The sequence below is a fragment of the Cupressus sempervirens genome, chromosome 7, assembly GCF_028749045.1.
Source record: "Cupressus sempervirens isolate cs-2001-9-10 chromosome 7, ASM2874904v1, whole genome shotgun sequence".
NCBI classification, from domain to species: Eukaryota; Viridiplantae; Streptophyta; class Pinopsida; order Cupressales; family Cupressaceae; genus Cupressus; species Cupressus sempervirens.
In genome coordinates this window covers 392,154,129-392,298,307 of record NC_143124.1, presented here as the reverse complement: position 1 = coordinate 392,298,307, position 144,179 = coordinate 392,154,129, and the positions used below count along the sequence as shown (strand labels likewise).

The 144,179-nt window shown below is 34.0% G+C and overlaps 2 pseudogenes across 3 annotated transcripts; both read left to right on the top strand.

Annotated features, from left to right (window-relative positions):
- Nucleotides 1–49,503: 49,503 nt before the first annotated feature.
- On the top strand, nucleotides 49,504–53,431 carry LOC149547164 (pentatricopeptide repeat-containing protein At3g12770 pseudogene; annotated as a pseudogene). 3 transcript variants are annotated; one of them, XR_016353838.1, is made up of 3 exons: nucleotides 49,505–52,389; nucleotides 52,522–52,823; nucleotides 52,919–53,431. The product of XR_016353838.1 is annotated as a pentatricopeptide repeat-containing protein At3g12770 pseudogene, transcript variant X2 (transcript). The 3 variants fall into 3 exon arrangements; XR_016353839.1 differs by having other exon boundaries at nucleotides 49,504–52,369; nucleotides 52,522–53,431; XR_016353837.1 differs by having other exon boundaries at nucleotides 52,522–53,431.
- Nucleotides 53,432–55,877: 2,446 nt separating this feature from the next.
- LOC149547163 (serine carboxypeptidase-like 46) lies at nucleotides 55,878–118,235 on the top strand (annotated as a pseudogene).
- Nucleotides 118,236–144,179: the final 25,944 nt, after the last annotated feature.

Below are 144,179 nucleotides of genomic sequence, written 5' to 3'. Positions count from 1 at the left end.
TAAATAAATATTAATTGTATAAAAATAGTTGTAGATTTTAATTTTGTTTAAATATTAATAAATTAACTTTTAGTAGTGGGATTAAAATAAATAATTAGATCTAATAAATATTGATTAATTTAATTAAAATTAGTTTAATTAAATTAATTAATAATGAATGTTATTTGACTAAATTATAAATTTGGATATTGATTCAATGTAAATTATTATAGAATTGGGTTGTTCGAAAAAGGGTAGTTGTGAAAACTTTGTTACTTGAATTCGACATTGAACTAAAACACAAACCTTACCTTAACTTAAATAATATACTTTCAGATCCAATCTCTGAGACTTTGATGTTGACTTTGTACTTTGAATGTTTTGGGGTTGGTTTAGCGTTGACCAGTTCAGGTTGTTACCAGAGGCTCGGGGTTTGTGAATGTGATGTCTTGATGATTTGGTCTCGATCTTTCTTAACCTGACCATGGTAATGTGATGAAGTGCTCTATGACATGATTGTGTTTACTGTTTGTGATTGCTTTCCAGTTTCCTTGTGTGAAGCTGAGATGTATGTATTTAAGAATACCTAACTTAACCATTTTTGAGTCTCGATCAGTTATATTTGATAACCATTTATGAGTCTCGATCAGTTATACTTGTATTACTTTCTGGTTTCTCATTAGAGAACCATTGGATTTTGTGACTTATCATTGATGCCTTCAGTTGCTGATAGAGAACTGTCGTGATTACATGATTACTATTTGATGTTATCTGTTGCTCATGAAGAACTGATATATTTTGTGGATTATCTTTTTATGATATTTTCAGTTTCTCGCATAGGACTGAGATGGTTTTATTATGATTCTTTGATTTATGAGTTCATGAGCTAGGGTAGGTTATCTATGTGTAGAGTCGGGAAGTGGCTTGCAATGGGGGTCGGAGCCCTAAGAGGCTGCCTTGAGAAACCCATTGTAAGTCATTTTTAATAAGTGAAAATATTTACACTAAATGAGAGAAAATGAACCTAACAAGATAATTGTATGTTCTCTCCCATGCCATGAGTGCTAGTATAGACTAGGATGGGGTAGAGAGGACGCTTGGTTACGACCTTGCATTCCATAGTATGCCTCGTCAGTACGAGAGGATACTAGTGGCCGCAGGATCAATAGGGACCCGAGATTCCTAAGGGATTGCTCGGGTAACTTCTACATGACTTTTGCGATGACACTTTTCCGCTTGCATATTAGGTTTCCTACGTGTCTTGTGGTACCTCTGGGATATAGATGTCGATCTTTTTAGGAACCCTTGAGTTAGCATACTTATAGGATTTCCTGGACTTAGAGAGTATTTATGATTATAGGTTTTGTTATCCTATTTTGGGACTTGAGACTATCTCCTCAGCGCGGTGGGAGTGGACCATTTAGGTTCCATGCGGTCGGGTGGTAGTGCTTTTACTCTTACCATTGAGATCCGTTCCGTGGTCACCGTGGCTGGAGTTTTCGTGATTGGCATTTACCTACACTATGTTCTTGGATTAGTATGATGGATGGTTAGATTTTATGATAGATGCTTTATCATTATGGATGTATGGATGTATCATGTATGGTGAATAATTTTCATATATTTTACTGTACTTTGTATCATGGATTTGAGGATGTTGTATCTTGATCTTTACATATGTATATTCTTTTAAGCCTTTCATACCCTGTGACATGTACAGTGGATGAATGAGCATTCCAAATTAATTTGCCAAGGAGCATTCGGAACAAATGTATATTATGGACATTGGAGTTTCTGATTATTCTTTTATATGTATGTGTTAGTTGTTAGACTTAGAATTAATTAAATTTAAACGTGACTCAACGTCTTGGGATCTTTAAGAAATGTAACTTGCAATGTATGTTTGTCGATGATTACATGTTATTGCTTCCGCTACTATTTGTTTGATGTGTATGTCATACTTTCTTACTTTAAAAAAAAAAAAATGTTTAGCAAACTTAGTGAAACTTTAGGTTAATTCTTTTGGATCCCTTGGCGGGGCGTTACATCTGGTATCAGAGCCCAAGTTTCTACATTGGGAGCTCTGGGTATATTGGAACGCCACTAGTGTTAACTAGTTGAATAAAAATGCAAACCTTAAACTAAAACTTGAAGCTAGTTGAACTGAAACTATATATAAACTATTAGTTACCTATTTTATTCATACTTCAACACTCAAAACTTCTAAACTGAAATTATACTTAAACTAAAATTATAGGTAAACTGAAAATTGAAAATATCTTGTTTGCAAAACATGTGTCTTTTATCTATGTATTTCAGTAGTATGTTTCATGGTTATTTTAGCATCTTGTGTCTTGGATATTATTGTAGGATGGTATCTGGGACGAGATCTTCCGTTAGGGGTCGTAGCCTTGGCCGTGGCAGAGGTCGTGGATGAGGCAGAGATGTTAGTGTTCATGAGTCTATCCATGAGAGCCCCATTCAGGAAGAGAATAGGGAAGAGCATGTCAGTGAGCATCAGGAAGAGAACCACGATGAGGGACATGCCGACTCTGAGGAGGTTGATCTGAGGCAAATGATGCGAACCCTTATTGATCGCTTACCTCCTATTCTTGAGCAGGATAGAGCACACCAGGTTGGGCATGAGCATAGACGCAGATCTAGGAGTCCTCAGAAGGATCGACATAGATTCATAGTATCTTCTCAGATGAAGGATCTTCAGAGGTCCAAGATCAAGCCCTTTAATGGGCAAGGTTCTGGGTATGTAGCTGAGCAGTGGCTTATTGCCCTTGACAGGATTTTTGCTATGCAGGACTTTGACAGTAATGTCAAAGCGAGGTTTGCCATTACCAATCTAGAGTTATTTGGAGCCACCTGGTGGACTATTGAGGAGAAGAAGTTGGGCATTGACATGGGTAGTGTCACTTGGGAGATTTTCTTGGAGAGTTTTCATGAGCGATTCCTACCAGAGGAATGGAAGCAGCATAGAGCAGATGAGTTCCATAACCTGAGACAGTTCACTATGACCGTTGTAGAGTATGAGTGCAAGTTCTATGAGCTCATGCCTTTTTCGGGATTCAGTGACAACCCAGCACAGTTGGCACAACATTTCATTCGAGGCTTGAACAACCATTTTATTGGGGGTGTTAAGGTATTTGAGCCTAAGACCCTCAAGGATGCGGTACATCGAGCTATCCTGGTAGAGCAGAGTGTCAACTTTGGGCAAGGGGGATTTGTGGGAGCGCCTACTATAGCAGGATCTAAGGGCAACCACAATTCCGGTGGAATCAGGAAGCCTCCCTTCCCTAGGAGGAATCAGTATTCTCAGCAGCATTCTCAGCAGCAGCCTCAGCAGCATAAGGGATTTTACCCTCAGGCACAGAGTGGTGGCGGTGGATCCAACTCTAGGATCAATCACAATGCTCAACGTAATAGGCAGAATCAGCAATCTCGGCCTGCACAGAGCAACCAGTCTTTTGCTAGTAGGGGTAGCCAACAGCGATCGAATGCACCACCTATAGGGAGAGGATCTGGCAGAGGCACGGGATGTTATTTGTGTGGACAGATTGGTCATATTGCAGCATACTGCCCACAACGAGCATCTCAGTATTTAGCACCCAGGCCAGCAGCATCTGAGCCTACAGTCGAAAATACAGGTGGATCTCATAGAGTATTTGCAGTGGTGGATCACCGTCAGGCAGACCATCAGGGGACAGTAGTCAAGACTACAGGAGCTATCCGAGGTACACCTCTCTCTGTATTATTTGATTCAGGTGCTACAGATTCTTTCATTTCTCCATCTCTAGTTGATAAGTGTAAGCTGGAGTCGGTTAAGCAAGACCATGGTTGGCAAGTGGAACTAGCCTCAGGTGCTAAAGTTTCCACAGATTCGGTAGTTCACAAGTGTGGACTTAGCATAGGAGGGTTTGAGACTTCAGTCGATTTTCGAGTTATTCCTCTTGGCTCCTACGATGTGGTCTTAGGTATGGATTGGCTTGGCTCTCATAGGGCTAGTATTGACTGCAGAAAGAAGACCATTATGTGTCAGGATGACCAAGGGAAGGATGTTGAGATTGTGGGGATACCGAGACCTATATCCCTACGAATGATCTCTGCTATGCAACTTAAGCGAAGCTTTCATAAGGGGTGTCAGGTATTTGCCATTTCAGTAAATGAGCTTGATGAGGAAGAATCTATGAGGAAGACCCTAGATCACCCTATTTTACAGGAGTATGTTGATGTCTTTCCGAGTGAGATTCCAGGCATGCCTCCGAAGAGAGACATTGATTTTAGCATTGAGCTCACTCTAGGAGCGGAACCTATTTCTAGAGCTCCTTACCGTATGACCACTCAGGAGCTAAGTGAGTTGCGTTTGCAGTTAGAGGAACTTTTGGCCAAGGGTAGTATTCGACCTAGTGTATCACCATGGGGAGCTCCAGTGCTCTTTGTGAAGAAGAAGGATGGTTCTTTGCGCCTTTGCATCGATTACAGACAGCTGAATAAGGTGACAATAAAGAACAGGTATCCTTTACCAAGGATTGATGATTTATTTGATCAGATCAAGGGAGCTACAGTGTTCTCTAAGATTGATCTTAAGTCAGGATACCATCAACTTCGCATCAAGGAGGCTGATATTCATAAGACCGCCTTTCGAACTCGCTACGGGCATTATGAGTTCATAGTGGTACCCTTTGGGCTGACGAACGCTCCATCAGTTTTCATGTGCTTAATGAATGGGGTGTTCCGTTCCTATCTTGATAGATTTGTTCTTGTGTTCCTCGATGATATTCTGATATATTCTAAGTCCCAAAAGGAACATGAGGAACATTTGAGTTTAGTTTTGCAGTGCTTGAGAGATAATCAACTTTATGCCAATGCAGCAAAGTGTGATTTCTTTCAATCAGAGATACAGTATTTGGGACACGTTATTTCAGGCGAAGGTATCTCTGTAGACCCTGCGAAGATCCAGGCAATAGTAGATTGGCCTGCACCCACTACTGTGTCGGAGATTTGTAGTTTCATGGGTCTAGCTGGGTATTATCGCAGATTTGTTCAAAATTTCTCCAGAATAGCACACCCTATTACCTCCCTTCAGAGGAAAGGAAAGAAGTTTCTTTGGATAGAAAAGTGTGTAGAAGCATTTCAGAAACTCAAAGAGCTTCTAACCAGTGCACCGATCTTAGCAGTACCTGATCCAGAAGGTGAGTTCATGGTGTGTACAGATGCTTCCCTCGAGGGTATTGGAGCAGTTCTAATGCAGAATGGTCGAGTGATTGCATATGAGTCACACAAACTCAAGGATCATGAGTTGAATTATCCTACACATGACCTTGAGTTAGCAGCAGTAGTTCATGCCTTAGTGAGATGGAGACATTTCTTGTTGGGACACAGATTTGAACTACATAGCGATCATCGTAGTCTTCAGTACATATTCACGCAGCCTAATCTGAATGCTAGGCAAAGGCATTGGATGGAGTTTTTGTGCGAGTATGACTTTGAGGTGAAGTATATCCAGGGGAAGGAGAATGTCGTAGCTGATGCTTTGAGTCGCAGGAAACATGTGATATCATCTATGACTCTTAGTGTCGATTTGAGATGTCAGATACTTCAGGCACTCCCCACTGATTCATGGTATCTGGAGGTGTGCAGCGAGATCAATTCAGGGAGATCCTTGGAGGGAAAGTTTTTAGGCTATGTCCTAGAGTCAGATGGCCTTTTGAGACTTTCAGGAAGGATCTATGTGCCGCTACTGGATGAGCTTCGCATATTGATCCTATCAGAGGCCCATCGTGCACCTTACTCGGCACATCCAGGTGTCAAGAAGATGCATGCAGATTTGCGATGTTTATTCTTTTGGTCCGGGATGAGCACGACATTGCTGATTTTGTGGCTAGATGTCTTGAGTGTCAGAGAGTCAAGGCAGAACACCAGCATCCGGCAGGACTTTTGCAACCAAATCTCATTCCTTCATGGAAGTGGGACATCATCTCTATGGATTTCATAGTAGGATTACCTATGACTCTTCATCGTCATGATGCTATCATGGTCGTCGTTGATCGGTTGACCAAGGTGGCACATTTTGCACCAATTAGGTCTTCCTACATTGCAGCTTCAGTAGCTAATGTCTTCATGCGTGACATTGTGAGACTACATGGTATTCCCCGAAAGATCATTTCGGATAGGGATCATGTTTTCACTTCCGCATTTTGGACATCACTACAGCATGATCTGGGAGCGCAGTTGAACTTCAGTTCAGCATATCACCCAGAGACAGATGGGCAGACAGAGAGAGTGAATCAGGTTCTCGAGGATATGTTAAGGATGTATGTGATGGATAGGCAGACTCATTGGGAGGACTATCTCTACCTAGTGGAGTTTGCTTACAACAACGGGTATCACAGTTCTATTGGCATGGCACCTTTCCAAGCCTTATATGGACGCCCTTGTCGTACACCTTTGAGTTGGGATAGCCTTGAGGATCGCATCCTGTTGGGCCCAGAGATGCTTCATGACATGGAGCAACAGGTGGTGCGTATCCGAGAGCACTTGACAACGGCACAGGATAGGCAGAAGAAGTATGCTGATGCTCATAGGTCAGATAAGCAGTTTGCTATAGGAGAGAAGGTTTTCTTGAGAGTGCGTCCGCGGAAGAGTCCGATCCGTTATGGAAAGGGCTCGAAGCTAGCACCTCGCTTTGTGGGACCATTCGATATTCTTGAGATGATTGGTCCAGTTGCCTATCGTCTTGCTTTACCGCCCAGCCTTGCTCGCATTCACGATGTTTTCCATGTATCAGTACTTAGACAGTATATTCCTGATGTTGTACATATTCTTGATTGGAATGCTTTACAGGTAGAGGACGGGCAGCTGGCTTTGGAGCCAATACGTATTCTGGAGTAGCGGGAGTTGACCCTCAGGGGTCGAACCATAGAGCAGGTAAGGGTCCAATGGGACCCTACTGATGACTCTTCAGCGACATGGGAGGATGCATCTAGATTACGGGATTTATATCCCTATTTGTTTATAGGCTTCCAGGAGTAAGCCTAAGTCTAGGGGGGGTGGATGTAGTGCCTGCCCCTAGTTTACATTTTTTGAGCTACATTTATGATATGTTTGCCAAACTCTTTTAGGCCAATTTATGTTTGATGAGTAGTATCATTATTTTAGAGATTATCAGAGGATGTTTACACTCAGTTTATTATATGATGAGATTACTTGGTACTCTATATTTCGTGCATGTATGATGATTATTCAATGGTTTCAGTTATCGATGATAATTAGTTAAATGGTTCATTATTCCATGTGTTTCTTATGGATACTTACCCCATACTGCATGTGTATGGTGTGCGTGTTGTTTTATTTATGTATGGTGTTTCTAATATGGTTAAGGAAGGGAGTCGTAGTCACCTGCTAGTCGGGATCTACACGATGCACCACTTCCTGCCATTGCCTATTTAGCTTAGAATATTGTGTTTGTACATGCGTGGATTTTATGCAGGTTGCAGGTACCGGGTATCGACTTCCCTGAATTGTCAGGATGAGCGTACCCTATCGCACTGTCTCAATGGTAAGAGAGGGGAGATAAACTCTTAAGTCCAAATCCTAAACCCTTTAGCCAATTGTCCTAATTGATAATTAGGACAAGTATCTGAGTTAAGTACCCTCCGAATGCATCAAATGATGTAATTTGGTGATTATAACCCTTCTGTTTGATTTGGTATGTATTTTTCTATGATGGGTTTTCGTATGTTGCTTTTTGAGTCCTTGGTGTATTTTCTATTAATTAAGTCTAATTAAAAAGACAAATTAATGATTTAATTTAATAAGGAATTATTATGATATCTTTATAATTAATTAATTAATTAATTAAATAAATAAAAGAATTAAAGTTGGAAATTAAAGTTTAAGATATAGTTAGAACAGGATAATATTTATTTAATTTAATAATAATATATTTGGAGTTCATTTTTAAATAAATGCTAAATATTATTGTTATTTAAATTAATTAAATATGTTATCAATTAAGTTCTAAAATAAATTAAAAAGTTGAAAGATATTAATTTTATTAAGAATTCTAGATCGCATGATCTAAACATGAGTTAAATATAAGAATTAAATTAAAAGATTAAATTATAAAAATTAATAATGTTATTTTAATTTCTTAAAAGTGCACATAAGATTTAAAGTAATAAATTAATTAAGAATTGAAGTCAAGTGAAATTTTAAATAAAGTTATTTAATCATTCAACTTAATGTGCATGAAAGTTGAATGCAAAAGAATTAGAAAAGATAATAAAAGTTAATTTAAGTTAACTGAGTTGTGCAAAGAGTCTTCTCGGGTAAACGCACAATTAGTGCCCCGAATTGAGGAGAATTTGCTTATCACAACTTTGGGGGTTCATTTTTGAGAGAGAGGAATTTGGACGGGAATTAGGGAGGAAGACAATTTTTGGAAGCAAATTTTAGAAGGCTGATACGAAGAAAGTCTTGAAGGGGAAGGTATTGAGAGGAGCGATTTCGCATACAGTTCCTGGAGATTGCATAATAGCATCAAGATCAGGTAGGATCTTGTGGTTTTTTATCCATTAGATATGCAAATTATCCCTTCCTGCCTTCTTCGTGTCTGGGGTTTGTAGATCTGAATTCTTTGTGATAAAAGTTTTAAGCTTTCAATATTGTGAAGTTATTAATTATTCGTCAATAATTTCTGTATTCATGGGGACTGGATGAATTAATTAGAACCATTGTTTTCTTGATTTAGAAATTGAGATCTAATTTGATAAGGGTTTTGTTTTAATGAAATTGAAAAGTTCTAGATAAATAAATAAATATATATATATATATATATATATATATATATATATATATATATATATATATATATATATATTTTTTCATATTTACCCTTTTGAAGAAATTGCTTTATAAAAAAAAAAAAAAAAAAGAATTTAACAAAATTATTTTTGTTAAAATAAAATTTATTTTATTGTTATTAGAATTAAATAAAAATCATATATATAAAAAAATATATTTTTAAAAAAAAAGTATATATATTAATGTTAGTGGGGGGGAGGGAATTACCCCGTACCCGCCCCCACTATCGGCGCAGGCCGACAGTACCTACGTCGCAGGTACTGCGATGGCAGGTACAGAGTACCTGCCGCCGCAGGCCTTGCGACCGCAGGCCTGCGGCCAAAGCCGACGGGCTATAAACGTTTTGAAGATTTCATTTTTTTTATTTGTTTTTTATTATATAATTTTTTTTAATTATTAAAAAAATGAATTTTATTTAATTAAAAATATTAAATAATAAAAATTATAATATATTTAATTTTTATAATATATTAAACTTTTTAAATATTTAATAAATAAATATTAATTGTATAAAAATAGTTGTAGATTTTAATTTTGTTTAAATATTAATAAATTAACTTTTAGTAGTGGGATTAAAATAAATAATTAGATCTAATAAATATTGATTAATTTAATTAAAATTAGTTTAATTAAGTTAATTAATAATGAATGTTATTTGACTAAATTATAAATTTGGATATTGATTCAATGTAAATTATTATAGAACTGGGTTGTTCGAAAAAGGGTAGTTGTGAAAACTTTGTTACTTGAATTCGACATTGAACTAAAACACAAACCTTACCTTAACTTAAATAATATACTTTCAGATCCAATCTCTGAGACTTTGATGTTGACTTTGTACTTTGAATGTTTTGGGGTTGGTTTAGGGTTGACCAGTTCAGGTTGTTACCAGAGGCTCGGGGTTTGTGAATGTGATGTCTTGATGATTTGGTCTTGATCTTTCTTAACCTGACCATGGTAATGTGATGAAGTGCTCTATGACATGATTGTGTTTACTGTTTGTGATTGCTTTCCAGTTTCCTTGTGTGAAGCTGAGATGTATGTATTTAAGAATACCTAACTTAACCATTTTTGAGTCTCGATCAGTTATATTTGATAACCATTTCTGAGTCTCGATCAGTTATACTTGTATTACTTTCTGGTTGCTCATTAAAGAACCATTGGATTTTGTGACTTATCATTGATGCCTTCAGTTGCTGATAGAGAACTGTCGTGATTACATGATTACTATTTGATGTTATCTGTTGCTCATGAAGAACTGATATATTTTGTGGATTATCTTTTTATGATATTTTCAGTTGCTCGCATAGGACTGAGATGGTTTTATTATGATTCTTTGATTTATGAGTTCATGAGCTAGGGTAGGTTATCTATGTGTAGAGTCGGGAAGTGGCTTGCAATGGGGGTCGGAGCCCTAAGAGGCTGCCTTGAGAAACCCATTGTAAGTCGTTTTTAATAAGTGAAAACATTTACACTAAATGAGAGAAAATGAACCTAACAAGATAATTGTATGTTCTCTCCCATGCCATGAGTGCTAGTACAGACTAGGATGGGGTAGAGAGGACGCTTGGTTACGACCTTGCATTCCATAGTATGCCTCGTCAGTACGAGAGGATACTAGTGGCCGCAGGATCAGTAGGGACCCGGGATTCCTAAGGGATTGCTCGGGTAACTTCTACATGACTTTTGCGATGACACTTTCCCGCTTGCATATTAGGTTTCCTACGTGTCTTGTGGTACCTCTGGGATATAGATGTCGATCTTTTTAGGAACCCTTGAGTTAGCATACTTATAGGATTTCCTGTACTTAGAGAGTATTTATGATTATAGGTTTTGTTATCCTATTTTGGGACTTGAGACTATCTCCTCAGCGCGGTGGGAGTGGACCATTTAGGTTCCACGCAGTCGGGTGGTAGTGCTTTTACTCTTACCATTGAGATCCGTTCCGTGGTCACCGTGGCTGGAGTTTTTGTGATTGGCATTTACCTACACTATGTTCTTGGATTAGTATGATGGATGGTTAGATTTTATGATAGATGCTTTATCATTATGGATGTATGGATGTATCATGTATGGTGAATAATTTTCATATATTTTACTGTACTTTGTATCATGGATTTGAGGATGTTGTATCTTGATCTTTACATATGTATATTCTTTTAAGCCTTTCATACCCTGTGACATGTACAGTGGATGAATGAGCATTCCGAATTAATTTGCCAAGGAGCATTCGGAACAAATGTATATTATGGACATTGGAGTTTCTGATTATTCTTTTATATGTATGTGTTAGTTGTTAGACTTAGAATTAATTAAATTTAAACGTGACTCAACGTCTTGGGATCTTTAAGAAATGTAACTTGCAATGTATGTTTGTCGATGATTACATGTTATTGCTTCCGCTACTATTTGTTTGATGTGTATGTCATACTTTCTTACTTTAAAAAAAAAAAAATTTTAGCAAACTTAGTGAAACTTTAGGTTAATTCTTTTGGATCCCTTGGCGGGGCGTTACACAATCTTGTTCATGTAGCCTTTGTACCTATGGGTTCTGGTGTTTCTATTTGATCATTTATCTCTTCTCCACCTTCATCAACTTTATTATCTACTTCTTTCAAGTCTTTATCATTGTCTTGTAGGAAAGTATTATCCATTCTTATTTCATTTTTATCTGGTACAACTTCATCCACTTTCACATATACACTTTCAACAAGTTTATTCAACCTTTTATTAAAACATTTGTAAGCTTTACTTTGAGAAGAATATCCTAAAAATATTCCTTCATCACATCTTGAATCAAAGCTTCCTATTTTATCATCAAAATTCTTAATGAAATATCTACTTCCAAAAATTCTAAAATGCTTAGTAGAAGTTAGATGTCCATACCATAACTCATAAGGAGTGTAAGTTTTTACCCTTAGTTGTATCATGTTTAAAATATATACTATTGTGTGAACTTCTTTTTTCCAATACCTGTTTAGTACTTTAGATTCATCTAACATAGTCCTTGCCATTTTTTTCACTGTTTGGTTCTTTCTCTCAATAACTCCATTTTGTTGAGGTGTCCTAGATGCTTCATATTGTCTTTTTATGCCATGTTTTTCACAATAATCAACAAATTCATCTAAAGTAAACTCACCACCTTTATCTAATGGTAAACATTTAATCTTCATGTTTGACTCATTTTCAACCATTTTCCTGAAAATCTTAAACTTGTTAAATGCCTTTGATTTATGCTTTAAGAAGGTTACCCATGTCATTCTTGTATGATCATCTATAAAAAGCACAAAATAATTTTCACCATTTAATGACATTGTCCTTGTAGGAACACATAAATCAGTATGTACTAATTACAATGGTTTAGAAGAAAAATATTCTTTTGAAGGAAAAGATGCCTTTGTTTGTTTACCATGTTGACACCATTTACAAATAACATTCTGTAGCTTACTTATACATGGCATACCTCTTACTTTCTAATGCTTACTAACTTTTACCAAGCTATCAAAATTCAAGTACCCAAGCCTTTTGTGCCATAACCAACTTTCATTCACCTATCCCATAAGAAAAACATCTTCATGATTGTTAGTATTTGTGATATCTTTTAAATTGTATACATTTTCTTTAGATCTTTTACCTAATGCAACCAATTGTCCATATTTTAATTTGATTTGACAACCATGGTAATCAAAAACAACTTCATATCCATGATCACAAATTTGACTAACATTTAGAAGATTGTACATTAATCCATCAACATAGTACACATCATGAATGGACTTTTTTGTCACTAAGAAACAAAGAACCCAAACCTTTAATTTTCCTTAAAGAATCATCACCAAAACTAACATTTCCACCTTTGTAGTTAGTCAATTTGTCAAACCTCGTTCTGTCTCCTGTCATGTGTCTAGAACAACCACTATCAATTATCCAAAAGTCATTTTTTTCAAAATGTAGAGCCATTTGAACAAGCATAGACTTATTAATCTTAGGCCTCCATATCTTAGTCACTCTAGTATCAAATTCTTTATCAACTTGTAGACTAGCATAAGATTGATCATTCTGAATTGACTTAGTTTTGCAATTACTCATAATATGACCAAAGAGATTGCATTTGTAAGATCTTAGACCATTCATTTTAGGAAAGGAATAACCAAAATGAAACTTTGAGTACCTCCTTGACATGTATATGCAACTTGTTCTATGTCCATGTTGATGACACATGAAGCAATACCCATCAAAGAAAGAAGTGATCTTGTTTGACTATCTTTTACCCATGAATGAAGTGCTTGATATAACCTAATTTTTATCATTAGAAATCTGATTAAAATGTGAATTTTTACCTACATTTGAAGTGGTAGCATTCTTATTTGTATCCTTACTTTCATATTTAAATATCTCGAATAAAGATTTATCTTTCTTGTCACTAGAACATCGTCGAAGTTCAAAACCAATTCCTATTAGATCATCAGTTCATCTTTGTTTCCTTAACATATCATCCAACATAGAATTCTCATATTTTTCTAACTTTACTCTATATGATACTACTTCATTCATTAACCTTGTGCATTCCTGATCTTTAGAACTTAACTCTTCCTTAGTGACAAAGAAAATTCTCTTTTTTTCCTCAACTTGTAATTTCAATTCTATAACTTGTTGATTTCAGTCCGTAGTTTATTTTTCAAAGTTATCTTTTTCTTTTAAGAATTTATTTTCTTGAACACTTAAATTCCTTTTTAATTTCTTAATCTTTTTAAGTACATAAAGAAATTCACATTCTAAATCAACCTCAACAAGTTCAACATCATCATCACTGTCTGATTCTTGACAAGTAGTTTCTATAGCCATGAATGAAACTTCATTTCATCACATTCAAAACTACTAGATTCACTATCTGATACATCATCAATCAAACTCTTCTTCTTCTAAAATAACTTCTTCTTTTTTTATAGAATTTCTTTTTACTTTATTTTTCTTCCTCATCATCTACTTCATCATGACTATTATAAGGACATTTAGGTGCAAAGTGTCCTATTTTTCCATAATTAAAGCATTTGAAAGGAAGTTTACCTTTTTACTTACCTGCTCCTTTATTTAATTTCCTTGATAAATGTGCTTCAAGAACATCAAGATCTTCTAATTCTGAAGAGACTTTGTTCACTTTCTTTTCCACCTTGAATGTTGCTTCTTTGCTTGTGGATTCCTACTTGCCAAACTTTCTCATTTCATAAGCTACAAGTGCTCCATGAATATCTTTCATTGCATACTTTTTAATATCTCTAGTTTCTTCTATAGAACATATCTTAGAATAAAATTTATCAAGAACAGATCTCAAAACTTTCTTTACAACATCAATATCATCATTTTTTTCACCAAGTCCTCTTATGCCATTTATAGTTTCATCTATCTTAAGGAGATAGTCTTCTAAATTTTCATCATTACCTATCTTAAGGTCTTCAAATCTTTATTTAAAATGTTATATCTTGGCTTCTTTAACTCTATCATTACCATGATATGTGTTTTTCAATTTGTCCCATACTTCTTTAGAAGAACTGCAATGCATTAGATTAACAAAAACATCTTTAGATAGACTGTTAAGTATAGCAAATTTAGATTTCATATCAATTTCATATTTCCTCTTTTCATCAAGATCTATAGGTAAAGTATTAGGAACTTTATAACCATTAACAACTGAAGCCCAAACATCAACATTAATAGATAACAAAAATGTTTGCATCATTACTTCCCAAAAAGCATAATCTGATCCATCAAAAATAGGAACCTTTAAAGAACTATCTTGAGCCATAAAAGATAAGTATTCCACTCAACCAAAATCTATCCAAAGTTGTTAAACTTGATGTAGGTAACCTTTCTCTGATACCACTTTTTGGAATACAAACACCACTAAGAGGGGAGGGTGAATCAATGGTTTAAAATACTTTTTCAAAACTTGAAACAATTGCAAGTTATAAAATTTAACACATGAGAAAGATAGTTAATGAATAACAAAGACACAATATTTTAATGTGGAAAATCCCTTAGGGTAAAAAACCACTTTGAATTTAAATCTTTATTGTCCTCTTGGGTAAATCTTTTAGAGCTAAAACTCTGGGAAGCACCAACACCCTATTTTAGAAACACCAATTTCAAGGAACACCAATCCCTTACACCTGAAGCACCAAATTCATCAATACAAGAAGCACCAACTTCCAAAAATGAAAAAATGAGATATAAAATTAGAGGATCATCTCTATTACAACACAAATCATGAATCACTAGTTTCAACTTCTTGTTGAAAACATAATGTAAGATATACTTCTATTCTCCTTAAAACATAATATCCAACTTTATTTTATTTTGCCATTAAAAGATCTGATCAAACAAGTAATATATAACCCTTCTTCTACCTCTGATAAACTTATGCAATGAAAATCAAATCACAAATATGAAAATAGAAATATAAAGCATTACCCTCTTCCTTCTTGTTAAAAATCTGCCTACAAACCGTTTGGTCTACAAGGAATTCCACACAAATCTTGCAACTTCTGTCAAAACCACCTATTGGATGTTTTAGAGGAATGTATCCTCTACTTATAAACCAAGAGAGTCAAAATTTTGGAGGTAGGTACATACTCCAAATTTCCATTAGACCAAAACCACTCAAAATTGTTAAAATTGTCATAACAATTCGATAAATGTTTCTAATAAACAAAAAATTTCTCTTTCCATACATGTGTTATGCAAAAAATAACAAAGACTCATTTTAGCTAACTCAAATACATTTCCAAAAAGGTTTGATAGTTGGTGTCTATCTGATAAAAAATCTTATTGACTTTCTCATAGACCAAAACAATTTTTTTATAACTATTTTCTAAACCAATGTGAACATTAAGTGTTAATTGTATAACACTTAAGTGTTTGTCTTGAATATGTTTTGAACAATATTGAAAGACATAAAATAAGATAATTATATGATGTTAAGAAAATCATGTGCTCATTATAATTTCATTACTGACATCAATTACAACAATCAAAGACCAAATACCAAGGGTTCAACATGATCTCCAAGTGTCTATGTTCAGGCTCGAGTACTCCATTGTCACACAGGGCATTGTATGCTTCATTCATCTCAAATGTGCCTAATTCTTGAATAGTGCAATGGTAGAATGACCTAATATCATTAATTAATAGTACCTTTGGTGGTATGGTCGAATTCACTCCCATGGGATCCTTTTGCTTGGAAATTGTTGGATAAAGCTTGAAACTTGGTACCTTGCAAACTGGATACTTTAATAGCATTTCTAAACCCTTCTTCACGTTCATGCTAGAGTTGGATGTCATTGTACTCAGTAAATGATAAAATTTGCAACTACTGTAACTTTCATTGCAACTTCATTCTTCAACACTAATTCACTTGTAGATCATTCTGGTGTTTGAAATCGCTCTAAAAAATGAATGCAAGTAAAAATAAAACCCTCAATTTCAACTTTAATCAAACATTTCAAAAATTTAGGGCCTCTTAAATGCATCATACAATGATAGGTATGTTATCTCAATTAAGTCATATAAGCTCAGCATGAAATAATTCTCTCATAGCTTAGTTAGAACTATGTTCTAACATGATTCAGCTCAGTGATAACAAGTAACTTGGTTGCAACTAAATTGTAACTTGGTTAAAACATAATTCTCTAACTTTGCCTTGTGCATCTTTCTATGATGTTTTGAATTCCTCTCTTCTTACATGTCTAGAAGTGATGTAAGATCTTAATTTCTCAATTCTAGTCATCTCCTTAACTACCTAGTTGGATGTAGATGCTTCACCTAATTCATTTGATTGGATGATGATAGTGTATTACCTTTTTCTTTCCTTTATTTGCCTTACCTATTTTTGATTCTTCTAGTTTCTAATTTCTTCAATCTTTGACTTGCCTTTTTTTCTTCACTATTATTTTTTGTATCTCTATTCATATAGTTTCTTGCTAAGTGACCTATCTTCTTGCATACATAACATCTTATATTGGTGTTTTTTTTCCTGATGTGAGTTTCTACACAAGTTATACCATTCCAATATTCTCCACAATAATGACATCTTTCCCATGTATTGTAGTTCAAACCAATAAATTCTCTTTGTCTAGTTCCTTTATGTTGAAAATTTGGATTTGATCTACACTCTGAAGATTTGTGACCTTGTTTGTGACATGTGAAACAATTCCCTTCAAACTTTGATTTGGTTTTGCATTCATTTGCCTTGTGACCATATTTTTTGCAACTGTAGCACTGATCTTTGAACTTGGGTTTCATGGTATTGCTCCAACAAACATTTGATGTATGACCTATTTTTTCACAAGTGTTGCATGTAGGCTTTTTTTTCTTTTATGCTCCTTTCTTTGATGACTCTCCTTGATTGATGTGCCCTAAGATAGTAATGTCTTTGAGTCTATTTAGAGTTTGCTCATATAATTGATTCACACTTTCTTGTGATCTCAATCATTTGTAATGCCCTGCCCAGAGATCCTTGGAACAAGGATTCAATACAAGCCAAGATTATTTTTTACAAGTATGAATGCACATGACAACATCATACAGGGATCACAAAGATCACAACAGAAGACTTCACTAACAATCTGAGCAACCAACAAATCTCCAGATGCCACTACCGAACAAAACAATACACAATGAGAGATGTAGAATAGATTTTGAATAAAAACATTTTGAATCCAAAATACAACACCAAAGGATTGAAGAAAACCTAAGAGGGTACCCAAAACACTTTTTGAAAAGTTTGAATCTTACTAAAAAATGCCCGCTGTCTTCCTGAATAGGTTTTCATGAATACTAGGTGATACTTTAAATCAGCACTGGGCAATACTTTCTAGTATCGCACAATATTTCCAAAGAAGCAAGGCAACACCTTCAAGGATTGGGCAAAACTCCTCTCAAGGGCATGCTATATGTCTCAAGTATCATATGACAATTCTTCAATGAGGGTGCGATACTTTCCAGTACCGCATGACATATCTTCCTAAGGGGTGTGATACTTTCTAGTATCACATGATAGAACTTTAATGGATGTATGACACATTAGTGTATCACCACATGCTAACACATGGTCACCTAAGAAAACAAGGAACACTCTTATAGGAAAAACACAAGAGGCAAACTGAGATCAAAACCTCCACACTAGGGAGTACTAGATCCGCATAGATCGAGGAACGAACACTCGAGTGCATAAACAACAAGATGCCATGAACAAGAAAGACAAACATCTATCCATCTAAAACCATAGCAGTAAAAGAATGTACTAGAAGCAATATTGTAGTGAATAGAAGTAACATCACAATATAGAGAAGTAATATCATGATGTACAAAAATAACATCACAATAACTAAACAACCAAACTAAGTAAATGGTTCATCCCAACCATCAATAGCATCATAAGACCATCATGGATCTTAATCATCCCCCATGTGTAACATCTCAAGCCACCGATCAGATCATCGGTACTATCATAATAGGGATGTCACTACTAAAACATGCTACAATAAAAGCATAAGGAAATCTAACATGCTAGTAGTAAAGCATAAGATAATCCTATGAGTAGATAACATTACCTATCACATGCTAATCATCATAATAAGGAAATCTAACATGCTAAACCAATAAACAATAGATAATCCAATACAACAATTCACATCATCTAGTCATATGCTAAACATCATAATATGGAAATGTATCAAATAAACCAACATCATCTAAACATGATATCTAAGCATTCCAATGAAAGCATAAGTCACAAGAAAGCATACTCTGAAACCTGAAGTATCAAGTGAAAACATCCAACAATGGTCGCACCAGGATAAAAGACTGTCTCTGTACAATGGTCCCTAGTAGTGGTGTAGGTAGCTATGCCTCCCAACCATGTGATACCCACAAGTCCACACTTGTCATGCTATTGGATTTAATGATCCAACCACAAATACACAAAATTAACATCTATGGCTAACACTCATGCTAGACAATATGATTGTTGTAACTAAGAACCTATGGCACTACAAGAAGTATAGGTCCTAGTCAGACACTCAATAGGCTACTAGGTAGGGGCTAACATCATGGAAAGTTGCTTGGTATCATCAAGCCCAAGATTAGATCATGTCTCCTCAAACTTAAATGGGTGCTCACACATTGTGTCCTCAAACTTAATCTGGTGCTCACACATTTTATTATCTTAAGTTTTATTACCATTCACACATTTTATTTAGTTATCACTTATATAAAGCTACCTCCGCCAACCCATGGCACCATGATCTCCACATTGTGAGATAGAAGCCCCCCCCATATGCTACCCTACCCTACCCATGCTCATCCTATGACAAGTGCCCATGGACATACATATTCTCAACCCAACCCTAATGATCATAGCTTCTGAAAATACCATAGAAAGTTAGAACTTGCAAGTCACTCGACAAATGTATGTGCATGTACTTGTGTGTGGTGTGTCATCATCATGAAGATCATAACACAAGGACTAGATGAGAACACTATGCAAGAAAATATCACCCAATCATAAACAACTCAGGAGGAGGGATTATACAGGAATCCAAAAGCCAATAAAAGCATACATCATGAAATCACTCAACCATCCTCAATCTGGGAGTATGGATTCTACACAAATCCTAATGATTCAACAAGACCAAACATCATGAACTCACTCAACCAGCCTCAATCTAGGAGCATGGATTCTACACGAATCCTAGTGTGCATGAAACAATAACCAAGGTGCAAAAGAAACCATAACAGGTATAAAAATCACTCAACCAAATATGACATGGGGAGTATGGATGTGGCATGCATCCTAATGCAAACATAAAAGTACAACAAAGGTTTGACTAATATCCAAATGGATAATCCAGATCCACGACCCAACTCGTGCCAAGAAAACTTAAGAAAATAGGGTAGCATGCAAAATGAGGTAAAAACTCCAATTTTTTTAAAAAAATTGAAATTAAAACCCATTTGTCCTTTGGGTACAAAAATCCCAAAAATCCAAAAATAATTAATTTCGAACACCATATCCAAAAATCACCAGCATAACAGTGCAAAACCCCAAACCCTCATCTCAAAAAATAGAGAAATGCTCATACCCGACCAACTGGGTAGAACTAGAAAACAAAAATAGAGGGGAACACTATTTCTCAACCTCCAACCAAACAGCTACCAAAAATAGAAGCAGAAATGGAGCAAAAACAATAAAATAAGAGATCCCTACCTCACAACCAAAAGGACAAAATGGGAATCTGAACCAAAAAAATAAAAGGCCTATAGAAGTAGTTGAAAACTGCAACAATCCAAGGTCTCCCCAAGCTAGATCTAATGAGCTCAACCTCATGACAATTCCATGCTCGTAGCTCCCATAACAAACAAAACAAAAAATCCTCATGAAGAGGATTTTGGGTTTTACTCTCACCCTTTTTAATTTGAAAGTTAGAAGTGAGGAATTAAATTCTTTTTTGGATACTTATTCATTCTTCAAGTGAATAACTGATTAGGGAAAATAACTAGCCAACCTAGTTAGACCTTGAATCAACACAAAAAATGAAAGGTTATTCTTAATAATAGGAATTCATCTATGGCAAAGCTGCCAAAAATTAAAATAAATCAATTTAAAAGCCCAAAAACCCAAAAACACACAATTTTCCTTAACAACTTTCACGACAATGTGAACTACTAAATGCATAGACATGCTCACTAGTCTAATCACATAATGCAAATGAGTTTTGATTTAATAATCACTGAAAGGTTTAATTAAACATTAAAAATAAGGATACGTCGATAATATAGGGATGACATTGGTAAAATATGAATAGTTGAATCATTAACTCCATGTGCCACTATTAGGGATATAAATCCTACACTAAACAACATGATCAAGTGCAATTGCATATAAAAACATAGTCGAAGCAATAAATGCATTAAATCACCTAATTTAACCATTTATTTAATTATATCAAAATAATCTATTTACATTACTCACATTCACATAAAGCATAACAACACAAGAATGAAGTAAATAACCATAGCATTAAACCCATCACATAACATAATCATAGATATGTCCAAATACCAGATAACTAGATATCATCATAAAACACACTATCATCTCACAATGGCATCATCATGCAAATATGATCAAATGAACAACATAGTAGTATAAAGTCTATGATACATAAATCAAGGTATAACATCTAACCCTCAAGTCATCTCAAATGTAAAACATAACATGAGTAACAAGTATTGCTCTGATCAAAATATAACAAGGTAAATATTCATAGTACATAACCAATGAATCCAACATGGACAATCCATTTCTAATTATTTAAGCATTTAATAATGGTTGTTTAAACAATATAAAAAGGCACTTAAAATACATAAGCGAACATAGTCATAAACATGACTAACCACTGCTACAAGGACCTAGTCCAGTGTAGCATGGTAATAGTACATAGTGCAATATCTACACACATATCTCAAGGTAATTATGGAAATAACATCATGATACCACATGAATCCTAAAAACCATTGGCACAAACCTCAGTAAACCAAAAATCACATCATAATCACAAAAATCAGCCAATGCATAATCAAAGAAACTAATACAGGACATAAATCCAAATCACCTCTATGGTGTAGACCACTCATGATCACAATCATGATCCATCACAAAAAAAGATCAACAAGGTTGCATCCATCAAGATGAATTATAGAAGTCAAATGGGAGAGGCACTACATCATCCCCCACAATGACTAGGCTTACTCTTGGAAGCCTACAATTCAAGAATAGAAACCCAATACACCAGAACACAATCAAGATTGAACAAAAGGAATGACTCACTGACTTCTTCACAAGTCCTACCAAATCAATCCAATGTTCTCCAACCATAATGTCAACCCCAAAAAGGTCAACCATAAGAGAATAGGTGCCACACTGACACAAGGTGCTCCAACAAATAACCTTCTATGTGCTAGGAAAAACCCATCTAGCCATCAATTCAACAATACAAGGTAAGGAAAACCCCACTCTACCTCATCAATAGGTGCCCAAATATGACATCCACCTACCATGTGACCACAAATCAAGGTCAAAACATGATGCTCTTCCAACAAGAGTTGGAATCATGGGGAATAACCATCCCAAATTCCCAAGAATACTATCATGTCACACATGAGCATCCTTGAATCTATGTAAACTCACCCTTTGAACAAAATGGATGACGGTTTACTAACAAAATTACACACTCCAAAAGACTACTCACCACTAGGCGTAGGATCACAACACCTCTCCAAGGTACAAAAGCTCAACTACCACTGGGAACTAGGGTTACATAACCCAACTAGACAAGATATAACCTTCCCATAAGGTTGCAAATAATTCAATAGTGGACAAAACCATGTAGTATCTGCATACCAAATCATAAGATGGTAACATGTGTCCAACGATACCATGTCCCTCCAGCACCATGCTAGGAATACCACACTCAACCTACCAGCATCAAGTCAATAATCAATGAGAAAACTTGATTGAGGCAATCCTCTTGAAGAAACAAGCTTATGGAGAAAGAAACTATAGAGTATTAGGACTAAGAGGGAGTCTCTCTCAACCTCTACACTAAATCAGCCCAAGATGCATTAGGGAACTCACAATTCCACCAACCATCAACATACTCATTTGAAAACACTAACTGAGCTAGTGGCATAACCATGCTAGCCTACTCTCTCAAAAGAGAAAAGAATATGGCAATGCACAAAAGACAACATTCAAAGAGGAGAATCTAGACTCATCAAAGAACTGAGTCACTCCCAAACAACAAGGCAACATCAACCTTGATCAAGGTACACTTATAGGCTACACTTCACCTCACAAAGGTGGATCAGTGCAAAAGGAAACACACAAACCCAAGCAGGAACCCCAAAAAGTACCTAGTAGATTATGAAGACTAGATAACTCTTCCATTAAAAATAACACAAAGAGTTAAACTTCTCCAATAGTCATAAATGTGATATGTCATAATTGAATTGGCCTCTACTAGATAAAGGGTACTCAGAACATCGACTAGCAACTCTAAAAGTATAAAAGAGCTATTTCTTGTTCCCTAGGAAAAATTTTGGGTTTGCATAGTCTCGCGTGAAGTTTCTCAACAAACCAAGCGAGAAAGTGCAATGAACTAGTTTCTCGCACAAAATTTCATATTAGCACAAAATTGCCTTAACTCTAAAGGCCATAACTTTCACGTCTTGACTCAGATTGACTCCATTAAAAAATTGTCAAAAAGATATCGATGAGGCTTACAAAATTATGGAGGTAAGAGAGTCCTAAGATCTAAGAGTTTGAGTCACCACTAAAGACAAAACAACATAGGCAAAAACAATAGTCTCAGTTACCAAGACAAGCGACAGACAAAACATCCAAAACCATTCAAGAACACACATGCCCAAAATAGCATAAGACGTGGAAAGAAGGGTAGTTCACACACTAAAACCATCATTACTTCTCTTTCGTAATTTTATTAGTTAAGCATAATATGAGCACTAATGCACAATGAAACTGAAAGATTTTCAAAGCAAGGGTTCAAGAGTCACTTACCATAAAACAAATACATATCTTTTCAAATTTATTTCAAGAATAACATTAGGTTTACTCATATTTTAAACCATCCAATTACATTAACAACTTTAAATCTATCAAGGACACACTAGCATGTTCTCCATGATATTATCCCTTATATGTACTACCAAAAGTTTGAGATGAACATGGTAGAATCACAACACCCAACTGGGCAGCAATTAAAACACATTCAGAATAGTCATCAAGAACCAAAACAAAATGCCCAAATGGGGAATTGTTGATTCCAATAGTAAATATCAAAAAGTGCACATTTCAACAATAGGTCAAATGTGACAACTGTCACAAAGAGAGCGATAGATGAAATTTGATGATCATTCTAAGAAAGAAAATACTGAAAAGCATTGTTATCCCAACAACATGAGGAAGATACCTCTAGCCAAATAAAATAAGGTATCAATTAAATCACATTGCATGTGATGACTAAGAACAATCACACAAGAGGGATAAATCACTACACAATACTAAGGAATACATCATCCCAGCAGTGTTAGAGAACACACTCACACACATCAAGCAATATACCATCAATAATCTCATGCATATGCAGACTAGAAAAATTTTCCCTAATTATTTTCCATGCAATGCAAAAATTAAATATTCACCAAATTAATACAATCTTTCATAAGCTTATGAAGCAGTCAGATTGGGGACTTAAGTCATTAACCCAAGGATATAATGCAAACCTACTCCTTTGTAATGATTCACAATAAACACTCATTTCTCAATGAAAAGAACCATTTCATTAGTATAATGACATAACACAGAGTCACAAATAAGATTCATTTATTTACTTACAAGTAGGAGAAGATAGGGAAATAGTGCACCTTACTCCATAAGGAGAAACAAAAGAGGCATGCAATGCCAACACATGGACACCAATCAGTGGTTCCATCCAATAGGATCACAAAAGCAACTAATCAAACAAGGCACATCGATTCCATCTACAAAACAAGGGAAGACTCACTTCCTTCTCCTTACACTGATCTAGTTGCATCTACTGGACAAGCAAGTCCATCACAAGTAGATACCAGAGCAACAAAGATCACAAATTCTCACCAAGACACTCACACTCAACTAACATAACAACAACCATATGGGCAACATAAATGCAAAGATCCCACTATTTGAACATGGGCTCTGATACAAGATGTAATGCCCCAATCAGAGATCCTTGGAACAAGGATAAAATACAAGCCAAGATTATTTTTTTACAAGTATGAATGCACATGACAACATTATACAAGGATCACAAAGATCACAATGGAAGACTTCACTGACAATCTAAGCAACCAACAAATCTCCAATGAACAAAACAATAAAAAATGAGAGATGTAGAATAGAATTTGAATAAAAACATTTCAAACCCAAAATGTGACACCAAAGGATTGAAGAACACCTAAGAGGGTACCCAAAACACTTTTTGAAAAGTTTGAATCTTACTAAAAAATGCCCACTATCTGCCTAGATAGGTTTTCATGAATAACAAATGATACTTTAAATTAGCACTAGGTGATACTTTCCAGTATCGTGTGATATTTCTAAAGAAGAAAGGTGACACCTTCAGGGATTGGGTGACACTCCTCTCAAGGGCATGTAATACTTCTTAACTATTGTATGACAATTCTTCAATGAGGGTGTGATACTTTCTAGTATCGTACGACATATCTTCCTATGGGGTGTGATACTTTCTAATATCACCCAATGGAACTTTAATGGATGTGCAACACATTATTGTATCACCCCATGGGGACACATGGTCACCCAAGAAAACAAGGAACACTCTTAAAGGACAAACACAAGAGGCAAACTGAGATCAGAATCTCCACACCAGGGAGTCTAGATCCACATAGGTCAAGGAACAAACACTCAAGTGCATAAATAACAAGATTCCATGAACAAGAAAGAGAAACATCTATTCATCTAAAACCACAGTAGTAAAAGAACATATTGGAAGCAACATCATAGTGAATAGAAGTAACATCGTAATGCAGAGAAGTAACATCATAATGTATAGAAATAATATCACAATAACTAAATAACCAAACTAAGTACGTGATTCCTCCCAACCATCAATGGCATCATAAGACCATCATGGATCATAGCCATCCCCCACACGTAACATCCCAAGCCACCAATCAGATCATCAGTACTATCATAATAGGGACGTCACTGCTAAAACATGCTACAATAAAAGCATAAGGAAATCTAACATGCTAGTAGTAAAGCATAAGATAATCCTACAATTAGACAACATCACCTATCACATGCTAATCATCATAATAAAGAAATCTAACATGCTAAACCAATAAGCTATAGATAATCCAATACAACAATTCATATCATCTAGTCATATGCTAAACATCATAATATGGAAATGCATCAAATAAACCAACATCATCTAAACATGTTATCCAAGCATTCCAATGAAAGCATAAGTCACAAGAAAGCATACTTTGGAACCTGAAGCATCAAGTGAAAACATCCAACAAAGGTCGCACTAGGATAAAAGACCATCTCTATACACTAGTCCCTAGCAGTGGTGTAGGTAGCTACGCCTCCCAACCACATGGTACCACAGGTCCACACCTATCATGCTAATGGAGTTAATAATTCAACCACAAATGCACAAAAACAACATCCATGGCTAACACTCAGGCCAGACAATATGATGGTTGTAACCAAAAAACCTATGACAATGCAATGAGTATAGGTCTTGGTCAAACACTCAATAGGCTACTAAGTAGGGGTTGACATCATGGAGAGTCACTTGGAATCATCAAGCCCAAGCTTAGATCATGATTCCTCAAACTTAAATGGGTGCTCACACATTATGTCCTCAAACTTAATTAGGTGCTCACACATTTTATTATCTTAAGTTTTATTACCATTCACACATTTTATTTAGTTAGCACTTATATAAAGTTTCCTCTACCAACCCATGGCACCATGATTGTCGGGCTGTGAGATAGAAGCCCCCTCCATATGCTACCCTACCCTATCCATGCTCATCCTATGACAAGTGCCCATAGGCATGCATATTCCCAACCCAACCCCAATGATCATAGCTTCCAAAAATACCACAAAAAGTTAGGACTCGCAAGTCACTCGACCAATGTATGTGCACGTACTTGTGTGTGGTGCACCACCATCATAAAGATCATAACAGAATGACTGGATTAGAACACTATGTAAAAAAATACCACCCAACCGAAAAAACTCAAGAGGATGGATTCTACACAAATCCTAATTATGCAACAAGACCAAACATCATGAACTCACTCAACCAACCTCAATCTAGGAGCATGGATTCTACACAAATCTTAGTATCCACAAAATAATAACCAAGGTCCAAAAGAAACCATAAGAGATATAAAAATCACTCAACCAAACATGATACTAGGAGTATGAATGTAGCACACATCCCAATGAAAACATAAAAGTGCAACAAAGGTTTGACTGATATCCAAATGGATAATCTAGGTCCAGGACCCAATTCATGCCAAGAAAACTCAAGAAAATAGGGCAGCATGCAAAATGAGGTAAAAACCCTTATTTTTAGAAAAAAATCAAAATTAAAACCCATTTGGCCTTTGGGTACAAAAACCCCAAAAATCAAAAAATAATTAAGTTTGGACACTGTATGCAAAAATGGCTAGCATAACGGTGCAAAAACCCAAACCCTCATCCCAAAAAATAGGGAAATGCTCATACCCAACCAACCAAGTAGAACTAGCAAACAGAAATGAAGAGGAACACTAGTTCTCAACCTCCAACCAAATGGCTACCAAAAATAGAAGTTGAAATGGAGCAGAAACAATAAAATAGGAGAGCCCTACCTCATAGCCAAAAGGAAAAAATGGGAATCTGAACTAGAAAAATAAAAAGCCCGTAGAAGTAGCTGAAAATCATGACAATCCAAGGTCTCCCTGAGCTTGATCCAACGAGCTCAACCTAGCAATGATCCCACACCCGTAGCTCCCACAATGAACAAAATAGTAAATCCTCATGAAGAGGATTTGGGTTTTACCCTCCAACTTTCTAATTTGAAAGTGAGAAGTGAGAAATTAAATTCCTTTTTTGGATACTTATTCACTTTTCGAGTGAATAATCGATTAGGGAAAATAACTAGCTAGCCTAGTTAAATCCCGAATTGACCCAAATGAAAATAGGCTATTTCTAGATATAGGAATTCATCTATGGAAAAGTTGCCAAAATTTAAAATAAATCAATTTAAAAGCCTAAAAACCCAAAAACACACAATTTTCCTTAACAACTTTCGCAATAATGTGAACCTCTAAATACACAAACACACTCACTAGTTTAATCACATAATGCAAATGAGTTTGGATTTAATAATCACCAAAAGGTTTCATTAAACAATTAAAATAAGGATACATCAACCATACAGGGATGACATTGGTAAAATATGAATAGTTGAATCATTAACTCCATGTCCCACTGCCAGGGATATAAATCATGCACACTAAACAACATGATCAAGTGCAATTTCATATAATAACATAGCCGAAGAAATAAATGCATTAAATCACCTAATTTAACCATTTATTTAATTATATCAAAATAATCTATTTACATCACTCACATTCGCATAAAGCATAATAACACAGGAATGAAGTAAATAACCATAGCATTAAATCTATCACATAACATAATCAGAGATATGTCCAAATACTAGATAACCAGGTATCATCATAAAACACACTGTCATCTCACAATGGCATCATCATCAAAATATGATCAAATGAATAGCATAGTATTCTAAAATCTATGATACTAAAATCAAGGTATAACTTCTAACCCTCAGGTCATCTCAAATGTAAAACATAACATGAGTAACAAGTATCACTTGGATCAAAATATAACAAGGTAAATATCCGCAATACATAACCAATGAATCCAACATGGACAATCCATTTCTTATTATTTAATCATTTAATAATGGTTGTTTAAACAACATAAAATGGTACTTAAAATACATAAGCAAACATAGTCATAAACATGACTAACCACTGCTATAGGGACGTAGTCTAGTGTAGCATGGTAATAGTACATAGTGCAATCTCTACACACATATCTCAGGGTAATCATAGAAATAACATCATGATACCACATCAATCTTGATAACCACTAGCACAAACGTCAATGAACCAAAAATCACATCATAATCACATAAATTAGCCAATGCATAATCAAAGCAACAAATATAGAACATAAATCCAAATCACCTCTATGGTGTCAACCACTCATGGTCACAATCATGATCCATCACAACAAAAGATCAACAAGGTTGCATCCATCGGGATGACTTACAAAAGTCAAATGGGAGAGGCATTGCATCTTCTCTCATTTAGTTCCTTTTTAGCTCTAAGTTCATTATGGAGTCTTTCATTTTCTACTCTTGGATTAGTGATTCCTTCATTTTCATCATCTAGTTGATCTGCCATGTCTACTTGATGTTGAGATAACTGATAAAATTCATTGGTATTTTCCTCTAGCCTTGTAGCAAGTAGTCTTATGTCTTCATCTTCCATTTATTTATCATTTATTTCTTTTATGTTTTTCTCCATGACTTCACATAGCCTAACCAAGTGACTTTCTTGTTCTCTTTTCAATTTTCTCACTTCTTCTTGTAGAGTAGCATTTCTCACTAGTAGATCTTCTATGGCTACATCTGCTTTTTCTAAACTTTTTTCTTTGTATAGATATTATATAGTTTCTTCTGTGTAATGATTTTTATTCATCTACATGGCCAATTATTTTCTTCTTTTTAGAGAGTGAGTGAGTTATTCCTTGAGTTTCCTAACTTTATAGTTGTGTGTAGATCCAATTTTTCATTGCCAATATCTTTCTCTAACTTGTACACTTCCATTTCCTTATATCTTTACTCTCTATCTATTAAGCTTTTGATAGGAGAACATTTCTCTAATACCAATTGTTGGAAATGTAATGATAAGAAAGTGACTAAGAGGGGAGGGGTGAATCATGAACCAATAAAACTTTTCTTAGTTAGATTACTTCAAATTTACTTCTTTAAATCATCTAATCTACTTCTATGCATGAGCATAAAGAAATAAAGAAATCAACACTATAACACTTTGACACAAGATATGGTAACCCAAAAACTCTACAACTAGAAGGTTTCTACTACAGTAATAAACTTGGTCTATTAGGGCTTACAAATGATCACTTCTGGTGATCTACTTTGTTAGGAGTATGAAGGACTGCTAGGTTCATCTTGAAAAGGGATTTTACAATACAATGAAGTATCTTCTCTGTTACGAGACTTAGCAGGTTAGCTCCACCTAGTTAAAGGATTTGACTAATGTTCCTATTAGGATGAGTCAAAAAGTTTTAGATTAAGGTAAAAACAGGTTTTGAAGGGGCCCCGAAACCATTTACATCAAAAAGAAAGATATACCATGAAGCTCTACCAGGCTTTAAGCAGACCTAAAACCAGCAATACAATTAAACCAGGTCAAGCAAGGACCTAAAACCAATAGAAGTGATCAGAAAGAGAAACTAGCGAGGACACTGGAACCTAAAAAAATGGATTGGGAAGTGAGGCAACCTGAGAAGCTTCCCAGACCAGGAAAATCACCAAGGATTGTTGATCAAATTTGTTCTTCTAGTTACAAATTCCTTAGAAACGTTCTTTCTCCAGCACTTATCTTGAAGTAGGAGAAACTCGGACTTTTGTTATCTAACAAAATCCTAACAATATCCAGATTATGAATACTGTTCAGCCCCCTAATATACCAAGTAATGATTTTCATATCTATTTTTTAACAAGGTAATGATGAGTCAACAAGTTGATCTATGCAATGCAACTTGATTTTCTCAATAAGATCCTATGAATAAAATGATTGCCTGACTATGATGGATGAGTCTCTTCTCTTCTCTTTATATTGCCTTTTATTCTAATTACATATTCTACTCCATATTCACTTCTTTTCCACCAAAGTAATCATGTATCTTCTATTCTTCCATGCTACACACTTAGACAAATGAATTTGTCTTTCTTATATAGCGTTCACATAATAACTCTATACCAAGTCAACTCCCACAATAGATATCTTCATAATAACCAAATATAAATCCAAGTTGGCTCAAGTACTGATGTTCGAGAAATGCAATTATTTTGATCTTCTGTTGACACTCAGGCAATGTAGTGAGCTTGGGTGACATTTTTGCTCAATTAGTACTAGAAGCTTGGATGACACTGTGGAACTTGGGTGATGTAGCTTGATTTACATAGAGAGCTCGGTTAACTCTATGAGCCCAATTCACACATGAAGCCTTTTTCCCACTAATAATATTGAATAGCTCAATTTATACTATGATCTTGGTTAATACACTATACCTTCATCTTCTTGAGCTACATTGAAATTTGTTCACTGATGGAAATCTTGGTTGCAATATTGACTAACCTTCCTAGATATCTTAAGTGGGTTGTCACTAATTGAGAATATGTCTTTCCATAGGGTCAACACATACTTCAATAGCAAGCATAACATAAATCCTTTAGTAAGGTTCCTCTTAGAAGGAGTGCTAATTCTTGTAATCAGGCAACCTTAACATGTTGATTGTAATCCTAACAAGTTACTAACATTCCTAACAAGATGTGTTCTCAGAAGGAAAATGTTGTAGGTCTTAAGCGATCAACCTTTTATCTATAGTAAAATGCTAGTGGGTATATTATCTGCACTATGGATTTCATCCTCAAATCAAGGGTTTCAATGTACAAAACTTGTGTGTCCATTGATGAATGCTCTTTTGTAAATTTATTTATTTCTATCTTATTGAATTCATTACATGTTAGCTATCAAGTGGTTGTTAGTTAATATATTTAGAGAAGTTGGAAAAGTAACCAGTTATAGAGTCAGTACCAATTCACCCCCCTCCTCATTACCAGTTGGGACCAACAAAGTGACCACTTTCTTCCTCTATGCAAACAATCTATCCCAGGAGCTCCTAATCTGATGCCCTAGTTGGGCCTCATGCTCCAATAGTTCACTTTCTTCCCAAGCAAAAACTTAGCATACAATTTTGTAATTAAAAAAAAAGGGGCCTCTAATTTTTTGTGTGGTGGTTTGTCAAAAACTCTCCTATTGTGATCCTAGAAGTTGGCATCCATTGCCTCATTTGTGCACCATTTTATTGACAATTTTGGTTTTGTTCTTTTGACTTTGATACTAATTTTTCGGTTCACAAAATGGTTCATCAAGTCATCTATATTAATGTTAAGGGTTGTAACCTTGTCATAATCCAACCCATCTCTAGATTGTACATGCATCTCATTGCACCAATGAAGAGAAATATTAGGTTGCTTGGTAAGTGTGTTAATGTGTTGCATAATGGAATTTAAAGTGGATAGGATGGGATTCAACACAGTAATGTTTTGACATGTTTTTTGAAACCCACACAGTTTTTTTAGATTCTGTTGAATCAAATCTTCCAAGTGAGGAGAGTTTTGAGGGGGTAGCGGGTCACTTAGGCATGGTTGGGGTTCATGTGGAAGTGATTGTGGTTTATTTTGGGGCTCATTATTTTGTTGGGGGTTAGAGGATCATTTGTGTCAGCCATGGTTGACTAGATTGGAAATATAATTCAAATTAGAAATTCATTTAATATATGACAATGAAAAACCAAATAAACCCTCTTTAAAAAAAATTGAATGAAAAAAGAATGAAAACTACACAAATTATGAAAAATCCAACTTACTTAGAGATTTTTTGGGGAAATAGTATTAGGTACCTAGAATTAAACCCTATTCCCAAAATCAGAGAGAAAAACATCATTGTTCACTTCTTAAAACTAGTAAAATAATATCTCTTGGGTTTGATATATTGTCACAAGTATTACGCACCCAATATTTTGCATATCCAATTGAATATCAAATACCCAATTTATCAGGTATCTGATATGGTTAGGATAGTTAAACTTTGATATGGTAACAAGCTTGGGGGGGGAGGGGGTTAGAGTAGAATTTATAGCACTTTTGGATGATACAAAAGTGTTTTTTTTCACATCACTGCTTTTTGGACCCCCATGATCCTACACATACCCCCCTCTTCACTTCCTTCATGAATTCCTCTAAGGAACATCAATTTTTGGGACTATTCATTCAGTGCATGATGAGTATTCTTATGTAGGTTGAATAAGAACCTAGAGAAATAGTCCTATAGACTTTCATCCTCCTATTGTGTCATTATGATTATATCATCACCTCTCAAATCATTTTCCCTATAATACTCCTTATAATTTCCCAAAAAGTTATTTTTCATCTAATCCTGATCATGAATAACATCTCCTCCTAAACCCATAAACCACCTAAGGGTGGAGTTCTTAAGGATTGTGGGAAACAACTTGAACCTATGAGCATCAATAGTATAATCATAACTTCTATAGAGGATGTAAAATTCAAATAAGAATGTATTATGATCCTCTATAACGAGGTCATAAAATTTTGGAAGGGTTGAAGATGATTTTTTTTTTAGGTTGTTATTATCATGCTTCTCAAGGATCGGGAAGGGAAAGGTAGGTGGTGGATCTTTCATTCTTCTCCTAGGAGGTTCCCTATTAGGGGGTCCTTGATATAGCACTAAAGCTCTATTAAGACGTGCTTGTTCCTGGTTGTATTATGTTATCGTCCTAAATGTATATTAGATAATATCTCAACATAGGGATCAAGATTTAAGAGATCCTCAAATATATTAAATCCAAATTGGTCTTTTTCTTAGGATGACAATAAACTAGTAGTCAACTTTTTGGGAGACATCAACATATGGGTTTTCTTCTTTAGAGTGTGGGGAATATACAGGTTCTCCTTGGTTATTTAGATTGTCTTCTTCTCGAATAAACCTACCTAGTACATCTTTGACTCATACAGAGGTGTGTGGGAATTAAAAGAAATTGCTCAAATATGTTGGAACTGCAATGAGTAACTAAGAGGGGAGGGGTGAAATAGTTACCACAAAAACAATTCCAAGCCCCTTAGATGTCAATAAAAGCTTCTCACTTAACAAGCCAAATCCTTGCTCTACTCAGTTAGAACTAGATATTCATTGTAACTCAATTAACAAAGTAGTCTTAAGATATTAATGTGTATTAACCTTTAGTTATTGTAGACACATAAAGCATTAAGCAAATAACATGAACATATGAGACACCAAGATTTAACATGGAAACACAATTTGGGAAAACCACCAATGCAACTAGTTACAACTTTTCACTCTTCTAAAGTGAGCCATGTTAGGAGAAAAACCTGTAAAAGGTTACAAAGAACATGGCTAAGTGTGACCCTATTAGAGGATTTGAAAGTCCCTATTAGGAGTGGAATTGTTAGAGGTATTTAGACACTTCAATCAGAAATACTAGCTTGTTAGAGGATTTACCAAAATGATTGTTAAGCCAACTCTATTAAGAGATTTCTTCACTGCTACAATTGTTAGAGAGTAACAATGATTGACCTAATTGATGCAGCAACTAACTTTGTAGATTTAGATCGTTATTCTAGTTTATCCTCTTGATCCTTCATGATCAAAATATTCTTTGCAAATCCTCATATGTTCTATCCTTAATTATATTTCCTTCTTATTTCTCTTATTTTATATTGTTTCAATTTCTTAATTCAATCCACAACTTGACCTTTCATATATATGATACTTAATGTCAAATCGGCTTGAATACCCTTCCATACAAACATTTAACATCTATTTAGTTAGCTTGTATTAATCTTCTAACAATCGTCTAACACTAGACTGATCACTTAGTTCATACAAAACTTCCTTTAATAACTGATCAAACTCAGTTAACATTAACTACTATTCATTGACACTAGAATCTTCTTTGGTGCCCAACTGAGCTCGGTTGATTTTAGTATCTTCTTTGGTGTCTGACTGAGTTTGGCTTGCACTAGTTGTGGTTGGTTAAAGCTTGACATTTGTGTAACATTAATGTCAATATACAATTGAATAATTGTTTTCAATAGTTCCCTATTAGGGGGTCCTTGATATAACACTAAAGCTCTATTAAGATGTGCTTTTTCTTGGTGGTACTATTTTATCGATCTAAATGTATATTGGATAATATCTTAGCATAGGGATCAAGATTTAAGGGATTTTCAAGTGTATTAAATCCAAATCAGTCTTCTTCTTAGGATGATGATGAACTAGTAGTCAACTCTTGGAGGGTGTCAACATATGGGTTTTCTTCTTTAAAGTGTGGGGCATATACAAGTTCTCCTTGGTTATTTAGATTGTCTTCTTCTTGGACAAACCTAGTACATCTTTGACTCCTCTTCTTCAACTCATACAGAAATGTGTGGGAATTGAAAGAAACTAGTGAACAATAAAGGTCATGTTAATGGAACTACAAATAGTATTCTAGGAAAACATGGAAAAATGACCCTTGTAAGTGACTTAGATTGACATCATCTCCATAAATGGTGCCAAAAATGCTTTATAAATTAATTAGGTTGCAAATTAGAGTAAATTACCCCTTACGTATAGATTGGACATCCACCAAGTAGTTACCAAAGGACTCCTTAAGCTCTATTATCAAACCAGGGACATGAAATTTAAAATGGTGTGGAAATTTTTATGCTCTAAGCCATGACAAATGTCATTACTATTCCATGGAATTGAAATGCTTGAAGTTAAGTAATAGAAATTCAATCCTAATTAGAATCTAGGAAATGGAGACATTTATGCTACTGAAAGAGATTCAACAATTAGAAGGGAGTCTACTTTGCATGCCTTTGATGTAGGAACAACCAGAGGTTCTATTTCCTTATGGTTGCAAAAACATTAGAGTGTTAAATGATTCCTAAGAAAACTAGAAAATGAAAGAAATAGAGAGGCTTACTCACCAAGTGGGCCCCCTTGGATGAGTGAACTATAAAAGCACTCCAGACAAACTAATGGAAATTGAAATCTTCATTTGATTCATGCTTAAGAAATTGAATACATGGCAAGAAACTCTATTTACTAATAATGCCCACAATTACAATATGACTTCTTGTTGAAAAACTAACTTTTAGAAGTTTGCAAGGCAATTTATCTATAACTAAATGTCTTAACTAATTTCCTAGATTTATGATCTTTTCAACCACATGACTATAAAAGAGTCCTAATTGATTACAATAGTATGGGATTAAGTCTTCCTACTAATTTTCCACCTAGAAATATAAAGTCACATGCTTCTAGATTTGAGCGCAAGTGGATAACTATTGATTCGACTCTTGCTTGAATTTAAATTCCTTTATGATAGTTGATTTCTCACTTCTTGCGAATTTTTCTAAATTAGTCAAACCTCTTCCTTGCAAGTGTTCCCTCAATCTGGTTGACATATTCTTGCAAAAGGTTAGCAATACATGCCATACTCACAACATATAATCATATCATAAAAGCATTTGATGAACTAACTTATTCTTACAATTATATGTAATCTTGGATGCACGACATTTAATCCACAAAAGCTTTGATTAAAGAGGTTAACTACTTCATCCATGTGTATACTAGTGTTTTAGTCTTACCATACCTAACATAAGTTTACACCAAATATGACTTATACTAACCATATGAGGTTTTATATAAGACAATATTTCAAATATTCTTTAGTAAAAATATAATAATAAAATATCCTTAGATTTGATAGCTAGACTAAGGAACATATTGGCCATAAAATGGCCTCATCAATCACAATAGTATCAAGTCACGTGCCTTAACTGGAATTCTCTAGATGAAGCAATTGGGTATCTTAAATGTGAAAAAGTTATTCTTGTTTCTATTCAAATATGATGTTATGAGCCACTTATGTTTGATAATTTCCATTATTTTCTTGTCATCGTTACCCCAACTAAACAATCAAATATATGCACCTAATGTAATCATTTTTGTAATGTCCCCATTTTGGCTGTAATTTGATTTAATTAATTTTAATTAATTAAGTTGTCCAAAATAATTATATTTATGAGGATGACTAACTAATTATTTTAATTAAATAAATAAGTGGTATTAAGTTAATTATTTATAAAGTTATCAAATAAATAGCTATTAAAAGGTAACTTTATATTTAATTAATTTAATAAAGTGACTTGAATTATAAAATATCTTATAAAGTCGCTTAATAAATAATATAAAGTAATGTTCTAGAAGTTGCTGGAAGAAGTGGAGAAAAAAGATTAAAATTAAAAGGAGGCCAACCTATTAAGGAAAAAAGAATAAATAGGTGTCCCGAGCTTCATTCTTAGCATCCAATTTTTATTATTTCTCTTGACATCAGATTGTGAATACAATCACATGGTCTATTGTAAAGCCAAGGGTTTCTAATAGTCTATTGGTCTTTGGAAATGATACCTCCTAGTAGATCACATAACTGAGGAAGTGAAAGATCTTCTGAAGGGTTGCACATTGGAGGTGGTATTTAGCCATTTCATGTTGTGCTTCATTGAGTATTCAAACTTGTTTGAAGGTTGACAATTTTTGGAGTCTTGTGGTGGGGTTCTTGCATCATTTATCATTGGAGGACTTGCAAGAGTTGAATAAATTGCCATCTACACAAATTGTTGCAGAACTATAGAATTTCAAAGGGAAGTTGGGAAGCATATTTATGGTTATAAGTTCCTCATACCTAGTCCAAACTTCATGCTACCTATTGCATTGTCTTCCTTGAACCCAGGCGATTCAGTCCATACCAGATTAGGCACTATGTTTGAAGGCTGTGAATTATACTAGAAACGCACAGAGCCGTACATGTATGGTAGTGTTGGCAAGTTGTACAGGGGCAGGTCAAGAACAGATCTGAGGTTTCAAATCAGTCATCATTCAATCAATCTCATCGGCATTAATCCAAGTTCTCCTTATTTCGATATAACAACTAGTTGAGTGAATGGGAGTCACAATTGTAATAAGGGTTTGAAATTTCAGTCATTGCTATCACAGTTATTAAAAAACCAGTCACTGTCTACTTTGCATATTTTAATTAAAGATTAGTGTATGTAACAAAACATTAAAGAGCAATTAAAACAGTGAGGACTCTTTGCATTACATCCTTTGTAGAAGATAGAATCTGAAGATTGCTTGCTGAGTGTTTAATGAAATTGCTTAGTACGTATTCAATATTTTACATTGCATAGAATTCCATACTTCAGCATTGGTAATTTTTAGTGGCCCATTGGTAAGGGTCATTACAATTTTTCATGAATTTATTAATTAAATAAAAAAATCACAAAGCGGTGGTTCTAAAAATTTGTATTTAATTAATAAATTCACAAAATTGGTCATGTCGAGTATACATATGTGGCTTCATAGATGCTTTCTTGTCACTATGAAGAAGCTAATGAAGGGAGGGGCCCTTAAATGCTTAGAACCAAAGGACTGTAAGGAGCTTATGTATATTGATTATTTGTGTGACCTATTTAATAGGGTGGATACAACCCCCTATTTCATGCCTATGACAAGATATAATAGGTCATTATCAACTAAGTACAATTGGTAGCATCTAATTCCCAGTCACCTATGAGTTGATTGTAGATCTACATAGGGCTTACATGTGATGGAAAAAATATGGAGAAAAGAATATTGAGAGATTATCATACCTACATCAAGAAAGTCCTTGAGGCATAAGGTAGTTCAAAATGGGTTTAATAGGTCTCTTTTTTCCTCCCTCTTATTTTATGAAATTAGCATTTATGTGGTTTAAGTATTTTGCATTATAAGGAGATACAAGAGAAGCCACAAATACCACTTTTTGCTTCTTAACCACATTTTTCATGATGAAAAAATTGACATGCCCTTATTTTCATTTTAGTTACTCTTTCACTCTTTACCAACATTGCTAAAGGAGTCTCTCCCCCTCTCCACCAAGATCTTATATTTTTCCTTTATCATTCACCTCTAAAGAGTTATTTCATCCCATACCTGGATAAAAACCCTAACAAATTTCCTAAGGACCCTCACATCTCTATGGGCATTGAGTCAATAGAAAGTAATCCTTTACCCCTTGAGAAAATACCCCTACCCCTCAAAAGAAGGTTAAATTGGAAAAATGCCTTCCACCAAAAGAAGCTCTAGAAGTTTAATTTGTAAAGACCACTCTTGATAAATGCAAGGGCATTGTCTACAAACCCAACCCTTATAAGACAAAATAAATGAGAAATAACAGGCCTAAAAGAGAGAATATTGCTATAAGCCTTGATGATCAAGAAGAAGTTAATGAGGAGGAAGCCACAACCAAGGAACCAGGAGAAGAGTTCAACTCGATGAAAGATGTTTTTCATGCCTATTTCAAAAGGACCTAAAAGAAAAGAAAAGATAATTTTGGAGGATGAACCGGAGAGTGATGAGGATTTTCCCTACAAGGAGATGACTCCTCAAAAGATCCAAAGAATGAAGATTTTGTAGAAAAGAAGGTTGACTTTGACGAGAAGGTTGGTGGTCCTATTAACCTAACAATTAATTTGGAAGAGTATGATGACCATATGAACATAAATCCACTTCTCATGTGAAAAAAATGAGGACAGTTAGGAGAGAAAGCTCCAAAGGCCACCCAAGTCAAGAATAATAAGAAAACAATTGAATTAAAAGCTCAAGTTGTGGATATGGACATTAGGGTTAAAGACCTTGAATATAGGGTTGAATCATTTAGGAAAAGTAAAATGCAATTGTGTCAAGCTATTAGTTCATTATGTATCATCATGAATGGTGTAATGAGAAAGTCAATTATGGGTTTGGTTTTGTAATACCCCAAAATTGGCTCATTGCCATGATACCAATTCTGGTCTATTTTTAGCCAATCCTAAAGACCTATTCTAATAGGCAATTCTCATTCTGCTATTCACTACTTGACTTAATTGTCAGATGCAGAAGACCCTAATCTGCATTCATCATATTTCTTATTTAATTTCTATAGTACGTACTCATGGTAGTCGCATTAAACCTATTGATTAGTATTTAATTTAATTACTAAGTATTTATACTTTAATTAAATTAAATTATATCCTAAAGGCTAATATACTACAGAATTAAATTTATTTAATTTAATAAATGTGCCTATTTTAATTAATTAAACAAAATTATTTAATTTTATTTTTTTTAATAGGGGTAAATGCTTTGATCTGGAGCTATGAACCAGTGAGGCCACAAACGGGGGACCTCATCCCCATGAGATTTGAACCTTGATGGCAAGAATAACAACATAACAACTTAACCATCACAACATGCCACTATTGGCAAAATTATTTAATTAAATGGGAAGCCATTCCTAATTAATTAAATGAAGTTATTTAATTAAATAAGAAAAGTGCCTTTAAATTAATTAAAAGATTATTTAATTAAATAGAAAAGGTAATTATAAGAGCATATCTCATTTTATTAAATTAAATATTTCACCAAAATCTCTCTTCAGTTCAAAAAGGGAAATTTCCAGTTCACTATTGATCAAAAATGAGTTAAATCAGTTAACTCCTTTTTCTACTCAAATTGAATTAGTTAACTCCTTATTTTACTCAAATCAAATCTGTTAACTCCCTTTAATTTGGGAATCTCCCTTTATGACTGAACTTCACCTTTAATCCTGACCGTTGATTGAAATCGATCTCAACCGTTGATGCATTCCAGGAAAGTCTATTTAAGAGACCCTCATCTCTTCATTTTGGAAGAGGTTGAATGAGAATTTGCATCGAATTGATGTTGGATTGTGCATTCATTTGAGCTCTCTACTTTCATTTTCTAGTTTGATTATCGTCTAGATTTAATATGCATACATTTAGTATAATTTTTTTTACATGTTCTTAGATTAAACGTGCATACTTCATTCTAGATTAATCTGCATAATCATATAGATTAATTTCATTTCAAATCTTTCATTCTTGCAAGGTCTGGTTGCTTAAACACCTCGAATCTGAGGATATCTGACAAGCAATTCCCTTTAGATAGAAGGCAACAGGTCGCTTTGCAGGCTGATTTTCAGATGAACAATCCAATGTTCATTCCGGGATGAATCTGCATACAATGACCGTGTTGAAGTGTGTGTGTTAGCAGAGGCCACATATTCATGCATACATTTCTGGCACCCACCGTGGGGTGCCAGAAATGTATGTGTGAATATGTGGCCTCTGCTAACACACACACTTCAACACGGTCATTGTATGCGGATTCATCCTGGAATGAACATTGGATTGTTCATCCGAAAATTAGCTTGCAAAGCGACCTATTGCCTTCTATCTAAAGGGAATTGCTTGTCAGATATCCTCAAATTTGAGGTGTTAAGCAACCAGACCCTGTAAGAACGAAGGATTTGAATGCAAATTAATCTATATGAATGTGCAAGTAATCTAGACAAAGTACAAGCAATTAATCTAAGAAATAAAAGACATTAAACTAAAAATGTATGCATTGTTAAGCTAGATGAATCTAAACTAAGAATGCAAGATGTATGTAAAAATATGAGCAAATGTGAGTATGAATTCCAGCAGTGATTTGATGCAAATTCTCCAAATTCATCCTCCTTTCAAAATGAAGAGATGAGGGTCTCTTAAATAGACTTTCCTAGAATCCATCAATGGTTGAGATCGATTTCAATCAACGGTCAGGATTAAAGGTGAAGTTTAGTCATAAAGGGAGATTCCCAAATTAAAGGGAGTTAATAGATTTAATTTGAGTAAAATAAGGAGTTAACTGATTCAATTTGAGTAGAAAAAGGAGTTAACTGATTTAACTCATTTTTTATCAATAGTGAACTGGAAATTTCCCTTTTTTGAACTGAAGAGAGATTTTGATGAAATATTTAAATTAATAAAATGAGATATGCTCTCATAATTACCTTTTTCATTTAATTAAATAATTCTATTTAATTAATTAGAGGCACTTTTCTTATTTAATTAAATAACTTCATTTAAGTAATTAGGAATGGCTTCTCATTTAATTAAATAACTTTGTTTAATTAATTAGAAGTAAGTACTCCATTTAATTAAATAATTTTGTTTAATTAATTAGAAATACCTTTCCCATTTAATTAAATAATTACATTTAATTAATCAAGATAGGCGTATTTATTAAATTAAATAAATTTAATTCCATAGTACATTAGCCTTAGGATATAATTTAATTTAATTTAAATATAAATACTTAATAATTAAATTATAATTAAATCAAGTAGGTTTAATTCAACTAATATGAGTACGTACTATAGGAATTAAATAAGAATTAATTTAATACCCCAAAATTGGCTCATTGCCATCTCAACCAATTCTAGTATAAATTAATTATTTGGCTTGTGGGAGGGGTTGAATGTTCCACATATTTGGACTCACCTCACATTAGTTAAAGCATTAAGTGTACCACCTTATGCTTTTGGATAGATTTGCTTTTGAGAATTAACATCTGTACACACATAGTAATTAGGCCCCCATGAACACTATTCGTGGATCTTGAGGGAGTGGGTTCCTAGTGAAACTCCTCTCTAAGACAAATTCCTTGTAGGTGGGAAGGATACTTCGAGCATCTCATAGATAGATGAATCTTCAACTTGTTGATTAAGGCATCCTTTCTCTGGAGAGGTTGATAAATCATTGGGAGATGATATCATAGATCTTTAAGAGATAATCTTGGTTTAGCGTGTCAGATTAATATGTCTGCTTTGATTGGGCTAAAGGTGAAAAGGTGTCAAAACCTTGAATCTGGAAGCTAAGTCCCCTTGTGGTACACTATTGCGAGTTGGTCACCTTTAGAGAGGGTTAACCGTAGCAGACAATCCCTCTACAGGGAAAACTGCGTTGATGGAACCTCAAGTGGTAATAGCCATTTTCGCCATGGTAGTGACAACTGCTATATAAATATCCTTGTGGAAGAAATCTCCACGGGTGTGGTTCATTGTGGGTTGTCAGATCTCCCTAGCAGCTCTTGAAGATTAAGTTCTCAGACTGTGTCAAAACCTCGGTGCGCCAGGATTGGAGGTCACCCCTATGAGTCATAAAAGTTGCAGAGTCAAACCATTACTAAAAACCTTAGAGAGGCCAACTTTTATTTTCTAGGGATGTATGTGTGATTGCAAAACTCCTTGAAAACATACACAAATAGCTCTCCTAGGGATTAGCACAAACTAAGTCACTTGATTGTTCATGCGCAAGGTTGCTTTTGCCCTTGCTCATTGTTTTCAGACATGCTTGAAATCACTTGCTTGCTGTTCTACGTGCCTGTTTATCTGCCTAGTTACTGAAATGAATCAACAATCTCTCCAAAACTGTCTGAAATCTTCAAAGTCTTTTCAAAATCTAGTTCAGTTATCAGTTTGGTTTCTATTTTCACACATAGTTTGCAAACTTTTGCGCGAATACTTGTTGTCCTACTACTTCTTCATGCAGCTTTGTCCAAGTTCTCATGCAAACAGTTGCACATCTCCATGCGAGATCTTTATGCTATCCAAGTTAACCTTGCACTACTTTGTGTGGCCTACAACACATCCTCGTGTGAAATCTTTATGCTATCCTGAGTCTTTGCATGGCCCTGTGTACTTTCTCATGCGCCTTTCAAAGGATCTTCACATGAGATCTTGAGTCTGAACTGTCAAGTTAGTTTCTTAGAGCTATCTGTGCTTTGTATCAAGTTTGTTTCCTACATTGGTTTACTGTTTCTCTATCTGAAAACAGTCCCAAACAATGGCATCCTACTTAGCTAATGACTTGCGATCCATACTTTAACTAGTCTTGTCTCTCAGTTATATTGCTCTTATCCTTTAGTGCATGTTGTACTTTGTCATGATAGTCATAATCTTTGGCTGTTCTAGCCTTCAAATCAAACTATTTGTACCTTAGTATACTACACTCTTATCTTGCTTTTCTGAGGCTACGTTCTAGTGTGGTCCTTGTCTAAGCCTTTACTTTTTGTCATTTTTTATGACTGTGGCAACTTGACTTATGTTCTAAAACTTGGCTGTCACTACTTGAAACATAGTACATCAAAATGGCTAACAACAAATGTGCTAAATCCAATATTCCTAGTGAGGAAGAAGGGATTCTAATTACAAACATGAAGAAACAAATTGAAACGATAAGTGCTCAACTTCAAAGACTAAAAGAAGAGGAAAACACATCATCAAACAAATTCTCCTTGAGAGAAATTTTCCCTTCCTTCTATGACAACCAAAAATCACATTCTTGTGATCTCGAATCCAACATATCTGAGAACACTTCACAAACACCCAAGAAATCTAGAAATATCTTTGAAGAAAAACCTTGGGAACCTAAACCAAAGTGTGATTTCACCCCTTTGGGAAAATCTTATGAATCAACTTTCGAAGAGCTTCTTCAAAAGAAACTCATTGTGTTACCTAAGGTCACTTTGGCAGGAGTTTCCTTTATGAGTAACTATTGTGCCTATCACAGACATAATTTACATAAAACTTCACATTGTAAGGAGCTGAAAAACAAGATCCAAGATCTCTTTGACAAAGGCATAATTCAAAAATCTAAGCTCTCAGCTACTAAAGATTCTACTCTCAAGAAGGATCAACCTCATGAAACCATGTCTAGTAATGGTTCAAACACAACTTCTACTTCCTCCAACATACATCCAACTTCTAAATTGTCCAAACTTTCCAACACATATTCACCAAAAGAACTCACTACTCCCCCAGTTGACTATGTGTACCCTCAAGGACTACCTTTAAAGGAAACTCAAGCTAATCTTGACTTAGCGAAAAACCTCTCCCATACTACACAAAGAAAATATCCAAAACCTCCATGTGTTGCTCCTCCTATCATCCCCAATCCAACTATTCCTCCATTGTCCCTTCAAGAGCTTGTTATGGAGACTCTAGAAATATATCCGAATATAGATATAGATACTCCCTCATCCTTGGATTTGGTTCATGTCAAGAGGACCACCTAAATGATGAAGAAACAAGTGTTGATCAAGACCAATATTCCTTCATCCCCTTTCAAGTCTTCCAAGATATCGTGCCTCCATCTCAAGAGCCACATAGTCCATCTCCCATGTCATGCACCTCTACTAAGCAAGATCAAGATATTCCTTCCACCATCCTTAAGGAGACTATAAAAGACCAAGAGAAGGATACTTTTCTTATGTTACCTAAAATTTCTTTTGAAGAGAAAAGTGTTCCCTCACTCTCTTGTTCTACCTCACTACATTCACTTCAAAACTATTCTCAAGCTTTAAATACTCCTATCAAAGGTATTGATCCTATAATAGTTACTCATAAATCTATTGATGGCTTTGGTCATATTGCTCACTCTAAAGATGTTGATATCCATACTCATGGTCTGTTCACATCTTCTAAATCTATCCTTGTTCCCTACCCATCTAAGTTAAAACCTTCAAGTCTTCCATCCATATTGGGACCTTATGTTCCTCCATCTCCTACTTCCACTCTTAGCCCATTATACATTCCTCCTACCCTACCCCAAGATCAACAAAGATACACATACTTGAACTCTTCACGTTCACCTTTCCATCTAAACCAGTCATATTGGCCTCATTCATCCACAAGTCCCAAGTCCTTTGGAAGCAATTTGGATGATCAACTCAAACACAAGTGCATGAATCCATACTCAAAAGTTCACTATGTCTCCTCTAATCGACATGTGAATGTCAAGAAGAAGAAAACATAAAAAAGACCGCAAAGGTCCACTATTGAAAGAGCTCAACCAAAGAAAGTATGGGTTCTTAAATCTGTTATTGAAGAAATGCGTTCCAAAGCATCTAATGAAAAATCAAAAGCTATATGGATTCCCAAGTCTCTTTTGAAGGACTTGAATATTGAAAACAAATCAAAGTTGACATTCAAGCTTCCAAAGGTTTCCACTCCATCTCCTTCCCAACATCTTCCTAAAAAGGTTTCAAAACCTTCTACTCCACCCCTCTCCAAAATGGCTTTGCTACCTCATATATCTAAGCCTCAATCTATTTCATCCATATTTCTTCCATCATTCCACTACGCTTCAAGGTGTGTGTCAATGTTGATCTTGCCTAATATCTCATCCACCCTCATGAGATTCTCTAAATCTTATGCCTGCTTGCCATCCTTGCTTGTTTTAGTCTTCCAAAACCAACAACCTTATCCTCCATCTACCTCTCATTTTCCCATCATTTCCCTTCCATTACCTTATTAGCATCTTTGAGTGTACCTTGCTATGGCCTTGGCTTATCATAACTTATCTTTCCTATAGGAGTGCTATCTCATTTGAGAAAGGCTTGAATTCTTTCCAAAAAATCTAAAAATCTAAAAAAAGAAAAAAAGAAAAGAAAAAGTGCCTTGGTGAAAACCTGGAAATAGGCGCTTTGGTAGCAAAAGTAAAGAAAAATAAATCTGTCCTATGGTGAAAACCACTTCTTGTGGCACCTTGGACAAGTACCATGATGAAAACCTGGTAAACAGGCGTCATGCGTAATTCTTCCATCCATGACATCCTATCATGATCTTGCTTATGCTTCAGATGTCCTCATTCCTGAAGTCATTCACTCATAACCTCCATAAAAAACTTTGTTGTCCTATTCAGTTAACCCTTTGGTCTTGATCAATGAAAGAAAGAAGAAAACTCAGTTCTTAGCAATCTCTTGACATGGTCATTTTCTTGGATTACTTACACGATACCCTTCATTACACCATGAGCTTATATTGTTATATCTTTTTCCCTAGCTTGGGTAATCTTATGAAGACTTTCCTTGAGGGTGACATTCACTGCTTCATACTCCTTGTCCTTCCATCTCTACTTATTCACTCGCTTGCTACTACATCTCATCCTACACCTTGCTAGACACTGGAACAAAATCAAGGTAATCCTTCTTGAGAGCTAGTAATCTCTAAAAAAATCTAAAAATCAGAAAAAGTCCTGAAAAAAAAATTGTCACCCTAGTGAAAACCTAGCAATAGGCGCCTTGGTAACACCAAAAAAAAGTAAAAAATCAAAAATAAAAAAAAAATTCAAAAAAGAAAAAATACAAAAAAAATTGAAAAACAAAAATAGTGCCATTGATGAAAACTTGGAAACAGGCATCATGGTAGCAAAAAAAGAGAATCTTGCCAAGAAGGTAAAAACCTGGTAAATAGGTGCCTCTTGTTCCCAATGCTCCATCTTGCAGCGCATCTTTTGGCTACTCTGTACAATCGCTTTCACTTTTCTGCTTCCTGGTCATGTATCCATGGATTGAGTCTTGTCACAGCTCAAGGGCATTCCCCCTTAGTGTCACTATTTTTGAGATTCTCATAGAATCTCCTTTGCGACAGTCACCAGTGGTCCTCACTGTGTCTGCCTATTGTCACCAGTGTCACTCTTTTCGAGATTCTCCTCATAGAAGCTCCTTCGCGACAGTCACTAGTGGTTCTCACTGTGTCTGCGTACTGTCGCTAGTGTCACTCTTTTTGAGTCTCCTCATAGAATCTCCTTTGCGACAGTCACCAGTGGTCCTCACTGCGTCTACCTACTATCGCTAGTGTCACTCTTTTCAAGATTCTCCTTACAGAATCTCTTTCGCAATAGTCACCAGTTGTTTCAGCTATGTTTGCCTACTATTGCTAAGTTCATGTCTCTAAACTCCTTTATGGAAGATCTCTTTTGCATCAGTCATCAGTCATCCTGGCTATGTCTGTTTACTGTCGTTTAGTCCTCTTTAGGTTCTTCATCGTGAAGATTCCTCTTTGACCTCAGTCACTAGTCGTTCTGACTGCGTCTGCCTACTGTCGTCACCTTACTAAAGAGATTTCTTTCAAACTTTTTCTGGACATTGACACTTGACATCAATCCCAAAACATTGAGCTCAAAAATGATATACTTGTTTGGATATGCTGAGCAATTTCTTTGTTTGCTTTGTTTTGCTTTATCATATCTCCTCGAGCAACTCGATGATGTCATCTTCGACTAGAGAAGTAATGACTGGGGGCATGATCTTTTCTTGGCTTTCTGTCTGTGGTTTAGTTCCAACAAGTTGATACGTTCCCATAAAAGGGGTGTCCACTATAAGAGCCTCCATCTCGTATTGGATGGTCGTGTGTACCTCGACTCCTTTTATATGAATATGCCAATAACATTGGTTCTTCTCCTTGTTTGTTGGAGTGAAATTTTCATGCTATAGTACATACTGATACTCGTCCTACTAAGTGAACATACGGGTCACTATGAGTATATCTATATGAATGTGCAAGTAATCTAGACGAAGTACAAGCAATTAATCTAAGAAATAAAAGACATTAAACTAAAAATGTATGCATTATTAAGCTAGATGAATTTAAACTAAGAATGTGAGATGTATGTAAAAATATGAGCAAATGTGAGTATGAATTCCAGCAGCGATTCGATGCAAATTCTCCAAATTAATCCTCCTTTCAAAATGAAGAGATGAGGGTCTCTTAAATAGACTTTCCTGGAATCCATCAATGGTTGAGATCGATTTCAATCAACGGTCAGGATTAAAGGTGAAGTTCATTCATAAAGGGAGATTCCCAAATTAAAAGGAGTTAACAGACTTAATTTGAGTAAAATAAGGAGTTAACTGATTCAATTTGAGTAGAAAAATGAGTTAACTAATTTAACTCATTTTTCATCAATAGTGAACTGAAATTTTCCCTTTTTTGAACTGAAGAGAGATTTTGATGAAATATTTAAATTAATAAAATGAGATATGCTCTCATAATTACCTTTTTCATTTAATTAAATAATTCTATTTAATTAATTAGAGGCACTTTTCTTATTTAATTAAATAACTTCATTTAATTAATTAGGAATGGCTTCCCATTTAATTAAATAACTTTGTTTAATTAATTAGAAGTAAGTACTCCATTTAATTAAATAATTTTGTTTAATTAATTAGAAATACCTTTCCCATTTAATTAAATAATTACATTTAATTAATCAAGATAGGCATATTTATTAAATTAAATAAATTTAATTCCATAGTACATTAGCCTTAGGATATAATTTAATTTAATTAAAGTATAAATACTTAGTAATTAAATTAAATATTAATCAATAGGTTTAATGCGACTAACATGAGTACGTACTATAGAAATTAAATAAGAAATATGATGAATGCAGATTAGGGTCTTCTGCATCTGACAATTAAGTCAAGTAGTGAATAGCAAAATGAGAATTGCCTATTAGAATAGGTCTTTAGGATTGGCTAAAAATATACCAAAATTGGTATCATGGCAATGAGCCAATTTTGGGGTATTACAGGTTTCAGAACATAGCACAATGATGAAAAGAGATCAAGATTGTCAAGGAATGACTAGCAACAAGGATGAAGCAACCATGTACCCATACTTGGATCATGATGATTAGACCCTGAGTATTGTGTTAACTCTCAAGAATATGTGAGTTTCTTACAAAAGAATGATGATGTGGTTGATGTTTGAATTTTGGATCATTGACCATTTTATTTTGTCAATTATAGTTATCTTGTGTGGTGCAAGCTTAGCAATATGTATGATAGTTTAGGGTTAAAACTTATTTAATCATACTTTTAACCTACTTTAGTCTCAGTTTATTTTGGAATTTATGGTCTTGTTATCTATAAAATCTATGCTTAATCATTATAGTGGCTATAAACTTGGTAGTAATAGATTTCAATTGAAGCTTGGTATATTTTTAATGGTTAGATTCTATAAGATTGTAAATGTATATGTAAGTTCATAAATGAAAGATGAGTCCTAAATTTTATAATTTTTATTAAATTTTGTCTATTTAGTTAGTTAATAAATGAATTGGTTACTTTGAATATTTCAGTTACAATATTTTTTAATCGAATCATCTTTATTATTATTTATTCTACTTTACTTTTGAAGGTTCAAGGCCTTTTTCCACTTAAAACCGGTGAATTAATATAAAACATGAAATTTGGAAAGATCCAACTTTATAGGAAAAAAAAGGTTCTACCTAGTAGAAAACATAATAGAAAACTCTCAAAATTGAATCCGCCAACAGCTCCGACAAAATCATCCGCCAAAATTGAAATCTCTGCCAGACGCGAATAGACTGATTGACACAAATTGTCTGTCTACATACGCAAATAGCACATAAAAAACAGAGAGCTCATATTCCCAACAAATATCTGCAGTTATTCCATCGTTGGTCGATCTGATCTTCTGAATGCATCTCGTCATTTGCTCCATACTTTACACTATATGATGTTTTTGGATGCCAATCACTCATTGGCACTGGTTAATAATGCCCTCTATGAAATTTTTTATTCGCCAATCCATTTACTCCTCTCATCATTCTTCTCAACTCCACATGGAAACTGTCTCTGTCACATCACTCAAACTGCACTTTATCCGCAGATATTTTTGTGCTCCTACATCACCACAACACCAACTGCCAAAACAACCCACAGCTACAAAACCACTGAATTTTCTATCGCCAACCAGCCAAATCCGTTTACTCTGCAGAAATGGCAGGCTGAAGGAGGCTCTGAACATTTTACAGGAGATGGCAAATATCCCGGCTGACTCTGCAACGTACGCTTCTCTTTTGCAGACCTGCGGAGACATGAAAGCGCTTGATGAAGGTAAGAAAGTACATACCCACATAATATCAAATGTAATCGAACAGAGTGTTTATTTAGAAACCAATTTAGTCACTATGTATGGAAAATGTAATAGTTTGTCCGGCGCTCGGAAGGTGTTTGATCAGATAAAAGAGCCCAATTTGTTTTCTTTGAATGCCATGATCAGAGGATATGCTGCAGAGGAAAATAATGAAGCAGTTGTAAACATATATAAACAAATGAGGTTCAGAGGGGTTGAGGCTGATGGGTTTACGTTTAATATTGTTCTGAAGGCATGTTCAAATTTGGGAGTTTTGAAACTAGGCAGAGAAGTTCATAAAGACGCAGCTAGGCTTGGCTTGGAGAGTGACGTATTTGTTGGGAATGCGATCAGTGCCATGTATGCTAAATGCGGGAGTTTTGAAGATGCACGCCAAGTGTTTGACAATATGCCTGAGCGAGATGTGGTCTCCTGGAATGGGATGATAGCGTGTTATGGCCGCCAAAATCGTTGTAGTGATGCTTTGAGGCTGGTTAGGCAGATGATAGCCGAAGGGCTAAAGCCTAATTCAGTGACGATGGTGAGCGTGCTTCCTGTGCTGGCTCAGGAGGGAGCGCTTAGGAGTGGGAAAGAGGTCCATGGATACGTGATTCGGAATGGTTTTGAGGGAGATGGGCTTGTGAGAAATGGGCTGGTAAGCATGTATGCGAAATATGGAAGCTTAGCGAATGCATGCATTGTTTTTGACAAAATGCCTCAGAGAGATTTAGCTTCATGGAATGCCATGATTGCTGGTTATGCACAAAATGGACTCTTTGATGAAGCCTTGGGGATTTTCAAAGAGATGGTGCAGATTGGTGTGAATGCTAATATGCTGACGGTTGCAAGCATTCTTCCAGCTTGTTCTTGTTTAGCAACTCTGCATTGTGGTAGGGAAATACATGCACACGCAGTTAGGAGAAGTATTGAATTCAATGTTATTGTGGCAAGTGCTCTAATGGACATGTATGCCAACTGCAGGAGAGTGGAAGATGCACTTCAAGTTTTTAGGAAGATACCTCAAAAGGATGTTGTAGCATGGAATGTGATGATTGCAGGCTATGTTCAAAATTCATATTTTAGTAATGTATTGAAGCTTTTTTATGAAATGCTACAAACAGATATTTGGCCTGATAGTTTTACCATTGTAAGCGTTCTCTCAGCATGTGCTCACTTGGTAGCACTACGGCATGGCAAACAAGTCCATGATTATATAATCAGGCATAAATTTGAGTCGAATACAATTGTAGGGAGTGCAATTGTAGACATGTATGCCAAATGTGGAAGCGTGGAAGATGCATGGAAATGGTTTATAAAGTTGCCTCAAAAAGATCTGGTTTCATGGAATGCAATGATTATAGGTTATGGTATGCATGGGCATGGCAAGGAAGCCCTCTCACTTTTTCAGCAAATGCAAAATGATGGCATGAGACCAGACGAAATCACCTTTACTGCCATTCTATCGGCATGCAGCCATGCAGGGCTAGTAGATGAGGGTCGGCAATATTTCAATCAAATTAGTCAAAAATATTACATAAACCCCACCATAGAGCATTATTCCTGCATGGCTGACCTTCTTGCCCGTGCTGGGCACTTAGATGAAGCACATAAATTCATAAAAAATATGCCATTAGAGCCTAACCGTACTATATGGGGTACATTATTAGGTGCCTGTAGAAATTATCGCAATGTAGAGCTAGGGGAACAGGTCGCAGAGCAACTCTTCAAGATAGAGCCAGAAAATGAAGGAAATTATGTTCTCCTATCAAACATTTATGCTGCAGCAAGCAAATGGGAAGGTGTTCAAAGGGTAAGAAAATTGATGAAAGAAAAGGGTATTAAAAAGAACCCTGGATGTAGTTGGATTGAGTTCCAAAACAAGTTGCATGTGTTTCTTTCAGGAGACAAACGTCATCCTCAAACTGAGAAAATTTATGCAGTATTAGATAACTTAACCAAACAGATGAAGGGATTAGGATATGTGCCAGACACAAGTTTTGTACTGTACGATGTTGATGAATTGGAAAAGGAACGTGCCATTTGTAGCCATAGTGAAAGGCTTGCCATTGTGTTTGGCCTTGTCAATACCTGTGATGGGACACCTATTCGTGTTACCAAGAACCTTCGTGTTTGTGGTGATTGCCACATTGCCACCAAGTTTATGTCCAAGATTACCAAGCGAGAAATTATTGTTAGGGACACAAACCGTTTTCATCATTTCAAGGATGGATTGTGCTCTTGCGGGGATTATTGGTGATGTTATTTCAATCAAGCAACAAGGTCCTACATTTTTGCTGCTGGTATTTCTTTATTTCCATTTCCCTTTACCGAAAAACAAAGTGGGAATAGAAGATTTATTGTTGATATTTGTTATTCATTATATATTGTGTTTTACTAAAGAGCTAACAAATTCTAGAATTTGTTTCTTGAAGGTACTCAAGGAGATAACTTCAGATGCCAAGGTGATGGAAGAAACCAAGTACTATCCAGTGTCATTTTCGATATCGGAGTTAAATCTATAGCACGTCTCTCTTTGATAAAACTGCACATCCTAGAGTTGTTCATATCATCCATTGCAATTATGAACCTATCAATCCTGACAATCTCAGTGCCTCAATGGACTTGGATCTGCAGTGCCCTTTTAGTTTCAAAGGTCTCAGGGATGCAAAATGTGGATGGTTCACACCTTTCTTCACTGTTGATAATTTGAGGAATTTGTTGAAGATGAAATAAAGTACAACCTTGCACTGTTGGCAAACGAAAATATGATTTATGCAAATTTGTCTTTAACCATTGTGTTAAAACCTGAAACTCTTGTTTTCTGTACAGGGTATTTTTTCAAAATGTACTGATATGTAGCTATAGGCGCTTGGCCAAAGGTGGAATTGTTACCTTTCCATCATTGTCGATAACTTGAGGAGTCAATTGAAGAAGAAAAGTAAATGTGATTTCGCAAATTTGTCTTCAACAATTGTGCTGCAGCCCGAAACCACTTTTTGTCATGCCAGGTCATTCTTCAAAAGACATTAAATGGACCCTTGACCAAAATTTGAAATATTTAGGAATTGGAGGCTAGCTTGCTGGAAGTTGTACAGTTTGGTCTGTGTCATCATGCTGACAGGGAAATATTTCTTATTGCTATCGCCAGATTCAAAGCACGGCAAGAAGAGAGTCAAAGAATAAACATTGGAAATGGAGGGAGGGAGATCTCACCCTTCTTTAATTGTTGGTAATTTGAGGCCTTTGTTGAAAAAAGTAAGCAAGTGTAAGATTACACGAGCAAAAGATGTGATATTTGCAAAAATACATCTATCATCAATGATTATATTGCAAATTCAAACATTTATTAGTCTCGTAATTTTTTTTGTATCACAAAGCGTTAATTTGTTACCCTACGGATACTTGGCCAAAGGTTTAATCAATTAGAATCTGAATGCTGGACAGCCTAAAGTTGCATAGGTCTGTTTCCACATGCTAAAGCATAGGGATATTTCTCATTAATATTTGTTGATTAAAGCACAAATATAGAGCGCTTGAAGGGTGTCCTGGTCAATGAACTCGATTCCGATCATTACCAATTTGAGTCTTCAATACAAAAAGTGTTTCATCAGACTGGCACGCATTGCACTTTTTCTCATCAAACAGCTATGTAACACCAATGTACTCTATGTCATGATTTGGGGCCGATTGGGATAATTCTTAAAGAGCTTCAATCACTTTTAAGCTCGATTGTGCATGGCAGCAGTGACTGGATTAAGTTTACAGGGATAAGCGTGCGACAATCAGGTCAAAGTTGGATCCATCCTAGTTAATCAACTGTACACTGAAGAGAAAAGGGTAGATGAAATATCCAACAAAACCATCATGAACAGACTTACTGCTTAGAAACTTCTTCAAAACCTCAGCTAGATATTGGACCTTTTATTAGACCAAGGTAGAAGTCCAATTTACAACACCAACATGACCAATAAGCTGTGATGAAAGCTTTTAACCTATAGTCAAGTAGGAACTTCTTTGAATATCTAGCAATTCTCTAGTATCATTGTGTTTCATTTGAGGTTAGTGTTTTGATATAAATGGCAATTTCTGAATCATGCCTTAATATATTTCATGAAATGTATTAAATTTGATTTACAATCATCACTAACTATTTGGCTGGAGATTTTTCAATAATTAAAGTCAGTGACGGTGCCAATGTTTGTATTCTTGTTGTATTGAAGTGTTTACCTTTGTATCCATAGATATTCTCACTCCAATTGATCGGTAAGTAAGGTTTTTTTTTGCCTATATGTCAGGAGGCTTTATCAAATGTCCTGAAGATATATTGTAACTGGGAGCTTTGAGAGCTTCAGTTATTCGCTATGCCAAGGGAATGGCCCTTAATTCTTCCACGGAAATTCAGATTATTTTCTGGCAAAACTTGAGTTATATGCAGTTTGTTATATGCTTACTCCGTATTGTAATCTTTTCTCAATCACGAAAAAGGTGAGATCATCAAAATGGAGTAGGCCCTGTTAAAATAATTTTTTATTCGATCAGATTTCCATTATTTATTAATTAATGTTTCTTGATTGCTTCTGGATTCGATTGTCTAATGTTTTGATTTCTTAAATTTAATTGTTTATTTGACTAAAATTATTCAGGATTTGAGTATTTCTTGACTAAATTTAAGTTACCTCAAAAATGGTGGAAACAGGGAACAAATGAAAATATGTTTAGTAAAACTCTTATGGCCTCTTGGCCGGAAGTGCAGTATTCATTAAGAGATGCGTTACAGTTATGTTCAAGGTGTCCTGTAGATAGATCTGAGCTGTTAATTATACAGAAATTCTTGATTTAATAAAATATTTAATCAGACAAAGAAATGATGGAAATGTCTTCCGTTCGGAAATTACCTATACCGTTAGCTTTGAATTAAGCATCTAATTGACTAAAGAAAGCTAGTGATTTGTTCACTGGGTCATATGAAGTTTAAAAATAAAAGATTCTACTGTATGTGTAAATATTTATCCATCGAATTTTGTACTCATTTTTGAATTGCAGGTGCAAATCATTCCTCTCTCTTTCTTGTCTAGGGCAAATCCTGTGTGATAGTAAGGACTCGTTGTTATCTTATAGTGCTTTTAATTAAATTTGGTTCATATGAGAAATCAATTCTATGTGCTGATATATTCCCGTGTCAGTGGGGGTAGAGCTAAACTAGAATGGATGCAGTTATCCTCCTTACAAAATGTACTGTTGACTAAATTTCAAAAAATTGACAATATTGAATTTTTTTGAAAATTTTTGATTTTCACCATCTGCATATTTTGTAATCGAAAATAACAAAAACTTTGAAAAAAATTCACTGTATTTTCTGAATAAAAATATGTTTTGACTTTTTCTTATCTTTAAAGCATTTTGTCTAAAGATTAGCCAACACCAAACACAATACAGAAAATGATCACGATTTACTGCTGCACAGGACATATAGTTTATTGCTTGATGAAAATGATTTACATAAATCTCCTTAATAGAGAAGGTTAGAAACATACAGGATGTGCCGAGATGTAAACCGACTTAGCTTAAAATATTTTATAAGAAAATTCCATTTCATAGGCTGACATAACTTGCAGCTCTAACGTTCCATTTTGACATCTACTGCTGTCAATATTTAAATTTGTCGGCAAATAATATTTTCATATCTGCAATGCTTTAGATTGATGCCACGTCCTCGTCGATGGTTATCAAGTGAAATTTTTGTGCTCAATGAACAGTGACAAGTAAGTAGTTGTAAAAACCTGAGGACATGGAGCGAGACAAAACCTGCAGAGTAACTACGGTGGGGATGGTAGCAAGGTATGGCATCCCTATAACTGTCCATAGGCAGCAAAATTCAGCAAGTCATTTGAAAGAAATAGAAATTCGTGACCATGCTGCCTTGAAAACCATGACACCCTTTTCATTTGAGAAACATGAACTATTTTTGAGGGACAACAGAAAGCAGGGGAGGAATGCAGAAAATGGTAGATCAAAGAAAAGGAGAGAATAGTGTGAGGGAGAGGATGCTTAGGAAGAACATGGGCGATAGAGGCAAGAGAAGAGGGGTGCGGGAGGAAGACTGAGGGCAGGGTGAGGTTGCTTGGAGGCATGAATGAGAGATATGCTTAACACTTGGACAAAGTCTTCAGGTGCGAGGATGTCGATCAAAACATAAAGTGGAGAGGGGTTTTCGAGAATGCAACTGTTTGGGTAAAGACGTGTATGTAAAATGTGCAAAGCATAGACAACACGTGGATTGTTTGTTGTTTAGTTGGGAAGGTGAGGAGTTAGAAAGCAATTTTGAGTTGGATATTTAGTAACAATTTAAAAGAATATTTTAAAGTTGATAAGTAGGAGATAATTTCTACAGCAAGTCAAATTGTGATATTGTTATCAAGAATTAACTATATGATTTTGAGTCAAACTCATTGACCCATGTTGGATCTAGGTGATGCTCACAGGGGTGAAGCATTGGGACTCCCTGGGAGGTCACCCATCCCAATACCACTGCAGCCTGAGTGCGCTTAACTACGGAGTTTCCTCCATGGTTAAACCCAAAGCCTGCAACCCCATTTGCAAAATCTTCACCAAGTGTTGTGCCTTATGAACCATTCATTAGAAAGCCCCTTAAGCTCATCAATTGATAAGTAGGAGATAATTTCCACAACAAGTCAAATTGTGATATTGCTATCAGGATTTAATTGTGTGATTTTGAGTCAAACTCATTGACCCATGTTTCATGGGAAGTCTTGGTGCTTCACCCCTGTGAGCATCACCTAGATCCAATGAGTGCTAAGTGCTCCATTTATTCTCATGAGAGATGGATCCATGTTGAATCACTACTCATGAAACATGGGTCAATGAGTTTGACTCAAAATCACACAGTTAAATCCTAATAGCAATATCGCTATTTTCAAGTTTGTTAGTTTGACAAAAAAAGTGATTTTATATATGAAATAGAGTCTAAGAAACAAAAAAAATATTATTTTCTTACAAGCTAAGCTAAGCAATTGAGTTTGTTGATCTCTTTAGTTTTGTTGTTTATTAGTGTCAAACACTTAGTCATTTAGAAGACAAAGTTGGTCCGTCATTACTGCGATCGAGTCACTCTATATAAGTCGAGTTATGTATTTTGTAGACTTGTAAATAATCATGTATATGTCAAACTTTATAGAAGTTGAGTTATCCAGTGTACAGTGAATGTCGAATAAAGAAGGGTTAGTATGTGTCAAGTCATACAAAAGAAGTCGAGCTAGTAGAAGTCGAGCATTAGTAAATAGAACAATTATGACTGAGCATCAGGAATCATATGTGTCAACACTATTTGAACAAATAATGTTTGGAATGGCACAAAATATGAGGTAAACTATTTTGGTCGACATCAAGACGACAATTAATAATCAAAGTTTGTTACAGAGGTGATTATGCATTTTGGCATGGATCATTGATCCCTATGAAGGAATGTTAGCCAATCAAATTAAGAGGCTAAAAGAGAAGCATCCAGATCATTGATTATGTTCTAGAAAACTTTATATATGGCGATTTAAGGGTAGATCCAAACCATATTCCATGTGATGTGTTGTGATGTGAAAGTGTATGCAAAGGGATTGTGTTTTGGATGCTGCAAGTGAAGTTTGAAGAAACTAAGTGTAGGGACCGAGAGGAGCAGTGAAGATCAAAGAAGAGATATATTAAATAGGAGATTAGATCAGAGATTGGAAATAGAAGATCTGAAATCAACATTTTTAGTGCAAATTGAAGGATCGGGTGTTGATACATTCTAGCAAGTGGATCAAGGTAAATCTATTAACAAAGTGGTCCTAACAGGCCTAACTAAATCTCCTAATAGAGTGCTTACTTCATTGAAAGTTTTAAATCATTTAATCAAGGTAGACCTAATAGTCTTGTAAGCTCCTAACAAAGCAGACCCTTTGTAGGGTAGATCATCAAAAGTGATCACAATTGTAGCCCTAACAGACAAACTTTGTTACTACAGCTGTGAAGATTTGTGGTTGTCATCCACACTCTAGTTTTACATCCACCTTGTAGGGTTTCTAGGTAACCAAATCTTTTGTATTACGTGTTTACATTTATGCTTATGGATGTGATGCATAGTTAGATCTATTTCAACATTTTTAATTTAAAGTTATATGGTTCATGATCTAGATATGCGATGGATTAGTGGAGAATGTAGTTAATTTGTTATTTGCTTTGAAGGATAAAAAATTTAGTGATTTTGATTCATTCCTCCCTCTCAATATCTCACTTTCCCAATGAACTTCCAACGAAACTCTATATTTAAGATTGTAGTACCAAACTTGAGTTAAAATCTATTGTATTTTGAAAGAGAGTTGGTTGTTAGGCAAAATAGAAGATCCAATAGTTGCAGGTTTTTCTCCAAATTGGGGTTTCTTGGGTATATCTATGTTATTGTCTATGTGTGTTTGACTTCTATTATTTTTGCTTCCACCTATTAGTTTTGGTTAATTAATCTAGAGTATTATTTGTTATAAATCAAATTGAGTTATTTTCAATGAATTTATTGTACAATTAATATGTAACTAGGTTATGAAATTTCCACAATACCTATAGGAAATGTGGTCTTACGAAATGCACTATTTATGGGATGTGCAAATTGGATTCATTGAAAAGGCACAATTGGGAAGTAGATCAAATGAATGTTATAATGCAAGAAAGAGAGAAATGAATTGGGAGGATAAAATTGGGATGAAGGGTAGGCTATGAAAAAAGAAAATAGAGTGGGAAAGAGAGATTGATAGTAGAGATCTTTTGCCTAAATGCGGTGATCTTCATGGCACCATGTATGGTGGTGGTAGAGGTGGAGTGGTACAAAAATGATGAAGAGAGATTGACAAACCCTATGATTGATTTTAATTCTTCTTTCAAAATATCTTTGAGATCATCCCTAGAGCTGAGTACACTTATTTTCTATTACAACCTTCTTCCCTATTGCATAGTTCAAAGGCATTTAATTTTGTGGTATTCAGTCGAAAAACTTGAAATAAATTTTATTTTGTTTCTCTAAGATGAAAAGTTTCAAAAAATAAGTATAAATTTTAATTTTGCTTTTTGTTTTTTTATTAGATTAGTAGGGAAAGGATCCTTGATCTCATTATAGAATATAAATTTTTTAAAAATTAGACGTCAAAGAGCAAACAAAAAGTACAAATTTTAATTTGTTATTTTAGTTTTTTATTAGATTAGTAAGGAAAGGATCCTTGATCTCATTAGAAATGTAATGAGTCTAGAAATCAACTATCAAAGCACAATATCTAAAAAATGGTGAAGGGGAGACCAATATTGAACAAAACTGACACTAACCCTACTGAGTATGCAAGTCCATTGATATAATAACCTTAAAAATCCTACTTGCAGTAATCAAAATACTAACAAAAACATACTACTAATGTACTTAATCATAGTCTTAATATCAGTATCTTTAGAGATAACCATTAAAATAGGATAAAGTTCATAATTAGTAGACCACTAGAGTATACAAATCCAAAACAAAAAAAATTGGAAATAAAGGATGAAGTCAACTAATATTATAATGGGTTGCTGTAAAATCTTGGTTTCTTTCGAGGTCCTCTAGAACCTCCATACCATTATTAGTCTTGCTAGCATACGCTAACCTTTCGCTCCTCTTTTTAGACCTTCCTATAGACATTCTCATCATTGCTCTATTCATTATTCCCTTAGTGATTCTTATCTAAGAAAGATTAACATTTTCCATTTTCTTGCTTTTCTCATATATTATACTTTCCATCATATTGACTTTCTCCATCTCCTTCATTCTCTGAAGTCTCTAGCATTATTCTCTCCCCCTCCCAGTGCTGAGATATTCCATGTCCTCATCATTGAAACCCTAATTCTTAGGGTTCCCATCTATATCATCATAATCAATCATATCCTTTTGAAAATAATTGCCTCATCTTTTTCCTCCACATCCCCATAGGCTTCACCTTCACTATCTTCTTTTGCAACACAATCATCTTTTTCTTGAGAAGACTCATCTTGCACATCTTCAACGATAATAATTTCATCTCTAAGTTTTAGGGACAAGGTAACCTTGCCAATAGATCTTTGACCTTTGAATAAGACCCCACATAATCTTTCACAAGCCTTTTTTCCTTGTGTTGCTTTTCCTCTTTAGTGTCCTCAATAATAGTGATGGTGACACCTTTCTTGTGGGAATACTTGTGAGTTTTCTTTTTGAAGGACATAGGAAGGTCAATAGGAGCTTTACACTTTACTTGGCATGTCATTAACAATTGATGAACAAAGGGAGAAGGGATATTAGCATTTTTAGCTTTAAGCTCCTCACATGAGGACTTCAATTTGACTGAGTTTTTAGTCGGGGAGTGTCAATAATGTTAATGTTTTGCATAGTAGTAGGGGGAAGGGAAGCTAGGTGATTGTACTGATCAAGGGGAAGGAGATTTCCATGTGGGTCTATAGTTGTGACATGCTTATACAAGGCCTTATCAAACCTTGTTGAAACAGTAGGAAATCACCTTTCTCTATTCTTAATTGCAAGGAAGAAGACAAGATAAAAGGAACAACTAACTTTTCTTTATGCCTAACATGATTTAATAGTAGGAACTGGTAACCATGAATAGTCATATAGAATATGTAAACTCACTAGGGTAACTATTGGGATAAGTTGACTCAACCTTAGGATGTTTTATTGGTTTTCAAAAAAAATTATGCATTTTTGGAGAGATGCTAAATATAACCACTTTCAAATTGGAGGATATGGTTTATTCATTGTTATTTGAAGAGATGTGAAAAAAATCTTCTAAGATGACTAAGGAGGCCCTAGTTTTTCATGGTATAACAATAGAGAAAGGCAAGAAGAAGTACAAAAAGGGTAAATCCAAATCTTTTGGGAGATCTAAATCTCCTGTTAAAAAGTCCAAGGAAAAATGTTGGAATTGTGGCAAATCTGGTCATCTCTAAAAAGAGTACAAGGAGGAGAAGTAAAAGAAAGGTAAAAAAGATCTCTCTAACTCTGACTCTGAAAAATCCTCTCGAGATGATGTGGATGCTATTTTTGTAGCCTTGGAAACACATGCATTAGAAGTGTGTCGTTCATATATTCGGGTGCTTCTTTCCACATGACATCTCACAAAGATTGGTTTTCAAGTATGAAGAGTTTTATGATAGGAAGGTGTATATGGGTGATAACTCTCACTTGAATATTATTGGTCATGGTAGAGTCAAGATCATATTCCTTGATGGTAGAGTGGAGGGGATTAATGGTGTGTTGCATATCTATGGTTTGCACAAAACCTACTTTCAGTCAACAAGCTTGGTGATGTGGGTGTGCAATTTGTTTTCTCAAGTGGTGGATGTAGATGACAAAAAGCTCTATAGAGTTTGCTAAGGGTGTTAGGATTGGAACCTTATATAGATTGGATGCACACACAATTCAATGCAATAAATTCCAATTAAAGGGCTTTGAATTCTTCATCTTGACTAGCAAAATCAAAAAGAAAAGAAAAAGAATGGTTGTTTCTATATATGATGCTCGTGCTCTCTTAGTACCTAAGGGTGCAAATGCTTTGGAGATGAAGCTTCTAGCCAAGAAGACAATATTATGGTACCAAATATTTGGTCACATTGGTGAGAAGGGTCTTAGAGTCCTGAAAAATAAGAGCCTTGTTGAAGGCCTTGATTATTGTAATATGGAGTTTTACTTCTACGAACATTGTGTTTATGGTAAACAACATCTTTCCTTTTATTCTAGTTCTCATAAATCTTCTGGAATTGTGGATTATACTTATCCAAATGTGTTTAGTCCAGTTAATGTTTCATTGATATCTAGATCTATGCACGTATTCTCATTCAATGATGATTATAGTAGAAGAAAATTTGTCTATTTCCTCATAAGTAAATTTGAAGTTTTCAATCGGTTTAAGGAATTCAAGTCCTTGGTTAAAAATTAGACTAGTGGAAAATTTAAGTGTTTGAGGATTGGCAATGGCAATGAGTTTTGTTCAACAGAATTTGACATGTTCTATAAAGATCATGGAATTAAAAGACATAAGACAACTCCATAAACCCCACAACAAAATGAAGTTTCTGAAAGGATTAATAGAACATTGATGAAGAGGGCTAGGATTATGTTGAATGGTGTTGGGCTTAAAAAAAAGTTTTGGATTGAAGTTGTAGCCATTACATGATATTTAATTAAAAAATCTCCTACTTCAACACTTGTTGAGAAGACACCATGGAGGTATGGTCTAGCAAGAAGCCCTCGTCAAGACATCTCAAAGTCTTTTGTTGTGAGGCATGTGTTCATGTGCTAAGTAAGAAATTATAAAAATTGGAGAACAAGGTGGTTAAGTGTATATTTATTGGCTATGGTGTTGATGTGAAAGGTTACAAGCTTTGGGATTTAGTTGTAGAGAAGGTGCTCTATAGTAGAAGTGTGATATTTTGCGAGCTGAAACCTTCTATAGTTTATTTACAACTAGAGAAGGAAGAGAAAGAGAAAGAGAAAAAGGAAATGGTTCATATTCCTTGTACCCCTACGGAAGAACTATGAGCTCTTAATGGACATGATAATGAGGAGAGATCGAGAAACTCTAATTTTTTTGAAGAAGAGCAAGAATCTCAACCTCAACTTTGAGGAGGTCTACTTGTGATAGATAGTGACATGATAGATACAGATATTCACCAAAACGGTTTGGTTATTCTTTGTTAGATTCCAGTTGTATATTTTCTTTGATTGCTAACATTGATGAGCCTAATACTATTAAAGAGGCCATGTGTATGAATGATTCAAATTCCTGGATGAATTCAAGTCCTTGGTCGAAAATTAGACTAGTGGTCTAGCAAGATGCCCTAGATTCCAGTTCTTAGTCAGTTTAAGGAATGCAAGTCCTTGGTTGAAAATTAGACTAGTGGAAAATTTAAGTGTTTGAGCACTGGAAATGATAATGAGTTTTGTTATAAAGATCATGGAATTAAGAGACATACTCCATACACCACACAACAAAATGAAGTTTTCAAGGGGATGAATAGAACATTGATGAAGAAAGATAGGATTATGCTGAATGGTGTTGGGCTTGAACAAAAGTTTTGGACTAAAGTTGTAGCCACTACATGTTATTTAATTAACAAATCTCCTACTTCAACACTTGTTGAGAAGACACCATGGAGGTGTGGTCTAGCAAGAAGCCCTCATTGAGAAATCTCAAAGTCTTTCATTGTGAGTCATATGCTCATGTGCCAAGTAAGAAATTATCAACATTGGAGAACAAGGTAGTTAAGTGTATCTTTATTGGTTATGGTGTTGATGTGAAAGGTTACAATTAGCTTTCGGATTTAGTTGTAGAGAAGGTGCTTTATAGTAGAAGTGTGATATTTCGTGAGCTGAAACCTTCTATAGTTTATTTGTAACTAGAGAAGGAAGAGAAAGAGAAAAAGGAAGTGGTTCATATTCCTTGTACCCTGAAGGAAGAACTATGAGCTCTTGATGGACATGATAATGAGGAGAGCTTGAGAACCTCTAAAAGTTTTGAAGAAGAGAAAGAATCTCAACCTCAAACTTTGAGAAGCTCTACTTGTGATAGGTAGTGACCTAATATATATGGATATTCACAAAAAAAAATTGGACATTCTTTGTTGGATTCCAGTTGTATATTTTCTTTGATTGCTAACATTAATGAGCCTAATACTATTAGAGAGGCCATGCGTATGAATGATGCAAGTTCTTGGATGGAAGCCATGAATGAAGAGATGGTAACATTAAACAATAATTAATGTTGGATCTAGTACATTTTCTTGAAGGATGAAAGCATGTTAGATGTGGATGGGCATTCACAAAGAAATTGGGTCCAAATGCTAAGAGTTAAGAGTATAAGGCACTGTTGGTCATGAAGGGGTATTCACAGGTAGAGGGAATCAATTATGATGAAATATTCTCTCATGTAGCAAAGCTGACATCTGTTCAATTATTATTATCACTTGTAGTGGCTTATGATTTTGAAGTTGAGCAGATGGATGTGAAGACAACATTCCTTCATGATGATTTAGAGGAGGAAATTTATATGTCACATCCAAAGCATTTTGTTGAAAAATGGTAAACAAAATATTGTTTGTAAGTTGAAGAAGTCTCTATATGGTATGTGTTGTCCTTGAGATTTCTGAGATTTAAATCCAATTTATGTGTATTATAAATCTGAAAATGGTCACATTATTATCATAGTCATGTATGTGGATAACATGTTTATTAGGAATGGTAAACGAATGATTTTAGATTTGAAGTCTTAGTTAGAAATATAATTTGAAATGAAAGATCTAGGTGAAAATAGATATATTCTTGGGATTGATATCATCAGAGATAGAACTAGCAAAAATATTTGGATGAGCCAAAGGAAGTATGCTAACTTTGTGTTGGAGAAATTCAACATGATAACTTTCAGATAATTAGTTGTTTCAATGTTACAGAGATGAAGCTTTCTAAGAATACTTGTCCAAAATCTTCTATTAAGATGGAGGACATGTCTAGAGTACCTTATATGAGTGTTGTTGGCAGCTTGATGTATGTTATGGTTTGTATGAGGCTAGACATTGCCCAAGTAGTAGGAGTCTTTAGACAATATATGGCTAATCCTAAAAAGATGCATTGGGATGTGGTTAAGAGAGTGTTTAGGTATCTAAGGGACATGTCTGATTATTTTTTGTGTTTTTATGGTAATCCTATTGGATCTCAACACTCTATTTGCATTCATGGATACGTGGATTCAGATTGGGTAGGTGATCTTCATAGAAAAAGGTCCACTAGTGGATATGTTTTCATGATGTTTGGTGGTGTAATTAGTTGGATGATTAAGTGGAAAGTTCTAGTAGCTTTGTCCACTATGCAAGTAGAGTAGATGGTAGCTACTCATGCTTCTAGAGAGGCCATTAGGATTAAGAAATTGTGTTTTGGTATTCATTTTGATGTAGGATAGATTACTATATATTGTGACTAATAAAGAGTTATTTGTTTAGAAAAAAATGCTACTTTCCATGCTAGAAAAAAGAAGAATAATATTGATGTACAATATCATTGTTTCTTGATATGGTGGAAGATAGAAAGGGTTGCTACTTTGGATAATCTTGCATATTCTTGTCGAATTTGTAAGAATTTTCCTAAGGCAATGAATGCAATGCCAAGATCTAGAAGCACAAGTGATCACACAAGAGAGATGAGAGATAATCAAATGATAATGGATGAATACATCATAGAAGTGCCTATATATAAAGGCAATCAAGATGACTAGGAGTCATGTAAAGAGATAAGCAATTACCACCAAGATTGGATTATCCTCCATTGTGCATGGATGTACATGCAACAATAAGAGGATAATAATATAAAGGTGTACCTCGTAAAGAGATGTGATAGACAACATGTGCTCAAATAAGATGCAAACTATTGTGTTGTCTACATGAAAATTCATATGAATATGCAAACTTCTAGGTGGCTACATGACAACTAATATAAATATGCATTAACTTAAGTAGACTTAAGTAAAGTGCAAATAAAAAATACTTATTTTGTAGTGCCCCTTCATTGCTATCATTTTATATTTGTTGTTAAAGTTCTATATGACTCTTATATAGATGTTTTAGCCCTTAATTGATATTTGAAATCCAATACATTGATGTGTCAAGTAATTGATTTTGTCATGTTGTAATAATTTCCTACTTGTCATGATGATGCTTTAATTGCTCTTAATTGGTTAATGAAATTACTTTTTGATGTCATATGGTGAGTCTTAAAAATATGTTACTTATGTCCTCATGATGATGAGATGTTCATGTTAGAATATGATGTTATTTATATTTAGGATTTGCTATTATATTTACCCCATACTTGCATATGCATGGCATGTGTGAGTTTTACATTTATGTTTTGTGTGCCTAATATTGTTGAGGGAGGGAGTTGTAGTCAACTACTAGCTCAAATCTACACAATGTACCACTCCCCACCATTGCATGTTTAACATATGTGTGTGTGTGTGCGTGCACATGTACATGCTTTCCTTTTATACAGATTTGTAGGTATCGGGCATCAACTTTCTCGAATTGCTTAGATGAGTGTACCCTATCACAATAACTCAATGGTAAGAATGGGGGGATAATGACCGGGTCCAATCCTAGCCATAGCCTAAATACTTGTCTTGCAAGGAGGACTTGCAATTAACTTTCCACCCTTTTAAAACCCATCAGTTTATCTTTGTCTATGAAGTTTAATTTTGAGTTTTGACCAGTTTTGGTAATGTTGCTTTTATGTGGATTTGGCTATGTGATTTATTTGGTAAATGATTTAATTATAATATTTGGGTTAATCATATAATATTGAGAATTATTAAATATTATTTGATTAAAAAGAAAATATTAAAATATGAGAATATTTAATTAATTAAAAATTAATTAAATATGTGTTTTAATTTAAAAGACTTAAATTGGAAGTCTAAATTGGAAAATTGGTTAAAGAGAAATTAAAATATGAAGATATTTAATTAATTAATAATTAATTGAATATGTGCTTCAATTTAAAATATTTAATTTAAAAGTCTAATTTAAGAAGTTGGATTTAAAAAAAGAATTAATGGATTAACAGATTAAAGATTTGATATTACTTTATTATAACTATTTAATCAATAATAATTAAATTAGAGTTGCATTTAATAATGAGATTTAATTATTATTAATTTAAATAATAAGCTATGCATTAAATAATGCTTGCACTAATTAACAAAGTGGAGGAAAAGAGAATAGAAGAATTACAAGGTTCTAAGTGTGCATGGAAGGATTAAATAATTAATATTATTATTATTTAATAAAGTTACCAACTTTAGTAATATAGAAACCTTAGAGTTATGGCTCTTTATAAGGTGGTTGGTAGTTCATTTGAGAGACACATAGGTTTTGGGAAACAAAATTTAGAATTGGAGCAAAAGAATTATTGAAAGTTTTAGAGGGTTTGGATTTGCATGCGTTCACAGACTGTCTTAGATTTTAGCTGTGGTTTTCAAGTTGGGTTTAAAAACCTATTGTAAAATTTTATTAAAAGATTTGTCTACTTCGTGTCTTCTTGGGTGCTTGCCTAATGCTACTTCATTTATTGTATTTTTTTTCGATAAAGAATTATGTTGTAGATTTTGAAATGAAAAACTTATTGATCAAGAAAACTTGATTGAGGAAAATTGTAGAAAAATCTAGAAAATTATTTTGACTATATTCTATTACAACTCTTTCTAATATAGGGAAAACTCAATTATAGAAAATGGAAGAAAACAACAAATTAAACAATTAGGGTTTGAACTTTAAATTTTTCATTAAACCCATGAATTTTTTAAATAAAGAGATTTGATGTTTAAATACTTATTTATTTAAATAGATATATTAGTCAAAATATCTATGTAAACATGTGTATTGTTACTTTAATGCTAAACATGTCCTTATGACCCAAACTAAACAAGAGAATTCGATGGAATTAAATCATATGACTGAAAAATATGTGTTTTCTTATATTCTATTTATAGTCTTGTGATATTTATTTATGTGATGGTTTTCCTTGTGGGTTGTTTAGTCAAGGCCAAGTTAGGATGTGCACCAAAGGCATTTTTGAGATTTTTTTAATGATTATTTGACTTGATATCATGACATACTTTATTATTTGAATTGAGATTTATGTTTTATGAGCTTTATCCTATTGATCATTTATGAGAACTTGGGTTTTGAAAACCAATCTTATTTTTGGGCTGCTTGTTAAGGAACCAAATTTGATCAGTATTTCTTTTGTGGTATGTGACATAATTGTGGTATGTGACTTTTGGAAAGGTAGTCTAGGTGCATGTTTGTAGGTGTGGCTTGCAATGAGGTCGAGGCCAAAGTGGCTACTAGGGTAACTCATTGTAAGTTGTGTAACAAGTGATAACATCATAATTAAAATATTTTTCCTAGCCCTTTTCCTTGAGATACACTAAAAAGATAAGTTAAAGATGTTTTCCTCGCCCATGCCTTGAGTTCTTGTACAGGCTAAGGATGGGAATGGGATGATACCTAGTGAGAGGTATGACTTGTTTTCTTCATCTTCATGAGAGGGTGTTTTGGTTCTGCATGTGTCATGTTGAGGGTCTAGGGTGTGGAGTGACTAGTCCAAGATAACTCAACACTTGAGGGTTTAGGGTCTAATAAGAGACCAGTCCAAGGTAACTTGAGTAGTTTGACCATGTGATGACACTCTCTAGTATATAGCCTAAGTCTCCTTCATATTTTTTTATATATTTTCCTCTATTGGTGTACTTATTGGATATTAGTTTTGATGATGTATTTATTGTGAGTTTTACTCATTGATCGAATGCCATTTATTGTTGTCAGTTGGCTTTTATTGATGAGTGTCAACTATTTATTGGTGGTGTGCTTATTGTTGGATGTTCTTATTTTTTGTGATTTACTTTTATTAACGATGGTTGTTATATGTTGATTATTGTTCTTGGACATGTGGCCTTTGACTTAAGGTGGATACCTTTCATTGACTTTATATTGATTTGATATAGTGTTATATTTGATATCTGGATGTTGACTTGTTGTGTGATGTTGGTATTGGAATGAGTTTCTTTTCAATTTTGATTATATTTTCTTCTTGAGTAGTTTGTGTTACCTTTGTGGTAGTTTTTGCTATTAGGATTTCTTTCCTAGGAATGTTTTATAGTTGATTAGCCATTGTAACACCCCGCCAAGGGATCCAAAAGAATTAACCTAAAGTTTCACTAAGTTTGGTAAACTTTTTTTTTTTTTTTAAAGTAAGAAAGTATGACATACACATCAAACAAATAGTAGCGGAAGCAATAACATGTAATCATCGACAAACATACATTGCAAGTTAGTCACGTTTAAATTTAATTAATTCTAAGTCTAACAACTAACACCTACATAGAAAAGAATAATCAGAAACTCCAATGTCCATAATATACATTTGTTCCGAATGCTCCTTGGCAAATTAATTCGGAATGCTCATTCATCCACTGTACATGTCACAGGGTATGAAAGGCTTAAAAGAATATACATATGTAAAGATCAAGATACAACATCCTCAAATCCATGATACAAAGTACAGTAAAAATATATGAAACTATTCACCATACATGATACATCCATACATCCATAATGATAAAACATCTCTCATAAAATCTAACCATCCATCATAATAATCCAAGAACATAGTGAAGGTAAATGCCAATCACGAAAACTCCAGCCACGGTGACCACGGAACAGATCTCAATGGTAAGAGTAAAAGCACTACCACCCGACCGCGTGGAACCTAAATGGTCCACTCCCACCGCGCTGAGGAGATAGTCTCAAGTCCCAAATAGGATAACAAAACCTATAATCATAAATACTTTCTAAGTCCAGGAAATCCTATAAGTATGCTAACTCAAGGGTTCCTAAAAATATTGACATCTAAATCCCAGAGGTACCACAAGACACGTAGGAAACCTAATATGCAAGCGGGAAAGTGTCATCGCAAAAGTCATGTAGAAGTTACCCGAGCAATCCCTTAGGAATCTCGGGTCCCTACTGATCCTGCGGCCACTAGTATCCTCTCGTACTGACGAGGCATACTATGGAATGCAAGGTCGTAACCAAGCGTCCTCTCTACCCCATCCTAGTCTGTACTAGCACTCATGGCATGGGAGAGAACATACAATTATCTTGTTAGGTTCATTTTCTCTCATTTAGTGTAAATGTTTTCACTTATTAAAAATGACTTACAATGGGTTTCTCAAGGAAGCCTCTTAGGGCTCCGACCCCCATTGCAAGCCACTTCCCGACTCTACACATAGATAACCTACCCTAGCTCATGAACTCGTAAATCAAAGAATCATAATAAAACCATCTCAATCCTATACGAGCAACTAAAAATATCATAAAAAGATAATCCACAAAATATATCAGTTCTTCATGAGCAACAGATAACATCAAATAGTAATCATGTAATCATGACAGTTCTCTATCAGCAACTGAAGGCATCAATGATAAGTCACAAAATCCAATGGTTCTCTAATGAGAAACCAGAAAGTAATACAAGTATAACTGATCGAGACTCAGAAATGGTTATCAAATATAACTGATCGAGACTCAAAAATGGTTAAGTTAGGTATTCTCAAATACATACACCTCAGCTTCACACAAGAAAACTGGAAAGCAATAACAAACAGTAAACACAATCATGTCATAGAGCACTTCATCACATTACCATGGTCAAGTTAAGAAAGATCGAGACCAAATCATCAAGACATCACATTCACAACCCCGAGCCTCTGGTAACAACCTGAACTGGTCAATGCTAAACCAACCCCAAAACATTCAAAGTACAAAGACAACATCAAAGTCTCAGAGATTGGATCTGAAAGTATATTATTTAAGTTAAGGTAAGGTTTGTGTTTTAGTTTAATGTCGAATTCAAGTAACAAAGTTTTCACAACTACCCTTTTTCGAATAACCCATTTCTATAATAACTTTCGTTAAATCAATATCCAAATTTATAATTTAGTCAAATAAAATTCATTATTAATTAACTTAATTAAACTAATTTTAATTAAATTAATCAATATTCATTAGATCTAATTACTTATTTTAATCCAACTAATAATTGTTAATTTATTAATATTTAAGCAACATTATTAATAAATTAAAATTTACAACTATATCTATGCAATTAATATTTATTTATTAAATATTTAAAAAGTTTACTCTATTATAAAATTGAATATATTATAATTTTATTATTTAAAAATTTTAAATAAATAAAAATTGTTTTTAATAATTTAAAAAAAATTATAAAAAAAATAAAAAATGAAAACAAAGTTTTATATTTAATTTTCTATCACCCACGTTTATAGCCCGTCGGCTTTGGCCGCAGGCCTGCGGTCGCAGGGCCTGCGGCGGTAGGTACTCTGTACCTGCCGTCGCAGTACCTACGACGCAAGTACTGTCGGCCTGCCGACAGTGGGGGGTGGGTACGGGGTGATTCCCTCCCCCCCCACTAAATATTATTATATTTTTTTTTTATATATATATATTTTTAAAAAATTTCAAATATAATAAAATAAATCCAATTTTATTTTAAAAAATTTAGTTTTTATTTAATTTTCAATAAAACAAATTTTTTTAAAGGATATATATATATATCTAGAACTTTCAATTTCATTAAAACAAAACCCTTATTAAATTAGATCTTAATTTCTAAATCAAGAAAACAATGGTTCTAATTAATTCATCCAGTCTCCATGGATACAGAAATTATTGACGAATAATTAATAAATTCACAATATTGAAAGCTTAAAACTTTCATCACAGAGAATTCAGATACAAACCCCAGACACGAAGAAGGCAGGAAGGGATAATTGCGTATTAAATCGATAATCGAAAACACCAGACCCTACCTGATTCTGATGCTATTATGCAAACTCCAGGAACTGTAAAAGAATTCGCTCCTCTCAATAACCTTCCTCTGGAAAACTTTCTTGGTATCAGCTTTCTGAAATTCGCTTCCAAAATTGTCTCCCCCCAAAAATTCTCGTCCAACTTCGTATATCACAAAAATGAACCCCCAAAGTTGTGATAAGCAAATTCTCCTCAATTCGGGGCACTAATTGTGCGTTTACCCGAGAAGACTCTTTGCACAACTCAGTTAACTCCAAATTAACTTTTATTATCTTTTCTAATTCTTTTGCATTCAACTTTCATGCACATTAAGTTGAATGATTAAATAACTTTATTTAAAATTTCACTTGACTTCAATTCTTAATTAATTTATTACTTTAAATCTTATGTGCACTTTTAAGAAATTAAAATAACATTATTAATTTTTATAATTTAATTCTTATATTTAACTCATGTTTAGATCATGCGATCTAGAATTCTTAATAAATTAATATCTTTCAACTTTTTAATTTATTTTAGAACTTAATTGATAACATATTTAATTAATTTAAATAATAATAATATTTAGCATTTATTTAAAAATGAACTCCAAATATATTATTATTAAATTAAATAAATATTATCCTGTTCTAAGTATATCTTGAACTTTAATTTCCAACTTTAATTCTTTTATTTAATTAATTAATTAATTAATTAAATATAAAGATATCATAATAATTCCTTATTAAATTAAATCATTAATTAGTCTTTTTTAATTAGACTTAATTAATAGAAAAATACACCAAGGACTCATAAAGCAACATACGAAAACCCATCATAGAAAAATACATACCAAATCAAACAAAAGGGTTATAATCACGAAATTACATCATTTGATGCATTCGGAGGGCACTTAACTCAGATACTTGTCCTAATTATCAATTAGGACAATTGGCTAAAGGGTTTAGGATTTGGACTTAAGAGTTTATCTCCCCTCTCTTACCATTGAGACGGTGCGATAGGGTACGCTCATCCTGACAATTCAGGGAAGTTGATACCCGGTACCTGCAACCTGCATAAAATCCATGCATGTACAAACACAATATTCTAAGCTAAACAGGCAATGACAGGAAGTGGTGCATCGTGTAGATCCCGACTAGCAGGTGACTACGACTCCCTTCCTTAACCATATCAGAAACACCATACATAAATAAAACAGCACGCACACCATACACATGCAGTATGGGGTAAGTATCCATAAGAAACACATGGAATAATGAACCATCTAACTAATCATCATCGATAACTAAAACCATTGAATAATCATCATACATGCATGAAATATAGAGTACCAAGTAATCTCATCATATAATAAACTGAGTGTAAACATCCTCTGATAATCTCTAAAATAATAATACTACTCATCAAACATAAATTGGCCTAAAAGAGTTTGGCAATCATATCATAAATGTAGCTCGAAAAATGTAAACTAGGGGCAGGCACTACATCCACCCCCCCTAGACTTAGGCTTACTCCTGGAAGCCTATAAACAAATAGGGATATAAATCCCGTAATCTAGATGCATCCTCCCATGTAGCTGAAGAGTCATCAGTAGGGTCCCATTGGACCCTTACCTGCTCTATGGTTCGACCGCTGAGGGTCAACTCCCGCTGCTCCAGAATACTTATTGGCTCCAAAGCCAGTTGCCCGTCCTCTACCTGTAATGCATTCCAATCAAGAATATGTACAACATCAAGAATATACTGTCTAAGTACTGAAACATGGAAAACATCGTGAATGCGAGCAAGGCTGGGTGGTAAAGCAAGACGATAGGCAACTGGACCAATCCTCTCAACAATATCGAATGGTCCCACAAAGCGAGGTGCTAGCTTCGAGCCCTTTCCATAACGGATCGGACTCTTCCGCGGACGCACTCTCAAGAAAACCTTCTCTCCCACAGCAAACTGCTTATCTGACCTATGAGCATCAGCATACTTCTTCTGCCTATCCTGTGCCGTTGTCAAGTGCTCTCGGATACGCACCACTTGTTGATCCATGTCACGAAGCATCTCTGGGCCCAACAGGATGCGATCCTCAAGGCTATCCCAACTCAAAGGTGTACGACAAGGGCGTCCATATAAGGCTTGGAAAGGTGCCATGCCAATCGAACTGTGATACCCGTTGTTGTAAGCAAACTCCACTAGGTAGAGATAGTCCTCCCAATGAGTCTGCCTATCCATCACGTACATCCTCAACATATCTTCGAGAACCTGATTCACTCTCTCTGTCTGCCCATCTGTCTCTGGGTGATATGCTGAACTGAAGTTCAACTGCGCTCCAAGATCATGTTGTAGTGATGTCCAAAATGCGGAAGTGAAAACATGATCCCTATCTGAAATGATCTTTCGGGGAATACCATGTAGTCTCACAATATCACGCATGAAGACATTTGCTACTGAAGCTGCAGTGTAGGAAGACCTGATTGGTGCAAAATGTGCCACCTTGGTCAACCGGTCAACGGTGACCATGATAGCATCATGACGATGAAGAGTCATAGGTAATCCTACTATGAAATCCATAGAGATGATGTCCCACTTCCATGAAGGAACGAGATTCGGTTGCAAGAGTCCTGCCGGATGCTGGTGTTCTGCCTTGACTCTCTGACACTCAAGACATCTAGCCACAAAATCAGCAATGTCGCGCTTCATCCCGGACCAATAGAATAAATGTCGCAAATCTGCATGCATCTTCTTGACACCTGGATGTGCCGAGTAAGGTGCACGATGGGCCTCTGATAGGATCAATATGCGAAGCTCATCCAGTAGAGGCACATAGATCCTTCCTGAAAGTCTCAAAAGGCCATCTGACTCTAGGACATAGCCTAAAAACTTACCCTCCAAGGGTCTCCCTGAATTGATCTCACTGCACACCTCCAGATACCATGAATCAGTGGGGAGTGCCTGAAGTATCTGACATCTCAAATCGACACTAAGAGTCATAGATGATATCACATGTTTCCTGCGACTCAAAGCATCAGCTACGACATTCTCCTTCCCTTGGATATACTTCACCTCAAAGTCATACTCGCACAAAAACTCCATCCAACGCCTTTGCCTAGCATTCAGATTAGGCTGCATGAATATGTACTGAAGACTACGATGATCGCTATGTAGTTCAAATCTGTGTCCCAACAAGAAATGTCTCCATCTCACTAAGGCATGAACTACTGCTGCTAACTCAAGGTCATGTGTAGGATAATTCAACTCATGATCCTTGAGTTTGCGTGACTCATATGCAATCACTCGACCATTCTGCATTAGAACTGCTCCAATACCCTCAAGGGAAGCATCTGTACACACCATGAAATCACCTTCTGGATCAGGTACTGCTAAGATCGGTGCACTGGTCAGAAGCTCTTTGAGTTTCTGAAATGCTTCTACACACTTTTCTGTCCAAAGAAACTTCTTTCCTTTCCTCTGAAGGGAGGTAATAGGGTGTGCTATTCTGGAGAAGTTTTGAACAAATCTGCGATAATACCCAGCTAGACCCATGAAACTACGAATCTCCGACACAGTAGTGGGTGCAGGCCAATCTACTATTGCCTGGATCTTCGCAGGGTCTACAGAGATACCTTCGCCTGAAATAACGTGTCCCAAATACTGTATCTCTGATTGAAATAAATCACACTTTGCCGCATTGGCATAAAGTTGATTATCTCTCAAGCACTGCAAAACTAAACTCAAATGTTCCTCATGTTCCTTTTGGGACTTAGAATATATCAGAATATCATCGAGGAACACAAGAAAAAATCTATCAAGATAGGAACGGAACACCCCATTCATTAAGCACATGAAAACTGATGGAGCGTTCGTTAGCCCAAAGGGTACCACTGTGAACTCATAATGCCCGTAGCGAGTTCGGAAGGCGGTCTTATGAATATCAGCCTCCTTGATGCGAAGTTGATGGTATCCTAACTTAAGATCAATCTTAGAGAACACTGTAGCCCCCTTGATCTGATCAAATAAATCGTCAATCCTTGGTAAAGGATACCTGTTCTTTATTGTCACCTTATTCAGCTGTCTGTAATCAATGCAAAGGTGCAAAGAACCATCCTTCTTCTTCACAAAGAGCACTGGAGCTCCCCATGGTGATACACTAGGTCAAATACTACCCTTGGCCAAAAGTTCCTCTAACTGCAAACGCAACTCACTTAGCTCTTGAGTGGTCATACGGTAAGGAGCTCTAGAGATAGGTTCCGCTCCTGGAGTGAGCTCAATGCTAAAATCAATGTCTCTCTTCGGAGGCATGCCTGGAATCTCACTCAGAAAGACATCAACATACTCCTGTAAAATAGGGTGATCTAGGGTCTTCCTCGTAGAGTCTTCCTCATCAAGCTCATTTACTATAATGGCAAATACCTGACATCCCTTACGAAAGCTTTGCTTTAGTTGCATAGCAGAGATCATCCGTAGGGATATAGGCCTCGGTATCCCCACAATCTCAACATCCTTCCCTTGGTCATCCTAACACATAATGGTCTTCTTTCTGCAGTCAATACTAGCCCTATGAGAGCCAAGCCAATCCATACCTAAGACCACATCGTAGGAGCCAAGAGGAATAACTTGAAAATCGACTGAAGTCTCAAACCCTCCTATGCTAAGTCCACACTTATGAACCACCGAATCTGTGGAAACTTTAGCACCTAAGGCTAGTTCCACTTGCCAACCATGATCTTGCTTAACCGACTCCAGCTTACACTTATCAACTAGAGATGGAGAAATGAAAGAATCTGTAGCACCTGAATCAAATAATACAGAGAGAGGTGTACCTCGGATAGCTCCTGTAGTCTCAACTACTGTCCCCTGATGGTCTGCCTGACGGTGATCCACCGCTGCAAATACTCTATGAGATCCACCTGTATTTCCGACTGTAGGCTCAGATGCCGCAGGCCTGGGTCCTGAATACTGAGATGCTCGATGTGGGCAGTATGCTGCAATATGACCAATCTGTCCACACGAATAACATCCTGTGCCTCTGCCAGATCCTCTCCCTATAGGTGGTGCATTCAACCGCTGGTGGCTACCCCTGCTAGCAAAAGATTGGTTGCTCTGTGCAGGCCGAGATTGCTGATTCTGTCTATTACATTGAGCATTGCGATTGATCCTAGAGTTGGATCCACCGCCACCACTCTGTGCCTAAGGGTAAAATCCCTTATGCTGCTGAGAATACTGATTCCTCCTAGGGAAGGGAGGCTTCCTGATTCCACCAAAATTGTGGTTGCCCTTAGATCCTGCTATAGTAGGTGCTCCCACAAATCCTCCTTGCCCAAAGTTGACACTCTGCTCTACCAGGATAGCTCGATGTACCGCATCCTTGAGGGTCTTAGGCTCAAATACCTTAACACCCCCAATAAAACGGTTGTTCAAGCCTCGAATGAAATGTTGTGCCAACTGTGCTGGGTTGTCACTGAATCCCAAAAAAGGCATGAGCTCATAGAACTTGCGCTCATACTCTACAACGGTCATAGTGAACTGTCTCAGGTTATGGAACTCATCTGCTCTATGCTGCTTCCATTCCTCTGGTAGGAATCGCTCATGAAAACTCTCCAAGAAAATCTCCCAAGTGACATTACCCATGTCAATGCCCAACTTCTTCTCCTCAATAGTCCACCAGGTGGCTCCAAATAACTCTAGATTGGTAATGGCAAACCTCGCTTTGACATTACTGTCAAAGTCTTGCATAGCAAAAATCCTGTCAAGGGCAATAAGCCACTGCTCAGCTACATACCCAGAACCTTGCCCATTAAAGGGCTTGATCTTGGACCTCTGAAGATCCTTCATCTGAGAAGATACTATGAATCTATGTCGATCCCTCTGAGGACTCCTAGATCTGCGTCTATGCTCATGTCCAACCTGGTGTGCTCTATCCTGCTCAAGAACAGGGGGTAAGCGATCAATAAGGGTTCGCATCATTTGCCTCAGATCAACCTCCTCAGAGTCGGCATGTCCCTCATCGTGGTTCTCTTCCTGATGCTCACTGACATGCTCTTCCCTATTCTCTTCCTGAATGGGGCTCTCATGGATAGACTCATGAACACTAACATCTCTGCCTCGTCCACGACCTCTGCCACGGCCAAGGCTACGGCCCCTAACGGAAGATCTCGTCCTAGATACCATCCTGCAATAATATCCAAGACACAAGATGCTAAAAATAACCATGAAACATACTACTGAAATACATAGATAAAAGACACATGTTTTGCAAACAAGATATTTTCAGTTTTCAGTTTACCTATAATTTCAGTTTAAGTATAATTTCAGTTTTGAAGTTTTGAGTGTTGAAGTATGAATAAAATAGGTAACTAATAGTTTATATACTGTTTCAGTTCAACTAGCTTCAAGTTTTAGTTTAAGGTTTGCATTTTTATTCAACTAGTTAACACTAGTGGTGTTCCAATATACCCAGAGCTCCCAATGTAGAAACTTGGGCTCTGATACCAGATGTAACGCCCCGCCAAGGGATCCAAAAGAATTAACCTAAAGTTTCACTAAGTTTGGTAAACATTTTTTTTTTTTTTTAAGTAAGAAAGTATGACATACACATCAAACAAATAGTAGCGGAAGCAATAACATGTAATCATCGACAAACATACATTGCAAGTTACATTTCTTAAAGATCCCAAGACGTTGAGTCACGTTTAAATTTAATTAATTCTAAGTCTAACAACTAACACCTACATAGAAAAGAATAATCAGAAACTCCAATGTCCATAATATACATTTGTTCCGAACGCTCCTTGGCAAATTAATTCGGAATGCTCATTCATCCACTGTACATGTCACAGGGTATGAAAGACTTAAAAGAATATACATATGTAAAGATCAAGATACAACATCCTCAAATCCATGATAAAAAGTACAGTAAAAATATATGAAACTATTCACCATACATGATACATCCATACATCCATAATGATAAAACATCTCTCATAAAATCTAACCATCCATCATAATAATCCAAGAACATAGTGAAGGTAAATGCCAATCATGAAAACTCCAGCCACGGTGACCACGGAACGGATCTCAATGGTAAGAGTAAAAGCACTACCACCCGACCGCGTGGAACCTAAATGGTCCACTCCCACCGCGCTGAGGAGATAGTCTCAAGTCCCAAATAGGATAACAAAACCTATAATCATAAATACTCTCTAAGTCCAAGAAATCCTATAAGTATTCTAACCCAAGGGTTCCTAAAAAGATCGACATCTAAATCCCAGAGGTACCACAAGACACGTAGGAAACCTAATATGCAAGCGGAAAAGTGTCATCGCAAAAGTCATGTAGAAGTTACCCGAGCAATCCCTTAGGAATCTCGGGTCCCTACTGATCCTGCGGCCACTAGTATCCTCTCGTACTGACGAGGCATACTATGGAATGCAAGGTCATAACCAAGCGTCCTCTCTACCCCATCCTAGTCTGTACTAGCACTCATGGCATGGGAGAGAACATACAATTATCTTGTTAGGTTCATTTTCTCTCATTTAGTGTAAATGTTTTCACTTATTAAAAATGACTTACAATGGGTTTCTCAAGGCAGCCTCTTAGGGCTCCGACCCCCATTGCAAGCCACTTCCCGACTCTACACATAGATAACCTACCCTAGCTCATGAACTCGTAAATCAAAGAATCATAATAAAACCATCTCAGTCCTATACAAGAAACTGAAAATATCATAAAAAGATAATCCACAAAATATATCAGTTCTTCATGAGCAACAGATAACATCAAATAGTAATCATGTAATCACGACAGTTCTCTATCAGCAACTGAAGGCATCAATGATAAGTCACAAAATCCAATGGTTCTCTAATGAGCAACCAGAAAGTAATACAAGTATAACTGATCGAGACTCAGAAATGGTTATCAAATATAACTGATCGAGACTCAAAAATGGTTAAGTTAGGTATTCTCAAATACATACACCTCAGCTTCACACAAGGAAACTAGAAAGCAATAAAAAACAGTAAACACAATCATGTCATAGATCACTTCATCACATTACCATGGTCAGGTTAAGAAAGATCGAGACCAAATCATCAAGACATCACATTCACAACCCCGAGCCTCTGGTAACAACCTGAACTGGTCAACGCTAAACCAACCCCAAAACATTCAAAGTACAAAGACAACATCAAAGTCTCAGAGATTGGATCTGAAAGTATATTATTTAAGTTAAGGTAAGGTTTGTGTTTTAGTTTAATGTCGAATTCAAGTAACAAAGTTTTCACAACTACCCTTTTTCGAATAACCCATTTCTATAATAACTTTCGTTAAATCAATATTCAAATTTATAATTTAGTCAAATAAAATTCATTATTAATTAACTTAATTAAACTAATTTTAATTAAATTAATCAATATTCATTAGATCTAATTACTTATTTTAATCCAACTAATAATTGTTAATTTATTAATATTTAAGCAACATTATTAATAAATTAAAATTTACAACTATATCTATGCAATTAATATTTATTTATTAAATATTTAAAAAGTTTAATCTATTATAAAATTGAATATATTATAATTTTATTATTTAAAATTTTTAAATAAATAAAAATTGTTTTTAATAATTTAAAAAAAATTATAAAAAAAATAAAAAACGAAAACAAAGTTTTATATTTAATTTTCTATCACCCACGTTTATAGCCCGTCGGCTTTGGCCGCAGGCCTGCGGTCGCAGGGCCTGCGGCGACAGCTACTCTGTACCTATCGTCGTAGTACCTGCGACGCAGGTACTGTCGGCCTGTCGACAGTGGGGGGCGGGTACGGGGTGATTCCCTCCCCCCCCACTAAATATTATTATATTATATATATATATATATTTTTTTTAAAAAAAAATTTCAAATATAATAAAATAAATCCAATTTTATTTTAAAAAATTTAGTTTTTATTTAATTTTCAATAAAAAAATTTTTTTTAAAGGATATATATATATCTAGAACTTTCAATTTCATTAAAACAAAACCCTTATTAAATTAGATCTTAATTTCTAAATCAAGAAAATAATGGTTCTAATTAATTCATCCAGTCTCCATGGATACAGAAATTATTGACGAATAATTAATAAATTCACAATATTGAAAGCTTAAAACTTTCATCACAGAGAATTCAGATCTACAAACCCCAGACACGAAGAAGGCAGGAAGGGATAATTGCGTATTAAATCGATAATCGAAAACACCAGACCCTACCTGATTCTGATGCTATTATGCAAACTCCAGGAACTGTAAAAGAATTCGCTCCTCTCAATAACCTTCCTCTGGAAAACTTTCTTGGTATCAGCTTTCTGAAATTCGCTTCCAAAATTGTCTCCCCCCAAAAATTCTCGTCCAACTTCGTATATCACAAAAATGAACCCCCAAAGTTGTGATAAGCAAATTCTCCTCAATTCGGGGCACTAATTGTGCATTTACCCGAGAAGACTCTTTGCACAACTCAGTTAACTCCAAATTAACTTTTATTATCTTTTCTAATTCTTTTGCATTCAACTTTCATGCACAATAAGTTGAATGATTAAATAACTTTATTTAAAATTTCACTTGACTTCAATTCTTAATTAATTTATTACTTTAAATCTTATGTGCACTTTTAAGAAATTAAAATAACATTATTAATTTTTATAATTTAATCTTTTAATTTAATTCTTATATTTAACTCATGTTTAGATCATGCGATCTAGAATTCTTAATAAATTAATATCTTTCAACTTTTTAATTTATTTTAGAACTTAATTGATAACATATTTAATTAATTTAAATAACAATAATATTTAGCATTTATTTAAAAATGAACTCCAAATATATTATTATTAAATTAAATAAATATTATCCTGTTCTAAGTATATCTTGAACTTTAATTTCCAACTTTAATTCTTTTATTTAATTAATTAATTAATTAATTAAATATAAAGATATCATAATAATTCCTTATTAAATTAAATCATTAATTAGTCTTTTTTAATTAGACTTAATTAATAGAAAAATACACCAAGGACTCATAAAGCAACATACGAAAACCCATCATAGAAAAATGCATACCAAATCAAACAAAAGGGTTATAATCATGAAATTACATCATTTGATGCATTCGGAGGGCACTTAACTCAGATACTTGTCCTAATTATCAATTAGGACAATTGGCTAAAGGGTTTAGGATTTGGACTTAAGAGTTTATCTCCCCTCTCTTACCATTGAGACAGTGCGATAGGGTACGCTCATCCTGACAATTCAGGGAAGTCGATACCCGGTACCTGCAACCTGCATAAAATCCACGCATGTACAAACACAATATTCTAAGCTAAACAGGCAATGGCAGGAAGTGGTGCATCGTGTAGATCCCGACTAGCAGGTGACTACGACTCCCTTCCTTAACCATATCAGAAACACCATACATAAATAAAACAGCACGCACACCATACACATGCAGTATGGGGTAAGTATCCATAAGAAACACATGGAATACTGAACCATCTAACTAATCATCATCGATAACTGAAACCATTGAATAATCATCATACATGCATGAAATATAGAGTACCAAGTAATCTCATCATATAATAAACTGAGTGTAAACATCCTCTGATAATCTCTAAAATAATAATACTACTCATCAAACATAAATTGGCCTAAAAGAGTTTGGCAATCATATCATAAATGTAGCTCAAAAAATGTAAACTAGGGGCAGGCACTACAACCATTTGTAGATTGTTCATTATCTTCCTTGCATGGTGGGAGTGGAAGCCTGACTAGGTGACCATGTAGTCGGGAGGTGGTGTCTTCTTACCATTTGGGTCCCCCTCACATCACCAGTTGTTGGATGTTTATTGCAAAAGATGTACCTTTATCATTCTTATTCATATCTTGGAGACTTCTATTTAGTCGATGTACATAAATGTTAACATCTATCTTATATTTGAATTTACTTGTATCTATTCTCACATAGCCTATAACATGTGCAATGGATGTTATTAATTAGATGTATTGTGTCAAATGTATCTTTTATATCCTTGTGATTCATGAACATGTACTAGATACTTAAAATAATTACTATAAACTTCTTAAACCCAACTCAACATGAAGGAACCCTTCAAAAATGAAATTTGTATTGTAATTGCAGTTGTGTAAATATTGTGTATGTGTATATTGCTTTTGCACTATTACTTGATGTTGTTTACACTTAGAAAAAAGGTTCTATAAACTTTGTAACATATTAGATTTATTTTTTGGGTTCTTGAGTGGGACGTTACATTTGGTATCAGAGCCCAAGTTTCAACATTGGGAACTTTGGGCATATTGTGCGCCATCAATTAACAAGTAGTTAAACTTGCAACAAAATTAAAATAAAAGACTTATCAACAAAAAATATAAACAACAAAATTGGAAACAATAGAACTAAATAAAACTTTGAATCATAACATGTGGTGTTTCAAAACTATTTTGTGACTTTATATTTCATCTTTGTTATCTTTGTAGCAATAGTTGGCTTCCAAGAGTAAGCCTATTTTAAGGGGAGGAGGATGTAATACCCCTCCATTGCTATCATATTATACTTAGTTGTTAAAGTTCTATATGACTCTTATATGGATGTGTTAGCCCTTAATTGATATTTGAAATGCAATACTTTGATATGTTGAGTAACTGATTTTGTCATGTTATAACAATGTCCTACTTGCAGTGATGATGCTTTAATTACCCTTAGTTGGTTAATGAAATTACTTTTATGATGATATCATATGGTGTGTCTTAAAAATATGTTTATTATATCCTCATAATGATGAGATGTTCATGTTAGAATATGATGTTATTTATATTTAATATTTACTATTATACTTACCCCATACTTGCATGTGTATGTTGTATGTGAGTTTTACATTTACGTTAAGCATGCCTAATATGGTTGAGGGAGGGAGTCATAGTTACCTACTAGCTGGGATCTACATGATATACTACTCCCTGCTATTGCCTGTTTAACTTTTTTATATATATATATATATATACATGCTTGTCTTTTATACAGATTTGTAAATATTGGATATCGAATTCCCTGAATTGCTAAGATGAGCATGCCCTATCACAATAACTAAATGTTAAGAATGGAAAGATAATGATCGAGTCCAATCCTAACCATAGCCTAAATATATGTCCTACAAGGAGGACTCGTAATTGACTTTCCACCCTTTTTCAATCCATGAGTTTATCTTTGCCTATGAAGTTTAATTCTGAGTTTTGATCAGATTTGGTAATGTTGTTTTTATGTGGATTTGGCTATGTGATTTATTTGGTAAATAATTTAATTATAATATTTGATTTAATCATATAATATTGAGAATTATTAAATATTATTTGATTAAAAATAAAATATTAAAATATGAGAATATTTAATTAGTTAAAAACTAATAATATGTGCTTTAATTTAAAAGACTTAATTTGGAAGTCTAAATTGGAAAATTGATTAAAGAGAAATTAAAATATGAAGATATTTAATTAATTGATAATTAATTAAATATGTGCTTCAGTTTAAAATATTTAATTTAAAAGTCTAATTTAAGAAGTTAGATTTTTAAAAAATTAATGGATTAAAAGATTAAAGATTTGATATTGCTTTATTATAACTATTTAATTAACAATAATTAAATTAGTGTTGTATTTAATAATGAGCTTTAATTATTATTAATTTAAATAATAAACTACACATTAAATAGTGCTTGCACTAATTAATAAAGTGAAGACAAAGAAAGTATAATAATTACAATGTTCTTTAAGTGTGCATGAAAGGATTAAATAATTAATATAATTATTACTTAATAAAGTTAGTGGCTTTGGTAATTTAGAAACCCTAGTTAGGGTTATGGTCCTTTATAAGGGGGTTGGTAGTTCGTTTGAGAGAGACACAAGTTTTGGGGAGCAAAATTTAGAATTCATTTTAGAGGGTTTGGATTTGTATGTGTTCACAGATTGTCTTAGATTTTAGTTGTGGTTTTGAGGAATGGTTTGAAAACCCATTGTAGAATTTTATTGAAAGATCTATGTACTTTGTGTCTTGTTGGGTGCTTAGCTAATGGTTATTAATTTATTGTATTGATTTTTGAAAAAAGAATTATGTTGTAAATTTTCAAAGGGAAAACTTATTGATCAAGAAAACTTGACTAAGGAATTTTTTTTTAAAATCTAGAAAATTGTTATGATTATATTCTTTTAAAACCCTTTCTAATATAGGGAAAATTCAACTATTGAAAATTGGAAGAAAATAACAAATTGAATAGTTAGGGTTTCAACTTTAAATTTTTCATTAGAACCATGTGATTATCATGAGTTTTCTAAACAAAGAGATTGACGTTTAAATACTTGTTTATTTAAATAGATATATTAGTCAAACTATCTATGTAAATATGTGTATTGTTACTTAAATACTTAGCACATCCTTGTGACCCAAACTAAACAAGAGAAATTGATTATATCTTCTTCTTGAGTAGTTTCTGTTACCTTTAAGGTAGTTTTGGCTATTAGGATTCCTTTATTAGGAAAATGTTTTATGTTGATTAGTCATTTGTTGATTGCTCATTATCTTCCCTATACAATGAGAGTGGAAGCTTGACTACATGAACATGTGGTCGGGAGGTAGTATCTTCTTACCATTTGGGTCTCCCTTACATCACCAGCTATTGGATGTTCATTGCAGGAAATGTACCTTTATCATTATTAGTCATATCTTGGAGACTTCTATTTAGTTGATGTATATTAGTTAACGTGAATCTTATATTTGGATTTACTTGTATGTATTATCACATACTTTGTAACATGTGCAATGGTTGTTAGTCAGTAGATGTATTGTGTTAGATATATTTACGTATTTTTTTATGAGATAATTTATCTGTTATATCCTTATGATTCATGAACATGTATTGAAGAATTGAACTAATTATTATAAACTTCTCAAACATGACTCAATGTGAACGAACCCTTAAGGAATGAAATCTATATTGTAATTGTAGTTGTGTAAATGTTATGCATGTGTATATTGCTTATGCACTATTACTCGATGTTGTTTAAACTTTAAAAAATGAGCTTCGTAAACTTTATAACATATTAGATTTGTTTTTTGGGTTCTTGAGCAAGGTATTACATATTTATACCAACACTACCCCTTAAGTACAATTTAGTGGAATGCATCTAAGCTCACAAAAGTTAGATGATAATGCAAGATGGGTCCTAACTACTAGACCAAGTTAGGTACCCATGTACAAACTATAAGTACAAAAAATAGATGCAATGCAATCTTTCATAAAGAGGAGAAAGAGGGAAAACCACATGGGAGAAACCCACCTCCAAAAAGAGATTTAAGTACAATAATAGAAAATTAGAGAGAGAAAGACCTCATGCAAGGAAAAGATCCCCTTCATAAAAGAGAAGAGAGAAGTTGAGTGATCCCCCTACTAAAATATCTTGCATCCCCAAGAGATCTTGCAAATGAATATACTTGACCTCAACGAAGGGTTTGGTGAAGATGCCTACAACATCCTTTGTTGTAGGAGAATACCTCAAATCAATGACTTGTTCTTGTATCATCTCTCTAATGTAGTATATATGAACCTCAATGTGTTTTGTCCATTGATGCTAAATGAAATGTTTTGAGATCTCATTGACACTCTGATTATCACAACGAATGACTGTAGGTCTTTGTTGGAAATAATTTTTTAGTTGTATATTGTCATCGATGTTCAATAAATATTAGTATTAACCGAGCAATCTAGAGTTTGTAGCATTAACCTTGAATATCTTAGTATTGACTGAGTGGTTGGGTAAAGAAGGTAGTTCAGTATTAATCAAGCAATTGGTTAATGAAGGGTATTTTGCTTTCAATATTAACCAAGTGGTCGGGAATCAAAGGAATTTTAGTATTGACCAAGCATTTAATCCTAGTATTGACCAAATGATAACATAATGCATTTGTCTAATAATTAATTGATTAAGGCTAACTATTTGGATGCTTATTGATTATTTGGATGGGTATTCAAGCTGACTTGTCCAAGATTATGATATATATGAAGGGTCAAGTTACGAGGGTAAAATCTGCAAGTAGAATATGAAATAAGATGGATATGTAAGTGAAGGAAAAGGTAGAGTAGGAAAGAGTGGAAGATTAGCTACAAAGAACATCTGATTAGTAAGGCTCTAGAGGTCAAGCCAAAATAGAAATCTAAATCTTCAAAGGAAGTTGCTTTATAAATCAGGTCAAATTGTTGTTACCTTCAAATCATTGTAGCAATAAAGAAATCTCTTAACAAAGTTGACTTAACAGTGATTTTGTAAATCCTTTAACAAGGTGACATTTCAACATTGAAGTGTTTAAAGACCTCTAACTAGGCCACTCCTAATAGGGTGATCTAAATATTTTAACAAGGTCATACTTAATAGGTTTTATAACTTTTAACAAGGTTGGCTCCTAATAGGGCTCACTTCAAAAGAGTGAAAATTATTGTGAGTAGTTGCAAGGTGGTTTTTACCAAATTGGAGTTCCATGTTAAATATTGGCATCATATGTGTTCAAATTGTTTTCTTATGCTTTATGTTTCTGCAACTAAGTTACTAAAGGATAAAATGGATTAATAAATCTTAAGTTTTCTTTGTTAACCAAGTATCAGTAATATTCTAGTGTCAACCGCGATGGATAATATTGCATAATTAGTGAAAGTTTGTATTGAAATATAAGGGATAAGGAATTGTTTCTATGGTAATTTATTTACCCCTACCCTCTCTATTACAATCTTACATTTCTAACAACTGGTATCAGAGTTGTTGATGCTTGTAGGAAAGGTTTTAAGAACCTAAGTTAAAGATCAAGATGTCTTACAGAAGGGAGATCCCTAAGCTTAATAGAGATTATTTTTTAGCATGAAAGGAGTTGATGAAACAACATCTATCAAGCATTAGTGATGCTAGTATATTCTACTTGAAGAATAAATATGTGCCACCACATAAACCTATGACTATTGCGCAGATGAAAGAGGAAAAGGATCACAATATAATGATGATTGATATAGCTTCCTCTCTAAACTATTCAGAATTTGATGAGGTCAAAGATTGTCATACTACATTTGATATGTGGGAAAAGCTATAGAAAGTCTATGGAGGTGATAAAAATGTACAAAGAACCAAAAAAGTTTAAGAGGTAATTTTGATTGATTGAAAATGAAAGAAGGTGAGAACATTTCCCAATATAGTGAAAGAATCAAAGAAATTGTAAGTGCAATTAGAGTTGCAAGAGGAAAAATTGATGATGAAACAATAATTAGCAAGGTACTAAGAACTCTTCTTATTTATGCAATTAGAGTTTTAGTTGTTTAAGAGATGAGATGTAATCCTAAAAATGATTTAACCTTAGATGCTCTTCTGGAAAGATTAATTGCTTTTGAGTTGGATAACTTTGATAACTATGATCCTACTTCTAACAATCTTCAATCTGCATTCAAAACAAATTAATTTTTGGTAGAAAAGGAGGAAACTCAAAAGGAAAACATATTGATAGTGATGAAGAAGATGATTCAGATGAAGACCTTGAAGTCATTGAAGATCTTCTTGCAAAAAGAGTATCAAAAGGGAAAGGAAATATTAGAGGTAAAATTCCATTGATTTGTTTCTCATGTAAAGAGGTTGGTCACATTGTTGCAAGATGTCCAAACAAAAAGGATAAAGTTGAGAAAAGGTTCAACAAGTTCAAAGGAAAGAAAAACTTTAAAGGCTACAAGAACTACAAAGACAAATGTAAGAAATCATATTACATTGCAAAAGATTCTGATAATGATGGTGATGAAGATGAAGTAGACTATATTGTTGTTAAAGATGAATCTGATAATGAGGAAAATGAAAAGGTAGCACTTGTCCCTGTAACACCCCGCCGAAGGATCTAAAAGAATTAACCTAAAGCTTTCCTAAGTTTGCCAACATTTTTTTTTGAAGTAAGAAAGTATAACATGCACATCAAGCACATAGTAGTGGAAGCAATAACATACAATCAACTAAAGCATACATAACAAGTTACATTTCTTAAAGATCCCATAATGTTAATTCTAATCTAATTCTAAGTCTAACAACTACCACACCCACATGAAAGAATAATCAGAAAGTCCAATGTCCATGTTATACATTTGTTCCAAATGCCTCTTGGAAAATTAATTCGGAATGCTCAATCCTCTATTGTACATGTCATAGGGTATGAAAGGCTAAAAGAATATACATATGTAGAAATAGAAATAAAGATACATCATCCTCTCAAATCCATGATACAAAGTATAGTAAAATAAAAGAAACCATCCACCATACATTATACATCCATCCATCATAAAAGATATAAACATCCAACATGAAATACAACTATCCATCATAAAACATAGCTAACTAAGTGTGTGGTTCCTCCCAATCGTCAATAGCATCATTAGACCATCGTGGGCCCTAACCATCCCTCGCACATAACATTCCAAGCTACCGTCTAGATTGTTAGTACTATAGTAATAGGGATGTCACTCCTAAACATGCTACAACATAAGCATAAGGAAATCTAACATGCTAATCATCAATATAAGGAAATGCATCAGTAAATAATATCATCTAAACATGATAAAAAAGCATCCCAAGAAGCTCCAGCCACGGTTGGTAAGAGTGTAAGACCACATGGAACCTTAATGGCCCACTCCCACCGCACTGAGGAGATAGTCTCAAGTCCCAAACAGGATATCAAACCACATATCAAAATTCTCTCTAAGTCTAGGAAATCCTAAAAGTATTCTAACTCAAAGGTTCTAATAAAGAATGCCATCTAATCCTAGAGGCACACAAGACATGTAGGAAACCTGTTGTGTAAGATGAAAAGTATCATTGCATGAATCACGTAAGAGTTACCCTAGTAGTTTCTAAGGGACTCCAGGGTCCCTAGTGATCCCCATGTGACCACTATTATCCTCTTGTATAGACAAGGCATACTATGGAATGCAAGGTCGCAATCAAGTGTTCTCTCTACTCCCATCCTAGTCTCTACTAGCACTCGAGGCATGGGTGAGAACATACAATTATCTTATTAGGTTCATTTTAATCCCCATTTTGTGTAATATTTTCACTTATTAAAACAACTTACAATGGGTTAACCGCAGGACCACTTAGGGTCCCCGACCCCCATTGTAAGCCACTTCCTGACACTACAAGCAGATAACCTATCCTAGGCTCATAAAATCACAAATCAAAGAATCATAGTAAAAATGCCTCAGTCCTATACAAGTGGTTGAAAAGCATCAAAAGATAATCCACAACATTCACATCAGTGCTCAATGAGCAACTGGAAAGCATCAAAGATAAATCACAATATCCATCAGTTCTCAACGAGCAACCAAAAATTATCCTAATAATACTGATCAATGACTCAAAATGGTTAAATCAAACATGTCACAACATGACATCACCAAGATCAAAGCAAAGACTTCAATCCCATCAAGGTGACTAGAAAATAATCCAAGTATAACTGATCGAGGACTCAAAAATGGTTAAGTCAGGTATCTCATAAACATACACCTTAGCTTCACACAAGAAGACTGGAAAGCAATAACAAATAGAAAATACAAACATTTCATAGAGCATACTTAATCACATTACCATGGTTGGGATGAAAATATCGAGATCAAATCAGCATGACATCACAATCACATAACTCTCAAGCCTATGGTAAATGTCCTAAACTAGTCAACACTAGGACAACCCAAAACACCAAAACATAGTTGCCTCATAGTTTGGTCTAATTTTGAAAACACATTTTTTTAATAAAAAAATTTACAACAAGGTTTCCAATTTCCATTCTTAGTGTAATTTTTCAAGTAAATAGTTCTTGCAGTTTACCCTACACGTTAACCCACTTGTCTCTTTAAATAACATATAAATTTTACCCCATTTATATATTCGGATAAAATGTACAATTGCCCTACTTTTGATTTTAAGCCAATTAATCCATATAACTAAAAGGATAATTATTTATTTAATTATCAAAATAATATCTAATGATTTTTTTTAAATAAAATAATTTCGACTTCATTTAAGCCCATAATAATAATGCAATAGATTTATAATCTTTAATATCACACCTAATTAATCTAATTTTTAATTTAAAACAACTAAAATTATAAATAAACTATATTAATATGTATTATTAATTACTTAATAATTAATAATATTATTAATAACAAAATTCATTAATTAATATTAATAATTAATAATAAAAACTATTATTAATATTGTTAATAATCATTAATTAAATTTTATAATAATTAAATGAAACTTATATTAAAATTCTTAATAATTAATATCTTACAAAATTTATAATAATAAAAATTTAATATTAAAAAAATGAATAACATGCAAATGCGATTTAAAATCGCTACAAGCTGTAGGTTTATGACTGTTGTTACAGACATACTATGACTCTAGTCTCACGTACGACTGCAAATAGCCACCGATGACTTATACAACCGTATCAATATTAAGGCAAGGGGGTAGGGGGTGGGTAAAACCTATAAGGAAACTTGGCAATAAAGAATATAACCGTTTCCACATAACCCATAATAAATCTAAAATAATTACGGAATTAAAATCCACATGCAAGAGAATAAACAACATACCCACAAAATTGTGACACAAGATATACCCTGGGAAACCCTCATTGAGGGAAAAACCCAGCCTCCAAAAGCATCCATCATCATGTATTATTCAGCAAAAATACCATTGCCATACAACCATGGAAGCCTTCATGGCCATAGCCACAACTGAGCAAACTATGTGAACAAGCATAAATCCACACATCCCATGCCATGCTTCCAACCTTCACAAATGCTCCCTTGGCTAACTTGTCAAGCCTTGTCCCGCTCGACTCTTGCCTTTTGTCTTCTCCTTGTCACTCTCACTTCTAAAACAACTACCCTTGTGGTTGTTTATATAGTAGCAAGTCCCACAAAACCACTAAGTGGTATTACATAAACCATGTGCTAAAACCATGTGCTACCTAACCCACTGACCCCACATTTAATATTGGGCATTTAATTCTTTTCCCCAATATTAAATAATTACATGAAATATTTTCACAATGTTACAATACAACTCATCAAGAATATTCCATGGGAATCTTTACATGTTGCACGTCCATCTAGGTACAACATTACATAATAAAAATAAAATAAAATAACAATATTATGCAATGTGTGCAACACCCATTATCTCAACAATCTCCCACTTGTTGTATACATTGCATAGGGTCAATCCGTAGCCACACAAAATGAACAAGGGAACAATCCCTCCCAGCACATCCACCATCATGGATCAAAATAAACCAAGTGTTGCATCCTGGTACCCGCAACAAAAAATCAAAGTATCCAGCATCTCCAACATGAATGATCTCACCTCCTATTATGCCACTCTCACTAGACATACATAGAAGCCATCCAAAGAGAAAGCCACCCAACTTGTCGCATTAGAAGATTATAACATCCTGTATCAACTAAAATTCCAAGCACAAAAAACCTAATCCAAAGGTAATCACATGTATCCGTAGTTGTCAAAATATCCATAGCTGAAATAGCACCCACAACAAGTGCCAAACCCATCCAACTATCCATACCTCAAAGGTATAACAAGTGAATCTTATATCACCGACATATCAAATCTGCAACCTGCAATCACAAGCCTCAAGAGCAATACCTACCACATATATACCAAGAGCTCCCACTGCAAAAGATAATGTCAAATCTATAACCAATCCACTCAACACATCTCAAAGAAGTGAATCCATGTAGTATCAAGGACATCCACAATACATAAACTAATATCCTACAAGAACAACTCTCATAACAAATCTCCAATAGTCTCCCAAATTCTCCACAACCAACAAAGGAAAGAGAAAGAAATAACCATGTCATCTATCACATGACATACATGAGCACAAACCAGTGATCACAATCTCTAATCAATCTCATATCCAATGTAGTCAAAACTGAACATCTAGGAAGATAACCAAGACCAGAGAAACTATGCAAATCATAACATGTATCATGTTCTTCTACACACACCTCTAGATGTAAACTGTGCAAGTATGATCTCCTCCATAAAAACCCAACAAGAAGCCTCAACAACACCCAAACCATACCATATAGCTAATCATGGATGTAAGTCTCTCACAAGAAGATCAAACTCAATAAACCATTCCTAAACCAAGGAATAACCATTCTTAATCCAAGTAATATGCCCAATGTAAAACCATCTCCCAAACTCAACCAACATAACAACATATGCACATGGAGATAACCAATGCTAAACCATCTCTCAAATGAACCCTCCAAAACTAACTCATGTACCATAGCTCAAAATCCATATCCATGAAAAACAAGCATAAATATAATGCAACTGAGAAAAAACAATGGGCTATACCTCTCAAGTAGCAAACCGCCGAGTAGACCAAGAGTGGGGAATGAGAATGCTCATCAAGATACCCAAGTCTCCAACCAAGACTCATCTAAGAACAATCTCCTCTCAAGTCCATATCAGGTGACTGCCCCTCGGACTTCCTGCTGAAACCATCAACTGTCCCAACAAATACTTCTCTAATCCAAGAGAAATCAGCATCACCACCATCTCTAAGTATCCATGAGCACCTATAACCAATCAATCCATGCCAACTCCAAATGCAACATAGCAATATCATAAAGTATCCAGCTTATGATCAGTGTACTCAATACCAAGAAACTAAACCAAGATCAATGTCAAAGTTCCAACCATGGCCTCAAGAACATAAACATGACAACATGATCTTACCATCTCAAATAAAGAGATAACATGCTCCATATGAACACACCATAACATGTCACAACTCTAAACGTATATCAAGAGTATACCATGACATAATAACAAAACCATCCTCACACCAAGGATAACATGCCAAATAAAAGCATAAAACACACCTTTGCCAAGAACCCTGTGAGTCCTCAAGATGCAACCATCTCCACACACCATGAAGAAAACCATTTCCACATACCAGGAAGAACCATCTCCATACACCATGAAGATAACCAAGAACTCCATGAGTCCTCAAGATCTAACCATCTTCAAACACCATGAAGATAACAAGTGCACCATGCAAATGTCAAAGACGCTTCTGCAGCAACAGGATCTAAGACAAACCTCCAACATCTACAAACACTCAATAAATATATCAATGCCAACAACTCCCACTCAACCATGGTACCAAGTCACCTATGACATCATAAAATCCATCCTCTCCAAACCAAGAAGATATAAACCAAACCAGGAACTAATCCTGCACTGTCACCCCATCACTATCACAAGCTCCCAGTAAACTATGTATCCAAGCTATCCATGACATAATGATGAAAAAATTCATCCTCTAACCATGAGAATCAACCAAGGCATCAAACCATCAAAGAACTCAAAGTGCACATCATGAGCTCCTCAAAAGAAACCAAATAACCATGATCCTCAACCAAGAAGATATACCACCATAACCAAATCAGAAAATCCAATCTAATGAACATGAAGGATGTACCTGTATAACCAATCATCTCATGCCAAAATCCATGGCACCATGATCACATCCATGAACCGAGCATCTGGCTCTCAAAGTATGTCCAACTTGCCAACATAGTCAACCATAATCCTCCACCATGACTGTACCTGGTAACAACATCTCATCCCTTCTACATGAAGAAAATAGTAAATCATGTGACTTAGGGCATAGACAACCCAAATCCAAGCCACCAATATGAATATGCATCAATAATGAAAGATCAATGGGCAAAGACAACCCATAACTAAGCTATAAATGCAACCTGTAAGTATAGACTGCTTACAACACTGCACAACTTGTAGACCCAACAAGTCATCATGCATATCCAAACCAAACACTAATAACCATATCATCATGAGACCAATCTGAAATATGAACTGAGTATACAATGACATCAAATCTTAAATCTCCAATGCCATAAACTCACAATGTTACCATAGTTAAAATATATCTATAAATTGTTCAGATCAATATATCAATAAATAAATCATGCCAAACCTACACCAAATCTGAATCAATATGTAGAGCTCTCCAAGAGCTTTCCGTTGACTACTCGAAGTCCAAAATCCGACTCCGTATGCCCAAGTTATGCCCTAATACGTGTTCAAAAATAAATAACATCTGACTTTAGGGCTCTTAAAACCTGACAAAATCTCAAAATCATAGAACCAAACCTATGCCATGTTGTAGTGCTCTGAATTAGCTTTCCAATGCCTATAAAAACTCTGAAATCCGATATTCTGAGAGAAAGTTATGACCGTTTTACTAAAACTATCTTTTTACCATTTTCAGTACGATTTTTTCATTTTTTATTTTTTTCAGTGACGAAAATTCCGACGGGATTAAATTTGACGGTCATCATGGGCTGAAACCAAAAAACTCTTTCATTTTCGCTGAACATGGCCAAACTAGGGCATATTATATATCAAATTTTATGGAAATGTCGACCTGGATCCAATGGTGAGGTCTGTTTTTACCCAGGAGGTCATTTCTACATACTACGTCCCAAAACCCTCATTTAAAATGAGACATCTGAAAAAAATCTTTTTGTCCAACAATTTCACATGCCCAAATCTTTTAACATCCCATCATAACAGCAAATCCAAAACCCTCAGATTTGCAATAAATCATTCATATATCTTGCCCTTTTATTTTATCCTCTCATGCATTCCCATGGATTCAATCTAGGGTTACAATAATAAAACCATAGCTCTGATACCACTTGTAAGGAAACTTGGCAATAAAGAATATAATCGTTTCCACATAACCCATAATAAATCTAAAATAATCATGGAATTAAAATTCACATGCAAGAGAATAGACAACATACCCACAAAATTGTGACACAAGATATACCCTGGGAAACCCTCATTGAGGGAAAAACCCAGCCTCCAAAAGCATCCATCATCATGTATTATTCAACAAAAATACCATTGCCATACAACCATGGAAGCCTTCATGGCCATAGCCACAACCGAGCAAACTATGTGAACAAGCATGAATCCTCACATCCCATGCCATGCTTCCAACCTTCACAAATGCTCCCTTGGCTAACCTGTCAAGCCTTGTCCTGCTCGATTCTTGCCTTTTGTCTTCTCCTTGTCACTCTCACTTCTAAAACAACTACCCTTGTGGCTGCTTATATAGTACCAAGTCCCACAAAACCACTAAGTGGTATTACATAAACCATGTGCTAAAACCATGTACTACCTAACCCATTGACCCCACATTTAATATTGGGTATTTAATTCTTTTTCCCAATATTAAATAATTACATGAAATATTTTCACAATGTTACAATACAACTCATCAAGAATATTCCATGGGAATCTTTACATGTTGCACGTCCATCTAGGTACAACATTACATAATAGAAATAAAATAAAATAACAATATTATGCAATGTGTGCAACACCCATTATCTCAACAAAACCCGCCCCTCCCCAATTTATTATTTTTTTTTTAATTTTTTGTTTATTAAAATCTTTAAGAAAATTTCCCAAATGTGCAATGATACACATTTTATTTTACTTTTAAGATTTTATTATTTATTTTTAATAAAATTTAACCAAAACAATCACTCTTTAAAATATTTTGATTAATTTTTTTATTAATAACATTTAGATTATTAGTCTGATAGGAAAAATAAGTGTAACCATTCAAATTTCTAAATTAAAATTTTTCTTTTTATCTTCAACCCTACTCAGATTTAATTTCTCAATCCTATTTTAATTCAAACTCAAATCCTGATTTAATTTCCAATTTTTTGATTCTACTAAGGGAGGATTGTATTGATATTTTTTTTAATCTCCCATAACTAGATGAAAACAACATGCATGCCCAAATTTTCAGATTATAAGATCAGAAAATTTGATTGCAATGAAATACAAACAATTAATTCACAGTCACAAAGAAGACGTGATTATCTAAATAACATAATTCTAATTGGATGAACAAAAACTCAAGAACCTACTATTGGAAATCTGATTGAAAAGCTCATTGTTGAAGATCAAAGAGGGAGATTGTTGGACAGAAGAAAGAGAATGTTTTCAATCATTGTTTTGTCATTAATGTCAAACCTACTACTTGAAGGAATGACATTTGCTTATATGATCCAAGTGCTATCACTTAGTTTATTGATGAAGAAGATTTGATCAACAAGATGTGACAAGAGAACCTAAGGGAAAGGTTGAGTTATGATGTAATGAAGTGCAAGGATCAATTAAGACAATGGTTAAATGATGTATTCATAACATACCCAAAGATACAGAAGTTGGTCACACTTAGAAACATTGGTGGAAGAAGTTGTAACAAGGTTGATTGCAAGATTAAACTAAGATCATTAGTGGATGCCAAGCAAGCTAGTTGAAGCCGAGCAAAATTCCCAGTTGGAGCCAAGTAACAATAAATTCTAGTGTGTGCTGAGTGAAGATCAGGTGTCGAGCATCAGAAAACTCTTAGTTGGTGCTGAGTGATCTTTAGGTGCCTAGCATCAGGAAAAACATAGTTGATGCTGAGTAAAATAATATGTGCCAAGCACTAGTATTTCAATAGTGTCGAGCTACTGCATTATTTCAAGTGATGAAGATGTGCAAAATCTGAGCTAACATAGTGGTTCCATTGAATTTTGTGAGTGAGTTGAAAGATAAGGATGATGAGTTGGTGGCACTGAATTCTATGTAAACCATGTTTAGTCAAATTCTAAAGGATTATTCAAAAAGTTTCTAAAGGAAACAAAATATGGGTTAGATGCAATGAATCCTACCTAATCCATGCAAATTGAAAATGAAGAATGAAAGAATTGAGTGAGAAAAGGAACTCCAAGACTTCTATTTAAGGAGTCATAGACCAAGAAGCAGAGAACTGCTAATATTGTTGCTACTGAAGAGCCAAGTCTGCAAAGTGGTTAAAAGGGTGTCAATGGAGAGACATCTAGGAGAAGGAAGGGCATAGAGGCTCTACTTCTATGAGTGGTCATGAAGAGATTATTGCATTGGTACATTGAGTATTGAGACTCAAGGAGACTAAGCTTGAAAGGAGGGCAAGCTATTAGAACTGTAGAGATTGAAGGCTAGGCAAGAGTATGAGCTAAGAGGTGATCTAAAATCTGCAAGATAAGTTGTATGTTGTAGTCAGATCAAGATTTTTCTAATACTCTCTAGCAATTGTATTAGATCTAAAAATCATGTGGACTTAGGCTGGCCTAATAGCCATTTGTAAATCCTTTAATAGGGTGGCATTCAAAGTGAATGTTCTAAAGTCCTCTAACTAGGCCCACTTCTAACAGGGTGGTTAAATCCTCTAACAAGGTCACACTTAACAGTGTGTTGTAAGCCTTTAACAGGGTAGGCCTTTCATAGGGCATCACTTCAAAAGGGTGAGAATTGAGTAGCATGTTATTGGTGATTTTTTCCAAATTGAATTTTCACATAAATCACTGTGTCATGTGTTGATTTCTTATGTGTTATGCTGGCATGTTAATTTATAGTAACTTGTTGGTTAGATAAGTTAAAGCTTGGATGAATGAATGGTTTAAAGGGCTCACTATACTTAGTAAAAAAATTGAATAGGACATTTGGACCTTGAATAACTAATTCACCTCCCCTCTCAGTTATTTTAAAATATTTTTAACAATTGGTATCAGAGCCATCTGCTGATTTAGTTTCAAGGTACTAGAAGCAAGAAGATCAAGATGTCCAAGAGACAAGTTCCCAAGCTCAATAAAGACAACTTTGCTACATGGTAGAGTTTGATGAAATTGCACCTTAGTTCAATAGGTGACTATGCACAAACCTCAATTGGAACAGAACATGTAACTCCAGCAGGACCTCTTACTGCAGATGATTTGAGAAAAAAGGACCACAATCAAGAAATGCTAGAAATTGCCTCTACACTTAATTATGTAAAATATGATGACATCAAAGATTGTGATACTGCATTCAAAATGTGGAAAACCTTATCAGAAATCTATGGAGGAGATCAGAATGTCTAGAAAGCAAAAAAAGAAAGCCTAAGATGAAATTTTGATGACATGAAAATGGAGGAAGGTGAAAATGTTACCCAATATGCTACAAGAATGAAAGAAGTGGTAAGTTCAATAACAAGTCTAGTTGGTTAATTGGAAGAAGAAACTACAATAAGAAAATAATTAAGAACTGTGCTCCCTATCTATGCTATTAGAGTATCAACAATCCAAGAGCTGAGGTGTGTACAAGGGAACACACTAACTTTTGAAGGAATAATGGGAAGACTTACTACATTTGAGCTATCCAATTTCAATAACTATAGACTTGAGAACCTTGAATCTACTTTCAAGGCCAAGATGACAATAAAAGACACTGAGAAAGATACATCAAGCAAGAAGAGAAGAAAAGAAAAATATGCATCTAGTGAGAGCAGCACATATGAGGAAGATGTGGAACAACTGGAAGCACTACTGGCTAGGAGATTCCATAGAGGTAAAGGTAAATTCAAAGGAAAGCTCCCTATTATGTGTTTCAATTGTAATGAAGTTGGTCATATTGTTGCAAGATGTCTACAGAAGAAGAATTACAAAGAAGAAAACAAGTATAGGAACAACAAAGAAGATGATAGCAAAGAGTACAAAGAGAAAGGCAAAAGATGCTACATTGTTGAAGAAGATTCTGATGAGAATGATGATGAAGTAGTCTATGTAGCCATGAAGGATGAATCAGATGAAGATGAAGCAACAACATTGGTTACCTATGTGAACAAGAATGATAAGTGGATCATAGACAATGGATGCTCACACCGCATGATAGGAGATAAAAGTAAGCTCATTACCTTTACTCAATATGATAGAAATAGTGTTAGATTTGGTAATGATGCTCCATGTCAAATCAAAAGAAAAGGCTCTATTAAGCTCACAGAAAAAATTTCATGTGACAATGCATACTATGTTGAAGGATTAAACAACAACTTGTTGAGTGTGTCACAGTTAGGCAATGTAGGTTGAAAAGTTGAATTTGGAAACAAAACTGTCAAGATCTATGATACTAATGGAAATCTAATAGGAAAAGGTGAAAAAACTAAGAGTAATCTATTTTACCTAGATATGAAAAATGCAACATGTCTTGTTGTTAGACTTGATGATGTGTGGTTGTGACATGTTAACCTTGATAATCTGATTAGCATCAGCAAGAAAAAGAAAGTCAGAGGGTTGCCCAAGTTGAAGAAACTTGAAAACACAATGTGAAAACAATGTCAACTAGGGAAGATGACTAAGTGTAGTTTCAAAAGCAAAACATACACTTCCAGCGAAGTACTATCACTAGTCCATACAGACTTATGTGGTCCAATCGAAGTACAAAGCCACCTAGGAGACAAATACATAATGCTATTTGTAGATGATTATTCTAGGATGATGACTGCTATGTTTTTAAAGAAAAAATTTGATGCATTTCAAATGTTTAAGTGGTATTTGACCAGAGTTGAGAAGGAAGCAGGAAAGAACTTGAAATGCCTAAGGTCAGATAGAGGAGGTGAGTTTACATCAAAAGAATTTGAAATATTTTGCAATGACAAAGGTATCAAAAGGGAAACATCAACACAAGGAACTCCACCACAGAATGATATTGCTGAAAGAGGGAATAGGTCAGTGATTGACTATTCTAGAACCTTGATGATGGAAAAAAATGTTGCACTCAAATACTAGAGAGAAGCTGTAAATACTGTAGTCTACACACTGAATAGAGTTCAAGTCAAGAAAGGTACAAATGCAACACTTTTTGAATTATGGTATGGTCACTCACCCAATGTTAAACATTTTAAAGTATTTGGATGTAAATGTTATATTCTTAAAGATACTAGAAATGGAAATTTTGATGCAAAAGGTGATGAAGGCATATTTCTTGGTTACTCCACTAGAAGAAAAGCGTTTAAGTGTTTGAATACTAACACTAACAAGATTGTGGAGATTACAAATGTGAATTTTGATGAACATATAGAAGTCCAAATTGATGAGTCCAAGAAATCAAAGGATTATAGATCCTTTGTATACTTCTATGAAGGAATGACTATTAAAGACAATGTTGCAAATCAAGTTGGGAATCAACAAAAAACTTCAATATCTGTCGAATCTCAGCGTGCGAATGCTGAGCTACATTCAGAAGCCGAGCTATAGAGTGTAGAAAATACTCATTTTAACTCTAAAAATCGTACACATGAAAGGAATGATGAAGTGTCAGATGAAGAAGAACAAAATGAATCTCAAGATGAAGGATCAAACATGGAAAGAAGGATAGAACCAAGATTAGCTAAGTGTATGAAAATACATCACCGTGTAGAACAAATCATTGGTGATAAGGATGTCAGACCAATGACAAGGAATAGACTGAGAAATGAATCATGTCTACTAAGCAAGGTTGAACCTAAAATAGTGAAAGATGCACTACAAGATGATGACTAGTATAAAGCCATGGAAGAAGAGATAGATCAAATTAAGAAGAACAAAACATGGTCTCTAGTTCCTAGACCAGTTGATAAGAATGTGATTGGTACCAAATGGGTGTTTAGAAAAAAAATTGATGAGAATGGTGAGATAACAAGAAACAAAGCCAAACTAGTTTGCAAAGGCTATGCACAAGAAAGATTGGATTATGGGAAAACATTTTCCCCTATTGCAAGAATGGAAGGAGTAAGAACACTACTTGCATATGCTACATATAAAGGTTTCAAGGTGTACCAAATGGATGTTAAGTCTGCTTTATTGAATGGTATACTGGAAGAAAAAGTCTACATAGAACAACTAGAGGGATTTGTAGATGAGAAGAACAAGGACATGGTCTGCAAACTGCACAAAGCACTTTATGGATTGAAGCAAGCACCTAGAGCATGGTATGAGAGACTGCACAAATATCTTGTGAAGATTGGATTTGAGAGAATAAATAACAATAGCATTGTACATCAAAGATGAAGAAGGTAAAGACATTTTGATATCAGAAATCTTTGTTGATGATATAATATTTGGAGGAAAATATGTTTTATGCAAAGATTTTGTTGATCAAATGAAGCATGAATTTGAGATATCAATGTTTGGAGAAATAAAATTCTTTGTCAGATTACAAGTACATCAATTGAAACATGGTATATTTGTGACCCAATCTAAATACATCAAGGAGGTACTCAAGACATTTGGGTTGGAAGAATCAAAACTAGTTAACACACCATTGGCAACAGGCTATAAGCTATCCAAGAATGATGAATCCACTGAAGTAAATCAGACATTGTATAGGTCAATGATTGGAAAGCTACAATATGTTGTACATAGTAGACCAAAAATTGCATTAGCTATTGAAATAGTGGCAAGGTTTACTACAAATCCAAGAGAAAATCACTTAATGGCAGTGAAGATAATATTAAGATACATGAAAGGAACTAATGATTTTGGTTTGTACTACAAGAAAAGTGAAAAATTTGAACTAAGAGCCTACACTAATGTAGATTGGGGAGGTAATATTGATGATAGAAAAAGCACTAGTGGAGGAGAAATTTTCTTAGGAAAAAGGTTGATTACATGGACCAGTAAAAAGCAAAGTTGCACCTCATAGTCCACTACTGAAGCTGAATATGTGGCAGCTGCTATAAACTACACCAATATTGTATGGATCAAACATTTTCTACAAGGTATGAAGGAAGAAGTAACTAAGCCTATGATGCTTTATTATGATAATACAAGTGCTATTAATATATCAAAAAATATAGTAATGCATGCCAAAATCAAGCATATTGCAATCAAGTATCACTATGTAAGAGAGTTAGTACAAGACAAACAAGTGAAGATGGAATATGTTAGCTCAAAAGAATAGATTGTTGGCATCTTCAAAAAGGCACTACCTAAAGATGCTTTTGAGTATCTCAAAGGAAAGTTAGGAGTTATAACCCTAGCTAAGGCTACTTGAAGTGCAAACAAGTATGCTCTGCATCAAATAAGCTAATTACATTGATGCAGATGATGTTTACTTTAGGATTCATGCCTGAAGTAGAAAAAGTGTTGAAATTTCAGATCAGTCACAAGCAAGGTGACAGAGGGAGACATTGAATGAACGGTAAAAACTACACTTGCATATTAAGATGCTAATATGTCTTTGGCATTGTTGTCAAAGAGGGAGAATTTTTTTTAAATTGATCAACAAGTGTTAAAGGTAAGGAATCAGAAGATAGAGGGAGAAGTTGACAGAAATAATTAAAAGTTAATCAAAATAACATAAGGTGAAGCAATACAAAGGGAGAAAAACAAAGAACAAGGAGGCAACAACAAAGAGGGAGAAGTAGAAATGAAGAAATCAGAATATTAGAAGGAAGATGTAAAGTTACAATTTGCTTTTTGGCATTCGATTTACTATTCTAACCTATTTAGCCTATGGTTGAATAGTATATTCTGATGGTTGATCAGTTTGGTTTTCCATCAATGCCAAAGAGGGAGATTGCTGAAAATCTAATTGAAAAGCTCATTGTTGAAGATCAAAGAGGGAGATTGTTGGAAAGAAGAAAGAGAATGTTTTCAATCATTGTTTTTCCATTAATGTCAAACCTGCTACTTAAAGGAATGACATTTTCTTATATGATCCAAGTACTATCACTTAGGTGATTGATGAAGAGGATTTGATCAAGAAGATGTGACAAGAGAACCTAAGGGAAAGGTTGAGTTATGATGTTGTAATGAAGTGAAAGAATTATTTAAGACAGTGGTTAAATGATGTATTAATAACATGCTCAAAGATACAGATGCTGGTCACACTTAGAAACATTGGTGGAAGAAGTTGTAACAAGGTTGACTGCAAGCTTAAACTAAAATCATTAGTGGATGTTGAGCAAGTTAGTTAAAGCTGAACAAAATTTCTAGTTGGAGCTGAGTAACAGGAAATTCTAGTGTGTGCCAAGTGAAGATCAAGTGCCAAGCATTAGAAAATTCTTAGTTGGTGCCGAGTGATCTTCAAGTGCCGAGCATCAAGAAAAACATAGTTGATGTTGAGTAAAATAGTATGTGTCGAGCACCAATATTTCAATAGTGTCGGGCTACTACATTGTTTCAAGTGATGACAATTCACCAAATTTGAGCTGACATAGTGGTTACATTGAATTTTGTGAGTGAGTTGGAAGATAAGGATGATGAGCTAGTGGCACAGAATCCTATGTAAACCATTTTAAAGTGAATTCTAAAGGATTATTCAAGAAGTTTCTGGAGGAAACAAAAAATGGGTTAAATACAATGAATCCTACCTAATCCATGTGAACTAAAAATAAAGAATGAAAGAATCAAATAGAAAAAGGAACTCCAAGACTTTTATTTAAGTAGTCATAGACCAAGAAGTAGAGAGTTGTTGATACTGTTATTGCTGAAGAGCCAAGTTTGCAAAGTGGTTGAAAGGGTGTCAAGGGGGAGACATCTAGGAGAAGGAAGAGCACAGAGGCTCTGCTTCTATGAGTGGTCATGAAGAGATGATTGCACTGGTACATTGAGTATTGAGACTCAAGGAGACTAAGCTTGAAAGGAGGGCAAGCTGCTAGAATTGCAGAGATTGAAGGCCAGGCAAGGGTATGAGTTGAGAAGTGATTTGAAATCTACAAGATAAGTTATATATTGTAGTCAGATCAAGATTTTTCTAATATTCTCTAGAAATTTTATTACATCTCAAAATCTTATGGAATTAGGTTGGCCTAACAACCATTTGTAAATCCTTTAACAAGGTGGCATTCCAAGTGAATGTTCTAAAGTCCTCTAACCAGGCCCACTTCTAACAAGGTGGTTAAATCCTCTAACGAGATCACATTTAATAGTGTGTTGTAAGCCTTTAACAGGGCATCATTTCTCAAATTGGTGGTTTTTCTCAAATTGGATTTCCACATAAATTACTGTGTCATGTGTTGATTTCTTATGTGTTATGCTTGCATGTTGATTTACAGTAACTTGCTAGTTAGATAAGTTAAAGCTTGGATGAATGAATGGTTGAAAGGGCTCACTATACATAGTGAAAAAATTGAATAGGACATTTGGACCTTGAATAACTAATTCACCCCCCCCCCCCCCCCCCCCCCCCTCCTCAGTTATTCTAAAATATTTCTAACACCTACCTGGTTCTAATGTTAAAATCGTAACGCCTAGAAGATTTGTGAGAGAATTTGCTTCTATCCAAGGACTCCTCTCTAACAATTCTCCTAAAATTTCCCTTCCAAAATTTGATTCCAAATTTGCTTCCAAAATTCACGTCCCAAATTCATGTCTCTAAAAAAAGAACCCTCTAATTGTGATAAGGAGTTCTCTTCTTAAATCTGGGCACTAATTATGTGATCACCTAGGAGAACTCGGTGCTCACTAGACTTCAACTCAAAATTAACTTATATTTATCTTTCTTAATCTTTCCTTTATCTTGCATTAATTTTTTTCATACATGTTTATGAATTATTAAATAACTTTATTCAATTTCCACTTTACTTTACTTTATTTAATTTATTAAGTTTTAAACTCATGCACACATTATGCAATTTAAATATCTTTTAAAATTCACTTGTTTTATATTTTTAATTAATTTCTTATATTTTAGTCTCATGCACACATCATGGGAACTTAAAACTTTTAATTAATATATTTTCACTTTTTAATTTATTTTTAAAACTTAATTGATAAAATATTTATTAACTTAAATAATAATAATATTTAGCATTTATTTAAAAATGAACTCTAAATATATTATTATTAAATTAAATAAATATTATCACGTTCTAAAATTATCTTTATCACTTTTATCTTCAAATTTAATTCTTTTTATTTACTTAATTTCTCAATTAATTAAATATAATTAAATATTTAAATATCATAATAATTTTCTATTAAATTAGACTATTAATTTAATCTTTTAATTAGACTTAATTAATAGAAAATACATTAAAGACTCATAAAACAACATAGGAAAACTTATATATAAAAATGACATACAAAATCAAACTACAGGGTTATAATCATGAATTAACATCATTCGATGCATTCAGAGGGTACTTGACTCAGATACTTGTCCTAATTTTCAATTAGGACAAATGGCTTAAGGGTTTAGAATTTAGACTTAAGAATTTATCTCCCCTCTCTTACCATTGAGATAATGCGATAGGGTACGCTCATCCTAGCAATTTAGGAAAGTTGATACCCAGTACCTGCAACCTACATAAAAACTATGCATGTACAAACACAATATTCTAAGCTAAACAAGCAATGGAAAGAAGTGGTGCATCATGTAGATCCTGACTAGCAAGTGACTATGACTCTCTTCCTTAACCACATCAGAAATTCCATACATAAAGAAAAAAAACATGCACACCATACACATGCAGTATGAGGTAAGTTCCATGAGAAAACACATAGGAATAAACCATCTAACTAAGCATCATCAATAACTGAAAGCACTGCAACAATCTTCATGCATACATGAAATATAGAGTACCAAGTAATCTCATCATATAATAAATTGAATGTAAAAACAATATCTGATAATATGAAAGTAATGCTACTAAACATCAAGCATAAACTAGCCTAAAAGAGTTTGGCATTGATAATATAAATGCGAGCTAGGGACAGGCACTATAGTCCCTCATATTAGAAAAATGATGCATGTATCATAGATAGCAGTTGTTCTCATCACATGATTAGTGACAAAACTAAATTTGAACATTTAGAACATTATGATGGTGAAAGTGTTAGATTTGCAAACAATGAACCATGTTATGTGAAAAGAAAAGGAATCATAGCATTAACTGATTGAATCAAATGTGAAAATGCCTACTAGGTTGAAGGATTAAGACACAATCTACTCAATGCAGTGCAACTAAACAATATAGGATTCAAGGTAGATTTATGAACGAAAAAGCTAAACTATTGGATGGAAAAAGAAATCTAGTTGTGTAATGCCCTACTCAGGAACCCAAAAGAAATAAACCTAATATGTTACAAAGTTTATTGAAATTTTTTTTTCAAAATTTTAAACAACATCAAACTAAAAATAATGCAGAAGCAATATATACATACACATCAAGAACATGTAATCAATTGCAAATACAGTTTCAATTTCTCAAAGGTTCCTTCACATTGAGTCACATTTAATAAAGTTTTATTAATAAGTTTAAGTTTGAATTACAATTTTCATAATCATAAAATGAATAAAAAAATACATAGAACCATATAAGTAAATGGATAAGTACAACTAATAATATGAAAAGCACATCTAATGAATAACATCCACTACACATATCATAGGGTATGCGAAAAAAGATACAAGTACATCAATATACAATACAATATCTCATAGGATCTAAAAACACATGATACATAGATACATGAAATAAATAGAAGTCGTTAAGATAAGAGGATGAATAATAATGGTATCACTGTATCAAGGAGTATCCAAGATCTATCAATTTGAGGGGGACCCAAATGGTAAGAATACACTACCTCCTGACCATGTGGTCACCTAATTAGGCTCTCACTCCCATCGTGTAGGAGAGATAATCTACAATCTAGATACAAATAATCAAATCATAAAATAATCCTAGCCAAGAAATCCTTATACCTCAAGGGTAATATAAACTACTCAAGAAGAAAAGCTAATCAAAATCAAAAGGACACTCAACCAATACCAACACCACATACTAAGTCAACATACAAATAGTAAGACCAAAAATATACAACTGCCTCAAAATCAATGTAGTATCACAAGCACAATGACCAACAGATAACAACTATCATCAATAAAAGTAAACTACCAATCACTAACTCGAACAATTAAAAACATCATCAATGAATAACTAATCATTCGTTAATAAAAGTCAATTGTTAAGAATAAATGACATCCAATCAATGTGTATAAACTCACAATAAATATACCATCGAAAGTAATATCCAACAAGTACACCACTAGATGCAAATATAAAAAAATTATGAAGGAGACTCAGGCTACATACTACGGAGTGTCATCACATGAGCCAACTCTAAGGTTACCCTTGCAGTCTCTTAGGACTTTGACCCCCTAGTGACTCTATGCGAAACCAAAATACCCTTACATGATGACAAGGAAACTAGTCATACCTCTCAAAGTATCATCTCCATCTCATCCTTAGTCTATACAAGCATTCAATGCATGGACGAAAAAAAAAATCTAACTTATCTTTTTAATGTATCTCAAGGAAAGGGCTAGGCAAGATATTTTAATTACTATATTATCACTTATTACATAACTTACAATGAGTTACCCTTGCAGCCATTTTGGGTCCTGGCCCCCATTGCAAGCCACTCTCATAGACATGCACCTAAGTTAGCTTCCCAAAAATCACAAACCACAATAGTGTCTCATACCACAAGAATAATATTGATCAAATTTGGTTCCTTAATAGACAACCCAAAAAATTACATTGGTTCTTGAAAACCCAAGTTCTCATAAATGCTTAATAGCATAAAGCTCATAAAACATAAATCTCAATTCAAATAATAAAGTTCATCATGACATCCAGTCAAATAATCATTTAAAAAATCTCAAAAATAACTCTAGTACACATCCTAACTTGGCCAATTAAACAACCCACAAAAAAAACAATCAAGAAAATAAACATCACAAGACTATAAATAGAATATTAGAAAACACATAATTTTCAACCACATGATTAATTCCACCAATTTATCTTATTTAGTTTGGGTCATAAGAATGTGTTTAGAAATAAAGGAAGAATATACATGTTACTATAAATTGTTATGCTAATATACTTATTTAAAACAATAAGTATTAAATATCCAATCTTTTTGCGCATATAAAATATCATGTTATTAAAATTAAATAATCATAAATCATAAATGATTTAATTAATAACATAAATGTATATTATTAGATTAAATATTAATATCAATTTCATGTTATAAAATATTAATATAACTTCTATTTAAGTCTAATATTAATATTTACTTTTCTTTTAATTCATAATGCAACTAGAGATAAAATTATAAATTTAATTTAATTGTTTATAATTTCTCTCATAAAGTCATATAGTTATTAACTAAATGATTACAAAGTGAACTCCACCACAACTTCTCTTAAAATATAATTAAATTATAAGTAAATATTTATTAATTTTCTTTTTGCATTAATAATTATAAAATCATTTATATGCAACTAAGAGTTTAATTAGACTTAAATAATTACTAATACTAACATTCACTTTATAACTAATGAATAATATTTATTTAATTTTTAAAATTAATAAATTATTATTAGTTTTAAATAAATCAATCAAAAAATTATATTATATTTTTATAAAATAAAAATAAACATGCATTTAGTATTTTCACATGTTTTTGATTTCTCAAATCATGCAAGCATACTATACTTAGTTTTCTATTTTTAGCATATTTGTTTTCATGTGCATGTAACCATACTATACTTAGCATCTTAGTTTTAGCATGTTTGTTTTCACATGCATGCAACCATACTATACTTAGCTTTCTACTTTTAGCATATTTATTTTCACCTGCATGTAACCATACTACACTTAGTTTTTATTTTTAGCATATTTATTTTCGCATGCATGTAACCTTACTATACTTAGTTTTTTATTTTTAGTTTATTTATTTTCACATGCATGTATACATTGAGTTACAATGTGCTTTCCTCTCAATTAATCTTTTGCTTTCCAAATAAATATTATGATTAAATTATTTTAGACGTAAGAAGAATATTTGTCTATATTAAAAAATTCATGAGAATCACATAGTTCTAATGACAAATTTAAAGTTAAAACTCTAACTATTCAATTTATTGTTTTCTTCCAATTTTCAATAATCAATTTTTTGATATATTAGAAAGAGAGTTTATAAGAATATAGTCACAATAATTTTTTACAGTTTTCTGTAATTTTCCTCAGTCAAGTTTTCTTGATTAATAAGTTTTCCTTTTTCAAAATGTACAACATAATTCTGTATTCAACAATCAATACAGGAAATTAATAAGCAATATGCAAACACCCAAGAAGACATGAAGCAGCTAGATCTTTTAATAAAATTCTGCAATGGGTTTTCAAACCCTACCTCAAAACCACAGCTAAAATCTGAGACAATCAGTGAATGCATGCAAATCCAAACCCTTTGAAACTTTCAATAATTCTTTTGATCCAATTCTGAATTTTGCTCCCCAAAACTTATGTAATTGCAAAATGAGCTCTACATCTTTGATAAAGAGTTCTCCTTTAAATTAGGGCTCTAATTGTGCAATGACGAGAGGGAAATCACTATCAATTACTATTTATTACTTTATTACCTTTTACCTTTCCATGCACAACTCTTTTAGATATTTAATTATAAAATATCTTAATTTAAATAATTAGCTTTCTTTCTTTAATTAATTTTAAAGTATTTTTAATAATATATTTATTAATTTAATTAATAACATTATTTAGAGTTTATTATTAAAATAAAACTCCTAAATAATTATTATTAAATTAAATAAATATAACTATGCCACAATTAGAACTATAACTTTATCTTTAAATTTCACTCTTTTATATTTTATTTTCCTTTAGTTAATTAATTAGTACAAGCACTAATTAAAGCATAGTTTATTATTTAAATTATTAATAATAATTAAAACTCATTGTTTAAATATAACTCTAATTTAATTATTATTAAATAAATAATTATAGTAAAGCAATATTAAATCTTTAATATTTTAATTCTCTTTTTGTCCAACTTCTTAAATTAAACTTTTAAATTAAATCTTTTATACTAAAGTACATAAATATCATCATATTCTAATTTCTTTGTAACCAATTTTCTAAATTTAGATATCTAAATTAAGAGTTTTAGATTAAAACACATATTTAATTAGTTTTATAATTAATTAAATATTCTAATGCTCTAATTTTTTTTTTTAATCAAATAATATTTAATAATTCTCAATATTATATGATTAACCTAAATATATAATTAAATCATTTACTAAATAAATTACAGCCAAATCTACATAAAAGTAACATTATCAAAATAGACCAAAACTAAAAATTAAAAAACACAAACAAAGATAGACTCATTGGTTTAAAAAAGGGTGGAAAGTTAATTACAAGTCTTCCTTGCAAGACAAGTATTTAGGCTATGATTGGGATTGGACCTGAATATTATCTCCCTATTCTTACCATTGAGTTATTGTGATAGGGCGCACTCATCTTGACAATTCAGGGAAGTCAATGACCGGTACTTACATTCTGTATAATAGATGAGCATGTATATGTATATAAATATATCCAAACTAATCAAGCAATGGCAATGATTGACACATCATGTAGATCTCGACTAGCAGGTGACTACGACTCCCTCCCTTAATCACATCAAACATGACAAACATAAAGATAAAATAGACATACACACCATACACATGTAAGTATGGAGTAAGTACCATAATAATTATAAATCAAACATCAAATGCTCATATAAATTAATGCATCATTACGAATATGAAGTAATCATCATTAAAGCATCATCTGACATTGCTATGAAAGGAATCACATTTATTAAATATGAATCATTAATACACTAGTAACCATAATCATCAAACCACACATAAAATATAATCAACTAAGTAATCATTGTTGATATATCTCTAGTCCAAGGCATAAAAGAGTTTGGTAAATATAATGGAAAAACAAACTATAGGTGGGCACTACAAGTTGGAACTGAGAATCAGACAAAAGGTAAATTTTTTAACCTAGATCTCACTTAAAATACATGTTTGCTAGCTCAGATAGAGGAAAATTGGTTATGGCATTAAAGGATGTGTCATGTTATCTTGATAACCTAGTTACCATTAGCAAAAATAAAAGAGTAAGAGGCATACCTTATCTAAAGAAACCTAAGATGGGCATGTGTAAACAATCTTAAATTAAAAAAATGAGTAAATTTTTTTTAAAAATCAAGTCCTACAATTATGAATAAGTTTTGGAACTAGTTCATACAGATCTTTGTGGGCTAATAGGTTTGGAAAGATACTATGGAGACATATATTTCATTCTATTTGTTGATGATTATTCTAGGATGATGATTGTTATATTTTTTTAAAGAAATTTATGATGCTTTCAAAAGTTCATAAAGATCTTTGTGGGCTAATAGGTGTGGAAAGATACTATGGAGACATATATTTCATTCTATTTTTTGATGATTATTCTAGGATTATGATTGTTATATTTTTGAAAGATAAGTATGATGCTTTCAAAAGTTCAAATGGTATTTGACTAGAGTTGAGAAAGAAATAAGGAAGAATCCAAAATGCCCAAGATCATATAGAGGAGGATAATTCATCTCAAATGAATTTAATAAGTTTTGCAATGCAAGAGGAATAAGAAGACATGTATCAACACCTAGAAATATAAAAGAAAATTGGTATACCAAAAAGAAAGAACATATCCATCATCAAATGTGAAAGAAAACTAATGACAGAAAAGAATATTGCACCAAAATAATGGAGAGAAGCAATCAACACAATAGTTAATACACTAAACCAAATTCAACTAAACAAAGGTATAAAAAAAATACCTTATGAATTATGGAATGTATACAAACCTAATGTTTGTTATCTTAGAGTATTTGGAAGAAAATGTTATATCTTAAAAGATGAAAGGAAAGGAAAGCTTGATGCAAAAAGTGATGAAAGAATATTCCTAAGTTACTCCAATAAAAACAAGGCATTCAAATGTTTTAATCTTACTACTCACAAAGTCATATAAAGTGCACATGTGAAGAACATAGCAGCAAGGAACCTAAAGACTGCAAAAAATTTATTTATTATGAGGAGGAACATGAGACTTTACCTTAGAAAGTTGAATCCAATCAGCAACCAAGTGTACCTAGCAATTCACTGGTAGTTCAACCCAAGTCACAAGCATTGCAACCTAAGTCATAGTTAGAGGAACCTGAGTTACAACCAAATCATCCAAAAGAGCCCAAAAAGAAGGATAAAGATCTAGAGGAACCAAGTTCAGAATCAAGTAAGAAAGATCCAAGACTTGAATTTTTTTTTATAATACGTCATGCACTTGAACAAATAATTGGAGGAGAGATATAACACATACTAAAAAGGAACAAATTGAAATGTACATGTTTTCTTAGTGAATTTGATCCTAGATCTATAAAAAGATGCTCTAGAAAATGAAAGCTGGATAGAAGCAATGAATAAATAGATTAAGCAAGTAGAAAAGAATAAAACCTAGTCTCTTATTCCTAGACCTAAGGATAAGAATGTGATTGGTACAAAATGAATATTTAGAAATAAGTTGAATGAGAAAGGATAAGTAACAAGAAACAAGGAAATATTTTTATGCAAATGTTATGCTCAAGAAGAAGGTATTGATTGTGGGGAAACATTTACCCCTATTTTAGGACTTGGAGGAGTCAGAATACTTCTAGCATATATGTAGCACAAAATGGATTCAAAGTGTATTAGATGGATGTTAAATCAGCTTTCTTGAATAGAGTACTAGAAGAGGAAGTCTACATTGAACAACTAAAAGGTCTCATTGATCCAAGCCAAAGAAACATGGTATGTAAACTTCATAAAGCTTTATATAGATTGAAACAAGCTCCTAGAGCATGATATGAAAGACTGGATGGATATTCAGTAAGAATTAGTTTTGAGAAGAAAAATGATAATAGAAATTTGTCTATCAAAGAAGGACCACACGACAAGATATTGCTTGCAAAAATTTGTGTAGATGATATCATATTTAGAGGACTTGAAATGTTATGCAAGACATTTGCTAGAGAAATGAGGAAAGAATTTGAAATGTCTATGTTTGGAGAGATTAAATACTTTGTAGATCTACAAGTTCATTAGATGAAGGATGGGATATTCATCACTCAATCAAAGTACATCAAGGAAACATTAAAAGTATTTGGAATGGAAGATTTAAAACTAGTTGGAACACCTATGTCTATTGGACATAAATTGCTTAAGAATGATGATTTAAAGGAAGTAAACTAGACTACTTAGAGATCAATGGTTGGAAAAATTCAATATGTGGTTCACACCAAACCTGATATTGCATTAGCAATAGGCATAGTTACAATATTTTTTGCTAATCCTAAAGAAAATCACATAATGGTAATCAAAAGAATACCTAAAAGGGACTAAAGAATATGGGTTATGGTATAAGAGATGAGTTAATCTTGAGTTGAGAGTCTTTATAGATGCAGATTTGGTAGGAAGGATTGATGAAATAAAAAGCACTAATAGTGAAGCATTCTTTCTTGGAAAGAGGCTAGTGTCTTGGACAAGTAAGAAGCAAAATTGTATACTCAAACCACAATAGAAGCACAGTATGTTGTAGTAGTTTCCAATTTTTCTGACATAATATGGATCAAGCAACTAATGTTAGTAATGAAGGAAGAAATCAAGGAACTAGTAGCTATTTATTGTGATAAAACTAGTGCAATCAACATATGTAAAAATCCTATGATGCACAAAGACAAAATACATTGCAATCAAGTATCATTTCTTAAGGGAATTCATTCAAGACAAAGAGTTTAGGTTGGAATATGTGAACACCAAGGAGAAGATAGAAAATATGTTTACTAAGGCCTTACCTAAGGATGCATTTATTTGTCTATGAGATAAACTAGGGGTTATTTCCCTATTTGATGCTCACTAAAGAAAAAGATAGTGAGGCACCAACAAAGTTCTATTGAAGATCTATCAAGTTGATGTAGGTTGTCACACTTAAGGTGTGAAATACAGAGCATATTGCATATGAATTAGTACAAAAGGTACATTATAACATCAAATTTTAAATCATTTGAAATTTGATGTGAAAGAGGGAGAGTTCAGTAATGTCAACAAAGAAGAGTTGAAAGGAAGAATGAAGGAAAAAATTAGTATTAGAGTGAAAGAGGGAGAATTATTGTATCTCAAATGGAAGATATTCAGATGATGGAATGTACAATAAAGAAGGAGAAAATGACAAAAAAAATTTGACAGGAAAGTAGTAGAGACAAATCTAATAAAAATCCCAAAGGGAGTTGGTATGGATGAGAATTAGAATAAAAGTAAGGATATTATCTCATTGCTCATACTTTTATTAGTCTATGTTGACATATTGTGTTTACATCAATGCCAAAGAGGAAGTTTGTTGGAAAAAAATCTTAAATTATATATTTTGATTGATGTTCACATAAATATCAGTATTAATCAAACAATCTAGACTTTGTCGAATTAACCTTGTATATCTTAGTATTGACCAAGCAATCAGGTAAAGAAGGTAATTTGGTATTAATTAAGTAGTTGGTTAATGAAGGGTATCCTGCTTGTAGTATTAATCAAGTCGTCAGACATTGAAGGAGTTTCAATATTAACTAAGCATTTAATCCTATTATTGACCAAGTGACAATAGAATGCATTTGTCTAATAAATAATTGATTGAGGTTGAATATTTGGATGTTTATTGATTATTTGGATTGATATTTAAATTGACTTGTGCTTGCTTATGATATATAAGAAAGGTGAAGTTGTGAGGATAAAATGTACAGGTGGAATATAAAATAAGATGGGTATGTTAGCGAAGGAAAAGGTAGAGTAGGAACGTTTGGAAGATAATCTACAAAGAACATCTAATCAGTAAGGATCTAGAGGTCAAGCTAGAACAAAGATCTAAATCTTTAAAGCAAGTTGCTTTATAAATTAGGTCAAATTACTATTACGTTCTAACCATTATAGTAGTAAAGAAATCTCTTAACATAATTGCCTTAACAGTCATTTTACAAATCCTCTAACAAGGTGACATTTCAAGATTGAAGTGTTTGATGACCTCTGACCATGCCACTCCTAATAGGGTGATCTAAACCCTTTAACAAGGTCACATTTGATAGCATATTTTGTAACTTTTAATAGGGCTAGCTCCTAACAGGGCTCACTTAATAAAAGTGAAAATTATTGTGACTAGTTTTTTAAAAAATAGTGACAAAGCCACTTAATATATATAAATAAATATGTGTGTGTGTGTGTGTGTGTGTGTGTGTGTGTGTGTGTGTGTGTATATATTCATTAATCTTACATTTTATATTTTATTTTATTTTCTAGTTCTAAGATACAAAGCTCCCAGAGAAAAGAATCAAGAAAAAAAACTTTGTTCATTGTGACTAGATGCAAGGTGGTTTTTCCCAAATTAGGTTTCCACTTTAAATCTTGGTGTCATATATGTTCATGGTATTTTTGTTACTAAAATTTTGCACATATGTAAAATTTTAAGTATACATGTAGTGAAAATACAAATGTGCTTTTCATTTCATTCAAATAATAGAAATGTCCTTGTATTTATTTATTTTCAATTATACATTGATGTTCTCAAACAATGAAATGAGGTCATATGTTGAATAGAAAAAATCTCACACAAGTTGTGAGTATAGCTCACTATATTAAATTTATTTCATAAGGAAATATATAAATAGATACATATGAATGAAAGAAAAGAGGAGTAGAGATAACCAGTCATTGCCTGTTGCTTTGACTGGTTATAAACCCTCTGTCTGGTGCACTCATCTTGCTCTGAGCTCCATGATATGCAGCATCTGCAAAAAACATGGAAGAAACTGATGTTAGATCTCAAAGGATCTAAGCAATGACTATCTCTACAATGACATATTCTATCTATTGATGCATTTCAAATAGAAAGGAAGCTGGAAGAAAGAAATAAAAGTCATTGTGAGTGTCACGAGCCCGTGCTCGAACCTTACATGATAATATGCTACAACAAGTAAATAATGATCAATGTCACAGATGGAAAATAGCTATAGTATGAGAAATCAACACAAGAAATACTTTAAGTAATGTTGAAATTTAAAAGGTTTCAATGCAAAAAACCATGTAAACAAAACAAAATAGAGCACTATGGAAAATAAGTCAAAGGGAAATAACATATATCTTTCATGGTGGCTATAAAAGAGCAATATTGAAACAACTATTGAACCAAAAAAAAAAATTGAATAAGCTCAAAGCACAAAATACTGAGCAAGAAAAGAATGTGAAGAGGTTTCGCCAAAGAGAGCAGTGACTACAAGAGGCTTCTTTAAAGCAGCAGTATGGGAGTACAAAGATGATTGTAGCATATCCAGCCTCATCATATCAAAAGAAGTCTACCACTGATATCATTTTTATAGAAAGAATTAGATTTCAGATGCAGCACTGGAGACATGCTTGCTTAGCCTCTGAAGGTGGAGTAGTGTCTTCTTATAAGACAATAGCCCTGAACAATGAAATTTTTTGCACAAGACCTTGTTTGAGAATTAATGCCGCTAATAATTACCAAGTTCAATTGATTCTAGAGGTATTGATAAAGTTTACTGAAAATCTTGTTCCTCTTACTAGCTCTGATGGAATTGGCATGGAAAAAGATTTAAGGTTGAATCTTCATTTAGGAATCTCTTGGAAATGTTAGGCAACATACACAATATGTGTGAAAAAAGAAATGAAATGCTGTCACAAAGTTATATAAGTTCATAACAACAAAATAATAGATCATTTCTTTCAAACAACATATATACTCAAAGAGAGAAAAGCACATTTCCAGCAAGATAGAAAAAGCACAGTTCGGGTTTTTAAAAAATGAATCCAACTAAATGTATACTTAAGTTTTAAAAATGAAGCATTGTTCTTCATATAATAGCAGAATACTACATTTCCAGTAGTGTTCTTGGAGCTCCAAAATATGATCTTGTGAAAAGGTTTCCAGGGCAAAATGATGAAGAGTTCGAGCAGTATGTTGGTTATATCACCATTAGTGCATCCGAGCCCTCTTTTATTATTTCGTGGAAGCTGATGTTGCTACACCCACATCAAGGCCATTATCCTTGAGGCTCACTAGGAGGCCCAGATGTTCATCACTTGGGGTTGGAGTATTTGAAGAGCCTACTCCTTTTAGACCTAGGCGTGGTGTTTTGGAGGATAATCCATACTCTTGGAATAAAGAAACAAATGTACTGTATGTTGAGAGCCCAATTGGAGTGGGACACTCATATTCAAATAACTCCAAAGATTATGAGAATTTTGATGCTGATGCTGCCAAAGACAATCTAGCATTCATTTTGAATTGGTATTAGAAATTTCAAAAATACAGAGATTTGGATTTTTACATCACAGGGGAGAGCTACAATGGGCACTATATTCCTCAACTAACAACTCTTGTTCTGCAATACAACAAAAGAAAATTGACAAGCCTATAAATTTGAAAGGAATCTCTCTTGGGAATCCCTTTGTGGGTATTGAGCTAAGCATAAACAATGGACCATTTTTTTGGTCACATGGGCAAATATTAGATAGAGCATATAGATGGAGTCAAAAAAGTTCAAAACTCTTCAACATGATGGATTCAAAAAGAGAAAGATCATATAATAGCAGCGGCATACCTCCAAAGCCAACCATTGTGAAGAAAATTCAGTCCAAAGCTGACCACTGTGCAGAAAAAATCATCAAAATCTCCAAAAAATGACTGATGAAACCCGTGTTTCTCTTCCTACAAGATCCTTCAGAAGTTGAAAATGAGGAAAATGAAAGAAGATTAGGGCTTTTCAATATGTATGCCCTTTTTAGTTTTGCATAAATCTTTGGAGTCCATGGGCAGTATTTTTATCCCTTTTTTCTTTTTTGCGAAGACTGCTTTTATGCATGGTTTGTTTTAAATATAAGAAACAATATTAATGTAATATTTAATATTATTTCTTATATTTAAAATGTAAAAAATAATTAAACGGAAGTTTTATTTTCTTTTTCTTTTGCACTAAAGTTCTAATTGTAAAGAAAAATATTTTAATGATATATCATAATCATTAAATTTTTTTCTATTATTAATGCAAAAGATGAGTCTTTAAGTTCTTCATATCATGGTCTTTAAAGCTAAAAGTAGTTGGGAAACATATGGAGAAAATATAAGGGGGTCGGATTTGACTTTGTCAAGTCAGTTTGTGGGTCTTTATGACTTGTTGAAGCATTTTTAGGGAGGTTTTGATGAGTCATAGGGGCAGTTATGCGTTAGTGGAGTCAAATAAGTTAGGAAACTTTATTTTTGGAAGTTTCTAAGCTCTCATTTCCAGGCTCTATTTCTACATTCAACCCAAGGAGCTGGGTTTGATACTTAATGAGTTTTCTAACTTATTATGGGAGAGTTCTGATTTTATGAGGACTTTTTGAGACTCATTTTCAAAATCCTAAGCTTTATTACAGAGTCTGTAATTCATCTTTTGGAGACATAATACAAATGACAGTAGTGTGATGATGTTATTTTATGTTAAGTGTTGAAGCCTTCTTTCTTTCTGCAAGTCTTGTGTGCATTTTATGAGTGATTTGAGAGAATAACTTGAGAACTTTCCTTATTCCTTGTTTTTTGTGTCTCATTCCAGCACCTATTTGTAGAAAAGTAAGTTTATTTGCAGGTTATGATACATGTTTATAGGTTAAATTGATCAAAATGAGGTGTTAGTTTGTTCTCCTTTTGTCGTTTCAGTACTAGAACCTTATCATAAATCATTTGTGCAAGTCTTTACAGGAAGTTGTGTTTTATTTTCATTTCATATAAGCTATATAATCCTCTCTATCATGTGGGTTATGTCTTCATAATCACTTTGGTGTATCACCTCCTTTTCTTAGTTTAAGCTTTAAGTTTTAGGTTTACTTCTAGCATTTTCTTCCTTTTCTCTAACAGTTTTATCAAGCTTTAGAGGTTATCACTGAAAGATTCAATAGGAGCTAGCCTAAAATCCAAAGGTTTCATTTTATTAGTTAGTCCCACATAGTGAAATGACTCCCATGTTAAGTAAGGGTTACTGGATATTACTAGTTCAGTAGGGTGCAAATCCTAAAACTTAACAATTTTCTTATGCTTTATGTTTCTACAACTAAGTTACTAAAGGATAAAATAGATTAATAAATCTTAAGTTTTCTTTGTTAACTGAGCATCAATAATATTCTACTATCAACCGAGTTAGACAATATTACATAATTAGTGAAATTTTATATCAATATCTAAGGGATAAGGAATTGTTTTTGTGATAACTGCTTCACCCCTCCCCTCTCAATTAGACTCTTACATGTCCAATAATGGAATGTTGAATTCAAGCTCCTTTAGGATATGGCGTATCCATATAGCCTCTATAGTTGCAGTAATAGCCCCTTGATACTCAGGCTTAATCAAAGAAAAGGCAATAGTATTATGCGTCTTACTCTTCCAATGAATGGAGCTAGAACCAAGATGAAACATGTAACTTGTAGGAATCAAGATGTCCTACATAATCTAAGTCTTTGTATCCAACCAAGTGGAGTTTAGTACATGTTGCATAGTGTATCCCATTTGTATGTGTACCTTCTATCTTGTGCAATATGTGTTTGGTGGCCTTCCAATGAACGTCATGTGGCTCTTGCATGAAGCAAAAAACCATGCCAACTACAAAAGCTATAACAAAGCATATATGTGTCAAGTAGATGAGACTTCCAACAAGTTGTCTATAAAATGTAGCATCAACAAATGGTGTGGTGAACTTAGCCTCTAACTTGACACCTAAAATAAAGGGAGTAGGGGAATTCTTGCAATCACTCATGTGAAATGAGAAAGTAAATCAAGAACATACTTGGGTTGAGAGAGTATGATCCTAGTTGAAGGCTATGTAATCTCAATACCAAGGTAATAATGAAGCAAACCCAAGTGTGTCATAGAAAATTTGTCCTACAAAGAAGTCTTGATACTATCCATGATGGATGTAGCACATCCTATAATGATCAAGTCATCTACATAAAGCACAAGTATCAAGTATGAATCATATCTCTGAAGAATGTAGACATTTGAATTAGGATGAAACCCAATGAATACTATTGAGAGAAGGAAGGAATCCATCTTGGCATACCAAGCCCTAGGAGCCTGACTAAGTCCATAGATAGACTTCCTCAACTTGGAAACCATAATGGTATCATGCGTGAATCCTTGTGGCTACTCTATATAAATATCTTCAAGAATATCCCCATTTGAAAATCCACTTTTCACATCCATATGATGTATAGCCCAACCACGAGTTCCAACAATAGATAGTGTCAAATGAATGGAGTTCATCTTAGCTACAGGTGCAAAGGTCTCAGTATAGTTAATACCAAGAACTTGTGAGAAACCTTTTGCAACAAGTCTATCCTTATCCACACTTCCATCTATTACAAACTTGGTTTAATAGATCCACTTATAATGAATTAACTTTCTTCCCTTACGAAGAGGAAATAAGCCCCAAGTGTTATTTTTCATCAAAGAGTTATAATCTTCCTCTATAGTATTTTCCCATTCAAGAACCCTAATGCATACTTCAATGATTGTGGATCTGAAGAAATGGTTATATATGCATGTGGAAATGAGTTTTTTCTACCATTTTCCTCCTAGTGTGTGAAGGATTCCCTACCAAAGAACCTAATAAATCAAGTGTTTGTTGTTCCCAACAAGATTTAGTGGAAGAAGACAATGTAGAAATAATATCCTTAACTATTTGTAGACCCTACAAAGATGGTGGCCTGGGAGTCAAAGTTGAAGGAATGTCATCTTTCAAGTCACTATTATCACTTTCCTTAAAGAAGGAAGAAGGAGGAGTTGAAGGAGCCAAACTTGGACAAGTCTCTTCAAAGTGAGCACTCCTCTCAAAGAAAATTTCATGTGTCTCTAGATCCATGAGTTTTTATACCTTAAGATGGTCAAGATATCCAACAAAACAAGGTTTACTTTGTGGTTCCATTGCCTTGAATTTTTGTCGAGGTATCCTTTCCCATGTTGGACAACCAAAAACTTTAAAGTGTTTTGCACTAGGTTTTCTTCCAGACCAAGCCTCAAAAGGTGTAACTCTAGTCAAGTCCTTATGGGGATTTCTATTTTAGATGTAATTGGCACAACACATGGCTTCTTCCCAAAAAACATGATCTAGAGACTTATTTGTAGCATACAAGTGGTCATCTCCTTAAGGGTTCTATTCTTCCTTTTTGCAATACCATTTTGTTGTGGAGTGTTGATATAGTACAAGGAAGGAAATCCCCAAAGTAGATTTCGTAGCCCTGAAAAAATAACCACACAACAAAAATAAAATGCAAGACACAAGATTTGATACCAAACTCAATTCTCTATTCATAAAATTATAGATTGCATGCAATGTGCTAGGTTGTAAGGCCTTCCCAATTATGGAGAAATACAAAGCAAATAATAGTTCTACAAGATCCCTCAAGATCCAATCCCAAACCCTAGATAGTAAAATATGTAGAACAATATTACTCTACTAGAAACCTTCAAGGAAGATCTAAAATTTTGCTTGTAAGCCACTAAGCAATTTCCTTGTTTCCTGAGCCAAAACTACTAGCTCTACTTCACATTCCTTACTCTCTTAGCTACCTCCTCTTTTCCAAGTTAGATGATTATGACTCAAGACTCCACAAGACCCTCTACTTATACCCATCTAAGCTAGAACTTGGCCTAGAAAGTTAAAAATTAAATAAACCCTTGCATTAAATACATATTAAGCCACAAGTCAACCTATAATAGATAGTAAATACCAAATATCTTAGAAGGCTTACAACACTCATTAAATACACGTAGGACAAATAACCAAAACCCAAATAGGTCCACACAAAATCCCATGATCACTCTATGTCATGATCTCATGCCATATGCATTAAATGCTCCAAGATGATTAATTAAATCCTCAATAACTTCATTCGGCAAGTCAAAACTATCGAGCATCAATAACAACCAGCCAAGCAATGTCAAGCTCCTACAAGCATTGTCAAGAAATATAGTATATGCTGAGTAGCAGTATATGTCGAGCTCCTTTAATGATCGAGCACCTTGGCCAAACCTATACCCAAGAACTACCCAATAATGATTAAACAATAGTCCTTATATGACTAAGTTCTCCAACTCCAAAGTCAAACCAATTCACCATGAAAGATTGCTAACTACCCTAGGATGATTTTGTATTAGAAAACCTAGGTGTGAAAAGATGTTCTTAGTAGTTGGAAGAACATTTTTTGGGATTCAACTCATAAATCCCAAACTAGTTCTTCACATACATGTCCTCCAAGTTTTTAATGTGCATACTCTTTCCCTTGTTCCATCTCTACTTCTTCACATCTATCCTTAGTGTTCCATAAGTGTTCTTTCTCTATGGATCTCTAACCCTCTCAGAATCCTTCAACTCAACTCGGTTACCAATACTTAGGTTCCTCTTACTGAGTTCTTCATTCTACAAAGGAATGCTTCTATCATCTTTCTCAATAGTAATCACATTCTTGACACAATTATGTAGAGCCCTGCAATCATACTGGCATGTTCTACCAAGAAATATGTGACAACTACTCATGTCCATAATATCACACAACACTTGATCCTTATACTTCCCAATCTAAAAATCAACAAGACATTTCTCACTCACTTCCAAAGCATATTAATCTGGTAGCCAACCAATCCTATAAGGACAAGGATGTCTCATTATCTTGAAACCAAGCTTTTGAACCATCTCCTCAACAACAAGGTTATCCATACTACCACCATCTACAATCACATTGCAAATTCTACCACCAAGCTTACAACAAGTCCTAAACAAATTACTCCTTTGACAAGGTTCTAGTGCCCTCTTACCAAACACTACTCACTAAACCAACAATCTCTCTCCCTATTTAGGTTCATTGGTCAATCCTTCAACTTCATTCACAATAATAACTCTCCTATCACCAGACTTCTATGAATACTCAAAATATCTATGACCTTCTTCACCACATTTGTAGCAAGTACCCTTAAATTCACCTTTTTCTATCCTCTTCCTTTATTCAATAGGTTTTGGTTCACCTTTTGCACTTGGTTTATCATTTGCTTAGTGATCTTGTTTCTCTTTCCCACAAGAACTATATTGATTTCTTATTTTCAACTTATCTTCTACCTTCAAAGCATGCTAATAAGAATCCTCAACATAAGAAATATTCAGCATACCAATATCATCTTGAATATTGAATCTCAATCCATCAATGTACCAAGCCACCTTCTCCTTAAAAAAAATTCTATGTCTAGACTGAATAGTCAACTTGCAAAGCTCATCAGTATAATCTTTCATAGACAAATCCTTTTGTTTTAGATTCTACAACCTCTTTAAAAAATCAAGTTCATAATCAACAGGAATGAACTTAGCTTTCAACTTTCTCACCAAAAATCTCCAATGAGTGATCTTTGTTTCATCTTCCTCTTCTCTATCTCTTTGCAATTCTTTCCACCAAAGAACAACATGTCCTTTCAGCTTAGATTGTGCCAACCTCACTTTGAGAGGATCTTTAATATCCTCTAACTCAAATTAATCTTCCATCTCACCAATTCAAGAAATCAGGTCTTAAAGATTCAAAGTACCTAAGTAATTAGAAACATCCCTCTTATGCTTTAGTTTTAACTAAGTGCCAGATCTATCTAGTCTACCAACTCTATCTTCCATAGATCTCTCCACATGTTTGATTCTATCTTCACCACTCAATCCAATAACCTCAAAGTCTTCAAAAACTTTCTCATAACCATCTTTAGTATTCACATGCCTGGGTACACTAGATATAGCCCTAATTATCCCATTCTTCATCAACTCCATCTCAAATTGACAGAAACCTACAAGGATGATCTAAACTTGTGCTTGCAAGCCACCAAGCAATCTCCTTGTTTCCCAAGCCACAACTACTATCCCTACTTCACAAAATTTTCTCTCTCAGCTACCTCCTCTTCTCCAAGTTGGGTGATTATGATTCAAGACTCCAAAAGACCTTCTTCTTATACCCAACTAAGTCACAACTTGACCTAGCAAGTTACAAATTAAATAAACCCTTCCATTAAATACATGTTAAGCCACAAGTCAGCCTATAATGGATATTAAATACTAAATGCCTTAGAAGGCTTACAAAACTCATTAAATACACATGGGACAAATAACCAAGACCCAATTAGGTCCACACAAACTCCCACAATCACTCAACATCATGATCTCATGCCACATGCATTAAATTCTCCAAGATGATTGATTAAATTTGTAATAACTTTGTTCAGAAAGTCCTAACTATTAAGCATCAACAACCACAAACAAAGCATGTATGAGCTCCTATAATCATTGTTAAGAAACATAGTATACATCAAGAAATAGTATATGTTGAGAGCGAATACTACACCCAAGAACTACCCAATAAGGACTGATCATTAGTCCTTCTATGATCAAGTTCTCCAACTCCAAGGTCCAACCACTTCACCACATAGGATTTCTAACTACCCTAAGATGCTCTTGCACCAAGTGTAGGAAATTGAATGTTCAAAATCAATACCCTCATGAGTACAAAATTCTATAAGCCTTGACGTCACATACTTCCTTCAAATATCTATTTAAAGAACCTTAATGCCTTCTCAACTTGAGCCTTGAAGGTGATAAAATTATCAAACACTTTGCTTTTATGAGCAAGAAAGAACACCTAAGTGTAGTAGGAAAAGTCATCAATGAAGGTGAAAACATAGCGAGCCTTGCCAAATGAGGGTACTAGAAATAGGCCAGCTACATCACTATGAACCAATTTAAGAATAATTGTGCTCTCCAAGACCTCCCCTTTCCAATTTTATCTTTGGGATGCTTTGCTACTTAACAACCTAAACATACACCTTCTATTTGACATGAGGTAGACCTATAACCATATCCTCATTGCTAAATTGTTGAAGATAGTGGTAATTAAGATGTCTAAACCTCTCATGCCAAAGTTTACTTTGTAAATTTGAGTGTGTCAACAAGGCAAGGGAAGTGGACTTATGCAAAAAATGAGAAAAATAATAAAGTCTTGTATCATGCTTAGCCTTTCCAATTGCCAATGTAGAATCATCCTTAATATTTTTCACCACAATTGAATTAGGAAGGAACTCCACCTTGTTTTTGCATCCATAGCAAGTGATTTGGTAGATAGAAATGAGGTTGATGCTAAGGTTGGGAACATCAAGAGCACCCTTGAAGACTCCATTTTCGATCTCAACATAACCTTTTCCATCAACTTCCACTTGTGTATCATCTCCCACATATATGTAAGGTACATGAAATTATTTTAAAGAGGAAAACTTCTCCTTTGAAGCACTCATATGGCATGTAGGTATTGAATCAAGAATTGATTCCTCAAAATTATTTGTACTTGCTACCAAATCTTGTCCCTTACCTTTTGAAGTGGATGAGGAGCCCTTATCCTTATAGGTATTTGACACATCAATTTTATGTTTCCTCATTATGTTTAGCAACTCATTAATTTTCTTATCCTTACACTCATGCTTATCATGAACATTCTTCTTGCAATATGCACAAGTTTTCTTCTCCCTCTTTTTGAAGTTGTTCCCCTTCTTATTGTTGTTGGAAAAAGACTTTCCTTGTTGTGAGGAAGATTGTGTGTAGGGGTAGATTATTGTATGTCATCTTGTGGCTTATCCTTCCACTGCTTTTTCTTTTTCTTTGAATTTTTCCAACCTTGATTCCCTTTATTAGCCACTAGATATTTTGATTTATAGGACTGGAGAATCCCTATACTCACTGGCTTTTCATGTTCTAAGACCAACATTTCTGAAAATGACTCAAATGAAGGCTTACTGAAGGTAACTCCAATTTTTTAATTGTGATTATTATTACTCAAAATAAAAGTTGCATAATCAAGACAAAGATGAGTCATCACATGTTTAATCAACTTTCCATCCTTGAATGGTTCACCACAATCCTTAAGTTGTGCCCTATACATTTCTACTTGGGTGAGATGATCTTTAATGGTGTCAATTTTCCTAGTGTTAAATTTTAGAAGATTGTTGTCAATGGTGTAGGTCATATCTTCACCTATTATCCCATACAATGCTTCATGTTTATCCCAATATTCTTTTGGATTGCTAATGCTTCTATTGTGGTATTTGATAGGATATGATATATGTTTTATCAAGGGTACTAAGGTCATCTCTGGTTTTGTAACTTATTAAAATTTAGACTTATCCTTTTGGATTCTTTGTCAGAAAATTACATTTGGTATCAGATCCCTAGGTTTCCACACTACGAACTATGGGACTCATAGTGGCCTATTTATATTTTGAGCTCTCCTTTACTATGTTGATAGAAAACTTGAACCTTAATAGAGATATGTGTTATTTACACTTGTTTCCTGATAAATAATTTGTCTTACGTCATTTACTAATGTTTCTACTTCACTAAACATTTAGTTGTGACCCAAAGCTTGTTTATTGTTTGATATTGCTAAAAATTACATGTATTCATAGAAACTTCAATGTGTCATTAAGAACAATGGCCTAGAAATCTATAGTAATATCTAACCCTAACCCTATTATGTTATTTGAATACTTTACAAGAAATTTTGAGACTTTTCACTCTACCTCTCCTATAAATACTAAATTGACATCATGGTTAGAAATAGATCTAGTGTTATAATTTTATGAGTTAGGAATAATTTTGGGAGGCAAGCGTGACTTTTTCTAGTAATCCATTATTCAATGATATAAATATTGTAAAGTTAGAAACTTGCATTCTTTCCTAAGAGTGTTCAAACTTAAGATTCTTGTAAAATAGTGTATGATTGAACTCCCACAAAGGAATCTCTTTCTTATCCTCATAAAATAGGAAGTCGAAAGAAAATATTTGACAATGGATTTTGTTATTTCCTCCTAAGATTCAAAAAAAAAATTGATTAAATTATTTAGGTGAACCCTTGCATTTCAATGTAAATGGACCTATATAGATTTGTGTCTTCAAAGTGTTATTAAGGAAGGAAATGCCTTATTTTCTTAATAGCCATAAGCCGATATGTGTAGTAAGTCTTAGAAAAAGTATGCTCGATTATAATGAGAGAAAGTAGAACATGTCTAGTAAATATATATTTGTTGGCAATTAGTCTAGATGAACATTTTGGAAACAAACTTATTTCTTTGATGTATTATATGTGAATCATAACTCTCTAAAAATATGTATTAAAATAATGATATATTTTAGTTTGTAAGGATGTCAAGTATTTATAAATAGGATGTTTAGAGGAAGTTTTGAATAGAAGTAAGTTTAGGGCTTGCACTTATCCTCAATAGAATTATTAGGAAACACATATCAATGAATAATGACTAAGTATACTTTTATCACTACAACCACATTAGAATATATAGTCCATCAATATAACTGAGAGGGGAGGGTGAATTAGTTATCCAAGTAATATCACAATTATCCACCTTATTAAACTTTAACCATATGAGAAATATAATTAGAAACCACAACAAGATACTCATGCACAATAACACCAGATATGTTAACTAGGAAAACCCTTGATCATATAGAAAACCCTAGGGGGGATGATACCCACAAGATGATGTACTAATATAAGTATTCCTTGCTAGAGGATGGACCCTTTCAGGAGACTTTGAGTCCCTGTTAGAAGTTGTGGAAGACACTTGGACACATTGCCTAAACAAATTCAAGGGCAAGATCAATGAACCCACTATCCAAATTATTTATGTATTATTCCTTCTAGAATAATAGAAATGAATAATACTACTTCCCCCTCCTCTTGTCCTATCAACTAGACTTTTTCTCCTTGTAATCTTCTAACTAGATTATAAATCTCACATCCAATAATCCCTTGGATCGCTTACTCACATTAAGTAAACATTTTTCTCCTTTTCACACTTTGCATACACTTCAATATTCCTCATATAATAAACAAGGAAAACATCTTTCCTTTATATCATATCTTCAAAATAATTCCCGGAGTCAGCCTTAAGGCTTTCCCAATTAGTTATAATAAGATAATTAATTAATTTACAATTACAATAGCATTGTCAACTCACAATCTATGGAGCTTCTCACACATATGACACTAGGGCTTGCACATCTATTGGTGTCATCATTAGACTATCATAAGTCACTAGTTGACCATGCATCAATAGATTATATCACTAACAAAGGATATAATGCAAATATCATAAATTGTTTCTTAGGTACTCTTCCTTTGTACTACTCTCTATAAATTAGGTACAACTTCTGTACATCTTCAACTTACATGTTGTGCATTGAACCACACCATCAGGACATAGTTAAGAACATGTCTGTGAACATGTATCACAAGATGATCAAAACCTTGTTTGTATAACTATGATCTATGTCTATTACTCTTCCACTCTTTACAAACTCACTACTATGTTGACATAAATGGCAAACATAATCATGAATGCAATATGTCAATACTCTCCAATGCTTAGAATACTCCCCCAATGTAGTATCATCAACATTCATGCCAACAATCTCCCCTTTCGCATTAATGGTAACATAGATTAAAAAAATCTAAGTTCCAAGAATACCAAAAATTACTCTATTGTTGTTTTTGTTGTTGTTGTTCTCATCTTCTCAAACCCTCTTCATCAATCAAATATGAAATCCTCTAGAACATTGTTTTGTTCTTCTTTTTCTTTATGATTAGCAACAGTTGTTCATAATAAAAAAATAACCATACATATCTCCCCATAGAGATATTCCTCCTTTTTTCTTACATGAATCTTTCTAAATGTCCCTAATAAAGTAAATGTTTCTCTCCCATCCATAATTTTCTTATGCATTCTCTCCCCCATTCAACTAGAGGTTGTTTTTCATGTACATATCTCCCCCATTGACATCAATTTACTACTCTAAGTCTTCAATCAGCTCAAGTGTCCAAAAACACTGTTCAAGACCAATTACCAAGAGTCCTCAATGACTCAACTCATAACAAATACTCCCCCATACAGGAAGCATGAGCATTCAATCTCATCTAACAATGGTGCCATGTGCCATTGGATTGATGCACTTTCTACATCATCTACTCAGAAGTGGGTAGAGGCATAACCCCAAGCATGCCTCTTAAGTACTCAAAATTATCTTTAGGCAAGGGATTCAAAAAGATATATGCAATCTTCTCTTTAGTACTCACATACTCCAATTTAATCTCTTTAGATGTTGCCTTCTCTCTCACGACATGATACTTAATAGATATATGCTTAGTATTAGAATGCAATATAGGATTCGTAGACATACTTATAGTGCTTTTTTTATCACAATATATGACAATAGGTTATGTAAATTTGATTCTAATATCTTTTAGCTTCTACTTCATTGATGCAAGAACATCCTACATTTTTAGCAATCCTGCATGTTGGAGGTATTTTGGCTAAGTTTTGTGGACTTAGTCACCAAACAGTGGTGCTTAGTCACTGAAGGATGTAGTTGTGGCCAAGGAGCTTGGTCATTGAAGGGGCTCAGTCATTGTTGGATCTTGATAGATTTTGGTTGTTTGGTATTCACTACAATGATCGATATGTGTTGGTCGCTCAGCACTCTCTATGTGCTTGACATATGTTGGTTGCTTAGCATTCACTAGGAGCTTAGCAATGTTGGTGATTTGGCTAATGCTTGGCTTGTTTTCTCTAATGCTACCCTTGGTCTTGGTTCTTATAGGTGTCAAGCTATCTATGAGCCAACTTAAGGTATTTAATTTGTGTTTTAATTGACTTTGTGGTATTTAATTTATGTTGTAGCCAAATTGTGGCTTAACATATATTTAATATATGGGATTTAATTTAATTTTTAATGAACTAGGCTGATTTGTAGCTTAATTGGGTATAAATAGGGGGTTTTGTGGAGTCTTTAGATATTATTATGATCCTTCTTAGAGAAGAGCATGTGAACTTTGAAGGGCTAGTAGTTGTATCTTGAGAACTAGAGAATAGCTTGGTGGACCTCAAAGTACAAGTGTAGATTCTACTTGGTGTTCTTATCTAGTTGTGGATATGGACTAGCTAAAGTTGGGATTATGAGTTGGATCTTGTGGGATCTTGTAGAACTATTTTGTAATTTTTGTTGTATTTGGCCCTAACCTAGAAGGCCTTATAGTTGGGCATATTGCATGTCATTAGTTATTTTATGAATAAAGAATTATGATTTGGTATCAGATCTTGCATTATTGTTGTGTTTCCACTATGTGGTCATTTGCAGGGATCTCACTTACCTCCAATAGGGGTACCTTCATATTCTTACTACATCAAGTGGTATTAGAGTGAAGTTGTTCCTAAGTGTGTTGACAGATCACCAAAGCTAAGGCAGATTGCACTAGGACTTGGGTGAAGGCTAGAAGAGAAGGTTGATCTAGTGGAGTTGATTGATCTTCTAGATTTTTGGATCTATTTCTTAGAGTTTTTGAAATTTTAGAAGATTCCTCCAAGAAGATTGGATCCTAGGTCAATTGATGACCTTAGTGATGCTATGGAGGAAAGGATCTCAGAGAAGATTAGAGAAAAATTTAGATCTAAGATTGCATTGATGAAGAGTGACATGATTGTTGAAATTGTGAGTTTTTTAGGTTGTGTACCTAGGCATTTGGGTAGTAAAGATAGTTATGAGAAAGTTGTTGAAAACTTTGAAGTTACTAGATCCAATGATGAGGACATAACTGATCACGTGGAGAGATCTATAGGAACTAGGGTTGGTCAGTTTGCTAGACTTGGATCTCAATTGAAGCTAAAGCATAAGATGGAGGTTTCTAATTTCTCAACACCTTGACTCTTGAAGACCTAATTGATTGGATTGGTGAATTGGAATACTACTTTGAGTTTGAAGATATTAAGGATCCACTTAGAGTGAGGTTGGCACATACTAAGCTGAAAGGACATGTTGCTCTTTGGTGGAAAGAGTTGCAAAGAAATAGAGAGGAGGAAAGTGAAATGAAGATCACTAGATGGAAGTTGATGGCAATTAAGTTGAAGGCTAGGTTCATTCTTGTTGATTATGAACTTGAGTTGTTTAAGATTTTTTAGATTCTAAAATAGAAAGATATATATGTGAAATATTATACAGAGGATTTCTACAAGTTGATTATTTGGTATGGGTACAAAGAGTTGTAAAAGGAAAAGGTATCTTAGTACATTAATGGTTTGAGATTCAATATTCAGAATGAGGTTGTTATGTTGAATATTTATTTGGTTAAGGATGCTTATTAGTATGCCCTAAAGGAAAAAGATAAGCTGAAGAGGAAAATTCAAGGTAATGATAGAGGGAAGGAGAATCAAGATAGCTCAGCAAAAGCTAAACTGAGTGTAGAAGCTGAACCAAAACTTGTTGATCAGACTAGAAGGATAGGTGGAGGTGGGTTTAGTGGTAATAGTTTTAGATGTGGTGAAGAAGGGTATAGATCATTTGAATATCCTCATGGTAGGAATTTTTTTGTTGTGAGTGATTTCATAGTCTAGGATATTCAGCTTGAGAAAGGAGAGAGTTTTTTGGCTTGACGAGTATTGATTGGTCAAAGGACAATGAAATATTGTCAAAGGACTACTTTGTTTAGGACTTGTTGCAAGTCTGGTGGTAAAGTCTACAAGGTGATTGTGGATAGTGGTAGTATTAAAAACCTTGTTGTTGAGGAGATGGTTTAAAAAATTGGTTTGAAGAGAATGGGACATCCTTATCCTTATAGGATTGGTTGGTTGCAAGGTGAGCATGCTTTGAAAGTGAGAGAGCGATGCCTTGTTTATTCCCATATTGAGTAGTATAAGGATCAAGTGTTTTGTGATATTGTGGACATGAATATTTCTCATATGTTTCTTGACCTTTTCAGTATGATTGTAGGGTTGTGCATGATTGTGTCAAGAATGTATTTTTTGTTGAGAAAGGTGGCAAGAAGCATTCCCTGATTCCTTTGCAAAATGAAGAGCTTGGTAGGAGAAACCTAAGTATTGGCAAATGAGTTGAGTTGGCATATTCTAAGAAGGTCGGAGATCAATGTGGAAAGTGGACTTGTGGCACACCTAGGATGAATGTGAAGAAGTAGAAGAAGAACAAGGCAAAGATTGTACAAGTTGAAGACTTGGAGGACATGTATGTTAAGAACTAGTTTGGGATATATATGTTGAATCCCAAAAGATATTCTTCCAACAATTGAGAACATCTTTTCAAACCTAGGGTGTTTGATGCAGGAGCATCCTAGGTTTTTAGTAAACTTGCATGTTGGAGGTGTTTTGGCTAAGTATTGTGGACTCGATCACCAAACAATGGTGCTTGGTTTCTGAAGGGTATAGTTGTGGCTAAGGGGCTCGATCATTGAAGAGGATTGGTCATTTTTGGAGGTTGATAGAGGTTGCTCGACATTCATTGTAGTTCTCAACATATGTTGGTTTCTCGACACTCTCTATATGCTTGACATATTTTGATTACTTAAAATTCATTAGGAGCTCAAAAATGTTGGTGTTTTAGCTGATGCTTGACTTGGTTTCTCTAATGCTCAACTTGGTCTTGGATCCTGTAGGTGTCGAGTTTTCTATGAGTCACGTTTGGGTATTTATTTTGTGTTGTAACCAACTTCAAGATATTTAATTTTTGTTGTAGCCAACTTGTGGCTTAGCATATATTTAATGTATATGATTTAATTTAATTTGTAATGAATTGGGCCAATTTGTGGTTTAGTTGGGTATAAATAGGGGGTTTTATAGATTCTTTAGATATTATCATGATCTGTCTTGGAGAAGAGGATGTGAACTTTAAAGGTCTAGTATCTATGGCTTGAAAAATAAATAATATCTTGGTAGACCTAAGGGTACAAGTGTAGATTCTTCTTGGTGCTCTTATCTAGTTGTGGATTTAGACTAGATAGAATTTGGATTTTGGGTTGGATCCTGTGGGATCTTGCAGAACTATTTTGTAATTGTTGTTGTATTTGGCCCTAACCTAGAAGCCCTTATAGTTGGGCATATTGCATGTAATCAGTTATTTTATGAATAAAGAATTGTTATATGGTATTAGATCTTTCATTGTTGTTGTGTTTCTATTGTGTGGTCATTTTTAGGGATCAAGTTTACCTCCAATAGGGGTACCCTTAGATTCTTGCTTCATCATTCATCCACATAACTTGATTATAGTTATTTGTTGTTGCTACATCCTTTACTTATGTTGTACTCTATGAGATATAATCTTGTTTCTTACTCAGCCAAGAAACCAATCTTCCTCCAAGAAAAATTGCTCCATCAGTATATGAACATAGAGTGAAGCCACTCAATCTGTCATACCATATTCCATAATTTGATGTTCCTTTCAAATATCTAAATATCCTCTTTACTGGTGCATAATGATACTCCTTAGGATCAGCTTGAAATCTAGCTACAATTCCAACTATATTTGATATATCTAGTCTAGTGTGAGTTAGATATTACAAACCTCTAATCATGTATATGTGTTTATTTTCCTCATTTGTATGTGTCTCATCTTTGTTAGATAACTTGTGACCGGTTATCCTAGGTGTACCAATAGGCTTACAACTTTCCAATCCAAATCTCCTCAACAAGTCTTTCAAGTACTTAGCTTATGAAATAAAAATACCATTACTATTTTGCACAATCTGCAACCCTAGAGAAAAATCCAGTTCTTCTATCATGCTCATCTCAAACTAATCCTTCATTTCTTTAGCAAACTTATCACTTGCTTCATCATTACCTCCAAATATTATGTCATCAACAAATATTACTATCAAAAAACTATTCTTTATTTCTTTCAAATACAAGTTAATATTTGTCATACTTTTAGTAAATCTAAGTTTTTCCAAATAGTTGTCCAAACTTTCATGCCAAGTTCTAGTTGCTTGCTTTAGTCAATATAGAGATTTCTTAAGTCTACATACCATATCTTTATCTTCTATCAAAGGAAAACCATCAGGATGCTAAATGTGGACTTTTTCTTCAAGTTCTCCATTCAAGAAAGTTGATTTAACATCCATCTAATATACCTCAAAATTCTTATTTGTTGCATAAGCCAAGAACATCTGTATTGCTTCCATTCTGACTACAAAGGCATAAATCTCCACATAGTCTATGTCTTCTTGTTGTGAGTAACCTTTGCACACAAGTCTAGCCTTGTTTTTCACAACTTCACCTTGTTCATTCATCTTATTTCTAAATATGCATTTGGTTCCTATCACATTCTTGTCTTTATGTCTAAGAACTAACTCCAATGATTCATTCTCCACAATTTGATCTAGTTCTTACTTTATTGCTTGAATCCAATGATCACCTTTATATGTTTCATCTACACTTTTAGGTTCAACTTGAGAAATAAAACATATCTCTTCATTAATTCTATTTCTTGTCATCACACCTTTGTCTTTACTTCCAATTATTTTCTCTGGAGGGTGATTCTTTAGCATGTTTTTGTTAGAGATAGGAGTTGCCAACTCAACTCTTATCTTATCTCTTGGTTCAAATCTTTGTTTTCCTCTTTGCTCAAAAGTTTGCACATCATTTTGTAGATCATTGTTAGTCTCAAAGAATACTTCTACATTTTGTCTAGCTCATTACATTTCTAACATTTTTCAGATTCTTCTTCTTCATTAGCATACAAGCAATTCTTAACTCTCCTAGGATTGAACTTTCCTTTATACTTTTTCTCTCTTTTAGGACATAATGAAAAAACTTGTTACATTTCCAACATTTAAAGATACTCTTATCATTTTTTTCTCTTATCACAAGAAGTGATATACTTTCTTCAATCTTCTTGTCTTCATCAGATCTGGTTCTGCTTCTACTAGCAAATTTTCCATGTGTACTTGCACTTCTAGATAGGCTTGGCTAAACATTTAGAGTACTAAAGGCTATCTCAACTCTAGTAAGATCTCTAGATTGTCTCATACCTACTTCTGTTGCTTCCAATATTTCAAGAAATGCCTCCCTAGAAAACTCCATAGTACAGGAGATTAGAAGTTCAATCATTTGAGCTACTTGTTTGAATGCTAGTGTTAAATTTTCAGAACATTCCACACCATTTCATCTTCTTCCTTGACTCCACCATATTACTTTATTCCTAGAATAATTTCTAATATCCTACCAATATAGCGTCTTATAGATTCATCTTCCAACATTTAGCATCTTGAAATGCACATATCCAATTCTACAATCTTATTCTTTTTGTATATGTATCGCCTTCAAAAATAGATTCTAAAGTTATCCAAATTTTATGATACGTTTGAATTGAATTTACCAGACTATTGCTGTTCTCTAGAAGAGATGATAGTAAAGCTTCTCTAGCTCTCATGTTTCACATGAATAGATCTCTCTTTGCTTCATTGCATCCTTCAAGTTTCCCTTCTTTAACAATTATCTTTTCTCTTTTAGTCAAAAGCCAATAACCTAGAATAATACATAGAAGATGAGTATTCATCTTCTCCTTCCAACTATCGTAGTTGGCCCCATACAATCTAATACTATCCTTTCTAAAAATATTTTCCATTGATCTCCCAAATCTTTTAAGCTTATCCTTCAAGGAATTCTCTGATACCAATTGTTAGAATATACAGTCCACCAATATAACTGAGAGGGAGGTGGGGTGAATCAGTTATCCAACTAATATCACAATTATCAACCTTATTAAACTTTAACGATATGAGAAATATAATTAGAAACCACAACAAGATACTCATGCACAATAACACCAGATATGTTAACTAGGAAAACCCTTGATCAGAGGGAAAACCCTAGTAGGAATGATACCCACAATATGATGTACTAATATAAATATTCCTTGTTAGAGGATGGACCCTATTATGATTCATATGATGTACTAATATAAATGTCAGTCCTTGTTAGGACACTTTGAATCTGTGTTAGGAGATTCCAACCCTGTAAGGAGTTGTGGAAGATAGTTGGACCCACTGCCTAAATAGCTTTAAGGGCAACATTAATGAACCCACTGTCCAAATTTTTTTGTATTATTCCTTGTATAATAGTAGAAATTAATAGTACTACTTCTTCCTCTTCCTATTTTTTCAACTAGAATTCTACTCCTTCTGTTCTTCTAACTAGATCACAAATCTCACATCAAATAATCCTTGGGATTGCTTATTCGCATTTAGTAAATACTCGGATCCTTTTCATATTTTGCATGCACTTCAATCTTCTAATCATATTACACACAAGGAAAGCATCTTTCCTTTATAAAATATCTTTAAAATAATTCCTTGAGTCATCCTTGAGGCTTTCCAAATTAATTATAATAAGATAATTAATTAATTTACAATTACAATAACATTGTTGGCTCACAATCTATGCAACTTCTCATATGTATGACACTAGGGCTTGTGTATCTATTGACATCATCATTAGATTGTAATAAGTCACTAGTTGACTGTGCATCAATAGATTATATCATGACCTCTTCTCAAGTACTTTATCTTTGTAATGCTCTTTGTAATTCAGGCACAACTTCCATACATCTTTGACTCATGCGTTGCGCATTGAACCATGCCATCTAACAACATAGGGAAGAACGTGTCCATGAACATGCATCACAAGACAATCAAAATCTTGTCCATACAACTAAGATTTCTATCGACGAATCTACCAGTCTTCACAAACTTTCAACTATGTTGACATCAATGACAAACACAATCATGAATGCAACATGTCAATACTCTCCAATGCTTAGAATACTACCCAATGTAGTATCATCAGCATTCATGCTAAAAAATCATACTTGAAATTCTAAGGTAGATATACTTGTTGATCTCTAAGCCCAAGTTTCCTATTAGTGTCCAACACTTAGTCATTTTCAAGGTATTATTGGCCAACCATCATTAGTCATTTTCAAGGTATTATTGGCTAGCCATCATTGCAACCAAGCCATCCATATTAGGCCAAGCTCCAAAGGACTTGTTTATATTTCATTAGATGTTGAACAAGTCAAAGGTTATCAAGAACCCTAGTAGAGACCAAGCTAGCATTCATGTCAAGTAAAACAATGAAGACTAATCAATGTAAATTTAATTAATGTTGAGTGAGTCAGTATATGTTGAGCCTATAGAAGTTAACATGAATGTTAGTTATGACTGAGTGTTAGAACATTCAATTGCCAAGTAAATCAATTTTGACATATGAGGTTGTAATGGTACAAACACTTATGTAAATAATTTTACCCAACTTCTGTGCAACATATAATGATTGTAAAGATAGTTAAGGAGGAAATTACATAATTTTTTAGAAGGCATTAATCCCAAGAAAAGTAGATTAACCAATCAAAAAATTAGAAGGGATAAATAGAAAAATGATGAAATATAGATCATTGATTGAGATTTAGAACTTTCTCTATGACCATCTATTTAATAAGTTAACTAACCCTAAAATCATGATGATGTGGATCCAAGAAAGAAGAAATTTTGATGGAGTAAACAAGCTAAGAGTAGAGAAAGGGAGGCTAAGTCAAAGAGAAGAACATACAGAGCAACATAGCAATGAAGGATAGAATAGAGCATATTAGATAAGGAGATTAACTTGAGACGTTGAAGAGAGGATATCTGTAAACATCTTTTAAAGAAAACCAAAGGATTAGGTATTGAGATATTTTAACATGTGAATCAAGGAAAATCTATTAATAGAGAGGTTTTAATAGACCTTATTTAAATCTACTTAAAAAGTCTTTACTTCATTGTAACTGTAAAATCCTTTATTTAAGGTAAGACCAAACGGTCTTGTATAGCTTTTAACCAAGTAGATCCCTCATAGGGTAGATCATTAGAAGTGATCAAATTATAGCCCTAATAGGCAAATTTTGTTGTTACAAAAATAAAGATTTGTAGGTTTCATCCCCACCCTAGTTTTACATTCACCTTGGAGGGTTTATGGGTTACCAAAATCTTTTTTTATGTGTTTATATTTTTATGGATGTTATGCTTAGATAGATTTCATTTTAACACTACAATTTATGATTATATGGTATGTAATCTAAGATATGAGATGGATTATGAGTGCATGTAGATAATTTTATTTTTCTTTGAAAATAGTGAAAAGTTTTATAGATCCTTCTTCACCCCCCCCCCCACCCCTCAAAGTATCTTTTTCCCAATAAGACTTCCAATAATTTGTATCAAAGCCTAGTTCTCTTAAAAGAAGTCAAACAGCTTGAAAGTTCAAATCTTGGAGATGGAGGCTTAAAAATTAGGAAAGATCATTGAGAATAAGATAATTTAATTATAGATTATACCACAGCAACTTGAAGGAGAAAAATAAAAGTTAAGGAAATCCTTAATAAAATGAAAGATATGGCCATTCAATAGAGAGACACTCTATATAAGGGAGTTTATGTCAAAGAATTGTTTAACATTAGAAATATCAATGATAGCGATGTAGCAATAACAAATCTATTAGAGTAAAATAGCACTCTAAGTGAAGAAGTCAAACGACTAAAGAGAGAACATGAAATTAAATCAATAAGACTATGTGAGGTGACTAAACAAAGGAAGAAAGTTGAAGAAGATAAGATTATGGTTGAAGAAGACAAAAGATAAATGGCTTCCATACTTGAAGAAAGATCATTTGATGTGTAGAAGATTATAAAAAATTAGCTCGACATGATGAATCAGTTGTTACTTGCAAATTAGGAGTTGAATAAAAAAGATATGAAGATTACAAATCTGAAAGCATAGAGTGACCAACTAAGGAATGAATTGAGATCTAAAAAATAACTTCTGGCAAGAATAAATGAATCAAGTGAAGCTATCAAATACTTTGAAGAACTGATGAGATCACCAAGTTCATCCAGTGATATTTTTTGTTTAGTACACAAAAGGGACCACTCATCTATTGAGGAAGGAGAGTCATCAAAGAGTGGAGAACAAAGAAATATTAAACCTAAAGGAAAACCTACATGTCATCCCCATGGTAAAGTGGGACACACAACAAATATTTACAGAAGCAAAAATGGTATGAAAAACCCTAAACCTAACTTTATTTGTAAATATTTTAATTACAAGAAACATGGATGCTAAGCACATGAATATAGGTCAAAGGCAAGTGGTACACCTACTACACCTAGATTTGAAAGACATTATTACATATATTAGAAATATGGACATAGAGCTCAATAATGCATATCCAAAGAAAAATCCAACTAAACATCTAAAAGGAAAGTTCAAGAACCTAAGCAAGGTAACTTCTACAATTGGAATTACAACACATGGTATAACTTTCATTATTGTGGAGAGCATGGACATATTCCTAAAAATTGCATTAAGACACATTTCAGAGGTGACTATAAGAAATAGTTGAATGGAAATCTAGTTTTTTTTAGTTGTCTCAAGGTTAGACATGTTAGCAAGAATTATAGGACCCGAGCACCAGCACCAAACAATGAATGAAATAAAGGAAAAGGCAAGGTTGAGATGAATACAACATCAAAAAAGATAGTAGAGTCTGGAGGTAGTGGAGAAATAAAAGTTGAGATGACCCAACCCAATGGATCAGATGATCACACCACATCCAACTAAGTAAAAAGTTATGTAAGGGATGGTATACTTGAATGTTATTTCATATATTAGATACTAATAAGAAATGTGATTAAGAGTCCATATCAGCATGAATCAAGGTGCACTAGGGCAGATCTAAGAAATGAATTGGGCAATTGAATATATTATACTATCAAGTGTCAAGCATTAGTAATATTGTCTATATTAACCAAGCATTACAATATAGATCGAGATCTTATATTGACTGAGTTGATATATTGGCTAAACAAAAAGGTATTGGCTGAATATTTGAATGGAAAGAAGCTCAAACACAACTTGTTGAAGCCAAGATAGTTGTTATGCACCTACCAAAGTACAAATGCATTTATTGTAGACCTTAATGAATAGACTGAAGGTATTTATCAAATTTTGGTACTTATTTTCATTTTACCAAGTGATTTCCAGTGCACAGGCAACTAAGGCAATTTTAGCAACATAACAAGTGAATCATAGTGTGCCATTGGCAAAATTGGAAGAACTTAGTAAATAAAGTTTCAATGCCGACTTAAGTTGATTTCAAAGTTGTTGAAGCAATTTTTTTCAAACCCTATTTTAGAAATGGTATCCTTTGTATCTGCATCCATAAAGGAAATGTTGAAGGAAAGTAATGCACAAATTATGAGGAATGATAAATGTTCTCTAGCAAAATTCTAGTACCCTAACATTGCATTTATTGATGATGAATCTAGTACCCTATCATTAATTTCACCAAGAGTGCTAATGATTCATGATGTATGATCATGTTACATGTGCAATGTTGTAGAAATTAGAGACTATGAATTACAAGTAGCCTATGAAAAATTGTATGACAATGGATTTTTAAGAGATGAAAACAAGATTGTTTCTAAGAAAGGGCTTACTCATGCCCTAGCTTTTCCAAAGGTATTTGAGTTTGAATGGATAAAAATTATTTTGTGAAGAGTTCGTGATATAAGAATATGGTTAGAAGGTGGACCAATGAAGATAAAAAAGGCTATCATTCATTGAGTTACTAGTTACCACACCTTGGACAGACCAAACATGATGAGATGTGCCACCAAAGATGTTGTCAAGAAGCAGATGAAGGCCAAGTGAAATGGTCATGGAATTTCAATTCATGGGATTGAAGACCTAGTTGTTAAGTTTTTAGAGTGTTTAATTGCACACAAATTCTATTAGTCAAGCTAACTAAAAAGTGTTCATTGCATTGTGGTAGACTAGGATATAAAATTGTAAAGAAAGATCATATTATGATTTTGTTGAGCTATAATTGAAACAACTATCTAAAAATGTTGGAGCAATAAGGAAGGAGAAGAATACTTCTTGTAGGTTTGGATTCTTTCTTGTTTGTATATTTTTCATGTACAAAATTCATTCCCCACTATTAGCACAGTTGCATGGGATAGGATTAGATCATCTGTTGAATAGGTAAGTGATCTTATCAATCAACTAGGAGAAAATTTTGAGGTTGTAATGAATGATTATTTTGAAGAATTCAAAATTAAGATGAAGAATAGGATGAGAATACCAAAGTCAATGGTAGATAATCTAAAGAGATAGACAAGAATGGTAAGTCATTCAACAACATCCAAGATTAAAATGTTAATGGAAACCAAAGTGCCCAAGATAGGTAGAAAACAAAAGAAAATGATTAAAGAACTTGAGGGAAAACTTGGCACAAGTCAACTGCAAATAACTAAAGGAAAAGGTGAGGATGTGGAATCTGGTGAAGAAGAAAAAGCCAAAGAGTCTAAAGGAAAAGAGCTAGTTGTTGTTGATCCCAAGGCAACAAAACAAAAGAAAGTGGTGATTGTTGATCCTAAGCTAAAGGTAGATTTGAAGAAAAATGTGAAGAAGGAAGTCACACCTCTAGAACCTAAACCAAAGAGGAGAGTGATCACAAGATCCCAGGTAGCTTAATCCATGACTACAAAAGGAAAAGGAAGCCCAATAAAGATAAAGTCAGCCAAAGCACCAAAGAAAAGCTTACCCAAAAGGCTAAGAAGAAGACTAGTGATTACACCTAATAACGAGAAGAAAGATGAAGAGATCGAGTCTGACGATTTGAGAAAGATTCAAATTGTTCATTGATTTCCTCCAATGACTATTGACCAAGTATGTGAGAATATTAGAGAATAAACTAGTATAGAAGCATTCAAGAAGATTAATTAAGATGCTTTAAATAAAGATGATCAAGAGAAGCTTGAAAAAACTATGATGGATATGATGATAAATTTTAGGTATACACCTATAGAATTAGGTGAAGGAATTCCTAAATTTTTGTACAATAAAGCAAATGCTAAGTGGAAGTGGGCATTATCCATTGAAAGATAGATAAGGGAGACCACCTTAGCATAGATAATTCTTGATTGGGGAAGACACATATGCCTATTGTCCTAAAATATTTTGTAAAGAAAATTATACCTAAAGAGAGGGCTTACAAAATTTTGAAGAATAAAGCTCATGAAGTAGAAAAAGAGAGCATAATAATATGGAAGAAAGCATTTGGATTGTTTGTTCCATGTGATGATGAAGAAGAAGATAAAAGAAGGAAGAGATGTAGTAGAGCTAGAAGGTCAAGATGATGATGAAGAGATTGCAAAGATAGAAGAAGAAGTGAGGAAATTGGTAGAAATGAGTAAACAATAGGATATTGTCACTATTGAGGAAATTCTTGATTCATCACCACTGAACTAAAATGTATTAACTGATCAAGATTTGAAGAATGCTAAATCAGATGCCTCAGATACCTCTCTACTATGCACTAGTCTAGTTTTGCTACAAATAAAAGATTATCCATGGACTAACAATGTAAAAATTAATGATTTTCAAGTTATATCAATAATATTTATTTCAGACATGAGAGTCAAGTAGTAGGGTATGAAAATAATTATATTTTTGCAGTTCACTCATGTCACAATAGGCCAAATAGATGACAAAGAGGTAGAAGAGGACAAATAGTCAGTAGAGTAACCAAAGAACAAGAGGCTATTCAAGCTCTTATGTAGTTGTTGAGTGTAATGTCAACCAAAACATTAACCATTACACCTATGGAATAGGTAATATCAACTCCATACTGAGTGCAAAGGGAAAACAACTAAGGTATCACTACCCGGTGATAGCACCCCTCGATCATAGATAGTAACACATAAAGATGTTACATAAATGGAGATAGTAATTCTAGATGAGGTCATCACACTACTTATGTATGACCTAAATAATATGACTCTCGAACAAATGCAACATTTGCAAACTTTTTTGAGTCGCAAGATAAAGAGATAACAAGAAAAAGTAGGTACTACATGATATCAAGAATATTTTTGTTGATGCCTTTGAGATTTGTGATGTTAATGAGAAACATAAATTTTTGGATCAACTAGTGTACAAAGTTGACAAGGTTCAAATAGAAGATATAGAAACCAATGAAAAAATGATGAAATGGTCTAAGAAGAAATTTGAGCAGAAAGTTTTGGAGAAAGTCTCAATTGAACTTGCAATCAAGCAAGTTGTTCTTTCTACTCTTGTAACAAGTGTGGAAGGAATTTTTCCAATCCATTGTTTTTATATAAAACTTTGTGATGTTGATTTATTCAAATTGCACAATCAACACACTATTGATACGATACATGTAGATATTAAGGCTTGTAAAATTTTATTGAGCAAGAATGCAAGTTCAAGCTCTCATTCTTATATAAAGCTGGCATATGATCAAGGGAGATTAGCCAAATTTATGGCTAAAGATACTAACATTAGGCACACATTGATTTTAATTCAATTCATGTTATTGCCCCATTTAGAGATAATTCAGAAGGAATTATCTTGTTGCCCCACTTTTTAACTATTTTCCAATTTTGCAAAGTGGAGGTTTTAACTTGTATTGTGTTTAGGCTAGCCAAGTCAGTTGTTTATTCCTTCCTCAAAGTGTTAAGTTTCTCCATCGGGTTTCATCTTTTGTCTTTTCTCACATTATATAGCCGGGTGGGTATTCCTTACTGTCATGAGTCATACGGGTAGTCTAGATCCTTACTCGATGGAGATTCTTGAGTAATTCTACATCAAATGAATTTACTTGCAAGTCATTTTGTTTTGA